The sequence below is a fragment of the Hyperoodon ampullatus genome, assembly GCF_949752795.1.
Source record: "Hyperoodon ampullatus genome assembly, chromosome: 5".
In the NCBI taxonomy this organism is placed as follows: Eukaryota; Metazoa; Chordata; class Mammalia; order Artiodactyla; family Ziphiidae; genus Hyperoodon; species Hyperoodon ampullatus.
Genome location: NC_136918.1, coordinates 96,659,236 through 96,803,414, shown reverse-complemented (window position 1 = coordinate 96,803,414; position 144,179 = coordinate 96,659,236). Strand labels below are relative to the sequence as shown.

The window sequence follows — 144,179 nt, the reverse complement described above, 5'->3', positions numbered from 1 at the left end:
TATCAGATCAGGAAATTTCTCTCCTCCTGCTCCTGTTCAGTTCCCAGAAATGTTGACCTCAACTTCTGAATCTCCTGTCATTGTTTCCTGCTACCACTCTCTCAATTAGATTTCTTTGAACCAAGTTGTCTCTTGGTTGATTGTTGTGTTTTAATTCTTACAAGAGAATTATTATACCTTTTCCCATTTTCTCCATTTCTCAACTGAGTTTTCTCCTGATCCCAGAGAAACATATAAATTACTCTAGAAATGCTGGGAGGGGATTCCTTATGGAAACACTATGAAATGACCCCTCTTTTTAGGGTAGTGATTTTCAACCTTGGTGGCACTTTAAATTCACTTGGATGCTATTTTAGAAATACACGTGCCTGGGTGGTGGATCCCAGGAAGTTGATTTAATAAGGAATATTTTTTAAAATCCTATTGATTCTGTTGGGTAGCCAAATTTGAGAACTCTCCTCAAGGAACTACCCAATGAGTTACTCCTCATTCTATAATTTAAGGATACACTTATAAGTATTTTTCATTCTTTCATTGTAGGTAAATTCATTTTTATAATCTCTGAAATACTTTGTAACATTCTTGAAGAAAAATATATTTACTGTTGGAAACTTATTTTTGATCAGCAATTTCAGAACCTTGAAGGTTTATTATTACATTTTGGCAGTTGTAAGTATTTAATTGATCTTATTTTTTAGTTAGTAAAGAAATACATATGTTTATTTTAAAATAAAGTTATGCAGAATTATTTGTAATGGAAACAAGACTTACTTATTCCATCTCCCTCTCCAGAAGCATCCGTTTTTAATTTTTCAGCTGTTTGTCCCAGTTGTCATCTTAACATTTCTAAATAATATGATTATGCTGATATTTCTTAATAAATTATTTTTTTTGACATCTCCTATTTATTTTCTGCCATGATAGCAAGGATTTAGTCATATATTCTCCCCCAATATTTCCTCCATCCTTCTGTTAAATTACATTATTATTTTTCAATCTTATGCTGGCTACTTTTCTAATTTTAATTTATGTATTTCCGTCATTTTTTCTTCCACATTACCTATGAGCTGTATCTCTTAACTCATCACTTTATAAGATGAGGATATTAGCACCCATGCCTTTCTCTTCAGCTCTCCCACATCTCCCAACTTCTGTCATTTTTACTTTTGCATCATCAAAGTTGATGAAAACATATTTCATTTTATAACATATATTTTCTGTTTGCCTGTAGATTAGTTTTAAAATTTGATAGCTAATATACATTTTCACATTATTCTGACTATATAAGAATAGTAAATGGAAGCTCCAATCCGTCTTTTGTACATCAAAATGCTCTGCTCCCATTTCTTCATTGTTTTCTTTGTATTTTGTCATCATTAAAAAAAAAAAATTAAGACCCCAAATCTTACCTTTGTCTTAGGGTTTGGCAATCCCATTTGGAAAATGTTTATATTTGATCTTTTTTCTTGACCTCCTTTCTCAGACAACACTACCCTCAATCACTAGCTGCTCTAAAAATCTTGACTAAATCTTTACTCAAAACTGTAATCTTGGAACTTCCATCTAGGTTAAGAATTATTTTCTCTCACATTTTGAAGGCATTAATATATCACTTTCTAGCATGTAGTATTGATGATAAGTCTTCTGCTGGTAACTGTCTTTTATTTGTAGGTAAATTTTAATTCCCCGTGAAGCATTTGGAATTTTCTCTTTATCCAAAGAGAACTCCAAAATTTCACAGCAAAGTGTCTAGATGTGTCTATTTTTTGATTTATTATATTGAGCACTTACTCTGCTCTTTCAACCCTGAGATCATGTCCCTTAGTTCTGAGAAATTCTCACCCATTTTTCCTTTGATGTTTTTCTTGTCTCTGTCCACTCTGGTCTGAGCATCTGAATTCTAGTTGATTAGATGTTGGACTTCTTGGATGATGAATTGATATACTCTTGATATCTTTTATATTTTCTCGTTTTTCTGTCTTCTTTTACTAGTTTTTTGGTAATATTTAATTTTTTTAACCTTTCAATGATTTCTATTAAGTTTTAAAGCTATTATTATTTTTAATTTCAAGAGATATTATTGGATTACCCCCTCAACAGTGTATCTATCTATCTGTCTACCTACCTATTATCTTTATTTCTATATGTACTGATTTATTTTTGAGGATTTTATTTCCATTATTTTAATATTCTCTTCTACTTCCTGAATTATGTCCATTTCCTCTAGAATAACATTTTTCTGTTTAACATGAGTTTCTCTATTTCATGTTGCAGGTTTGTCTCAAAGATCTCATTATGCTTTGCTGCCTAATCATATTTAAAAATAAACCCATAAAAGCACATCATAATTCAGTGCACAGTTGGGGCCTTTGATAGGTTTATTTTAGAGCAGTTGGGCAGATATATAACTGTTACAGCTGTTTGAAAATATCAGAAATTAAGATACATTTTCTCTGGGGCTCAGGAAATCCTTTAGAGAAGAGACTTGATATTTTTGCCCAAGCAGTAGATATCTGGGTGCCAGATGAAAATAAAGACAGGTGGGAAGGGACATGAACCAAGATGGTGGAGTAGAAGGACGTGCTCTCACTCCCTCTTGTGAGAACACCAGAATCACAACTAGCTGCTGGACAATCATTGAGAGGAAGATGCTGGAACTCACAAAAAAAGATACACCACATCCAAAGACAAAGGAGAAGCCACAATGAGATGGTAGGAGAAGTTCAATCACAATAAAATCAAATCCCATAACTGCTGGGTGGGTGACTCACAGACTGGAGAACGCTTATACCACAGAAGTCCACCCACTGGAGTAAAGGTTGTGAGCCCCACATCAGGCTTCCCAACATGGGGGTCTGGCAAGGACAGGAGGAATTCCTAGAGAATCAGACTTTGAAGGCTAGTGGGATTTGATTGCAGGACTTTGACAGCACTGGGGGAAACAGGGACTCCATTCTTGGAGGGCACACACAAAGTAGTGTGCACATCGGGACCCAGGGGAAGGAGGACTGACCCCAGGGGAGACTGAACCAGACCTACCTGCTAGTATTGGAGGGTCTCCTGCAGAGGCAGGGGGTGGTTCTCTTTCACCATGGGGACAAGGACACTGGCAGCAGAAGTTCTGGGAAGTATTCCATGATGTGAGTCTGTCATTAGCCCCACCAAAGAGCCCAGGTAGGCTCCAGTGTTGGGTTGCCTCAGGCCAAACAACCAACATGGAGGGGACCCAGCCCCACCCATCAACAGTCAAGTGGATTAAAGTTTTACTGAGCTCTGCCCACCAGAGCAACAGTCAGCTCTACCCACCAGCAGTCCCTCCCATCAAGCCTCTTAGATAGCCTCATCCACCAGAAGGCAGACAGCAGAAGCAAGAAGAACTACAACCCTGCAGCCTGTGGAACAAAAACCACATTCACAGAAAGATAGACAAGATGAAAAGGCAGACGGCTATATACCAGATGAAGGAACAAGATAAAACCCCAGAAAAACAACTAAATGAAGTGGAGATAGGCAACCTTCCAGAAAAAGAATTCAGAATAATCATAGTGAAGATGATCCAGGACCTCGGGAAAAGAATGGAGGCAAAGATCGAGAAGATGCAAGAAATGTTTAACAAAGACCTAGAAGAATTAAAGAACAAACAAACAAAGATGAACAATACAATAACTGAAATGAAAACTACACTACAAGGAATCAATGGCAGAATAACGGATTCCGAGGCAGAAGAATGGATAAGTGACCTGGAAGACAGAATGGTGGAATTCACTGCCGAGGAAAAGAATAAAGAAAAAAAGAATGAAAAGAAATGAAGACAGCCTAAGAGACCTCTGGGACAACATTAAACGCAACAACATTCACATTATAGGGGTCCCAGAAGGAGAAGAGAGAGAGAAAGGACCAGAGAAAACATTTTAAGAGATTATAGTAGAAAACTTCCCTAACATGGGAAAGGAAATAGTCACCCAAGTCCAGGAAGTGCAGAGAGTCCCCTACAGGATAAACCCAAGGAGAAACACACTGAGACACATAGTAATCAAATTGACAAAAATTAAAGACAAAGAAAAATTCTTGAAAGCAGCAAGGGAAAAATGACAAATAACATACAAGGGAACTCCCATAAGGTTAACAGCTGATTTCTCAGCAGAAACTCTAGAAGCCAGAAGGGAGTTGCATGATACACTTAAAGTGATGAAAGGGAAGAACCTACAACCAAGGTTTCTCTACCTGGCAAGGATCTCATTCAGATTCTAAGGAGAAATCAAAAGCTTTACAGACAAGCAAAAGCTAAGAGAATTCAACACCACCAAACCAGCTCTACAACAAATGCTAAAGGAATTTCTCTAAGTGGGAAACACAAGAGAAGAAAAGGACCTACAAAAACAAACCCAAAACAATTAAGAAAATAGTCATAGGAACATACATATCAATAATTACCTTAAACATGAATGGATTAAATGCTCCAACCAAAAGACACAGGATTCCTGAATGGATACAAAACCAAGACCCATATATATGCTGTCTACAAGAGACCCACTTCAGACCTAGGGACACATACAGACTGAAAGTGAGGGGATGGAAAAAGATATTCCATGCAAATGGAAATCAAAAGAAAGCTGGAGTAGCTATACTCATAGCAGATAAAATAGACTTTAAAATAAAGAATGTTACAAGAGACAAGGAAGGACACTACATAATGATCAAGGGATCAAACCAAGAAGAAGATATAACAATTATAAATATGTATGCACCCAGCATAGGAGCACCTCAATACCTAAAGCAACTGCTAACAGCTATAAAAGAGGAAATCAGCAGTAACACAATAATAGTGGGGGGCTTTAACACCTCACTTACACCAATGGACAGATCATCCAGAATGAAAATAAATAAGGAAACAGAAGCTTTAAATGACACAATAGACCAGATAGATTGAATTGATATTTATAGGACATTACATACAAAAACAGCAGATTACACTTTCTTTTCAAGTGCGCATGGAACATTCTCCAGGATAGAGCACATCTTGGGTCACAAATCAAACGTCAGTCATTTTTAGAAAATTGAAATCACATCAAGCATCTTTTCGGACCACAACAGTCTGAGATTAGAAATGAATTACAGGGAAAAAACGTAAAAAACACAAACACATGGAGGCTAAACAATACGTTACTAAATAACCAAGATATCACTAAAGAAATCAAAGAGGAAACCAAAAAATACCTAGAGACAAATGACAATGAAAACACGATGATCTAAAACCTATGGAATGCAGCAAAAGCAGTTCTAAGAAGGAAGTTTATAGCTATACAAGCCTACCTCAAGAAACAAGAAAAATCTCAAATAAACAATCTAATCTTACACCTAAAGGAACTAGAGAAAGAAGAACAAACAAAACCCAAAGTTACCAGAAGGAAAGAAATCATAAAGATCAGAGCAGAAATAAATGAAATAGATACAAAGAAAACAATAACAAAGATCAATAAAACTAAAAGCTGGTTCTTTGAGAAGATAAACAAAATTGATAAACCATTAGCCAGACTCATCAGGAAAAAGAGGGAGAGGACTCAAATCAATACAATTAGAAATGAAAAAGGAGAAGTTACAGCAGACACCGCAGAAATACAGAGCATCCTAAGAGACTACTACAGGCAACTCAATGCCAATAAAATGGACAACCTGGAAGAAATGGACAAATTCTTAGAAAGGTATAACCTTCCAAGACTGAACAAGAAAGAAATAGAAAATATGAACAGACCAATCACAAGGAATGAAATTGGAACTGTGATTAAAAATCTTCCAACAAACAAAAACCCAGGACCAGATGGCTTCACAGGTGAATTCTATCAAACATTTAGAGAAGAGCTAACAGCAGTCCTTCTCAAACTCCTCCAAAAAATGCAGAGGAAGGAACACTCCCAAATTCATTCTATGAGGCCACCATCACCCTGATACCAAAACCACACAAGGATACTACAAAAAAATTAAATTACAGACCAATATCACTGATGAATAGAGATGCAAAAATCCTCAACATAATACTAGCAAACAGAATCCAACAACACATTAAAAGGATCATACACCATGATTAAGTGGGATTTATCCGAGGGATGGAAGGATTCTTCAATATATGCAAATCAATCAATGTGATACACCATATTAACAAATAGAAGAATAAAAACCATATGATCATCTCAATAGATGCAGAAAAAGCTTTTGACAAAATTCAACACCCATTTATGATAACTCTCCAGAAAGTGGGCATAGAGGGAACCTACCTCAATATAATAAAGGCCATATACCACAGACCCACAGCAAACATCATTCTCAATGGTGAAAAACTGAGAGCATTTCCGCTAAGATCAGAAACGAGACAAGGATGTCCACTCTCACCACTATTATTCAACATAGTTTTGGAAGTCCTAGCCATGGTAATCAGAGAAGAAAAAGAAATAAAAAGAATACAAATTGGAAAAGAAGAACTAAACCTGTCACTGTTTGCAGATGACATGATACTATACGTAGAGAATCCTAAAAATGCTGCCAGAACCCTACTGGAGCTAATCAATGAATTTGGTAACGTTGCAGAATACAAAATTAATGCACAGGAATCTCTTGCATTCCTATACGCTAATGATGAAAAATCTGAAAGAGAAATTATGGAAACAATCCCATTTACCATTGCAACAAAAAGAATAAAATACCTAGGAATAAACCTACCTAGGGAAACAAAAGACCTGTATGCAGAAAATATAAGACACTGATGATGAAAGAAATTAAAGATGATACCAGCAGATGGAGAGGTGTACCATGTTCTTGGATTGGAAAAATCAACATTGTGAAAATGACTCTACTACACAAAGCAATCTAAAGATTCAATGCAATCCCTATCAAATTACCAATGGCATTTTTACGGAACTAGAACAAATCATCTTAAAATTTGTATGGAGACACAAAAGACCCTGAATAGCCAAAGCAGTCTTGAGGGAAAAAAACATAGCTGGAGGAATCAGACTCCCTGACTTCAGACTATACTACAAAGCTACAGTAATCAGGACAATATGGTACTGGCACAAAAACAGAAACATATATCAATGGAAAAAGATAGAAAGCCCAGAGATAAACCCACACACCTATGGTAAACTAATCTATGACAAAGGAGGCAATGATATACAATGGAGGAAAAACAGTCTCTTCAATAAGTGGTGCTGGGAAAACTGGACAGCTACATGTAAAAGAATGAAATTAGAACGCTCCCTAACACCATACACAAAAATAAACTCAAAATGGATTGGAGACCTAAATGTAAGACCGGACACTATAAAGCTCTTAGAGGAAAACATAGGAAGAACACTCTTTGACATAAATCACAGCAAGATCTTTTTTGATCCACCTCTGAGAGTAATGGAAATAAAAGCAAAAATAAACAAATGGGACCTAATGAAACTTAAAAGCTTTTGCACAGCAAAGGAAACCATAAACAAGATGAAAAGACAACCCTCAGAATGGGAGAAATATTTGCCAATGAATCATCGGACAAAGTGCTAATCTCCAAACTATATAAACAGCTCATGCAGCTCAATATTAAAGAAACAAACAACCCAATCCAAAAATGGGCAGAAAACCTAAATAGACATTTCTCCAAAGAAGAGATACAGATGGCCAAGAAGCACATGAAAAGCTGCTCAACATCACTAATTATTAGAGAAATGCAAATCAAAACTACAATGAGGTATCACCTCACACCAGTTAGAATGGGCATCATCAGAAAATCTACAAACAACAAATGCCAGAGAGAGTGTGGAGAAAAGGAAACCTTCTTACACTGTTGGTGGGAATGTAAACTGATACAGCCACTATAGATAACAGTATGGAGGTTCCTTAAAAAACTAAAAATAGAGTTACTATATGATCCAGCAATCCCACTACTGGGCATATACTCAGAGAAAACCATAATTCAAAAAGACACATGCACCCCAATGTTCATTGCAGCACTATTTACAATAGCCAGGTCATGGAAGCAATCTAAATGCCCATCCACAGACGAATGCATAAAGAAGATGTGGCACATATATACAATTGAATATGACTCAGCCATAAAAAGAACGAAATTTGGTCATTTGTTGAGACGTGGATAGATCTAGAGACTGTCATCCAGAGTGAAGTAAGTCAGAAAGAGAAAAACAAATATCGTATAATAATGCATGTATGTGGAACCTAGAAAAAGGGTATAGATGAACTGGTTTGCAGCGCAGAAGTTGAGACACAGATGTAGAGAACAAACATATGGACACCAAGTGGGGAAAGTGGCAGGAGGTTGGGGTTGTGATGTGATCAGTTGGGCAATTGGGATTGACATGTATACACTGATGCATATAAAACTGATGACTAATAAGAACCTGCTGTATACAAAATAAGTAAAATAAAGTTCAAAGATTCAAAAAAAACCCAAAAAGCCACCATGTCAGAGACAATAAAATGCCAAGTGATACAGATAGTTCAGTAAATTATGTATTTGCATTACTAATGATGTTCTAGAACAGCATACAATTTCTTAAGAGATTATAGGATAGGAAAGACATTCAGGAGAAATAATGAAGTAAAAAATTCATATTACTGGGGCTTCCTTGGTGGTGCAGTGGTTAAGAATCCGCCTGCCAATGCAGGGGACACGGGTTCAAGCCCTGGTCTGGTAAGATCTCACATGCCGCAGTGCAACTAAGCCTGTGTGCCACAACTACTGAGCCTGTGCTCTAGAGCCAGTGAGCCACAACTACTGAGCCTACACACCACAACTACTCAAGCCCATGTGCCTAGAGCCCGTGCTCCACAACGAGAAGCCACCACAATGAGAAACCCATGCACTGTGATGAAGAGTAGCCCCCGCTCGTCGCAACTAGAGAAAGCCCACAGCAACGAAGACCCGATGCAACCAAAAGTAAATAAATAAAAATAAATTTATTTTTAAAATTCATATTATTAAATAATATATGTGATCCTATATTTGTGAAAAAGTATATACATACACATGTATGCATAGAGAAAAGGACTCAACCCTGATGTTCACAGTGCCTATCTTTGCATGGCAGGGAGGAGACTCTAAATATCCCTTTTAAGGAAATAAACAATATTTTGCTTATCTATGTTCTTTAATTTTGTTTTGAATTGCAATTTTAAAACTATAGTAAACTTTCTAAAGGAAAAAAGAAAGAGAGATGGGAACTTGACTTTTAATTAATGTTCCTGTATTTAACCTGAAGTCTTACCCTTGTTGTGGGGTTTGAAAATCCTAATGTCTACCCTCTGCTGCCTCTCTTTTCAAGACTACTTCCCTGGGCAGTGACTTCTTTTTCCCCCGTCATCATTTTTGTTTCACTTCCTTCTCTTTGTAATTCTTTCCTTGTGGACACAGGCTGCCCACCCAAATGCCCGTATGGCTCAGGCAGGTAATTAAATAAATGAAGAAGACTGGTCCTTGAAAATGGACTTGATGTGCCCTGGAATGGAGATATTGCCACTACTCAGTTTCAGTTATTATGCTTTATTTCTTTACAATTAATTTAGTGAATTTTCCAGAGGCAAAAATGATATACATATATGGTTGGCCTGTCATCTTGACTCAGGGGTCCTCTTAGGTACTAAAATCTAAAAGAAATGTATTATTTCTTGTTGGAGGGGCTTTAGGTCCTATTACTTTCCATCAGAGTCCTCTAAACTACCTTAAATGAATATAGGTTCTAGGTTAAACCATGTCCTTGCCATGTACAGCCAACCTCAAGCCACATCAAAAATCAAACATTGTATTTCCTATTAAAAAAATTTCAATGTAGGAGGCTCTGAATAATCTAAAAGACAGTAATTTTATTTTGATTTTATAGTACCATGGCAGCATGCTTCATGTTTCTTTCTCATTTGGACCCTAGGTATAAATTTAGGGTTGAATATTGAGACATAACTCAGGTAGAGTGATTCTGCTTGGGTCTAGGTTAACGTGGTTCATTTATATAGCTTTCTTGTTCCATAACTTGATCCAAAGATAAGACTGAGTTTAATATGTAACCTGAGAATCAGATAGATGGCATATTCTTTGGTGATGGTCATTTTTGATATCATTTCTCTTGCCAGGCCTTTAGATAATGCAACAGAAAGTTAATGGTTGTATTCTCAGGTGAGATCTTGAATGTCATGGTTTTCTGATGTTGACTGAAGAAAGAATTATTGAGAATTATTTGTATTATGTGATGATGGTAGGGTTAATAGCATATTGGACATTGAAAAATGTAAATGTAATTTGGACTTGAGGAAGGCCTCTGAAGGAATGCTTATAAACCAGGCCAAAAGTGCTATATAATTTGTCACACCCTCCTTGTTATATTGGCAAGTTTATCAGTTCTCAGAGTTAATGCTGAAAGGTGGCAGGATATGCCAGCCCAAAATATGACTGTAGGAGTTCAAGACATGCCACCCCCAAATATTCTGCTTTGTTTTATTCATTGAGTTGTAGGCACTTGAAAACAGCAAATTCAGGGAAAGGCTTTCCCTGAATTCCCCTTATTTGCTTAAAGACCAGTGCTCTAAAAGGAACTCAATTGTCATCAATCCCATCCTGAGGTGGGGGTGAATTTCATCATTCAAGGAGGATTGACTCATCACAGAAGAGGAGACTAGAGGTTGACACCACACCCAAACTTTGTCACAAACCATTGTACCTCTAATCTGTTTTTCTAAGGGCCCATTCATCTTTCCTAAAAATCATTGACCCTTCAGAGGCTTACATCTCTCCTCCCCTCCCCATATTAAGATGGGTATTTAAGCCTAAATTCATAGCCACCTCTAGAAGTTAGTTATTTTTACCCCCAAGGGATCTCCTATGTATTCATGAGCTACACATGTTAATAAACTTGTTTTTCTCTTGTTAGAGGGGCCCCAGTGAGAACTTAGAAGGGTAGTAGAAAAATTATTTTTCCTCCCCTGAAATGCCAAGGCATGACTTGATGGAGGTGGTGAATTAGGTCCCAAAAGTCTCCATGAGACTTTCCCAAGCTACCCCAAATAAATATACAATCTAGTTTAAAACCCTGTGTTTCCCCACAAAGATAATTTTAAGCTCTAGCAATAAACATACAATATAAGAACAGTGTGCTCTCTGTTCTAAGTAGCTTCAAAGTAGGTTCCCAGCTTCTACCCGCAACCTGATTTCTGCCTTAAGTCCCTCCTATTTAGGAAATTTGTTAGCACTACCATATTATCAATGGAAAAATTATAATAGCGTACAACTACAATTTATATGCATATGTGTACTCACAGTCTGCTGAGAATAGGGCATATGTGTTTTAAAATCCATAAAAACATGTCTTGAGAGTTTCAATTGAGTTAAGTCTGGCTTGTTCAGATATTTAGAGCAAACAACAGGTTTTTAAGGTGTTTGGATTACCCTGACAATTCACCATGATGTAGATGTCTCCATTAAGCCTGTCAGCTCCCCCTTGAGCAAGAGAAAATCAAATCAAAGCTCAACAGACATGAAGAGCATGGTTTGCTGCTGTGGGTCTTCACGATGGATATAGATTTCTAAACAATCAATGAAGTCCTGGTGTTGTAAATTGATTGCTGAGATGGGCAGTGGTGTACCCCAGAGCTGTTTTTTCCTTTCCACACACTGCTTTACTGGTCACTCATAGCCATGTGTTTAGATCAGTATCCCAACATGTAAGAGATTATTGGACTGCTGCAAAGTGAAACAATGTAAAGGTTGGTTTAAGCTGCTAAAATTGAAAAGCATCTCAAATAATAAATGTGTAAGCCCAGTGATATCCTGGACTCCCAAGTAAAAATGTCAGAAAGGGACCCCATGTCCTTTTTAAGTTGCAGATTAAGTAAATTTTTAGTCTCCTTGGGAAACCGTCCAGAAGGGGAAAGGATCCATTTAACACATGCTTCTCTTTTGATATGCTGATCTCTCTTGACTTCCTTAACTCATTTCACACAAGCCAGAGAGCTGAACTTCCACCATTTTTGATGTGTGCATGTGAAAGAAGCTTATGGCGTCACTTTCCAAACTTAAATCCTGCAACTAAATATGTTAGACTTTCAGAAAGTTTTATGAAATACTTCAAAGTCTTCTCTAATCTTGAATGTAAAGGTGTATTTAATTTACTTAACTCTGTCTAAGCCTGCTTCACACTAGAAGCAAGGAGAGGAAACTTAATATGCAGGTGCCAAAGAACAAGCATATCTTTTTGAAAAATTTGCTTGGGTACTGTGAGATTGTACATTCCAAAAAGGGCCACAACAGTGTCTCCTGTCCCACATTCCCTTCTTTGATGGTCCTCCTACCAGGAGATGGGTGTTTATGTTCCTTTCCCTTGACTCTGTTGTGACTACAACAGAGATGATGCAGTGAAGCTGGTTGTAAAAAGTGATACAGCTTTGCTTAGTTCTCTTGGGACACTCCCTCTTAGAACATAGTCATTGGGCTGGAGGTAATTCAAGCAACTCCATGGAGAAACCCACTGGAAAGGAATCAATAACCTGAAACTTCTCACCAGCCCTGAGTGAGCCATTGTGGAAGTTGATCCTCCAGTTCAGCTGAGCCCCCCCAGCTCACTGTCATGTGGTGTGGTGCAGTGGCTGTCCCTACTGAGCTGGGTACAAATTGTAGATGTGTGAGCAACATAAATGATCACCATTGTACTTTTGAATTTGGGAGTGTTGTTAGGCAGCAAAGCATCGCTGTACCAGGGAATTATACTTAGTGGGGACCTAAATTTGTTAGTGTTCCTTTCCTCGGTAACAGGGGTTGGCAAACTTTGGTCTGCAGACTAAATCATGGCCCATAGCTAAGCATAGTTTCTACATTTTTAAAGTGTTATCGAAAAGAAAAACCCAAAACAAACAAGCAAACAAAAACCACCAAGAAGGGCTTCCCTGGTGGCGCAGTGGTTGAGAGTCCGCCTGCCGATGCAGGGGACGCGGGTTCGTGCCCCGGTCTGGGAGGATCCCACGTGCCGCGGAGCGGCTGGGCCCATGAGCCATGGCCGCTGAGCCTGTGCGTCCGGAGCCTGTGCTCCGCAGCGGGAGAGGCCGCAACGGTGAGAGGCCCTCGTAACGCAAAAAAAAAAAAAAAAAAAAAACCCACCAAGAATGGGTGACAGAGACTATATGTAGCCTGCAAAGACTAAAACATTTACTATTTGACACTTGACAGAAAAAGTTTGATGACCTCTGCTGTATAACAATCCACCTTCTTTCAGGTACTTAGTGTGAATTAGTACCACTGGTTTTGTGCTGGAAGAAAAACTTGGCAACATTAGTAACTCTCAGAAACCTTTCTCTAAGGAGCCTGCCATAGCCTTCTTCCCACAGCTAAGTTAAACTTCAGAAGCAGTTACACATTTTCTTGAGTGTCCTCGTGCAAATGTGTTGATTTTCCCATTAAGATACAATAAGCCATAGTTCAGGAAAATATATTTGGGGTGTGATATACCTCAGAATTGTAAATCATTGAGCAATTTTTAGAAAACATTTGCTGGAAATCTGGAAATAGAAATACTACCCTCTTCTCTCTCCTTTCAAACACATACATCTATTACATCTATAACTTCTTATCTGAGGTTGAAATAATATGAATTTGAGGGGAAGGATATTTGTATACATTTGTATTTGTATTATATATTATGATTGAATACTGGAACTAAAGGTTTCTAAGACCAAAATTGAACTATAAAATGTGAACACATAGTACCAAAAATTTTAGCATTTCTTCTTAGGTGACTGAATTGATAAATTAAGACACCATGGCAAAGTCAACTACCAGCCCAGACTTATACTAAGCAGCTGTGCTGTTCCATAGGCTCAAGGTGCCAGTAAAATCATAAGATCTGGCCAAAAAATCATTTGCTCATAGTTGCTCTTACATTAGACATTTTCATCACACCTCTAATTTTATATTCAATGACTGCTGATATCCAAACTTTTATCAATGTACTATGAAGAATAAGAGTATTTTAGTGTTGGGCTTCCCTGGTGGCGCAGTGGTTGAGAGTCTGCCTGCCAATGCAGGGGACACGGGTTCGTGTCCCGGTCCGGGAAGATCCCACGTGCCGCGGAGCGGCTGGGCCCGTGAGCCATGGCCGCTGAGCCTGCGTGTCTGGAGCCTGTGCTCTGCAACGGGAGAGGCCACAACAGTGAGAGGCCCACATACCACAAAAAAAAAAAAAAAAAGTATTTTAGTGTAATAGTATTTGGCTTTAGACAGGACAATAATGTAAGTTTGGAATTTTGAAATCTGCTTACCTTCTCCAGTGAATTGCAGCTAGTGGGTGGGGAGCTGTCTGGGAAAAAGTAGATGTGATAGAAATCTTTCTTACCTGACACATAAGGAGGTGGATTCATACCCACACATCGTATTTGTTCTGTGGATTTTTTTTTTTTTTATAAAATTACTTACTGTCTTTGAAAGCTATAGATTTGAGTTGGTAAAATTTTTAATTAGAAATATCTTTGCCATTTAAACTACCATCACTTTGCCATTTGCCAGTGAAATGTGTCAATACAAAATCATGAATATCAAAAAAATGATTTTCACAATTAGCATACTTTTAAGTACTGGCTTACTCTTTTCTTTACCAGGGGTCTCAGGGATTTTTAGAGAGAACAACATAATGCAGGTCTTATAAGACTGCAGTTAAGCCCTTGATAGGTTGGAAATTGCTGTGGAGCTTTAATTTTTGAAATATGTTTTCAGAGAAAGATAAAATATATGTGATGACATAAAGAAGCAAAACAAATAACAACCTTTCAAAAAGATTCAACATAATTGTTACAAAGTGAAAAACCTTTTAGAACCACTCTCATACATTTCATCAAGAATTGTGTTGTTTTGCATTACAGTTTTTATAGAGCTTCTGTAATATTGGTTCATAAAATGTGTGCAGAAATTATCTATGGAGGTTGGAGGTAGAAAAGACCTGCTAGAGCATCTATTTCATTTACAAGCCATCAATAACTAATGTAGGACACACAGTAATGCAATACTAAGGTTATAAATTTAAACACAGAAGTCAGGAAATGCAAAAATCAAGGATCTCATAGTAACATCAAACACCCACAGTGCACAGATAAAATATTTTTTGATTGCTAATTATACTGTTAAGTGTTATACCTTAAAATGAAGCACATGTAATATAAACAGGCTAATGTTCCCTTGAGATACTTAAGTTGCATTTCCTGGCTTTTATGTTTAAATTGGAAACTTTAAAATTTCATTGACATGGATTTTTATTTTTCATTTCCTTCCTTTATTTTTGAAGAAAATGAAAAAAAAAAGTTGTACATTTATCACCAATGTCGTTAACAGTGCTGAGAGTTACGCTCAGCCTCCATAGAGCTTTCTGAAGTGATTTTAAAATCAGACTGATAAAATTAACCAGAATCATGGCCACAGTCCTCAGGATGTGGTCTTCCATGTTTCTGAGCATGGGTCTGATGTTGTGGTTGGACCCTTTCATTTAAACATGGAGCTGCCTTCCCTAAATAGATAGACTCTGTGTCATGTTTGTAGATTTCTAAATTTTACAAAGTACAATTTGAAAGGAATATGGGGTATTTATATGTTCACATCTGATAAATTTTGATTTGAGGAAGCCTTTTTAAGAGGATAGAGGCTCCCTTTCAAAACACTACTCTTAATAAGGATAATTTAAAGGAAGAGGATAGGTAAAGATCTATCCATGCAGAACACAGCAGTAGAAAAAATACCTGGGCTGTGAGATTGGAAATGGAATATAAACTTCAATCAGAGAATTGATCATGGCAAAGACATCGATGGGGTAAAGAAAAGAAGGACTTAGGAAGTAGGTGACAACCTTCATTGATTCTCTACTCTTTATGGTGTAAAGTCCAAATGCCTAACACCATAAACAAAGTCTCCCCTATTTACCTCCAGCTTACCTCTTGTGTTAGGCAGAGTCACGGGCCCCCAAGATGTCCATGTCCTAATCCCCAGAACCCATGGCTATGTTACTGTACATAGCAAAAGAAATTTTGCAGATGTGGTTAAGGATCTTGAGATAGGGTGATTATTCTGGAATATCTGAGTGGGCCCAATGTAATCATGTGGGTCCTTACAAGGGACAGAGGGAGGCAGGAGAGTCAGAGAAGGAGACACACAGTAGAAGCAGAGGTTGGAGTTATGCAGTTGCTGGCTTTGAAGATGGAAAATGGCCATAGGCCCAGGAATGCAGGTGGCCTCTAGAGGCTGGAAAATCAAGGAATGGATTCTGAGTCTCCAGAAGGAGGGCAGCCCTGCTGATACCTTGATTTTAGCCCCATAAAAACCATTTGGTCTTCTGACCTCCAAAATTATAAGACAATAAATTTGTGTTGTTTTTAAGCAACCAGTTCTGTGATAATTTGTTACAACAGCAATAAGGAAATTAATACACCTCTATATACTCATAATAATAACATCATATTACTTTGTCTCAAACATGCCACCTATTGTAAGACAAAACTAATTTCACAAGAGACTTGGAGGTGTGTACAAAACACAAGCATTTGTTTTATGAGTTAATTGCTTATCTTAATCATTGCAATATAAAATATTATCTTTTAAAATATGACAATCAAATTTGAGCCTAAGTTTTCCTTACTCAGAATCTAAAGATTCTTCTGATTTTCTTTAAGCTATTGGAAATTGTGTAGTTTGATTTTGACATGTTGCTTTTCATAACCCACACTCACAATTTCTTTAGAGATAGACATTGTCATTTTGAGGTGTTCTGTTTGCATTTGCTTCTTGTTAATTCATAGATCCTTTTTTTTCTTTAATTAAATTATATGTTGTTGGAAGTTTAATAGCTTCTCTTGAAAACCTAGTAGGAACATTTGTCAGGCAGATGTTGGTGCCCCAGAGATAGTCCTCATGATGTATGAATCAGCCATGCTATGCTTCACTGCCTTTAAAAGTCTTATGATTTATTCTCAAACACTGGCAATGTCTTCTGTCTCTAATTGCATTACCTGGATGTGACAGACAACCTTCTGCATACTCAAGCTGCCTCATAGTGTAATCTTTTTTGAAGACATTTAAGTGACAATTAGAGATACATATTTCAGTGAAAATTCAATTGCATGTAACACTACCAGTGCAAGAACTCAAATGAGTTAATGAACAAACACCTTTTAGGCAGGCTAGTTTCCTATACTCAGGACAAAACAATTGGGTTGCATCTTACTCCTCTGCTTTTCATCTGAGAAGATTATTTTATATTGATTATTTGATACATCTTGATTTTTAAAGACATCAAACAAAAAACTTGCCCTTTTGGGATCCAGGAAATATGGTGATAATATGAATAGCTAACACAACACAGTCCAGATGAGGAAAATGAGGCTGGGATAAGATAAATAACTTCCCCAAGATCACAGGGTTAGCAGGTAGCAGAGGTAGCACTCACATAGAGTATGGTCTCTCTCTCTCTCTAAAGCCTAGGCTTTTAGCCACTGCACCCCTCACCCCCTCTCCTGTTCTCACAAGTTAGTTTATTACTAAACTTCTTAGTGATTCATCAACATGTGGTCTTCTTTCCAGCCTCTGTGTGGTTTGGTACATGGTCTCTACTTCTCCACCTGGCAACTTCTCTGAGCAGAGTGGTTAAGGAAATGTGTCCTGGGCTTAAGTGACTAGAGTTCTGCCCTCACCACTTACTAACTAGGCCTCAGCAGCCTCGTTCCTAAAATTCAGATTATTTAGTTTATGTCTCGTAGTTTTGCATTGAGGATTAAGTGAAATAATACAGATAAAGTATTTAGCAACAATGCCAGGGACATAAGAAATTATACTTAATGAGAAGGATAAGAGGAAGAAAATAAGAATGACACATATGTTACTTTCTTTCCAACTTCTACCATTTCTCATAGCATAAAATTCTTATCCCCTTCAATTCAATGATAGTCAGGAAACACATTTTGACCATCGGCTTTGTGCTAGTTTTACTATCACCAAAGGAATCAGTGGTGCTACAAGAAGTGTAAAGATGCTTGTAATGGGGAGAGCTTCCATGTGGTGTCAAAGAAAAACAGAGTCAGACACTAGTTAAAGGTGTAAAGACAGAGTTTATTCTGTATTTTCACAATAGGGGAAAAGAGACTTCAGTGTGAGACTGAGCTCAATTCCTAATACAATAAGGACAAATGAGGATTTACAGCCAAAGAGCAGAGTGAGCAGGGTCAGTAGGGAGAAAATTACTAAGATAAGACATCAAGGGTTGTGGGATTCTTGCTAAACCAATTTAATAAGATTCTTGCTGAAGACAAGGTGATCAGATATCAAAATGAGAGATAAGAACTTGATCAGATATGAAGAGTGATCAGATATCAAGGATACAGGAATGACTTATTAGAGTTCTTGCTAAAACTGGGTTTAGCAGGGATGGACATGGAAGGCCAAGTCAAGGCCATGTCAGGAAAAAGGCTCAGAGAAGCCTAACTAAATTTTGGTCAAGGAGAGAGTCTTTGTCAGGGGCAATCAATGGCCAGCTGTGAGGGAAGACCCTCTTTTCCTCTCAATATTCTCTTTCCTCTTCCTGCTTTAGTTAATGTAATATTTGTTGGCAGACTTTTATTGAGTAGACTTATGTAAGCCCCTTTCTTTGCAAGTAGTGCTTGCAGAAGGAGGGTTGACAGGAGACTCTCCAATCAGTATGTCAATCAGAGTGTCATCTTGCCCTGATGCTCAAAAATAATCTAGGAACCTCCCTCAATTATAACTTGGAAGTGAGTAGGTGAGCTCTGATGAGGTATTTTAAGGATTAAAAGTCTCAAAATTTGAAGAGCAGGGATATTTGGTCTTTGTTATGTAGGCCCCTCTATTCTACACCAAAAGGTACGTTTCTAGGTCTGGGGCAACACAGTTGCAAGGAGCCCATGTGAGTTACTGCTCCTTATTGCTGGGTGAATGTAGAAGATGACATTATCTACTACCTATTCTGGATACTACATCACTCACAGTTGCCTGATCTGAATAGGCACTGGATCTCAATGAAATTATAACAATTTTTTTTTAACTGAAGAATCTTAAATGACTTTATGTTTTGTTTTTACAGGGTAGGCTGTCCCTTTCACTAAACAGCAAGGCTTTTAAATTCTCACATTTACTGATTACAATACTTCCTGTGAGGTATTTGTAAAAACCTTTACTTGTTCCAAAGATATGGTAAACTAAATGATAATGTCTCTTTAGAAGCATTTTCTGCATGGTTGACTTAATGTTGATGGATCACTTTTACCTTAGAAATAAATGTGTATGTGAATGCACACACACATGCTACATAGACACATATACATGTAGATCCAGCAGGAGCAAAGAGGAATAGTTTGGTGCCATTTAAATAAAAGCTTTGATTTTAGAAGAAAATTGGAAATTAGAGACAAATCTCAAAGAAGGGAAAAATTTTAGAAACGTGGGAGAAACCACTATTTTTGCTATTCTCTGATCTTTGGTATATTATTTATCTAGTGGGTTGCAGCGAATTTTAATATTTGAAAACGGTCAGATTCATGTACCATATTTGAATAATGTAGGCAGCAGGGGTCTAGAGAATTATCATACTTAGACGAGGAAGTGTGATTTTCCAGCCTGGACTCGTTTCTGCCCCTGATTTGTTGTTTGACCTGAAGTGAGTCATTCTCTTCTTTGTCTGTCAATGGTGATAATGAGATCTCTTTTTTCCCTTTCTAATATAGATGTTGTAAAGAATGCAATAATCTGCTAACTGACCTTTCCCCTTTATATACTACCTCCTGAAACTACCTACATACTGCCTTCTGGAAACACTGCTTTGCACCCGATCCCCCTGTTCAAAAATCCCTATATCTTCCTCATGGTATGATATCCAAAGTCCTCCCCATTTTAATCCCAAGCAATTGCTGACCATCTTCAATGTGCTAGACATTGTACTGTGCACTTTAAATAATAACCCTTAGTCTTCAGACCACTGTGAGCATAGCTATTAATGCTCACACCCTTTTAAATATAAAGAAAATCTTCAACAGCACAAGTTTGAAGACAGGACTGTTGGATTCTTGGCTTTTGCTCTTTCCACATGCATATTCATGCTGTTGCTACTTAGGTCTTACATTTACACACACACACACACACACACACACAATCTTTCTTTAGAACTTTATGTCCCACTCGCTTTCATAAAGGATGCAACGTGGGACAATAAAATTCAGGTGTATAACAACACCATTGCATTAGAAATAAAACAAGAACTATGTAAAGGAGGAGGAAACAGGCATTTTATCTCCAGAATGTGACCCCAAACCATTTACTTACTATGGTTGTACTGCCACCAATACAAGCTTCTTGCATGGCTGCAGCAGTGGCCACCTACCTTTAGATTCCTACTCCACTGTAGCCTATACCATTCAAGTTCTATACAGAGGGTACAGTGACTATTTTAAAACATAAACCATGGCATCTGCTTAAAATATTCAACTGGTTCCCATTATATTTAGGGTACAATGTCATGACCTCTCTACCATGATCTTCAGGGCTATATATGATCCATTTCACACTCAGATCTCAATCTTCAATTCTTTCCCTTCCTCATCCACTTCTCTTCAATCATTGATGACCTTCTTAGAACAGTACATCCTACCCCCGGTTGTTTTGCTTTTGTTGTTACCCAATGCTCGTATGTTCTAACCCTAGATCTTCATGTGAATAGTCCTTTCTCATCATTCAGATAATAGCTCCTAGTTTGCTAGTTCTAGGTCAGTATATGTAAACATACACCATCCTTTTTTTTAATGGCTGCATGGTATTTATCATACGGATGCAACTTGATTCAGTTAACTTTTCTTCTACCAGTAGGCATTCAGCTTCTGCCCAGTGTTTTCCAACTACAAAAAAGAAAATACATCTGTAATATGAATGACTACATATGCATATCAACATACTCGAGGAGATTATTTATAAAAATAATTGCATGAATTGGAATTACTAGATCAAAAAGTATGGAATGATTATTTTGATAAATTTTGCCAAGACAGAGAGTTTGATTTTATCTAATTTTATTTTTTTCAGCTTTATTGAGGTAAAATTGACAAAAACTGTGTGTATTTAAGGTGTACTACATGGTGATTTGATATATGCATACAGTGTGAAATAATTATCTCAATCAAGTTAATTAACAAATCCATCACCTCACATATTTACTTTTTTTTTTTTTTTTTGGTTTGAATGTGGAAGATCTATTCTGTTAGCAAATTTCAAGCATACAATATAGTATTATTAACCATAGTCATCACTTTGTATATTAGATCCCCAGAACTTATTCATCTTATAAGTGAAGGTTTGTACCTTTGACTAACATCTCCCCATTTTTCCCACTCAGCCCTTGGTAACTACTGTTCTACTCAGAGAGTTTAATTTTAAAGCATAATTTAGTGAATTTTTAAAGACTAAGCTAAGGTACTCATAATGTGTAGCTTTATGAAGCTCTAACTTGATCCAAGGATAGAGCTTAGAAAGCCTTCAGAATTGGTTGGTTTAAATGATTTTCCTTGATGTGCACTTTTCTTAGCAGGTCTCTAGATATGAATTATTTCCTGAACACTGCCTCCTGTATTCCTTGTTACTAACTAAAGGATGAGCCAGAGCCTTAGTGGTATGGAATAAAAGCAAGAGTTGACCTCCTGCTATGCACACTGGAAAGCCTGAGCTGTATATTTGCCTGGATGGAGGGTCCCAAGCTTCTCTATGGGGATGAGCCAGGGGTCTCCATTTACTGAACACCCATCCTCTGCCTTCTGCATGTTCAGAAGGGCTAGCACTGAGGTTGCCTGCTCATGTTTCTTCTGACTACACCAAAAAAAAAAGCAGTCTTTCCTTTTTCTTCACTTCTTCCACACTTGCTGGCTACACTATTTACTTGGTCCTAAAAATATACTATACCTTATAATTTATTATTTATCCCTTTTATATGTCTTCCTTCTCTCACTTGGGTTATGTGGTGCTCAAGGGCAGCCTCTCTTATTTCCAAATCTCATTCAGCAACTCACTCATTCTAATACAAAAAGCAAGAATGATTATTTTACTGACTGTCCACACAGCTGATAGGATCTGTGCCTCTCTGCACTCTTCAGACCAGTATCGCTTTGGCCTATGATCATCCAGCAGGAGGCTGCTTACCCTTAGCAGGAGCTGATCTCAGGTGCAGAATATTTTCCTTCGATATGAATCTCATACCAGGATGAGCCTTGACCTTGGCTTCATTAGCTGTTTTCTAACCAACTGAACCCATGACTAAACATTTTTAGGGCAAAGTTTCCATTGTGGTTCGTTGTTAAGCTGACTCTAAGAAGAAAACAAGCTATAGCCTTGGAGGAAAAAAACATCAAAAAGTTGCCAGTGAGAGAAAATTGGGGTTATATGGTACACTTCCTCAGTACACTTCCTCCGTAATGAGCGATGAAGTGATCCATTTATATATGATCCATATATATATATATATATATATATATATATATATCTCAAAAGACTGCTGAAATTAAATTTCTAGATGCAGTCATTATTGCTGTGTTCATATCCTGGCACAGTAGCATTTGACAAGCCTGCACAATTTTTTGCTTTTGCTGCTGCAAAGCTAACAGTTTCAACAGTGCATACACTGCTAGGAAACTTTTGTTCTGATTTTTTCTGGAAGCTTTGCATATTATGGACACTCAGTCCATTTGATTGACAGGTTGTTTCCACGAGATACCTTAAAAGGCTGCAGGTACTACTTTTGGCCTGTTCCTAGGAAGAGAGCATTGACTGTATCCAGTGCTCTTTGAAATGAGGGATTAGTCATCTAAGTACCATGAGCCACAACATTACCAAAATTAGTTGATTTTGTGTAAATATTAATTTATTGAGTTGAGCATTTGATATTGGTAATTATTGTCTTGTTACTCTTTGTTATGAAAAGATAGCCATTGTGTAGAAGGCTTAGCACAGTTGATGTAGCCTCTTGTTTATGAGTGGTTAGAATTATCTGAGTTTTCATGCTGTTGCTACTCAGTATTTGACATGCAAGCTGTAGTAAAGGGGTGATTTAGACTCCACAAACCTTTTTGTCTCATTTTACGTTTTGAAGTTTAGACCTTTTGAAACCACTTTTATCCAAAGTCAAACTTAAGAAACTAAGGTTATCTCTGTAATAAATATATTGTTAGCAAAGGCAATTTTTTTCCTAGACATTGACTGCTTCACTTAGCAGCTCTTAAACCAATAGTCCTTTTTAGGAGTAAAGACTAATACATGTAATTTTTTAAAGCCTCAGTATATTGTGGCATTTCTTGGCCCACAATAACTCCATAAATGCTTTCAGATGAACTTAATTTTTAAAATCTTTACAAATGCTTTGCTTTTGCTTAAGTATTTTACTGCTTTTCTTTACTTCTGTTTTTGAAGTCCATTATAAAATTCTTTTAATTGTTTAAATATCTCTCTTCTACCATTTATTTATTCAATTCACATTTATTGAGCACTAACCCTTTCTTATGTAATATGAAAACATGCCTGCTGATAAAGCAGTTTCATCTTTGCTTGGGATGGTACCAACGTTTGGACATCAAGTAAACAGTTTTAGAAAGACCAGTATTTGCATATTGATATGTCACATAGGATGCTGTGTAACGGTACAAAAACTGAGTATTCCTAATCAGGGGATGCTGGAGATAGTAGAATAAATAAAGGCTATGTGAGTAGTCGGGGGACTTTGCTAAGTCCATATGTGGTATAAAGAAATACATACAACACTGCAGACTGAAAAAACTCTGACCGTGCAGAATTGGTCATTTGGTATCCCTCACTTCCTGAGGCAATAGACTATTTGATGATTATGGACAAGCTTCTTTAATGCCCATCTTTATTCAAGCAAAGACTCAGAATTTAAAAAGTTATCTCAAGCTATTTCCTTCAGGTTGGATTGTGTGAAGCTGTTGTCTTCATCCCGCACTGATAAATGTCAAACATGTGAGTGTATTTTAATCATGATCCTCATATTGCTAAAAGTTGTGGCTGTCAGTTGGTGATAAAATTGAGACAATTAATATTTTTAACCTTTTATTATGGGAAATTTCAAACACACACATAATAAATGGAATAGTATAATGAGCCCCTCTGTGCCCATCACCCAGCTTAAAATATTATCAGTATTCAGCCATTCTTGTTTTATCTTTGCTTCCACCCACTCACCAGCCTACGCAATCATTATTTGTAGTATTTGAAGTTCTTTTTTGTGAGATATAATTTAAAGACATTGAAATGCACGAATCTTAGCTGTACAATTTTCACAAATAAGTACGCCTTTGTAACTCCACCTATACCATGATCAGCAGTGGGATTTGTATTTGTTATTGTAGCTGCTATAAATTCTGTAGGTATTCATATGCAAGAGAGGGAAATGCTCCCTTAGTCTTCTCCCTGATGCTCAGACCTGGCAGTGGGATCTTATACATGGGTTTAGAGGACATTAGATGAATGACCTTTTCCTTCTAAGCTAAAAGCTTTTTAATATCTTTTACATTATAGGTTATGAAATATCCTCCCCTTGTGCCTCTTCAAGGTACAAGGAAGAGGAGACAGCTATCATGAACTGGAGGTGGGAGAAGCAGAAGAAGAATCTCCAAGTCCCATGTTAATCTTCAGGATTTTTCCTTTGTTTGGAAACTGACTGAAATTAAAGCCAAGTGATCTATCTCAGGCTTTTACCTAAGTGAGAAAATATTTGTTTTTTCTTTGATCCTTTGTTTTTGAACTACAACTTAGTAGCTTTACCCTACCCTTGGATTTTTCTAACCTCTTAATGAATCAGGAAATTGATAAAATTCTAACTTATCCTGGTATGTCTTAGCTGTGGTTGTTGAAGTGACATCAATGTGGTTGAGAGGCAGGTGAGACATAGAAGAAGATCTGGGGCATATTAGAGGTGATAAGCAGTCGTGTGGCTTGAAAAAGTTCTACTCTGTCTGTCTTTCCTCCTTCTGGCTTTGTTTGGCTCAGCCAGTTCAAATTACAATCACTACTGATGAATAAGCCCTTAATTCTATACATTGGAGATACATGCAATATTGTTTCTTCTGCTGGTATTGGAAATTACAAACCAACACAGAAATATTTTAAAAATAAAGTCAGAATTCTTCACTTGTTGCCAAAAGATAGTTGCTTATTCATAGTCAGTGGCTATTTGCAAGGCTGATCATTATAATTCTGCACAAAACTGCCTGTATTCCTGTGTCACTCTTGAATAATCAAAATCCAGAGTTTCAATAAGGATGCTCCTCATTTACAAGGTTAATTCCTCTAATAATGATGTCTACATTCTCACACACATTTCAGAGCTGAGAATTTATTGCATAGGGCACAAATTCATTGGATATGCAGTGTAAATAACCTTATTAAGAATGCAGTGAGAGGATGTACATTACTGTTCCGTTCCGTAAGAAGGTTAAACACAACAAGAAAATGAGACATTTACCACTAAGTAGCCCAACTGATTTATTTTACTGTGCCTTTTTCATTTTAAGCCTTTTGAAGCACAGGCTGCCTGAGTACTCTGCCCTCATGCAGGCCTTCAGTTAGAAATTCTAAATTCTAGAGGGTGTGGGAACTGTCCCGGAGAACAAAGCCAGGGAGTTTGTGTTAACCAAAGTTAGAATTGAGATATTGTTTCAGGTAAACCTGCTTTTGCTTTTGTGCTGCAGGTTTTTTTGTTAGGATTCGATATAACATGATGGAGAATTTCTCCCTGCCACTATCAACAAAACTCAGCTGATCTAGATCCAAGCAGTGACACAGCTCTAAGTAGAAACCAGAGCCAAGACAGAGCACGATATACTAACCCTTCAGCTATCTCCTATATAAGGTCTGTATTTCCATTTCAACTAGAAATGCTTTTATAGAAGAAAGTTGTTCTCTACTTTTCTGCCTAGAGACAGCACCCAGTATAGTAGTGTGCCAGTAGGAAGAACTCCTCCAGCCAAGTGGTCTTCTGAGACACGAGGTCACATTTTATATAACAGAAGGTACCATGTCAAAGCTGTAATAGTCTCAGAGCCCTTCCCTCAAGGGCCACTTAGCTTTAGCCATATATACTTTTCTTAGTGCTTTAAACAACAAAATATTTTTTAGGTGTTTTTAGGAAGTTATCAGTGTCTTTCAAGCTAGTAACACTTGCTATAATAATTATTTATCTGAAAATGATAATGATTATAGATTACTATTTTCTGTATAACAAACATTGTAACTGGAGTTGACTCATGAGAAAAGCATTTAGTATTATGGTGATCCCCAAATAAGTATCATACTTATTTATCCTATAATCTGTATAAACTGTACATTTCTCTAAATAAATAGCTTATTGAGACCTACTCATTTGGCTTATTCTCTGGCTTGCAGGGCGAGGATGGAGTACATCTCTCTCTTTTACCCAGCTCCCCAAGGCTTTTGGCTTCCCTGATCCTATTCACACTTGTCCAATGATCAAGATGGTTTCTCAGTTTTCATTGTTAGAAATCTCTTCCTCATGGAAGCAGAATGTTTACTTTAGTTACTTAAATGTTTAAGTTAAATCAGATAGCCTTATTGCCAACTCTCCGTTCAGTTGAAAGTTCGCCTATAATTTATAGTTGGCCCTCCTTATATGTGGTTTTGTTCCCCGTAACCAAGATTCCACAGATCCATTGTGTAGTATTTACTATTGAAAATAAATCTGTGTATAAGTGGACCTAAGCTGTTCAACCCATGTTGTTCAAGGGTCAACTGTAATATGATTCACCTTATATGGATTTTGTGGTGCTGAGTTCTGTTCTAAACTTTTACTTGTCTGCCACATCAGTGTGACAGAAGATCTGTTCCCAATTCTGAATATTTTTTTAAAAGTCTGAACTGTTGGTGAAATAAAATTTCTCTTTTTTTGCCTTGTTCAGCTTCTTTAAAAGAGGCCTGGGTTGGGGGTGAGAAGGTGTGGGTTCCATTCCTGCGCTGGTACTAACTAGCCCGATGGTAACATTGGGTACTTAGTCCCAGTGGGCTTCAGTTTTCTCTTTGTCAAATGAAGGGGTTGGGCTAATAATTTTTGATTCCTTCTAGCTCTAAGTTTCTCTACTCCACACGTTTTTCTTAAAAAAATATTTTAATCCTCATTAATTATACAGTACTCATTAATGAGGATCAACTCTCCCATTACTTTAAAAATACTAGAACTGAGCCCTAGAAATGTAAGCCTGTGAAGGGATCTGACAAAAATGCCCGGGTTCCTTAACATCATGGCTTGCTTTTATAATAAACATGATCGGGGTGCAACCATGGAGTTGTACACCATGAATCTCCCTGCAAGAAAGAACTTGTAGTTAGACAACCACCTCCAGCAGCAGGACCTCAGGAATGCTCTCAGTGTTTGATATGAGGCCAGTCTTCCCGGGTGATCCTCTGTACACTACATGAGAGTACTCTCCAAAGGGCCGTCTTTGCTCTGGAGCTCCCCATCAGGTTAACAAAGACTTTTTCAGGTTTGTAGCACTCTGAGGCTTTCTGTGCCCATTCCTGCTCTCTGCCTTCTTCCCTTTCCTTAGTGTCAGATCTTTGGTGTTCCTGAAAGCTTTTCCTGTTCACATCTGCTTCTTCCTCTTTTGTTTTTCACAGGCACTGCCCACCCCTTACCCCTCAACCCCAGTGGACCTCTTGCTCTCCTCACTTCATCTCAGCACCTCCTCCCAGAGGACCTGAACTGACACATCAGGGATCCATTCCACATTAGAGGTAAAAACAGATATACTGAAAGATACATTTTCAGGTTTATTTGAAAAAGGCTTTTTTGGTTTTGTTTGTTATTTTGTTTTCTATTGATTTACAGTATTGTGTTAGTTTCAGGTGTACAGCAAAGTGATTCGTGTATATATATATATATATATATATATATATACATATATATATACACACATATATATATATACATATATATATATATTCTTTTCCATTATAGGTTATTATAAGATATTGAATATAGTTCCCTGTGCTATACAGTAGGTCCTTGTTGTTTATCTGTTATATATATAGTAGTGTATACCTGTTAATCCCATACTCCTAATTTACACACATCCCCCACATTTTCCCTTTGGTAAGTAAAAGTCTGTTTTCCATGTCTGTGAATCTGTTTCTGTTTTATCAATAAATTCATTTGTATTATTTTTTAGATTCCACATATAAGTGATATCATATAATACTTGTCTTTCTCTGTCTGACTTACTTCACTTAGTACATATTCTCTGGTTCCATCCATGTTACTGCAAATGGCATTAGTTCATTCTTTTTATGGCTGCATAATATTCCATTGTATATATGTACCACATCTTCTTTATTAGTCATCTGTTGATGGACATTTAGGTTGCTTCCCTATCTTGGTTATAGTAAATAGTGCTGTAATGAACATTGGGGTGCATGTATCTTTTCGAATTAGAGTTTTCATCTTTTCTGGATATATGCCCAGAAGTGGGATTGCTGGATCATATGGTAGCTCTATTTTTAGTGAAAAGGGCCTTTGGTTACATTTCTTCTATCCTTTCTATTTTCTTTCATGGAATTAAATACTTTTGAAACTGGTTAGGACTTAGAGAATGTAATTTCAACTTTTTGATTTTTGACAGATAAAGAATGAGAGAGATACGAAGTGAGTTGTCCATGAAGTGAGTTGTCCAAGGTCATACCTGGACTAATTAATAACATGACATTTTAGACTCTGTTTCATTGAAGAGGTATCAAGACAGATGAAGTGTCCCCAGCCCCTCAGACCAGGCCTCTTACACTTATAGTTTATTGTAACTCATACAACTGTTAGAATGCACATCCCAGCTTGACCAATAACTGACATGTGGTCCTCCTTGGTGGTGTCTTTTATAGTCAGAACTAAGGGCCTTACATGGGGGAGAAGATAATTTGAGTCATGAGGCTATTCTTTCTAAGCTGCTTTTCAGCCTGGATGTGACTTAAGTCATAGAGATCTCTCAAACCCCACATTCCTGCACTGTTAGTGACCAGAAAGGAACATTAACATTTGAATGGGGTTTCAGAGGAGTTGTGGAAATTTGCAACGTAGTAATTAGGAACATAAATTTCTGTAGCAAGAGCAATATGAACACATGAGGGTAAGTGGGTGCAGAGCAATGGCAAACAGAAAAGCTCAGGGTTCTCTGCCAAGACCACATTAGCACAGAGTCCTGAAAGCAACCAGACTGGCCTGTAGATGGTAGAAATAGATGAGGCAGATTAAGTCAGAGCCAGGGCCTGGACAGGGAGACGGTGTAACTACATCTGACTTAGGAAGAGCCAGGTGTATGGGCCTGTGACTAGGGCAGTTACACAAGGCCCAATGCTTAGGACTTAACACAATGTGGTCATCATAAAATTCTTAATAATTTTGCTTTAAATTTGTATTTTGTAGTCAAAATCATCCCAGTGGGATAATGGAGCATGCACTGGGATCTTGGAGCCTATACTCACACATGGTCTTGCCTCCTATCAGCTCCCTATGTCCCCACCTCCCCTGGTTGGGTGTCCAGTAACCCACTCCCTTACTTCCACTTGGTGACTTCTGCTGCCCTCTGTTCCCTGTGGGGACTTAGGGATGGACGTGGAGAGGACACTTGTGAGGGTCTATACTTGCCCTGCTGGCATCCTCAATCCCAAGGTAGCAGAATGTTAAAAGCAAATGGAACTCACCATGACAGGGTGAGAGACTGCAGAACAGAAAACAACTTTTTTCCTTTCTTTTGAACAAGGAGTCCACATTTTTGCTTTGCAATGAGCCTGCAAATTATATATCGAACCCTTGCCTCAGGCTTTCAAAAACATCTTTCTCTGTAAGGGTTACAAATTAATAACAGCATCACCCTTTCCATATTGCTTTATATACTGTATAGTATATAAAGTATATAGTATAATTATAAAGTATAACTATATATATAATGTAGTGATATTTAGGGTATCACTATTTTTCCAAGTCTTATTTCTCAGTTTTATAGATTCAGGAACTTGATTTTCTTTTTCTCTGTAGGTAGAAACCTCTGGAAGACTGATCCATGTCTACCAAACTATAAGACCCTATAAATTAATCTGTTTTGAATTGCTAAGTGGTTGGAAATAGTGATATTGGGGTATCAGTGAATTTTCTTGTCAGAAGAGATATTTATTTGGGAAATCTGATGGTATAAAAAACTCATACAAAAATTATTTAGATGGAAGAGGAGCTTCAAGATGGTGGAAGAATAAGACATGGAGATCACCTTCCTCCCCACAAATACATCAGAAATACATCTACATGTGGAACAACTCCTACAGAACACCTACTGAACGCTGGTAAAAGACCTCAGACCTCCCAAAAGGCTCATGGTGCTCCAGCCAGGCCTCAGGACTGTGCCTCTGAGGTGGGAGAGCCAAGTTCAGGACACTGGTCCAACAGAGACCTCCCAGCTCCACGTAATATCAAATGGCCAAAAATCTCCCAGAGATCTCCATCTCAGTGCCAATAACCAGCTTCACTCAACGACCAGCAAGCTACAGTGCTGGACACCCTATGCCAAACAACTAGCAAGACAGGAACACAACACCAGCCATTAGCAGAGAGACTGCCTAAAATCATAATAAGATCACAGACACCCCAAAACACACCATGAGAGGTGGACCTGCTCACCAGAAAGACAAGATCCAGCCTCATCCACCAAAACAGAGGCACTAGTCCCTTCGACCAGGAAGCCTATACAACACAATGAACCAACCTTAGCCACTGGGAGCAGACACCAAAAACAGCAGGAACTACGAACCTGCAGCCTGTGAAAAGGAGACCCCAAACACAGTTAGTTGAGCAAAATGAGAAGGCAAAGAAACACACAGCAGATGAAGGAGGAAAGTAAAAACCCACCAGACCTAACAAATGAAGAGGAAGTAGACAGTCTACATGAAAAAAAATTCAGAATAATGATAGTAAAGATGATCCAAAATCTCGGAAATAGAATGGAGAAAATACAAGAAACGTTTAACAAGGACCTAGAAGAACTAAAGAGCAAACAAACAATAATGAACAACACAATAAATGAAATTAAAAATTCTCTAGAAGGGATCAATAGCAGAATAACTGAGGCAGAAGAATGGATAAGTGACCTGGAAGATAAAATAGTGGAAATAACTACTGCAGAGCAGAATAAAGAAAAAGAATGAAAAGAATTGAGGAGAGTCTCAGAGACCTCTGGGACAATATTAAATGCACCAACATTCGAATTATAGGGGTCCCAGAAGAAGAGAAAAAGAAAGGGACTGAGAAAACATTTGCAGAGATTATAGTTGAAAACTTCCCTAACATGGGAAAGAAAATAGTCAATCAAGTCCCGGAAGCACAGAGGGTCTCATACAGGATAAATTGAAGGAGAAACACGCCAAGACACATATTAATCAAACTATCAAAAATTAAATACAAAAAATATTAAAAGCAGCAAGGGAGAAACAACAAATAACATACAAGGGAATCCCCATAAGGTTAACAGCTAATCTTTCACCAGAAACTCTGCAAGCCAGAAGGTAATGGCATGATACACTTAAAGTGATGAAAGGGAAGAACCTACAACCAAGATTACTCTACCTGGCAAGGATCTCATTCAGATTTGATGGAGAAATTAAAAACTTTACAGACAAGCAAAAGCTAAGAGAATTCAGCACAACCAAACCACCTTTACAACAGATACTAAAGGAATTTCTCTAGGGAGGAAACACAAGAGAAGGAAAAGACCTACAAAAACAAACCACAAAAAATTAAGAAAATAGTAATAGGAACATTCATATCGATAATTACCTTAAATGTAAATGGATTAAATGCTCCAACCAAAAGACATAGACTGGCTGAATGGATACAAAAACAAGACCCATATATATGCTGTCTACAAGAGACCCACTTCAGACCTAGGGACACATACAGACTGAAAGGGAAGGGATGGAAAAAGATATTCCATGAAAATGGAAATCAAAAGAAAGATGCAGTGGCAATTCTCATAGTAGACAAAATAGACTTTAAAACAAAGACTATTACAAGAGACAAAGAAGGACACTACATAATGATCAAGGGATCAATCCAAGAAGAAGATATAACAATTGTAAATATTTATGCACCCAACATAGGAGCATCCCAGTACATATGGCAAATACTAACAGCCATAAAAGGGGAAATTGACAGTAACACAATCATAGGAGGGGACTTTAACACCCCACTTCCACCAGTGGCCAGATCATCCAAAATGAAAATAAATAAGGAAACACAAGCTTTAAATGATACATTAAACAAGACGGACTTAATTGATATTTATAGGACATTCCATCCCAAAACAGCAGATTACAGTTTCTTCTCATGTGCTCATGGAACATTCTCCAAGATAGATCATATCATGGGTCACAAATCAAGCCTCGGTAAACTTAAGAAAACTGAAATCATATCAAGCATCTTTTCTGACCACAACACTATGAGATTAGAAATGAATTACAGGGAAAAAAACGTAAAAAAACACAAACACATGGAGGCTAAACAATACATTACTAAATAACCAAGACATCACTGAAGAAATCTAAGACGAAATCAAAAAATACCTAGAGACAAATGACAATGAAAACACGACGATCCAAGGCCTATGGGATGCAGCAAAAGCAGTTCTAAGAGGGAAGTTTATAGCTATACAAGCCTACTTCAAGGAACAAGAAAAGCCTCATGTAAACAATTTAACATTACACCTAAAGCAACTAGAGAAAGAAGAACAAACAAAACCCAAAGTTAGCAGAAGAAAAGAAATCATAAAGATCAGAGCAGAAATAAATGAAATAGAAACAAAGAAAACAATTGCAAGGATCAATAAAACTAAACACTGGTTCTTTGAGAAGATAAACAAAATGGATAAACCGTTAGCCAGACTCATCAAGAAAAAGAGGGAGAGAACTCAAATCAATAGAATTAGAAATGAAAAAGGAGAAGTTACAACAGACACCACAGAAATACAAAGCATCCTAAGAGACTACTACAAGCAACTCTATGTATGCCAATAAAATGGACAACCTGGAAGAAATGGACAAATTCTTAGAAAGGTATAACCTTCCAAGACTGAACCAGGAAGAAACAGAAAATATGAACAGACCAATCACAAGTAATGAAATTGAAACTGTGATGAAAAATCTTCCAACAAACAAAAGTCCAGGACCAGATAACTTCACAGGTGAATTCTATCAAACATTTAGAGAAAAGATAGCATGCATCCTTCTCAAACTCTTTCAAAAAATTGCAGAGGAAAGAACACTCCCAAATTCATTCTATGATGCCACCATCACCCTGATACCAAAACCAGAAAAAGATACTACAAAAAAAGAAAATTACAGACCAATATCACTGATGAATATAGATGCAAAAATCCTCAACAAAATACTAGCAAACAGAATCCGACAACACATTAAAAGGATCATACACCATGTTTAGGTGGGATTTATCCGAGGGATGCAAGGATTCTTCAATATATACAAATCAATCAATGTGATACACCATATTAACAAATTGAAGAATAAAAACCATATGATCATCTCAATAGATGCAGAAAAAGCTTTTCACAAAATTCAACACCCATTTATGATAAAAACTCTCCAGAAAGTGGGAATAGAGGGAACCTACCTCGATATAATAAAGCCCATATACCACAAATCCACAGCAAACATCTTTCTCAATGGTGAAAAACTGAGAGCACTTCCTCTAAGATCAGAAACGAGACAATGATGTCCACTCTCACCACTATTATTCAACATAGTTTTGGAAGTCCTAGCCATGGTAATCAGAGAAGAAAAAGAAATAAAAGGAATACAAATTGGAAAAGAAGAACTAAACCTGTCACTGTTTGCAGATGACATGATACTATACATAGAGAATCCTTAAAATGCTGCCAGAACCCTACTGGAGCTAATCAATGAATGTGGTAACGTTGCAGGATACAAAATTAATGCAGAGAAATCTCTTGCATTCCTATACGCTAATGATGAAAAATCTGAAAGAGAAATTATGGAAACAATCCCATTTACCATTGCAACAAAAAGAATAAAATACCTAGGAATAAACCTACCTAGGGAAACAAAAGACCTGTATGCAGAAAACTATAAGACACTGATGAAAGAAATTACAGATGGTACCAGCAGATGGAGAGATATACCATGTTCTTGGATTGGAAGAATCAACATTGTGAAAATGACTATACTACATGAAGCAATCTAAAGATTCAATGCAATCCCTATCAAATTACCAATGGCATTTTTTACGGAACTAGAACAAATCATCTTAAAATTTGTATGGAGACACAAAAGACCCTGAATAGCCAAAGCAGTCTTGAGGGAAAAAAACGGAGCTGAAGGAATCAGACTCCCTGACTTCAGACTATACTACAAAGCTACAGTAATCAAGACAATATGGTACTGGCACAAAAACCAAAACATAGATCAATGGAACAAGATAGAAAGCCCAGAGGTAAACCCACGCACCTATGGTCAACTAATCTATGACAAAGGACACAAAGATATACAATGGAGAGAAGACAGTCTCTTCAGTAAGTGCTGCTGGGAAAACCAGACAGCTATATGTAAAAGAATGAAATTAGAAGACTCCCTAACACCATACACAAAAATAAACTCAAATTGGTTTTGAGACCTAAATATAAGACCAGACACTATAAAGCTCTTAGAGGAAAACATAGGAAGAACACACTTTGACATAAATCATAGCAAGGTCTTTTTTGATCCACATCCTATAGTAGTGGAAATAAAAACAAAAATAAACAAATGAGACCTAATGAAACTTCAAAGCTTTTGCACAGCAAAGGAAACCATAAACAAGTCGAAAAGACAACCTTCAGAAGGGGAGAAAACTATTTGCAAATGAATCAACGGACAAAAGATTAATCTCCAAAATATATAAACAGCTCATGCAGCTCAATACTAAAGAAACAAACAACCCAATCCAAAAATGGGCAGAAGACCTAAATAGACATTTCTCCAAAGAAGACATATAGGTGGCCAATAAGCACATTTGAAGCTGCTCAACATCACTAATTATTAGAGAAATGCATATCAAAACTACAATGAGGTATCACCTCACACCAGTTAGCATGGGCATCATCAGAAAATCTACAAACAACAAATGCTGGAGAGGATGCGGAGAACAGGGAACCATCTTGCACTGTTGGTGGGAATGTAAATTGATACAGCCACTATGAAGAACCATATGGAGGTTCCTGAAAAACTAAAAATAGATTTATCATATGATCCAGCAATCCCACTACTGGGCATATACCCAGAGAAAGCCAGAATTCAAAAAGACACGTGCACCCCAGTGTTCATTGCAGCACTATTTACAATAGCCAGGTCATGGAAGCAACCTAAGTGCCCATCGACAGCCGAATGGATAAAGAAGATGTGGTACATATATACAATGGAATATTACTCAGCCGTAAAAAGGAACGAAATTGAGTCATTTGTTGAGATATGGATGCATCTAGAGACTGTCACACAGAGTGAAGTAAGTCAGAAAGAGAAAAACAAATATTGTATATTAACACATGTATATGGAACCTAGAAAAATGGTACAGATGAGCTGGTGTGCAGGGCAGAAGTTGAGACACAGATGTAGAGAACAGACATACAGACACCAATGGGGGAAAACTGCGGTGGACTGGGGATGGTGGTGTGCTGAATTGGGAGATTGGGAATGACATGTATACACTGATGTGTGTAAAACTGATGACTAATAAGAACCTGCAGTATAAAAAAAGCAAACAGACAAAACAACTAACACTATACTTTTATTGGGTTATTTGTATGGAAATATGTTAATATAAATGTTTCAGACATTACATGAAATTTCTAAAAATCTTACATGTTCTGGTGTAATGTTATAAGTCATAATTCTAGTTATTACTTTAAAATGTATATCTCAGAAATTACTAAATTTCCTTGTCAATTGCATTATTATGAACTTTCATCAAATCTTCAACCGTGGTCATTTTTAAGTCTTTTGTCATTTACAGACATTTCTGGGTGTACTCTGATGCTTTTGCAAATATGTTCCTATAAAAGGGTTTAATCTTCAAAGAATTCATGGAAAGGACTCTGAGAAGTACAGGTTACTAGTAATTGACTGTGCTGCTGAACTGAATGAATAAGCATTTTCAGAACTCTAATGGAAAACTGATGAACTCATAAAACTGCTAACAAAAGATCAAATAAAAAAATTAATTACATGGGACTGATTGAACTGATGAGGATGATTATAATTTTTGTGACTTTCTGTTTGAATTAAAAGAAAAATCCCACAAGGACTCAGAGGCAAAAAATATACAAATCAATTTCCACTGCAAAGTAAAGGAGCTGTTACAGTGGAGGGTTACTGGACTGAATGTCAATATTATCTCATATGAGTGTGTTTCGTGTTTGGTAATTGCAATCATTGTTGCTTTTGTTGTGGTCATCCATTTACAATGCTTGGTGTCAGTCTATCTCTTGTAAAAATAAAATACAGTGTGTGTGTGAGAAAAAAAAAAGAAATGAAAATGGGGAAGTAACAACTGACACAGCAGAAATACAAAGGATCATGAGAGATTACAACAAGCAACTCTATGCCAATAAAATGGACAACCTGGAAGGAATGGACAAATTCTTAGAAATGCACAAGCTTCCAACACTGAACGAGGAAGAAATAGAAAATATGAACAGACCAATCACAAGTAATGAAATTGAAACTGTGATTAAAAATCTTCCAACAAACAAAAACCCAGGACCAGACGGCTTCAAAGCCAAATTCTATCAAACAGTTAGAGAAGAGCTAACACATATGCTTCTCAATCTCTTCCAAAATATAGCAGAGGGAGGAACACTCCCAAGCTCATTCTATGAGGCCACCATCACCCTGATACCAAAACCAGACAAAGATGTCACAAAAAAAGAAAACTACAGACCAATATCACTGATGAACATAGATGCAAAAATCCTCAACAAAATACTAGCAAACAGAATGCAACAGCACACTAAAGGGATCATACACCATGATCAAGTGGAGTTTATCTGAGGAATGCAAGGATTCTTCAATATACGCAAATCAATCAATGCGATACACCATACTAACAAATTGAAGGAGAAAAACCATATGATCATCTCAATAGATGCAGAGAGAGCTTTCGATAAAATTCAACACCCATATTTGATAAAAGGCCTCCAGAAAGTTGGCATAGAAGGAACTTACCTCAACATAATAAAGGCCATATATGACAAACCCACAGCTAACATTGTCCTCAATGGTGAAAAACTGAAACCATTTCCAGTAAGATCAGGAACAAGACAAGGCTGCCCGCTCTCACCACTATTATTCAACATAGTTTTGGAAGTTTTAGCCACTGCAATCAGAGAAGAAAAAGAAATAAAAGGAATCCACATTGGAAAAGAAGAAGTAAAGCTGTCACTGTTTGCAGAAGACATGATACTATACATAGAGAATCCTAAAGATGCCACCAGAAAATGACTAGAGCTAATCAATGAATTTGGTAAAGTAGCAAGATATAAAATTAATGCACAGAAATCTCTGGCATTCCTGTACACTAATGATGAAAAATCTGAAAGTGAAATTATGGAAACACTCCCATTTACTATTGCAACAAAAGGAATAAAATATGTAGGAATAAACCTACCTAAGCAGACAAAAGACCTGTATGCAGAAAATTATAAGACACTGATGAAAGAGATTAAAGATGATACAAGCAGATGGAGAGATATACCATGTTCTTGGATTGGAAGAATCAACATTGTGAAGATGACTATACTACCCAAAGCAATCTACAGATCAATGCAATCCCTATCAAACTACCACTGGCATTTTTCACAGAACTAGAACAAAAAATTTCACAATTGTATAAAAACAGAAAAGACCCCGAATAAGCAAAGCAATCTTAAGAAAGAAAAACGGAGCTGAAGGAATCAGGCTCCTGGACTTCAGACTATACTACAAAGCTACAGTAATCAAGACAGTATGGTACTGGCACAAAAACAGAAATATAGATCAATGAAACAGGATAGAAAGCCCAGAGATAAACCCGCACACATATGGTCACCTTATCTTTGATAAAGGAGGCAAGAATATACAAGGAGAAAAGACAGCTTCCTCCATAAGTGTTGCTGGGAAAACTGGACAGCTACATGTAAAAGAATGAAATTAGAACACTCCCTAACACCATACACAAAAATAAACTCAAAATGGATTAAAGACCTAAATGTAAGGCCAGACACTCTCAAACTCTTAGAGGAAAACATAGGCAGAACCCTCTAAGACATAAATCACAACAAGATCCTTTTGGACCCATCTTCTAGAGAAATAGAAATAAAACCAAAAATAAACAAATGGGACCTAATGATACTTCAAAGCTTTTGCACAGCAAAGGAAACAATTACCAAGACGAAGAGACAACCCTCAGAATGGGAGAAAATATTTGCATATGAAGCAACTGACAAAGGATTAATCTCCAAAATTTACAAGCAGCTCATGCAGCTCAACATCAACAAACAAACAACCCAATCCAGAAATGGGCATAAGACCTAAACAGACATTTCTCCAAAGAAGATACAGACTGCCAACAAACACATGAAAGAATGCTGAACATTGTTAGTTATTAGAGAAATGCAAGTCAAAACTACAATGGAATATCATTTCACACTGGTCAGAATGGCCATCATCAAAAAATCTAGAAACAATAAATGCTGGAGAGGATTTGGAGAAAAGGGAACCCTCATACACTGTTGGTGGGAATATAAATTGATACAGCCACTTTGGAGAACAGTATGGAGGTTCCTTAAAAAACTACAAACAGAACTACCATATGACCCACAATCCCACTACTGGGCATATACCCTAAGAAAACCATAATTCAAAAAGGGTCATGTAGCACAATGTTCATGCAGCTCTATTTACAGTAGCCAGGACATGGAAGCAACCTAAGTGTCCATTGACAGATCAATGGATAAAGAAGATGTGGCACACATATACAAAGGAATATTACTCAGCCATAAAAAGAAACAAAATTGAGTTATTTGTAGTGAGGTGGATGGACCTACAGTCTGTTATGCAGAATGAAGTAAGTCAGAAAGAGAAAAACAAATACCATATGCTAACACATATATAGGGAATCTAAAAAAAAAAAAAATGTCCTGAAGAACCTAGGGGCAACATGGGAATAAAGATGCAGACCTAGTAGAGAATGATGAACTTGAGCACACGGAGAGGGGGAAGGGTAAGCTGGGACAAAGGGAGAGAGTTGTAGTGTATATATGGGCATATATTCACTACGAAATGTAAAATAGATAGCTAGTGGGAAGCAGTCGCTTAGCACAGGAAGATCGGCTCGGTGCTTTGTGACCAGGTAGAAGGGTGGGATAGGGAGAGTGGGATGTAGGGAGATTCAAGAAGGAAGAGATATGGGGTTATATGTATATGTATAACTGATTCATTTTGTTATGAAGCAGAAACTAACATACCATTGTAAAGCAATTATAATCCAATAAAAATGGTAAAAAAATTATTTAGATGATTTTTGGAAACAGTGTTAATTGGCATACACCCTGCTTTACTATAGCAATATACCTACTGAGAAGGCTAGAGGCTCATGCCTGCCAATCAGAATGCCCTGTTCTATGGAATATGCTAGAGACACAACTACACAGTATTTAATTTTTAACCCTTGTTTACCCAGATTTTACCCTTCTGAAGGCATTGGGTGTTGCAAACTTACAGTTTATCTTCTATCAGTTTATCATTACAGTTTATCTTCTATTAATTTATTCTCCCAATAGGATTTGAGTCTGTACACCCTTATTCACAGTAGCAACACATTTGTATATAATCATTTAGATTGGATACCTATCTAAAGAGTTGATCAAATGTGGTGTTTATGGTAAGCTTAGATTTCAGAAGTTTACGTTATACTTACTTTCTCCTCAAATTCTAGGTAATTTCAACTGACTTGTTATGGTAAAAATTTAAAAATACCTACTACATTCAGCAGTTCTTAAAGAAGAAATTATTTTTACTATAACCCATAGTTTAAAGTGTTTAAAATTCAAAGAGAATGCCTAATTAATTCTAGCCATTCTTGAATCCACCACCATAATTCAGAGCCCATTTTTTTCTTTGAGTGAAACCTTCAAGAATTACATTTGTCAAATATTTATGCTGTCAATATGTTTGTTTTGTTTCTGCAATGAGATGAACAGCTTGAACAAATTGTACAAGTGTTATCAGAAGTAAGAGCTCAGTATCAATTCCATCAAAATGAAAATAATTGTTTTCTGGAGATCTCTTTCAATATTCAAGTGGATGATGCTTAGTAAGTCTACCCTGCAGGTTCTGCCAAATGTATTTTGGAAAACTCATCTGGAAATGCCATTATGGTGGAGTCCTCCTCAAATTTAAATTGTTGTCAGCACTCATGTGATAGAGATTGAGAGTTACTAAAGTACACTCTTAAATTTTCCAGTTAACTTATAATGCAGAACTCTGAGGAATTAATTGTGTTTTTGTTCAGAGCCTTGGGAAGGTCTAAAGCTGCTTTTTGAGAGAAGGCTGGGTTTTCATCTCAACTGCTGTGCAGCTGGGCAAGAATACAGGTAACTTATTCAATATTTATATAAAATATAAATTATTCAATATTTATATAAACATAAATCTCATTAACTACACAGCCAGTAGCTAAGTTATAAGGAAATCAGTTTGTTAAAAAAAAAAAAAACCGGGCTTCCCTGGTGGCGCAGTGGTTGAGAGTCCGCCTGCCGATGCAGGGGAAACGGGTTCGTGCCCCAGTCTGGGAAGATCCCACATGCCGCGGAGCGGCTGGGCCCGTGAGCCATGGCCGCTGGGCCTGCGCGTCCGGAGCCTGTGCTCCGCAACGGGAGAGGCCACAACAGTGAGAGGCCCACATACCGCAAAAAAAAAAAAAAAAAAAAAAATGTCTTCACTTCAGACATTTATAAAAACCTCAGTTTTCAAAGATATGTTACATATACTATGCTTTAGCAGGTCATCTGAGATAAACAATTATTTTTCTAAAATTTTTAATCTCCCCTCTGCTTTAACCCAAATCAGTAGAAAGCTACACAATCCAGTACTCCAAAAATTTGTCATTTCAGTGATTTTTTTTTCATTGCATTGACTGATTCATTTATTCATTCCACTAACACTTGTTGATCTCCTACTAGGAGCTCTTTCAGGCATGAGTTGTAAGCCTAACAAAGACTCTGAACTCGTGCACCATCTTGAGTGATGTGGATACCCAGTACTGGATGACAGGAACTATAAAAGAATAAAGGAGAGATTAGTTTTTTTGTACTATATTTATTAATATTACCCTGAATGCCAACATAAGGTTTCTGGAGCAGAGAAGATTTATCACTACTTATTTATAGTAAATAATGATGTGTTGTTTCCCTTGTGCTACAATGTCCTCCCTCCAGGGCAAAGCAGTAAGAGCCAGATGTTACTCTACACATACTGGGTCTGAATTGTAGGTGAGTAAGCCCTCCTCTTCCCCCAAAAGAAAATGAATCTGGACATTGATATAGGAGAGGGGGGCAGCTGTTTTCCTTCCTCTTTTGAGAGAGCTTCCTTGGAAAAGTAATGGAAAGAATACTGAGTCCTCACTTTTTGAAATGTCTGCATGGTCCTGGGTCTCAACTCCCCTTGAAATATAAACACATACCTCTGGGAAGTAAATCTCTCTGGAGTTCTTATTATTTATTCCATCATAAATTAGCTTCTAAGGGTTGCATTTTAGCTCAGGTTCGAAGTTTCAGTAAAATTTTCTCAGAAAGCCCTACTGTGCAGAAACAAAAATATCTTCTCAACAGCCCCACAAGAAAGCTATGGGATAGAGCATTTGATGAGTTGCTTTAGACTGAGTTGTCATTGTGACCTCTCTGAGGAAGTGATCTGAGCTGAGATCTAAAAGGCAAGAAAGCGTCGGCCATGTGAACATCTGTGGAAATGAAACATCTGGCATAAAGACCTTAAGGTGAGAATGATCTTGGAATGTTTCAGTAACCAAAAGAAAGCCACTGTGGTTGGAATATAATGAAGAGAATGAACAGATGTATATTCAGAGCAGTAGAGAGTAGCCAGATCATACTAGGCTTCATAGAATGTGTAAAGGATTTGGATTTAATTATAAATATAATAGGAAGCTATGGGAGGGTTTTTGAGCAAGGGGGATGCAGGGAAAACCATGAGGAAGATACTACAATAGTCTAAGTGAAAACAAGAAGAGTTTTGGATTAGTTGTTAGTAGTAGATATAGAAAGGTGGGAATTGTACTTACTCAGTCATTTCTTTATTATTTCCCCATTTATCAAGTGTATTGGGTGCCTACTATGTGCTATGTAGACATGTGCAAATTTCAAGGGACATCATTGATTGAAAGATTGACATGATTTCCATCTTCCTGAAATTTATGATGCAGTGAGAGGCAGAAAATACTGTGTTTGGGATTGTAGGAGATGACAGGGAAGCAAGGAGGAGCACCTAAACCAGAGCGGGGCAAGGACACATAAAGGAAGTCTGAGTGTTAAGGTTGTATTCAGCTGTGTCATAGAAAGTCAGTTGATGTGCTTATTTTATTCTTTTATTTTGCTTTATTTATCTTATTTTTCATGTAACATTGAGTCTGGAGGCAGACTCAATCCAGGGTTGTTGTTATGGTGACATGACAGCATAACAACAACCTTAGTGTTGTTGTTATGCTGTCATGCTTAGTGCAAGGCCATTCTCCTCATATTTATAAAAAATGCTATTGCCCTTCTAGATATCACTTTTCAATCTAGGAAGAAAGACAGGGAAAAGATAAAGGGCAAAAGATGCATTGACTAGGTTTGCTCAGTCTGTTAGGAAGACAACGCTCTGAAAAGCCCAACCCTTAACTGTCACATATACCTCTTTGTCCAGAAGTAGTCACATGCCCATCTACAGATTCATGGGAGTGTGGAAAGCTAAGTATTTTTAAATAGAAACATTACCCACTAAATTAATTTGTATTCATTTAGAAAGGAAGGTGTAATGAATTGATATTCGAGGGCAATTAAAAATGTCAGGCACAGGGATGATTTCTATTACTTGAAAGAAAGAAAAGTTCTAAGAAGACCATTGAGACACTTACAGAAAAGAAAAAATTCCTGTCACTTAACCTTTTCTTTTCAATGCTAATTTTTTTAAAGAGCCGTGATAAGAAGCAGTATAAAAAAGAATGTCTGTGTTCTTCATTTTCCGTGAAGTTGCTATTGAAGATAGTGTTCATATTTTAGTTAATGCTCCTTTATAGACTCTTGAACTAAATAAATCCCTCTTTCACTGTTTGACTCTTGTCCTTTACCTTTTTTTTATAATAGCATGATTATAAAGCAGATATTATTTATATCCACATCTCTTACGTATAATATCCCTTAAATCAATTTAGAAATAGGTAGAAACCACTTACTTCAGCCATGACTGAAAAAAAAAATAAACGAATGTAATAATATAGTGAGCTTGGGAAAACTGCATTTGATCCTTAAGAGATTTTCTTAACTAAATGTCTAGTACAGTGGACTTTGGGGTCAGTCTCCAGTAAACAGAATACATGGCTTTTGACAAAAACAGACCCACATATATCACTGGCCAGAATATTACCCTAGTAATATAGAAATTATACAAAATAAAATTAATTTTAAAACATTTGTAAATTATCAAAGGTATTAATTTGATCCCTTAATTTCAGACTATATGGAGTATTTGTTTTCTGACCCTTCTGAATCTTTATAGCTTGCATTTCTTAAAACTGAAGGAAGGCATACCTCCTTGACAAGCAGGAAAATTACTTAGGATGAGTATCAGTAAATAACCCTTGCCCATGGAATTTCCATGTATTGCTGAAGTAGTGATTATAAACTGACTCTACCAAAGTTGTTTATTCCAGCAATGCCACTTCTTGATTTCAAGGTGAGAGCTCAACTGTGGGTCCAGATAGACAAATAAACAAAATTAATTTTCATAAATAACCTTGCATGATCATGTGATTCAAATGTGGATATTTGGTGGTCTCATGCCTCAGAGAACACAGGAGATGTTGGACAATGCTTAGGACAAAAATTACTACCAAGATGGCACTAGGCAAGGTTTATACAAGCCTAACACCATTGATTGGACATTGCACAAATTATTCTTGGGAACTCATTATATCTGTATAAAACTCATTTTCCAGATTACTGATTATATTCTTAAAGGCAGTCATTTTAGTGTTTAATTTCATGTTTGATAATTTGGAGAGTTCCCCATTTACTGTGCATTTTGTTTCCTTTTTCATCTTGATTGTACATTGATTTGATTGAACATTAGTGTGTGGAACCATTCCTGCAATCTGGCTTTTGGCATTTATAGAATGGACATTTATCATTGCCTTACCACTGTGAAGACATTTTAATTTTTATATTTAGATAATGAATAGATATTTGCTTAGAGAGGAATTGAGAATCAGTATTGGGCAAATACAGGCATTTCTTTACTTTGTCTTTATGTTATCATACAGATTATTATTAAAATTACAATAATTTTCATCTCACGTTCTTCAGTTAAACCTGAAACTCAGAATACTACAGAAGAATTATTTTCAAAAAATAAAGAGATGATCAAAAATGTATATGTGCCTTTAATGCAATAGATTGCTAAGTACTCCAATATTTCATCTGCACACTCACAAAATATTACCTCACTCACTCAGTTTCTAAAGCCTGTTAGGCTCCTGATGGTACAAATGGAGTGAACTTTCAGCAACCTAACACTGGGCTTCAGAAATGGTGAAATCAGGAAGTCACTTAGAGTTTAACCCTCTCTATTAAGAATTCTTTCGGAGAAACATAAGAATTGCGGTTTGGCACGTACAAGTGCATAGGAAACCTGCTGAGTGGAAACTGGCCCAGATACCTAAGTCCTGAATGGATTCCTTGTTCATGAAAGGCTTGCTACACATGCCTGTGTTCCGAAAGAGGGTGGGGGGTGTGTGTGTGGGAAGAGTGGTCAGATGGGAATACCAATAGATTTCTGTGACATTTCAAAATGTAATAATGTTCACCTTCCAAAATATTTATTTGGCAAAAAGAAAATTATTTGACCTAATCATTGTTTATATAAAGGTAACACCTGTTTTAAGAAATAATTTCTAAAGGACCCCAGATCCTAAGAAAGAACTGTGTTTGCGAACACTCTTTCAGTGTCCTTAATACATCCATCTATTTTCTTGTGGGAAAGGAATACACTGGGTTCAGATAACACAAGGTGGTTACAAAAGTTTGTTTTACATAGACTATTTAACTATAGGATGAAAAAATGGGAGCTGGAGGCAAATTGGATTCTACTTCTCCAAAGCTGAGAGAATAGAAAAGAAAGCCTTTGCCCAGCAGAATTAGCAGATGGTCTAAATCTCCTTGGGGTACATGGGCTCAATTTAATACTGATTTAAGATTTCTCATTCAAAGGGTTTAGCCTCTCCTGAGAATTTAATAAGCTAGGTAAGAATAAACGGTGTCATTCAATTTGAGCATTATAATTTGTCTAGTATGATTCAAAAGGGTTATTAAGGTAGTTTTTTATGCTTGGGAAAAACAATAGCAACACGGTGTCCAGCAGTCACATTAGCTATGGCTGGTGTAGACCACTTCCTTAGAAAGTCAGATCTTAGATTCATCTGACTTCAAAAACTAGCTTTGATGAAGCAAGCATGATTCTATCACATGATTCTATCCTCTGTATTTGAGATAAATCTGAGCAGACAGTGAATACATGGGAGCCCAGAGGCAAACCTCCAAAAGAATCATTCAGCCAAGAATAATGAGTTGATTATAATAAGATAAAGTTTATTGTGAATAAATATAAATTCCTTCATTTTGAGTGCAGATAAATAAAAACTTTTGAGAAAAAAATCTGTACATTTATAAGATAGGGGAGATGGAATTTAGCAGCAACATGTATAAAATTAGCCTACAGTATTAGGGCTCTCCAAAGAAAGAGAACCAACGGTATAATATATTCTCTTTCTCCCTAAATATATATATTTTACATATATATTTACTGTTGGCTGTATGGAGAGGGCTTAGAAGGTAAAACATTTAAAAGGTTTCTTTAAAATGATGATGGAGAAAAATTGATTAATATTTTTCTATTTATGAAGCTCAGGGAGTGAATACTTTTCCATATACATTGTAATTTCATCCATAATTGGTATGTTTCTATAGGTCAAAACCATAGATTAGAAAAACTAGAAAATGTTAATTTTGTTCTTTATTTCTTATCCACTGTTTTGTTAGTATAAAGCCACAAAATACCTTCCTGAATGTGTCAAAAAGTAACTATGATGTCATGACTTTGAAATGATTATAATAAAACTAACATCAAGACGGTACCTTTGGGCGTACCATTTTTCCCCTTCACGATGTGGTACTTTTTATATGATAAAAATATATACGTGAAACTGTGATGTTGGGCCTCATGGACATTCAGTATTATGTATAAATGGACATAGGAAACTCACTCTGTGACTCAGGAAAATGCCACTACTGGCTAATTGAGCAGTACTGTCTAAAAGAACAAGATTTTAACAGGAAACTGTCTCATTTTTTTCTAGTAAGAAAATACCATTGGCTATTACGACTTCTAGACAACGTGGCAAACTAGTAGCTCAAAGATTTAACCCAGTTCAAATATGTGCAAATGATTTAAAAACATGAGACAGCACATAAAATGTGGGTAGTTTCAAATAAAAACCATGATCTACTCTTTCCTTGAAAAAAATGGAATGTCTGGCAATGTTGAGAAATGTATTCCTGCATGGCCCGTCTCCTGAAAGAGTGTAGCCATTGCTTTGTGCCCTGGAATTGGATACAGTTCCAGCTTCTCACCCAATGTGCCCATGTGCCCCTTCACCAGGTAGTTTGCATCACTCATTTACATTACCTTTCAGCCCTTGTAGTCCTTGAAGTTTGTTTACTGTCTTAGAAAAGAGGTGATGCTCAAGTTAACTAAAGAGTTCAGAAGAAACTCCCACCATCCTCGAATGTGTGTTGAAACTATTGCAGTAGCCTACGTTTCTAGCTTAGAAATTTCTTAGAATCCTTGGTTTTAAAAAGAATGGGCCCATTTTATTATGACAATAGTGATATTATTAGAACAATTTTTCCTACCATTATCTAGTTTGTGGCTTTCAACATAGATTTGCTGGAAATACAAACCACAGTTTCAGTGCTTTTATTGGCAAATCGGGCTGTACTGGTGAACTGATACAGTAATTGCAGTTTTATAGCCATCAGCACTCCAATTTACAATTATTTTAAATTTAATGCTTTTGATTAGGCATTTCCAGAAATGAGTGTGCCTAAGTAATCTAAGAAACAAGGAAATGCCTTATAAATCTAGGATGATTTAAAAGCTTTCTTAAAGTTATTCAATACCAGATACCTAATAAAGCTAGTTCCTGGAATTGATCATCTGTAAATAAGTAACTACCAAGAAATTGTAGTACTATAAATACTGTAATAACCATGAATTCTTCATTGAAAGCATCTAGAATATGTTAGTACATTTTATATAAGGAGATTCTCTAAAAATACCTGAAAAAAACAAACAGGTTTAAGTATCATGAGACATATGAGCAACAATATACCAGTGTTTCCACTGATGGTCTTAAAGTAATAAATTCAACATTCCTCTAATAACATTTTCCCCTTTTGTGGCACAATAATACCTTCAATACAATAAAATTTTAGTGTAGCCTGTAGCAGCTTGCTAACTTATCAACCAACAATTTATTCTGATCAAGAAGCAAGGCTAATTTATTTGGCTTTTAGACTCTTGAGATTAGAAATATTTGGTTAAATTACTTGTTGAGTTGGGAATCGATTGCACTTATGCATAAAGCTTGTTTGGGTCCTCTTTCAAGTATGGCTGAATCTGTATTTATAATTTGTCTACAATGCTGCATGGCCTGAAATCCCATTAGGACATAGAGCCAATTTCTTGGTGTATAAGAATACATGGCGGGTGGGGGGGGCGTTCCCTGGTGGCGCAGTGGTTGAGGGTCTGCCTGGTGATGCAGGGGACACGGGTTCGTGCCCCGGTCCGGGAAGATCCCACATGCCGCGGAGTGGCTGGGCCCATGAGCCATGGCCACTGAGCCTGCGCGTCCGGAGCCTGTGCTCCGCAACGGGAGAGGCCACAGCAGTGAGAGGCCCGCGTACCGCAAAAAAAAAGAAAAAAAAACATAGGCTACAGCTGGTTTTGTTAGTGCCTGAAAAAATTATAACACTCCTACAATGTAGCTCTGCAGTAAGAAACCTGTTATGGTGCATCTACGATATGCCTACATGCCAATTGAAAATGAAAAGTAAAGTAAATTTGTGGGGGGGAATCTCTGATGTCAAAAACTATTTTCTGGGGACTCCCTTGGTGGGCCAGTGATAAAGAATCTGCCTTACAATGCAGGGGAAGCGGCTTTGATCCCTGATCAGGGAGCTAAAATCCCACATTCCATGGGACAACTAAGCCCACACGCCACAGTTGCTGAGCCCACGCGCCTCACCCAGAGAGCCCCTGTGCTGCAAACTACAGAGCCTACACGCTCTGGAGCCCACGTGCCACAGCTAGAGAGAAGTCCACACACTGCAATGAGGAGCCCACATGCCTCAACGAAGATCCTGAATTCTGCAACTAAGACCCAATGAAGCCAAAAATAAATAAATAAAATAAATAAATAATAAATAAATCTTGAAAAAAATAGTTTCTGGCTGCTGGATTAACTGATTATATCAAAGTTTAAAAATCAACATATATATATATATATATATATATATGTATATGTATATATATTTATTTATTTATTTATGAGATCCTTTATATATTGAGCTCAGGTCCATCTTAAAAAGAACTCTGAAAATGAGACTAAACATTTGGGTGATACAAACTTTATCAAGAACAGAGGTTTAGAGCTACAAAATTCTTATATTTATTTTATAATACTGGTCTTTATTGTGAAGCTAAAACTGCTTTAATAGAAAATTATGATAAAACTAGTCTTATTTGCCTTTTCCTTTAACTTTGAAAAAAAACATATTTATATTTCCACTTTCAAATACATTTTCTGTAATTTGTCATTGTTTTTCTTCATTCATTCATTTATTCAAAATATCTTATCGAGTGCCTCTTATGGGCCAGGCTTTCTCCTGAGTACTAGGGAAGCATTAGGGAACAAGAAGAACCTACAGTGGGGATTACATTCAGGTATGTGTCTGGAGGAAGAAGACATAAATAAGTTAAGTTATGTAGTATGTTAGAAAATAAGTGCTATAAAACTGGATAAGATGGAATCATTCAGGACGCAGTCGTACATAGTGAAGTGAAGAGCGCAAAGACTGAGCCCTGGAAGCAGTTCCATCACTGAGAGATAACTGTGAGACTACAGTGGAAATCAACCTTTATCCCTTCCCCAATACACAGAGTGCTGGCGAATGTCAACTTCATCATTCTAGGTTTGACTCTAATAATAAAAAGTCAAAAATCTCACCTTCATGTCCTACACCAGAAAGATACTTTTATTAAATGACAGAAAGAACATAACTCTCCTGTAAGCAAGGTCCTAAAATACCGACTTATTAACTATGCTCTATTATTGCTCCATGTGACAAGGAGGGCTTTTTACTTTCATTTTCTAGCTGGAGGAATTCAGTTATTGAGGTTTTAGTTATATGATTTTTAAAGGAAGTTGGGAGTGAGCCATCTAGCTTGAGAAAACAGTTAGAAGTGAGGGTGCTTTCCTAGTCTAAATTCAGTCTTTTTTAGGTACCAAAGGGCACTGGTCACTTCTTCTGATTATGAAACATCCTTTTCTGGACAGGATGACTGTCAGATTTCCACTTCTGATGCTATCAGATATTGATGAATATTTTATGTGGTTAAATTATTCTCTGATACAAGCATATGTTGCATATACAACTAATCACTATTCAACCAAGTCACACAGCCTATAAAACAAGAAATCCCCTTAATAAAGGACTCAGAGTTTTCAAATAGCTGGTACAGTTTTCCCTTGGAAGTTTGTGGAATGTATGACATTGCTGTTGACTACATTTTTAAAGCAAAGTAGTAACTAATACTGTCAGCAACTTTATCTCAACTATTTTATATTTTCCTTACCAAAGCCTCTAATGGAATTTCTCTCTTTTTAGCTAACCAACTTGTAGGGTATGTGTGTAATGGTATTCAATATTTATGAAATGTTCATTTTTCTCAGAGGATAGAAGCTGCTGATTTTTTGATGTAAATGACAGAATTTATTAATTGCTACTTGAAGCTGTTGCGTTTTTATTTAACTTTTAAAATGGTAGAAAACATGGCAGAGATGCATTCAAAGTAAAACCTGAAACATCGCTTGAAAACATCTCACTCAAAAGCTTCATTATAGAGTAAAACCCTCTGGAGAATGATGCTGCAGTTCTGTCAGCATAATTAGGAAGGCCTAAAAAGAGGTTTCCTAGAATTGTTTTTATGTTTTTAATCAAGAAAATACAAAGAATTTTATATTGATGGTATTCAAAAAGTTGGTAGATTCATGTATCTCATATTTACTCAGGAGTAGAATGGTATTATAACTATGCTTGTTTATGGAGCTGACACTTCCCTGAAAAACATGAACCTGAATTTGTCTGGTGTAGAAAGCACCAAACTCTCTTTCAATACTAAACAGGAGATAGAAGACAATGTGAATAGCCTCTGTCTATTATTTTTTAGCAGTTATATTAGCTTTAAATTCACTTACCATTTAAGGAAAGAGTTTGGTTCAGGAGATTTACTAGAAAACTTAAAAGGCTGAACTCTTGGATTTTAATCTCAGTTCACAGTAGCCGTAGGCAACTTGCCTCTATCACAGAAGCAATTGAGAACTTAAATGTTGTTTAAGTACCCTGAGCCAATTGAATAAAATGAAATTTTATAAAGGTATCAGCTAGTGGTATTACAGATAAAATAATGTCCTTTTTCAGGATAGCAATTATTATTAAACAGCCGATGGAGTAACATAAATCTATACAATGGGCTCCAAGCTTCCCCACAGTCATCCCTAAGCACAGTAGTGCATGAAGTGCATGAAGCAAAGCTTTACTATGGTCAAAGTATCTCAAAAACTTTTCCCTGTGGCACCCAAATCCCAGCTTCCCACTTTTCTTCTCAATGAAAAATGATAATAGTTTTTGGGGTGGAATGTTTAGATGACATCCAAACCCATTCCAAGGCTCCAAAGCCTGGTGGAAGTCTCTAAACAAAAGCAGAGATTGTGAAGCAGGTTCAGTGTCTAGCTCATTCTTCACAATTGGGTCCTGTTAGGTTTTTCTCATTGATGGCTTCTTAGTCATTATTATCCCAATCAAACCAGTTTTCACAATGATATTCCATATCCCATTTTCATCGCTACATGAAATGTAGTATTGAAAAGACCGGGCATCTTTCATGAAGCACAACAGGACATTGATAACCATGCAGATTAACTCCCAATCCAATCTCAGGCCTTGTTTCTTACTTTATGATTTTTTCTAGACCAGCAGGCTGACGATGGCTCGCTTCACACATACCACTCAAGACTTCTGTACAGTGTAAAATAGAAGATCAAAAGCAGGTAGGAAAAAAAAAAGAGTAAGGGAATGAAATGAAAATTGAAAGAGATGTAGTTGGAAGGAAACAAAAGTCTATAAAAGATGGCTCAAGTTTCATGTTGGTGATGATTAATCTTGCAAAAACTTCTGGGACCTGTGGAAGCATTTGCTTGTCTAAAATCCAGTTTTTTTTTTTTTAGACTTCTCATAATGAGCAACTCACCTCCCATTTGAAGGATCAAATCTTTTCTGAAAAAGTGTGGTAAGGCCAACATTCAGTCACACGCGGCAGAGCCGGGCACATGGAGGACAGCTGACTCCACAGAACCAGGGACTTGGGTAAGTGCCCAGCACTGAAGCCACCGAATGTGACTACAAATCCTCCCTTTTTAGTAAGCATGGAAAATTCATTTTAATTTAATAACATGTTTACGACATAAGGCAACCTCCAGTAAAACTTTTCTGGTGGTATGGTTCCAGTGATGGGTAACGGTTGGGCTGGCAATTAAATGTAGCAAAAGAGAGTGAAAAACATCTTCCCATATTTGGAAACAGAAAGGTGGAAACAAAATTTTATTTTGTGAATTGTAGTCCCATCCGAAATATTTTGATTAGATTTGGAGAAAGAACTGACTCTTTGGGCGGTTTCTTCAATTCTAAGCATAGAGCTTGAGGTCAAATGTTGTACAGGTTTGCCACACCATTGTATTCCAGACTCCAGTCCCATCCACGGTCTGCCATCAGTCAGCTTCAGCCCACAAATATTCCATTAATGGAAGCAAACAGGCAATTTATATTTGAGATTTCTTATCAGGGTTCTACCATACCAGAAAAGCTGGCTGAATATGGCATCATCTCTAATTACAGAGATTATATGATAATTGAAGATAATTATGATCTATTTTTCTTTTAAATGAAAATTATTTTAATGATGAGCCTAGTATTGTTAGAATTGACATGGAATCTCACACAACTTGGGAGAAGTCATCTATGACTTAGAGGAAACGTTGTGATTTCCATTTCTTGAGTGATCTCTAAGGATCCTTCTTTCCAAGATTGCCTTTGGTAAAACCAGTTGTTTGTGGTGTTAAGAAAGAGACCTCATTTCTTAGGTTCATGTGTTGGAGATAATAATCTTTTTGGTTCTCAGGAGTGTGACATTATTTATTTTGCTGCTCTAAATTGGCTTCTTCTCATTTGTTTTAGGGGCCAAAGAAAAACAGTTCTAAACTGTCAGTTTAAATAAATTTGGTTGTAACAACAAAGGAGTTGAATTCAGTTAAAAACCTAATATTTCTTTTAATACATAATAGAAAATATCTCTTTATTATTTTATTTTTCAGTTACTAGCTTTCTTCTGAGGCACATATCAGAACTACTATTTGAACCATTGCTCCTACTTATTTTTAAATGTCCCTAAATGAATTTTGATTTTTCTTCACTGATTGTTATAATGCTTAGCAAAATATAAAAACCTAGAAATATGCTCTATGTCCATTCATTTTAGAGATTTTCAGAAATATCCTCAAAATAAAGTATAGTTATTATTATTAATAGTCACATAATATAGTATCAAAATCATGCAAAATATTAAATTCTACATTCCTTTCAAGACTTTTAAAGCTTTTTCCCCCCTTTAAAAGAAGGCGTATAGTAATGTGCAGAGGCAATAAAAAGTTGAATTTTTCTGCTAGGACATCTTATTTTAAAGGTAACTTTTGAACCATGAACAGATGCTCAGAGTATTATCTATTTAAGGCATCAAACAGAATTAATGACAATTCATGTTTTTGTAGCTTTTTCAAAAGCTTGAATAGTGTTAAGTTCACTAGTAGAGAATGATAATCTTTTGTATCATTTAAACACCTATTTGCAATGTTTGCTTGCAAGGAGTTCGGTGTTTTGGTTCATTTACCAAATTTGTGGGCTTTTTTTTTTTTTTTCCTGTATTTAAGATGGAATGTAAACTGGGTTAAGACTATAAATTAAACTTGATCTGGTTTGCTGTGTTTTGTCTTCATTACAAAATGGTATAGCTAGGAGCCAAGCATAACAGCTTTACTAAGATATGATAAAGTAGACATTAGGCTGAGTTTTACAGATTCAGAGTCATTGATGATTGTTATTAGATGTCTAATTTGATTTCAACTGGGGAATTATAGGAATTCCAAACTCTCAGGACTTCAATGGTGAGGTGAAGAAAGGAACACCTCAAAAAAGTAAATGATCAATTCAACTAGTTCAATAGTACTTTTCCAAATATTTTAAGAACATCATAGTAAGTATTTTATTGCTAATAACCAATGGCCTTTACCAAGGTTTATAGAAAAATATATTATTGAGAAAATGATATTGGCTGAAAGAAATCCCCTCAGAAATGGACTGTGTCCTATTCACCAGATTTACATGTTGTGTGTGTGATAGTCATATACTAATTGTTTAAAGCAGGGTCTGCAAACTTCTCTGTAAAGGGCAGATAGTAAATATTTCAGTCTTTTTAGGTCTCTGTAATGACTACTCCTATTTGCCATTGTAGCTCAAAAGTGGCCTTAGAAAAATACGTGCACAAGTGAGTGTGGCTATGTTTCAATAACATTTCATTTGTAGACACCGGAATTTTTTGGTTTATTTTTTGTTTTTGTTTTTGGTTTTGGTTTTGGTTTTCTTTGGCCACGCCTCACAGTGGCTTGCAAGATCTTAGTTCCCTGACCAGGGATTGAACCTGTGCCCCCTGCAGTGTAAACACAGAGTCCTAACCACTGGACCACCAGGGAATTCCTGACACTGGAATTTTTGAATTTTATATAATTTTGGCTTTTCATGAAATGTTATTCTTCTTTTGACTTTTTGCAACCATTTAAAAAATGTGAAAACTGCTTTTGCTCATGATCCATACAAAAATAGGTGATAGGTAGAATTCAGCCTGTAGGCCATAGTTTACTGAGCCCTGGTTTAAAGTATTAGTTTTCTAGAACTCGCAGTGAGTTATATGTACTAGTATCTCAAAAAATATAAAACCAGAATTATATACTTGGATATTTATGGATTTTTTTAAAGTGACCAAAAATCATTTAGAATATAGAGAGCCAAACTTTGAAGAAGAAGAAAAAAAGCAGTTGCTAAGCCTCAAGAACAATGACGTTAAAGATAGATTAATATGACGTTTTGTTATTTCTATTGCTGTGAGCGTGAAAAATTCAGATGCTGAATACACAAGATATTTTTAGTTTGGTTAAAAGGAACTGAGACCAAATGAAAATGTCAGTGGCTTTATTTGCAAAGTTAAGATTCTCTATAAAATAAGGTTGACTTTGAACTTTCAATAACATTATAGTCATTTAATATGAAATTACATCATTAGAGAAAATAAGAAAGAATGAAGACCACTTATTGTCAAATTGTTAGAATTTAAAATATAATATTTGCTCAAACATGCTTATCTAATAAATAACCAGAATTCATATAACCACACTATCTCTTAGTTGAAGAGATCATTAATGAAAATCTTTTGTACATTACATGAATTGTACTTTCAAATTAAATAATTTATCTCTAGATAAGATATATTATGGAATTGGAAAGAATTCATGGCTAACTTTTCTTTCTATTTTAAATGTAATTAGTAATAATTTGGATATAAGAAGTTAAAATAATTGATAGCTTTTAAAATAATGTTTTAGAGATTTTAAATCATTATCCATAGAATATATACATTTTAAAAACTTATGTGTATTTGTGTATTATGCATACTTGGGCTCACATATTTGAATTCTGGCACAGCAATTCTGTTTAGGAACTTCTTTAGAATAAGTATTTAAAATTAAAGTAATGTACTTCTGACTTCTAAAATTCCTTGCTTTATCAATTGTATCATAGAAATGTGTTCCGTCAACGTTACTGGGGTGAAAGTAGACTTAGGAAGGGACTATTTTTAACTTTGATGAGGTTTAATTTGTAAAAATTTTAAAAATTGAAAATATTATTTACAGGGCATAGAAATACTCCCTGAACGTTTTTTAAAAAGTGAAGTAATTAATTAAAGCTATTCAGAGAACATAAAAATACTAGCTGAGCATTTTTTAAAAAACAGAATCAGTTAACCAACTATATTCAAGCAATTTTTACTCCGAGAGTTTTATATACCTAGGTATAGTTTCAAATCAAGTTCTAGACCCCAAATCTCATTTTCTTTTGTATTAAAACCACATAAAAACAATACAAATGATTTCTAGTGATGGGTGGATGGATTTGAGGATTTTAAGTGGTTTTGATGATATTGAAAATTTTAATTTCAATAGTGATGTAATCCTTAAAAAAAAACAAAGCATTATCATGATCAGTATAGATGTCGATATGCTTGATCTTCTACATTTTGATAGTGTATTACTATCCCTTTTGTAACAAGATAATCATTCCTTTAACAAACATATCTTGAGAGTCTACAGTGGACCTGACACTATGCTAAGTCCTAAATACAAAGGTGAAAATAACATTCTTGCTTGCATGAAACTTACAGGTTTATTAGGGGAGAACAAAGATGCACATCTTAGTCAACTGGGGTGGTTTTGACTGCAGGAGACATTTGGCAGTATCTGGAGATAGGAAGTGGTCATGACTTGAGGCGGAGTTCTTCTGGCACATAGTGGGTAGAAGCCAAGGATGCTATTAAACATCTTACAATGCTGTTAAAATATCCTACAGCAAAGAATTTATCCAGTATAAAATGTCAGTAGTGCTGACTTTGATAAACCTTGATCTAAGTGTAAAACATTTTTAGAACTGTTATTATAGATTGATGCACAGACTCTGGTGGGAACACAGAAGAGTCAGTGGTCAATTTAATATCTCAACAAACAAGAACGGTTGTCTTGATAGAGGAATATTTTCAAAGAAGAGCTGTGCTTGAGCTGATTCTTGAAAGGCTGCATGGAGAGATGTTCCTGTAGGGAGAGGGTGGAGTTGGAAAGAAGAGCTTTCCAGACAAAGTCAGCAAAGTGAGCAAAGGCATGGATGTGTAAAATAACTTCTTATCTTTGGGAACTATACAAAGTATAGTGTGTAGGTTGGGGGTGGGAGTTTGGGTGGGTAAGTAGGAATCTCATCTTGGGAGCTTTTTCTTACTATGTCATGTAGAGTTGGGTTTTCTCCTGGAAGGTGTTAGAAATGATGAAAGATTTTGAGCAGGGACATAAGATGAGGCAATCTATTTGTAGGATTCATCAGCCATGGTGTGAAGTGTCATGATTATTTAAGGGAAAGTAAAATCCTACTTCATTTGACCAGAGAAGAGACACAAGAGGATATAGTCTCTCAGTAGGAAAGAAGATTCCTTACTTCTTTTCCTATAAGTGTTTTGCTTCTGATTCAATATCTTTCACTTTATTTGTCAGAACTATATCAAAGCAACAAAAACTTAGCCTTAACTCATTTTCTGTAGTTTTATAAATGTGTTATGTTGCTGATTGGCTGACTCTTGGGGACAGAAGCTGCCATGTTGTAGCTTCAGGTAGCATTGTCCTTCCTTGGAGGTTCTATTTTCAGACTCTTGTTGTGTAGCCATGGTGAAGAAAAAAAAAATCTGCTTACCAGTGAAAAAAAGACAACTATAAATGGAATCTCAGCTGTAGCAAAACCTTATTCTTCTGTCTCAGTGATTCTGAACCCTGGATACTTACTCATTAGAATCACTGGAGGGAGAGATTTGTGCTTCTGTATTTCTTGAAACTCCTCACATTAACTCAGACAACTCTGCCATGGATACAAAATATTAACCCCACATTTTTTTATTTGGCTTTGAAATGACTTCTTTTTTAGATTTTTTTCATTGTAAACACACCTTCTTATTTCCATTAAAAGTTAAAATGATCTTTTAATTTTTTTTAGCATACACCTACTTTCTTTTTTTTTTTTTATTTATTAGTTTCTGCTTTATAACAAAGTGAATCAGTCATACATATACATCTGTTCCCACATCCCTTCCCTCATACATCTCCCTCCCTCCCACCCTCCCCATCCCACCCCTCCAGGTGGTCACAAAGCACCGAGCTGATCTCCCTGTGCTCTGCGGCTGCCACCTACTTTCAAAGAGTAGCTTTCTTCTGACAGTGTAACAGAGCAAGAAGGAAGTAGTCTATGATTTCTTATATAAAATCAACAAACTGTATGAATCTCACTCATGTAGCAGAGAGATAACTAGAGATTTGAACATGAAGTTTTGAACAGTGATATTTATATTGATACTTTTAAATGGTCTTATTTTGTGCTGCTCATCTCTATGATCAATTGGTTCACGTGGCTAGTGAGTGTGGTGCAATGAAGCAGGTCTAGGAGTTTGATCTTCCTATGGCCCACTCCCTGTTCTTTAGCCATAGATTATATTATTATTATCCTTTTGCTTGCTTCTTTTGTGGGGCCAGTCAAAACTTGTTTGTGGGTAGGGACATTTAGCCCATATGTACCTTGTTTCTACCTTATTCTAAACTGGTGGGTTTCAAACTTTTGACTATAACTCACAGTCAGATATTTTACATTTTGATCTAGTAGACACACATCCATCCATACATGTATAGCGCATAAACATTTTACAAAAATAATCTATTCCATTCCATCCTATACTATCCCATACTATTCATAAGAAATGTTATTCTTGACCCACTAAACTAATATACTAGCACAATAGTTATTTTAAAAGGTTTTTCTAATCTAAACCCATGATTTTCAGCACAGCCTGTGGGTTATAGCATCCTCCTAAGGGGGTCAATAAAACCCTCAAGGGGTGTGCAGGTAGCTTGAAAACAAAACTGTTCTTTGTTCCATTGCTTTGATTTGTGTTTAGTGAAGAGAGTTAATTTGTATAGATTTTCAAATATTGCATGTAGGAGAAAATGAGATTATTTAACGTTTTTGAAAGAACTAATGCCTACTTTTCTTCAAATCCCATTTATATTTTATCTTTTTCATGGAGTCATCTGATGAATGGACCAAACTAAACACCCATTGAAATTCACTTAGCAGTTAAGTATGTACTGCTGGGTGGCACCTTTTGTGTAATTCTTTGGGTCAGAGACATTTATGTTATGATGAGCTCTGGTTTTCATACTGTTCTTGATAGACTATTTACCAAAGTAGTCTGAAGAGGTGGGATCTCCGTGACTCTGAGGATTTATGTTTAAATTTGCCAAAGGGCCTGCTGTACTAGTTATAATGAAACACTCTCTGCAGTCTCATCCACAATAATACATTCTTTTGCTCACCTCTTTCCTTCTGCTCACCTCCTTCCCCTCACTTACTTCTGTCTGAGATCCACTGTAAGGGCAGTTTACCTTGCCTACTGTGGCCCACAGCCATCTAGAGCTTTCCTGATGGTTCAGATCCCAGAGACCATTTTGGTTTATGAGAGAGAGCTGAAAAATTGTGTTTAAAATTATGTCTTATATTTCTAAACCTGGATATAACCAGGACTATAACTTTGTTAGAATTATGTTCATCTCATCTAAAACACAAAAGCTCATAAGCTATCTTCTTAAGAAGTGATAACTCTCCTCCCCTTCATAACTCTCATTCTCCAATATCTTGACCTCATTGACTTTCATCCTATAAATGTTAGGCTGATTTCTGCCTCTTTCCCCTAACTCTACTAGATAAAGGATGAAATGTCCTTTTTTCAAAGGTTCTGTAACCCAGTTTTAGTTAGTCACTTAGATCATGTAGGTCCTTATTTTACAGATAACCAGAAAATCAAAGAGAAGCAAAATGAGTTACTCAAGTTATCACAGAATAAGTTACCACTAGGTCCCCTGATTTTGAGTTTTTATTATGATAAATTACAAATATACAAGATGTTGAAATAATAACATAATCTTTAATATTTTTTCTATATTTCCTACACACACACACAAACTTTTTTTCAATGAGTTATTTTTAAAACAGAAATACTGCTGCTCCTTGAAAGTCAGGATTAATGCTTAATTCTGTCCTCTTAACTACTGATTTTCAGAGTAAGGAGTTGATATAATGATCACTTCCAGTGATCTATGAATAACGTTTTAAATTCATAAAATAGAAACAGTTAATGTGGTGCTTATTGAAATGTTTAAATAGAAGGATTTAAATTTTAGGTTTTCCCTGACTTCAACATCAATTCTTGAGTAATGCTTTTGTGTGTATATGCTCCTTGATCCAACTGGCTAAAACTTTGGTGGATCTCATTTCATTATGTCCTGAAGTGTTGTGCTTTGTGGACACAATTTTGTTGTTAGCAAATAGCTGAGTTAGAGATATTAGAAATTATTACTTCAGAAGCTTCTTTTAGTTACCTCCTTTTATATTATCTATTAGAAGCATGCACTACCTAGGAAAAAACATTTAGCCACTTGGTATCAATTCCCACATCTAAAAAACAAAGGCAGCTCTCTGTTCACTTCAATGTATTCCTCAGAGTGTTGTCATGAAGGTTAATATTACATCCCCCCAAATAGTTCAACATGACAAAAAAAATTATGAACAATAATGAGAACAGGGTTGAAAATGTATTTCAGGCAGAACAAAGTGCTGTTATAAATTACCAGCAACCTATTTTATTTTGTGATTATTGCTTCCTAAAGGCTTTTGAGACCTTTGAGAAACAAACAAATATAGATGCAAGGAGAAATAAATAAAAGTATAAAACCAATAACAACTTATTTATATTTTTTCATGTAATTTTAATTTTACCATTTTTGTCTGTGGAAGAACAGAGCTGCTCAAAAAGTGAAAGGGCTATTGCCATTTTTTTTAACACTATTGAGATTAGGCTGTGAGACCTCTTACATGTTTTATTTCTTATAAAAATGACAAGAGATAGATATGAGGGTGTTCTAGATGCAACATTTGCTACCTAATTGATTGTCATAGAGTAAAAAAGCAGTAGAAGATCTCTAAATCTTCTTGATATAGTAAAACCTAAATTCTGATAAGGGAGGTGATTTTAGAAAGAAGTCTCTGGGGAATTTATCACTATATTCTCCTACAGTTGTTAAAACATCATGCATTCATTGGCTCTTTATAACTGGAAGTCATCTCAGTCATTTCTAGCCAAACATTTCATTTCACACATGAGGTAACTGACGGTAAGGCACATTATGTGACTTCCCCAAGACCACAGACAATTAGTGATGAAATGGGAACCAGAGCCCAAGCCTATGGTTATATTTATTCAAAGGTATGTTAGTGTGTGTTGCATAAATGTCACATTATATGAATTAATGGGCAACATGAAAACAAAAATATCTCAGTAAGCCTCTAGAAGGAAGTTGTAGGGAGGCCCAGCCTGTAATTTATGATGATACAAAAATGTTTTTTTTTTTTTTTTTTTTTTTTTTTTTTGCATTACGTGGGCTTCTCACTGCCGTGGCCTCTCCCGTTGCGGAGCACAGGCTCCGGACGCGCAGGCCCAGCAGCCATGGCTCACGGGCCCAGCCGCTCTGCGGCATGTGGGATCTTCCCAGACCGGGGCACGAACCCGTGTCCCCTGCATCGGCAGGCGGACTCTCAACCACTGCGCCACCAGGGAAGCCCCAAAAATGTTTTTTCTAAGACATCTTTCATTATCCCAAGGTCATAAACATATTCTCCATAAATTAACCTCTAGAAGTTTTAATGTTGATAATGTAATTATGAAACTGAAGTGCTTGCCTTTTGATTAAAAACTTTTGGAGGGCAGAAACATGTATTCAGAAATGCATATTCTGTGCATTTAGTGACGTTACATCAAACTGGCATTTATCATCAACAAATTCAACTATGTAATCTTGGAGAAAAAAGAGAAACAAAATTAATTTAAACAGCATGTTCAGTCTTCCTGTCATTCCAGTCAATGAATTTATTTATGACTTTATGTAAGCGTGAGATAGACAACATCAAACTGATATCCTACAGTTGATCTTAGTTCCCCTGTAACTCTGAGTGTAAGCATCTCACAGTGTGGTATATGATTTTAGCATTTAAAGGTGTGATTCTATCTCAGCTTTTATTATGGCTTCTGAAGCAAAACAACCATTTACTCTGTGTTTAGTGTAAGGTTTTCCTGATGTTCTGTTTTGAGTAATTGAAAAATATCTTCTGAATTTTTTAAGGATCAACATTAAATTAAAACTGTAAATGACCAAAAATAACTATTCTTGAAGATTTGAAGCTCAGATTCTGACTATTTATCTGTAAGTCTAAGCAGACTTTGATAGTCATTTTTTAAAAGGTTTTTGAGAAATATTTGATTTTATATGCAAGTAGTTAACTGATGTACAGAATAGGAAATTGAATATAATAAATTTTTATAAAAGGCAATATAATATGTTTGAAGGAGTTTAATTATCTGCTATAATAATCCATCTATAAATTATTTAACTAGCCCTTAAAAATAGATTTTAAAATTTGTTCAATCTTATATTTTCTTACCTATCTCAATAATATATATAATCTTATATATAATCATGTCAATTTTACCTTAAAAGTCTAAATTGTTTATTCAGTTACACATCTCAAATCAAAATAAAAGGACAAAACTGTTAGTTAAGTAGGTCAAATTCTCTAACACATTTGAATTACTAAGAATACCAACATGCACAGATTCTGTAACATGAAAAATGATTCCCTAGTTTTTGATTATCTTTAACACTTCTATGCCTACATAATCCTGGGGTTAATAGATGCTGATAGATGGAAAGCACTTATCTTCTAAGCTAACTTCAATTGCTTATTAGCCAGAGGTTTTGACTGGGACAATGGGTAGATTCTTAGTAACCATCATGCAACATAACCTTATTTACAGCCTATACAAGGACTTGATAAATTAGAGAATTGTTATAACCCACATGACTTTTCCAGACCATATAATCCACATTTCTAATGTTCCTTAGATTCATGTTACATGTTAACTCAGCTTTTCTCTCTGCAATCTCAGTCATGCAGCTGTTAATATTTGATTAAATTTTGCATTTATGGACTCAAGATATTTGAATAAGTTTCATCTAGCTTTAAATATTTCTGATTTTGACAGAATCTTGCATTTTCTCACATTCTTTTGGTCTGGTGGGACCATAGAATTCTTACCAAAGTAAAGTGCTCAGATTTTCTGTATTACAAGAGACTAAAGGGCTATCACATCTTAAATGCAAAGCATAAACCTTTGCATTTAGTTGTATTAACTTTTTGGTCTCTTTTTTTGGATCCCAGATTAAGGAAAAAAAACAGGTATAAAATATACTTTTGGTGAATTGGGAAAAATTGAATATTGAATTGATATTAGATGCTATTATGAGTTAATTGTAATTTTCTTAAGTTTGGTAATGGTATTGTGGTTATGTAGAGATGGTCCATTTTTTCTTATGAGATGTGTGCTGAAATATTTAGGGCCAAAATGTCTGAAACTTAATACCAAATGATTTAACAATCACCATCACCACAACAACAGATAGATGGATGGATGGAGAGAGAAAGTAAAACAAAACTATGAGAAAATAATATCTACATGGGCCCTTCACATCTCAAGACTGTGTTCGAGTCCATGGTGGCCTCAGCATCTGAGAATGTAACCTTGATAATATAGATCTCATCTCCAAAGATACTAATCTATTCAATTGTGAGAAGAAAACCTGGCTGTGAACAGCTCATGGATAATGTATATCTCTCTACAGGGTTTTGTATTTAAAATTAGTTTGCATCTTGGATACATTCAAATGAAGATTTGTTCTTTCTCTTTAAGTGAATTCAAATTATGCAAGAGACTGATTTTTGTCCATGGCAGGGAACACTTAATCTTGCCATTTCAAGATAACTCTGGTTTAAAATTTAGTTTCTTTGGTGTTAACTATTCAGTCATAGTCAATATCCTCTTCATCTCCCTTCTCCTAACTCCTCATGTTTCATGTATGGAAAAAGATGGTAGGGAGATAGTATAGTGCAGGTTTAAGAGCACAGATTCTGTAGCCAGATAACCTGGGTTCAGTTGCTGTCTCTACCACATCCTAGGTGAGTGGCCTAAAGTAAGCTATCTAACTATCCTGTGCTTCAATTTCTTCACCTGTAAAATGGGGACAATTATAATACTTATAAGTTTGCAGTGAGAATTTAAAGGTAATACTGGTAAATAATGTTTAATAACTATTAAATAATGGTTATCAATAGTAATTATATAAACAAATAAAAGATAAAAATTGATGAAGTATCTGATGAACAAATTCTTGCCTAGCTGGCTCCTTAGAGTTATGGGAGAAGCTACAGAGTGAAAAATCAGCAAGTGTAGGATCCAGTATTACTAATTACTCATAGGATTTTAGGCAATCTAAGATCTCTTTGGGTTTTAGTAAATGCAGATGTTGGAGAAAAGGAATTTTCCAGTTCTAATGCTTTATGACGTTACAGGAGAGATGTAAGTTCTAAATAAATGGATAAATATCAAAGTCCTTTGAATAGTATAAAATATTTGATAAATGAATGTTACAAAAATCATCCCATGAAGTACACTCACAGTATGCTTTCAGGAACAGGATCCTGGGAGGAAAATGACCAGAAGCATTGCTGCTTGCTGGCATCATTTACCCTTTGGCCTCTGGCATTCAACCTGCTCAGCCATGCACATTGATTATTTTACCCATTTCTGCCTTCCACACATGGGGGATTAATCTCAATGCTAAGATCTCATGTGGCCTTAGAGCTCTATCTCCATAGAGATAGAAGAGGAGCTTTTTGACAAATCACCTGTAGCCATGGAGATTGTAGAGCCATGGTCAGATTGATTTGCTTTTTCAAGACAAAATTGGAAATTCAAATATTATGTTACAGGCACTGTGCCTCCATGCCACAGTACATCTCACCTCTTTCCTTGCTATCTGTCTCTGTCTTGCCGGTTATTTCCATCATAATGGAGCAAGGCTAAAAATGTGGGCATGGTACCAGCTCCTATTGCTGTCTGATGCTCCAATGGGCTTTGGATATATGCACATGTTGAGGGAACATTTAAATAATGTTTGTGTGCTGCACAGTCATAGAAACATTTCCACACCAGCTCCTTTGATCTCCTAAAAACCAGCTATCATAATACAAGCAGATGTTTGAATGGGTATAAATAAATCCAGGTGGCTCCAGCCTACCCCGTGGGGCCTCATACGACTCCATTGGCTCATTCAGGTTTGCCATTCTCCTGATCTTAGTGGGCACAGTTATCACATTTCAAGTAGGCCTGAGTTCCAACCACAAAATTAAAACAAACAAACAAAAAAACCCTTTCTACTAGAATGGTAAGGGGTCAGTGTTAGAGTTGGGGGGAAAAAAAGCAAGGAGAATCAGTTTCTTCAACTGAAAAAATCAAGGAGAGCAGTCTATGTCATGGATTATTAGCAGCTCTGGAGCAAAAGATGTGCTTGACTTTAGTTTAAACCTGGTGCCAGTGTCAAAATACAGATGGCAGCAAATTGTAAATACTTAGCAAGTTGCCAAATTTGTTTGAAGCAACTTGGAAGTGGAAATAATTCAGGAGGGAGCCAGAATCAGAAAAGTCTCCACAAAGGAGATAAGAGCGTATGCTAGACCACATATTTTGTGAGGTGGGGGTGGATAAGGAAGAGGTAAGGTAAACTAATAGGGAATGTTTGGAGTCAGATTGAGGAATTGATGAGGAACTTAAATAAAGATGACAGTAAAGTTGCAAATAACAGGAGTGAAGCCTTTGGTATCTATGTGAGGGGTAGGATCAGTAGAGTTGCAAATAACTATTAAAACTCTAGTTCGAGTTACTAGTTGGAGTTATTTGTAGTGAGGTGGATGGACCTAGAGTTTGTCATACAGAGTCAAGTAAGTCAGAAAGAGAAGAACAAATACCGTATGCTAACACATATATAGAGAATCTAAAAAAAAAAAAAAAAGTTTCTGAAGAACCTAGGGTCAGGACAGGAATAAAGACACAGACATAGAGAATGGACTTGAGGACACAGGGAGGGGGAAGGGTAAGCTGGGACGAAGTGAGAGAGTGGCATGGACTTATATACACTACCTATATGCCTATAGGCCACATGGGTGAATCAGTCTATTAAGATGTTGGAGTAACTAAAGAAAAAAAAAAAAGGAAAAAATTATGTAAATAAAATAAAAAGTAGTAATTATTCTATACATTAGCTATTAAAAAAAATACTTATTGCCCTGGTATTGGTGAGGGTATTTTGTCCATTTATCATCATGTGGTCCTAATTGGCCTTAGTAGGGAATTCTCATCTGTTTGGTCTTTAGGTAGCATCACTGCCCTTGCTGTGTCCACCATGGCTGTCATATCTCACACCTTCTCTGTGGACTTAGTACAAACTCTAGGCTTCCAAACTCTTCAGTCTTCCAACTCTGACTCTTAAAGTCCAGATGTTTGAGAACCAAAATCTTCTTGGTCTCTAGTAGTCAAAAACCATGGATCTTTATGCAATTTTCTCTACTTTGAGTTAAAATAAGGCTGTTTGGAAGTCAGAATTAGGCAATATTTTTCTTTTAATATAGGTTCTATTCTCATCTTCCTAAAAGGATCAAGAGCTGTGGGACAACAGAAGTGATCAGGAGGAAACTCATTCAAAATATTGTTATATTACTCAGGAATCCCACATAAAGATGGGCAATTTTGGGAATTTCCAGGATAATTTTGACTATATGAGCTAGCTATAGGTCCTAACTGCTCAATAGAATGCTATCCCTCTGAATGTGTTAGAAACATCCTCCTGTCAATACGTATTATAGTTTCCTGAGGCACTCTTTATTTTCTTTCATAGCACTTACCAAATATATATTTAAGTATATTTTAATGTATGCCATTATTAATAAGTTTTCCTCTCTCTAGTTTTTAAACTCCGTGAGGGTAAGGACCATGTTTGTTTTGCTCATCACTGGATTGATTCTTAGTGCCCTGAGTCTAATACTTAGAAATTGCTCATAAAAATTTGTGGAATGAATAAATAAATGAATGGATTAACCAAGGAATATCAAATAGTGGAATACTAATAGAAAGGGGCTCTTGTGTTCTTAGGTAAGAGTTGACCAAAGTATGAAGTTATCTTTATTGTTATTGGTACCCATGCAAAAACCTTTGATTTTTTGGAGGTGGATTGATATCCAGCCAGAATATATCAGCATGGTGTCTCTTTTGATTGGCTGATTCCTGTGCTATGCCTGCTCATATGTATTTTGTACATCATCTCTATTGAGAAATATTTTCATTCTGAAATGATCACACTAATAGTCAATTATTTAATTAATTAGAGGGAAATGGGCACTTAAGATAAATAAATTATCACTTTATTATTAATTTATTGTCACTGTACTTCATGAAAGGATGAAGGAAGTCAATATACTAATATATCTTCAAAGATACTTCAGAAGAATAAAATGTACACGTATCTTGAAAATGAATGTGATAAATTATTTTAAAAAAAGCTTTTAGAGTGACTTAGTTCAATCTGTCAGTACCCCAAAAACTAAGGTGCTAGAATAAATGTTCTAAACTAAACACTGTAGATCATTTAAATGCTATAGATTACCTGAGAAAACCCTCAACAGAAAGACAGGTGAGAAATGTGGGGAAAGGGAAATAAATGAGCACTCACTTTGTGTCAGAGAAAATTGGAGTAGGTTTTACTCTTAGAAACAACCTTTAGCATTCATATTTCTTCATAGTATACATCAGTATCTTTAGAGTCATAAAATTTCTGAATGTCTTCTTGATGACTAAACCTGTTTCCTTCTCTGTTTGAGGCATTATTCTGAAAGTACACGGTGTGTTTTATTCTTTGTTTAGCAAGACAAGGACATTCTATGTTAAAGAATGTGTATGTACATAATAATGGATATTTCTGATGAAATTTTTATATTTTCATTTTCCTTTTAATATATATTTGCCTCTAATGTCCCAGTGCAAACACAGAAATAAAGAACATAGAGCTTCAGTCTAGACACCCAATGAAAAAACAGATTTCTTCATTAAATAGTCATTGTCTCCAGCATGGCAAAACTGGTCATTTTGGAGGGTGAGCTAATACGTCCTTTTTCTAGAGGCAAGACCATGTAACACCGTGAGACTTGACTGAGCAAGACAGCTGCCTACCTGTACGACTTCAGTGCCTTTTTGTCCCAGATCTTACCTGGGTCCTGTTGGTTCCTTTGAAGGCTGAAGTAGGGCTTTATTCTTTTAACCTAAATTTTGATCACTATTAAAATACGTGCATTTCTTCTCCTCCCCTTCCCTGGGAACTCTTCAAACTATTTGCAGTCATTTAAAGCTTAATGAACTGTTTCTGAACTCTTCTGAGAAGCAGGCTTGGGTGGGTCATACAGAAGCACCAGGAAAGAGGTTAAGCCCCCTGTAGGGGACAACAAGTCTGTGCAGAGTAGCAGGTCAGTAAATGTACAGGAGGGCTGAGAATGAGAGGATTAGGGTGATCACTGATGCCGAAGAGCCCATTCCATATTTTTGCGGATCTGTATGATTAAACAATTTGCTTTAGTTTACTAAAAAAAATGCATGTCTTAGATTGACGATTAAATATTTGAAGAAATGATTTTTGGTTTGAATTTTCTATTTTTCTTCCCAACTAGAAGAGTATCATACACAGTAGCCCATATGAAGGTAGTAAAATTAAAGAAATATGAAATTTTGATGAATTGTTTCTGCAAAAGTTTTTTCTCGAAAGTAGGTAAAAGCACTTTTGAACAGATTCACTTTTTCTCAGGTCACAGGGGTGCTGTTTAATAAATTACTTTTCTTGGGTACTAAGAGCCAACTTTATTCATCTGAAAAGGTTAATGCAGCTGTTCAAAGTGTTCAAGTTATTCCCAGAGAATAATTTATGCACTGAAAATCTGTTTTATTTTGGAAATGCCTAAAGAGAAAAAAAAAGTGAAGTACAAATTAAACACAGGTAGATGTGGTAGTTCATAAATGAAGTTGTTTTTTTCCCCCCGAGCTTCATTTATATGGACTGATTTATATCCCTGACCATTTAAAAGTTCAAAACTCCCTCTCGTCCGCCCCAGAATTTCCTATCATTCCTTTTACTTTTTCTCCATAGCACTAATTGTAAATATACTCTGTACTCCACTTATAGATTTCATTTTCTTCTGACTTCCCTCACTAGAATGTAAGTTCTATGCAAATAATTCTTTCTGATTGCATTACCTCAGCTCCCCTGGACACTACCAGGCACGTGTAAGCATTCAATAATATTTGATAAATGAATGTAGGAATAAATCAATATTGATTAAATTTACCAAGTAATCGCCAAATTTCCATTTGAGGTACTGTTGTAAGGGTCATTTTCTGGAAGGCAGTGCCATATAATAGTTGAGGGTGGTTTCTGGAGCCATTGTGCATTGAATCTTTTTAAAAAAATTTTATTGGAGTATAGTTGCCTTACAATGTTGTGTTAGTTTCTGCTGTACAGCAAAGTGAATCAGCTATATATATACTTATATCCCCTCTTTTTTGGATTTCCTTCCTATTTAGGTCACCACAAAGCATTGAGTAGAGTTCCCTGTGCTATACAGTAGGCATTAGTTATTTATTTTATACATAGTTGTGTATATATGTCAATTCCAGTCTCCCAATTCACCTGCCTTTCCCCCCTTGGTGTCCATACATTTGTTCTCTATGGCTGTGTCTCTACTTCTGCTTTGCAAATAGGTTCATCTGTAGCATTTTTCTAGATTCCACATATATGTATTAATATACAATAGTTGTTTTTCTCTTTCTGACTTACTTCACACTGTATGACAGTCTCTAGGTCCATCCATGTCTCTGCAAATGGCACAATTTTGTTCCTTCTTACGGCTGAGTAATATTCCATTGTATATATGTACCACATCTTCTTTATCCATTCCTCTGTTGATGGACATTTAGGTTGCTTCCATGACCTGGCTATTGTATATGATGCTGCAATGAACACTGGGGTGCATGTATCTCTTCGAATTGTGGTTTTCTCTGGGTATATGCCCAGGAGTGGGATTTCTAGATCATATGGTGTGTACATTGAATCTTGATTCTCATACTGGTCGTCTGTTTAACCTTGGGCAAATTCCCTAACATTTCTGTGCCTCATTTTCATCTCAGAATAAGGAGAATAATTTACCTGTATCATGGTTAGAAAATATACTTAGAAAATATGGTTAGAAAAGTGCTTAAAAAAAATTCTTGTGTATAATCAGCCCTTAACAGTCACTGGCAGTATCATTAAATCAATTTGTGAAAATAATAATATTTTTTATGCACTCTGCCTAAGTGAAATAAAGTCATGACAATTATGTAGATATTAAAAATATTTTGCCTCAATCATCTGAAGCATCTAGCTCAAAGCATATTTTAAGAATTCATTATTAATATAATTTACTTTCTGAAAATTAACAAGACATGAATTTTATTTATTTGACAAACTCCAATTAAGTCGAACAGAGTATTACAATAATTCCAAAGATCAAGCTTAGTTTTGAATTCTTCTCTGTCATTTACTAGGTCTGTGACCCTGGGCAAGTCAATTAAAAACCTTGGCTTCAGTTTCCACATTAGTAACATGGGTGAAAATTAAATCTATGTTAGTAGTTGAATATTAAACGTAGCACAGAATCTGGCACTTAACAGATCTTAATAAAAGGAGGGTCAAAAAATGATTATTAAATGTATAAAATCTAGAGAACAGTGTGACAGAATCATCTCAATTTATATAAAACTGAGTGAGAATTAAAAGTGAAATTCTGTTTTTCTGACTCCAAGTTCAATCTTAAGCAAATAAATTAGAAATTCATATTTTAGAAGTTATTTTAAAATGAGAACTTAATATGAGAAATATTGACATTTGATAGCAAGTCACTCAGCATATGACTTCCTTTGTATCACTAAGTATAAAACACAGAGCCTCAATACCAGTTTAAGAGACGCAAGTGTCTCTTTAAAATCAACACTTCTGAATTCCTTAAAATTCAGTGTTATACATACAATCCTCTCCCTCCCCTATCCCAATCAATTTAAATTTATGGAGGTACTGAGTTAAGAAAGATGTACAAAAACCTTGTGATACATGTCTTCAAGGTCAGTGTTATCTAAGAATGTGTTGCTAATGTTTTGTAATATTGACCACGTCAGACAGTCTTGTACAACATTGTTAAGCACCAAAGTAGGGTCACTGGATGCTGCACTTAGTGATGGTGGAGAAGGTGGGAAATGCTTCTGCTCAGGTTCTCTAATCAGAGTTTGCTGGAGCCACAAGCATTTCAGGTCATCCCAGGGTAAACCACAGACACTGGGTTCTACCTTGTGACATGAAGCTCAACTAAGTTTTTTAAGCCAGATTGAGACTGGAGTACACATGTCTAGAATTGCACATGTCCAGGAGCTGGGGAGTCTGAGCAAACAAGACATTATGCTTTAATGAGTGTAAAGAATCTCAACACAGTCTCCAAACCCCAAGCACTCCCATTTCAGAAAAAAATTTTAGAAACTGCGGCAAGTAACGTCTCCAAGCTTGCTACTACTGTGAGTTGATACTCAAGTTTTCTATGTACAGAGCAAATGTTGGAGATGGATTGAGGATGGGGAGTGTACAAGAAAATAGTTCATTAACTCCCAAAGTCTTGAAAATGCCATGAGCACTGCCAATGTTATAGGGATCAGAATGTGGATACTGCCTATACAAAAGTTGTGGTGTCCTTCAAAATTCCCCTGCTTAATGTACCATAATATTAAAACACAGACCAATACAAATAACATTATAAATATAATAATGTGATGCAACTAATCAGGGCTGTTACTAGCCCATGGGACCCCTTTGTATTATTCAGTCTAGCTCCAGAGCATGTGGCTTAGTCAAAGGAGCACAGACCCTGTCACCATCCCTCTCCACGGGATTGAGAGTGCCTTCTGTATGTCCAGACTGTGCTATGTCCTTTACGTGTTTGTAGTTTATAAAGTCTTATGATCATCATCTTGGTTTTCAAATGCTAAATCTAGAAAATGCCTGAGGGGGAATTTGAATCTGTATCTGCTCATATCAAAATCAATGGATTTTCTGTTAAAGCAAGCTGCCTTCTACCTCTACCTTCTTCTTGTCAAAAAAATATTTATTAAGAGTTTTAATCTCCATGACAGAGCTCTAAGTCTTATTCAAAGTGTAGAGATATGTCTTTTGGACAACCTCAGATCTGATCTAATGTTGTAAAGCAAAGACTTTACTACTGCTATTAGTGGTCCATTTCAAGTAGCACGTGTTTCTTAACCATTTTTGCTAAACATAGATGTGTCCAGTTTAGTCTGTAGTAATAATTCTCACTGTTTCCACAATCAGGACCTCCTCTCCCTTTTTAAAAAATAATTTTCTTCCTCACAATGCCCATATTATTGAATACATCTATTAAACAAATTGCATTCACTATGTAAGAATTTGTTTATTTTTATATGAAAAGATCTAATAAAGGGTACACGATTTTAAAAGCTAAAGAAAACAACTGATGATAAATGGCAACCAAAATAACATGAAATTTATTTAATAACAGATGATATTTAGGTAGCTTGTGAAGCAAGCTCTTATCAGAAAGATCTGGAGTTGAATTCTAGTCCCTCCACTTGTTTTCCATGTCACTTTAGCATCCTGAGACTTATTTTTCCTTTTCTATACATGGAGTGGTGATTCCAGTGTCTATAAGGATTTGAATGAGAGACTATAGGTAAATGATCTGGCAACACACTGCCTTCTTTGTATACAGCATCCACTCGATAAGCATTATTTTTCTCCTGTGAGACAATATAAAACTAGAAAGCCTTTTGGAATAATAAAAATAACTCACTCTTGAAAATTCCTGACTCTGAATCCCTAGGGGTGTGAGACTTCTCTAGATTGAGAGACAACAGCGTGGGTCTAGAGTCTCCAGTGCCTTCTAGGAGTTGATGGGACCCATCATGAGAAGGAAGCAGCAGGGCATTGCATCGCTGTGTGTGTGATGGGATGTACTGTTCAGACACAAGCTGCTGTCTTTCCTAAAAGTCTTCCAAAGACTCCAAAAGAGCAAAGCTGTCTTCCTCTATTTGGAGTGTCCTGAGGAGCTAGACATTGAAGACATAGGCATGGCCAAGAGACCCCAGGGTCTGGGTCAGCCATTTGTGTGAGTCTTCTGTTTCTGGAGTGTCCTAGCGGATCAGAACTAACCAGACACGTGGCTGTTCTTCCTGAAGTGACTAGGTTTGTGCCTGAGTGGTATGTTATAGTGCCTAAGGAAGGAAGCTCCTGTTTAATTAATAGTTTTTGTGTCTATTTTGGGGAGTAAACTCATGCTTTCCTTTCCCACATCCTCACCAAAGTGACTTAGTTCACCATAAACATGTTGTATTAAAATGATGATTCAAAAGCAAGACGTATTTCCTTCCTTTTGCTAAAGACTTGATTGATCATCTAAGGGCAGATCTTTAAGGACAACTAAAACATCATTTTTTTCCCCCGAGCCCAAAGCTTTAAAAATGCAATAAATTATTTGAATAAGCCATTTGCAGTTTTCTTTTCTTTTTGTTTTTTATACATAGACCAAAACCACCAACCCAAAAGATTTTTTTCCAGTGCACAAACTATGCTCTGAGAATAAGTTGGGCACTTCTAGAAGATATTTTAACTTTATCAGGACAATAAAAGGCCATATAGGAAAAAAAAATTAAATACCAGACTGACTGGAATTTAAGTATTAAAGTCAATTTGTATTTGTTCAACACACATTGACGATTTCTGTTACACTCTCCTAAGAATTCAAGGTTTTCATACTTCTGTATCAATTATCAACCACCAATGAGCAGCCATTGGAGAAACCAGGATGTCATTCTACACGTAGTATTTTTCTGTTCTCCCTTTTGCTTTATTCCTGTGTTTCCTAGGAAAATGATATACAAAACATTGATTTTGAGAAGTAGTAGTATCCTGGAATTCCTTTGTTGAGAGGAAATTTTTCTTGACATTATTTGGTCATTGAGAGTATTGAGAATTCTCTGAAAATCAACTATTGAATGTTAAATCCCTCTGACTATGGATATTGGTACTTTAAAGTGTAGCATTACCTCCAAATCAGTCAGTCTGCCTAGCTATGCTGTTCTAATCTGCTAAATACTTGGTTTGAGTTCTTCCTATTTATAATAAAAATCTTTCTTTTGCAACTGTTATGATTTATATCTATCTTAGTTCTTCTACTACAAAAGCCTAACTTTGTCACGCTTGCAAACTGGAGTCGAGTCAAAGAATAAAAATAATTTTGAAATATTGTAGCCAAAATCTCTGCCTCATTGTTGATGATTATTTCTGATAATCCTTAGGTCTTTAATGAGCTTTGCCTGCATGGATGTAGACAGCCTGCCTATCCAACAGTGAGTTGAGATCAGCCTCAGTCTTCCCAGCAAGTGAGAGTGAAGGCTGGTGATGTCCACATGAAAAGTAACTCTTTTCTAGGTTTTGCAATGGAACGGATATGGTTGCTCTTGCTTCTAACAATTAGAGTGCTTCCAGGGTCTGCTCAGTTCAATGGCTACAATTGTGACACCAACCTCCACAGTAGATTTCCTGGTAAGTCTGAACCCAATCTTTTCTCTAATTGTATCTGGAAAGAGCGATTATGTTTGAATAGTAAATCATTTAAATACATATGGAAAATGAGGGGGATATCTGTCTATATTAAGTGGATGTTAACAAATGGCAAATGACAAAAGACATTTTTCTGAAGTTGTAACTTATAACCACATTAACATACAAAGTGTTCATTGTAGTTTATATTATTATAATGACTGCTCACAGATGTGAAAAATATTGGCTAATGGTTGATAAAATTGGGAGAGGCTAATGCCATTCAAAATTTGTCTAATTGAGGGCTTTTTTTAAAAATTAATTCAGACTTTAAAAATTGCCCTTATATGCTGATAAATTTATTTAGGAAGAATACTCAGAAAATGACTGTGAAATATTATGCAATACTCAAAAAAATACTATTTCAATGAAATGTTGGTCACCACCAAAGTACACACACCAGCTTCAGAATGCATTTCATAGCAACCCATCAATATTATGACAGACATGAGATTTTGACCATATTGATGGACGTGTCCCACAGGTTCCTAAAATCTGCACTTTTTAGAGGTAATTTAAGGTTTCACTTAAGTAGTCATCTTTTTATATCAGCTAAAGTTATAGAACCACAGTTCAATAGTTATAAAATAAGAACTAGAAGATCTGAAACTACTTTTCTACTTATGTATTGCAAACTGAAATACCTTCTGCAATGTTTTACATGCTCCTGTGTTTGGAGCATGCCAGAGTAACAACACACCTACATAGAGCAATCAGTAGGTAGTTAGGTAGTTGATGTGAAGTTTCTAATTTATTTGAGGAGAGGTAATCTGGCTTGCTCCAGAATAAAGACAAGAGTATGTAGGAATGGCTTCATGAGCCCAGACCTAGTATGAAAGTACTTGACAGGTTAAGTAAAATAAGGAGGTCAGGATGGGGAATGTCCAAAGACAAGTTTACAAAGGTAAGTTAAGGCAAGGTTCTTAATGATTTTGAATACCACAAATGATAGGATTTTTTTTTTACTATGGAAAATTTCAAACATATGCAAAAGTAGAGATTAGTAAAAAAGCACTCATAGTAATCATACAGCTTCATCAGTTGTCAGCATTTATAAATTTTGTTTATCTCTCCTTCTTACTACCTCCATCTCTGAAATATTTTAAAATAAATTCATTATTCATGTTTCATTATATATATAAGTGAAAAGAACTTTAAAAAGTCATTACACTTGTATATCTAATAAACTTAACAATAATTACTCAATATCATCTTATACTCAGCCAATTTGCCTCTAAATCCACCTGGTGCATTTGTTGACATGTTTAAGTCTGTCTTAATTTATAGAAGTCCCTTGCTTTTCTGAAATGCCATTTATCTCTTTAAATAACTTGGTAATTTGTTTCTTAGAATTCCAACACTCTGGATCTGGTTGACTGTAACTCTTATGTGTCATTTAACATGCTCCTCTTTTCCTGTATAACCTGTCAACTAATGAGAGCTAGAGGTTTGAATAAATTCAGGTTCAATTGTTTTGGCAAGGATACTTTTTGTATTATTTGTGTAATAAAAGTGTTTTGTCTTCATTTTGTAAGCAATGAAGAGCCATTGCATCTTTTTAAACATACCTTTTTAAGGATTTGATGTGGTCACATTTTGTTTCAGAAAGCAGACAGTGGGGAAAATATGAAGGACAGAATCAAGTTAGAAGAGACTAAAGGCAGAGAGAAATGTCACAAAGGCAGTGGCAGTGGAAGCAGTAGAAGGAGACAGTTATTAAGAGATGCAGTATTTTGTGGTGGACTCTCCAGAACTTGAGAACTGATTTGACTTGGGAAGTGAGAGAAAGAGAAGGCTAGAGGTTGTTTTGAACTTAGATAACTGGATGTCGATACTGTTAACTGACGCCAAAAGTATAGGGCATTTGCATGTTTTAGAAAGGAAGTTTGGGTTTGAAAATAATGACTTTGAAGTGCTCTACTCAGAAGTAGGAAATATGGACCTGGGTCCGAGGAGAGAGGTTGAAACTGAAAATAGCTGTGTGAGAGTTGAATCCCTGTGCAGTGAGTGAACAATGAATGAGGGGTAGGAAAAGGAAAGTTGTGGAAATAGACTACTATTTAAATAACCCTGGTGGTGAAAGAAAGGGAGGAGTAAACTGAGCCAGCAGTTTAAATGAGAAAGGAGATTTTTGAATTAGAGGACTAGAGACACCTGAGTCTACATGAGCAAAGGGTAAGTATTCAGAGACTAGGAATACTAACAAAGAAATAATTGATGTAATGAGGAAAGAAAATATGGAAGAGATCAAAGGTACAGGTGGAGGAGTTAACCTTGGAAAAGTGGCAGCTGTTTGTTTGATTTAGGAGAGAAGAGAAATAAAAGACAGAGGCAGAGAAGTTGAGAGATGCTAATTGTGTTCATCTTCTTGGTTGAAGTGGAAGGCAGAGGCCCTCAGAGAGTGAGGGGCCAGAGGCCTGGCTGGGGCCTGGGAACGGTAGTCAAGTCTTACCCTGTTATGGATAAAAGAGAAGGCCAGAATGTAAGAAGATTGCTCGGCAGAGAGGAACTAGCTGATGATGTATTATACTTGTAGAGGTAAATAAAACCTGTAAATAAGCCAAGGAGTGACTAGGACAGCAAAAGGCAGTATTTTTCATATGGTAACATTTAAAAATTATGTAAAACTTCCATTTACAATGGTGCCCACTGACCATCAGCATCAAAATCACCTGAGATAGTCGTTCAGTGTGGACTTCACTGCTTTCCCCCAGATATGTAGTGTCAGAATCTCTGAATATGGTGCTGGGAATTTGTATTTTAAACCCTGCTGATGAGTCTCATATGCATTATGATTGAGAACAGCTGACAGTATTCTATTATTTTCTTGAATCTATTATTCCAGTTAAAAGCACAGTCATGTTTGGGGAAATATAACTAAAAACAAAATCTTCTCCCAACCCAAAAATTCCTTCCACAAGGATAGTAGAGATGAGAACACATTTATCATTGAATAAGCATTAAACCAGAATGTGATGCTCAACACAGGCAATTCATTAAAAGTTTGCAAAGACAGAAAGGAATCTCACTCTTTTACATAGTCAAGCAGAGGCAACCCATTGCATACATGTTTTCAAAATAAATAATAATCAGTCCTCAAGTAAGAGGACTCGACAACACCATTTGTCACGTATAGTTCATCCTGAATTTATCTGGTAATTGAGGTGACCATCTGTGTTAGTGTATTAGCTTTCTCCAGAGGGAAGATAAAATTCTCATATCTTTATGAAAGGAGGTACTTTTGTGATTTGGAGCAAGGCTCCCACCGAAGTGAGGCTCCCACCCTCCCCAGACTGTGAGATAAGGATACTATTTTCCTTGATGTTTACATTTCTAAGAGATGGTTCCCAAGTCCTTGAGAAAGACGTCCCTGCATCGTAAAGCTGACAAAAGTCCTATCTAGTTTTCAAAAGGATTTATATATATTTCAAGGAGAAGAGAAAGTACTTACAAGTTTTCTGATATGAATGGTCTCTTCCTTTATTTTCAACAGGGAGAATTAAACCTCTTTTTTAAAATTTGTATTTGTCCTTACACATGTTAGCACTTTTAGTACTTTTGGGCTTAGACAACAAATATCCAAACTTTCCAAATTTATACACACACACACACACACATTGTTGCAATTTAAAATTTATATTTAAAAAATCTAGAATTTAGATAAATCAAAAGTTCCATGAGAGGCTTTAAGTTTATATGGGTAGTCTTTTCAAGTAAGCCCATTTTTGCAGGTTGTTTGCAAAAGACCAGAGTGAGCAAATTAAGCCTGAAGGTTAATTGCTCACTCCCCTCTTGACCTGTGGCTTCTCTTCCACATCAGGATCACCCTTGATGTCATTAGGAGCTCCACAAGCTGCTCAGATACTAAGCAATGGGCTAGAATGAGAATGAGTCTGGCAAAGGAGAGGAGCTATCTAAATGCAAAGTAATGTTCATAATGATGAGAGTAATCATCTCACCCTATCTGACCTTTGCTGTTTCATGACATTAGAACTATTTTCTTTAATTTCCATGCCATTTATCCTTAAGCCAAGTGAACCACCATGGCCTAATTCATTTTAAATTTAAAGGGATACCATTTAATTTTAAAGGTAGTTAACTCTTGCCTATCTAAGCTAGTAGCAGGGAATAGACTCATGCCCAACTGACATTATAATTATGCTCTTCCAAGAATAAAATGCAATCCATAGTTGACTTTTAGAGTACCAAAGAATTATTTGGCCAAAGTGAAACATACAGATAAATGCATTTGGCCTCTGCAACTAATGGATACCTTCTGGAACTAGCCCCTCTTTTAGAAGATAGTATATGTAAGGGTCAGCCTAAACTTTCAAGCCTCTAAAGAAATCTTTAATGATAAAGGCACAATCAAGGAGAGATTAGGTTAATGACACCAGAAACTTTGTGGCCTGACATTGTTTTATGGTGCACTAACCAGTCATGGGAAACTGAACGTAAGTCAATGTTTTATGACTTGTCATTTTGTATTCTATTTGAAATAGTGCTAAGAAGGAATAAATTCCATGTATAGAATGCTAAGCACATTATGTAATTCTCTCTTTTATTTCTTACAATAAACCTACAAAACTTTTTAATTTTTACTTTATGATATGGAGATTGAGGATTAGAATTTTTCTAATACTGCAAAGCTAGCAATTGTCAGAGATATAACACTAGAGCTCTTTCCATCAAACCATGATGCCTTAAAGTGAATCGTGAATACTAAGTTTAAAAAATGAGGGCTTCCCTGGTGGCGCAGTGGTTGAGAGTCCGCCTGCCGATGCAGGGGACACAGGTTCGTGCCCCGGTCCAGGAACGGAGCGGCTAGGCCCGTGAGCCATGGCCGCTGAGCCTGCGCATCCGGAGCCTGTGCTCCGCAACGGGAGAGGCCACAACAGTGAGAGGCCCGCGTACCGCAAAAAAAAAAAAAAAAAAAGATTTATACCAAAAACCAAATAATCCAATTACAAATGGGCAAACAAATGAATAGACATTTTTCCAAAGAAGAAATACAGATGGACAGTAGGCACAGGAAAAGGTGCTCACTAATCCTCAAGGAAATGCAAATTAAAACCACAATGAGATGTCACCTTACACCTGTCAGAATAGCTGTCATCAAAAAGACAACAGATAAATGCTGGTGAGAATGTGGGAAAAGGGAACCCTTGTGCACTGCTGGTAGAAATGTAAATTGGTGCAGCAATTATGGAAAACAGTTCAAAGGTTTCTCAAAAAATAAAAATGAACTACCATATGATCCAGCAATTCCATTTCTGGGTATATATCTGAAGGAAGCAAAATCATTATGTCAAAGAGACATCTGTACCCTATGTTCATTGCAACATTATTTACAATAGCTGAGACATGGAAACAACCAAAGTGTTTATCAACAGATGAATGGGTTGTGAGATACACACACACACACAAACACACACGCACAATGGAATACTATTCAACTATAAAAAAGAAGGAAATCCTGCCATTTGTGACAACATGGATGGACTGCAAATGTTATTATGCTAAGTGAAATGTCATACAGAGAAAGACAAATACTATATGATCTCATTTATATGTGGAATCTAAAAAACAAAAACAAAACTCATAGAAAATGAGAAGAGATTTGTGCTTACCAGATGCAGGGGTGGGGGCATGGGAGAATGGATCAAAGTGGTCAGAAGGTACAAACTTAACACTATAAGATAAATAAATACTGGGGATGTAATGTACAACATGATGATTATAGTTAACACTGATGTATGCTATATTTAAAATATATTAAAAGTGGCTAAGAGAGTAAATCCTCAAAGCTCTCATGACAAGGAAAAAAGCATTTTTTTCCTTTTTTTGTGTCTATATGAATGATGGATATTAATTAAGCTTATTGTGGTAATCATTTCACAATAAGTGTAAGTCAAGTCATTATGCTGTCACCTTAAACTTATATAATGCCGTATGTCAATTGTATCTCAATAAAACTGAAATTTAAAAATTATGTGTAAATGGAGAATCATGATGGAAACTGCTACATTAAAGAATTTGAAAAATCATATGGTAGGAAAATTTGTTTAGCTTTTTCAGGACCAGCTTGACTAAGGAAATTTTTTCTCTGATAATATTTATTAATATTTCAATGAGTACCAGTGTTCCCCAGGAAATAAAATAGAGAATGACCTATTTCAGTGATAGACTTCATGGGCAGGTAAAGTAAAATGAGCTGCCTGATTTTGTGTTAGGCTTTGCTTAACCATTGCACTGTTCTGTGCCCAAAGACAAAGTAAGAGTGGATTATGGAATAATTATCCCAGGGAATATGTTCTGTCTCTCTGTGTAGGTAAGAAAGGCCAATTCTGCTGCCTTCCTACATAGTAGTAGTGTTTTGGTCTCCAAGCTGTGAAGAGGATGCCTACTTTCGCTTTGCAGCTGTGGCTGCAATTACTACACCACATGAGGCAGAAGAACTGATCGAGACAGCGATTGCAGATCACATCCTGATTAACCTTCAGTGATAAAGTGCAGTGGAGAGAAGAGGAATTAGTCAGCAAGTTCAGTGACTGAACAATTCAGAGTTCTGAATTGTTCTTCTTTATTTTAATAACAAAGTCCTTTATTGCATGGATTTTTCATTTCCTCTACTTGTATAAGTAAAACCTATATGCTTTTTTCTGCTTGAAAAAGATGACCAAACTCTTCAAGTTCTAGCAAGGGTGAATAGAAGCCTGCAAAGTTTATCGAGGACTGTGTATGCATTTCTTTCAGCCCTGCAGACAACAGCTTGCATTTGCTAATGAGAAACAGAAGGGGAAAACTGAGGTGGTGAAGAACCTGTTCAATACAGAGGGGAAACCTGAATTCCTAATCCACTTTAAATTCTTCATCAGCTGCTGGTATTTTGGGTAGATGAAATATCAATATCCCTTTTAAACTTCTTGCTCAATATTGTATAAAATCTTGAGGAGAATTAGCTTTAAAAATTGTGTTAAAACAACAAATATAACATGTTTTCTAAGCAATTTTAAGTTTATGTTGTGCCAAATATTGCTACTCTCATTTTATAGAGATAGAAGTAGAAATGATATATAAATTACTTTTATAATCTGCTAAGATTATATAGTCTTGGAATATCTCTTGGAGTCCAGGAAATAAATTAGAGTTGGCCTTCCATATCCATGGGTTCCACATCTGTGGATTCAACCAACCTCAATGAAAATATTCAGAAAAAAAATTCCAGAAAGTTCCAAAAAGCACAACTTGAATTTGCTGCATGCCAGCAAACATTTATATAGCATTTACATTGTATTTACAGCTATTTACATAACATTTACATCGTATTAGGTATTATAAGTAATCTAAATATGATTTAAAATATATAGGAAGATGTGCATAGGTTATATGCAAATACTGCATATGCCATTTTATATAAGGGATTTGAGCATCCATGGATTTCTTTTAAATTTTGGTATCCAAGGGTGGTCCTGGAATCAATCCACCATGGATACTGAGGGATGAGTGTCCTGTATTTCCAGGTGAGATTTCTGTGGTACTACAAAGCAGCGCAGTCTTCAGCATACAGAAAAGACTCCTCCTATTATACTGAATAGGTTTTGGTTCATACAATCAGTTTTAAACCAATGCTACCTTTAAGTGTGTATAAACCAGCCCATGGATCCAGGTGCAATCATATTCATGGGAATACCTGCGTCTGAACTGCACAGAGCCGTCAGTTCCTCACAACAGACTCACGCAGCCTCACAGGTCTCCTTCAACTGTTTCGAGGAGTGCCCAGGGCCTAGTTGCCATTTGAGGTAACTGTCCCGCTCCTCTGGTTATTAAACTGCTATGGTTTGTAGCCTGGGGTAGAGGTGGGGAAGGAGAAGACTGACCCTCTTCCCAATTTTATTTCACACATTGCCACCTGAGCACTAAAGTAGACTCATTTGGGTTCAGTCTCACAAAGTCTTTCACAACCCTCTTTCATTGTAATTCAAACCAGTTAGTTCCTCAAAAAGGAAGGGACTCAGACACACACTCATGCCCTTTACAATTTGTTTCTCTCTCTTTCCTGTCCCTTTTTCATCCACACCTCTCCCTCTTGTAAGCCTATAAATCATACAGTTTGGTGAGTGCTTAATCCCACCTGATAGAACCCACCTAAAGATTAATTCCTGCCCAATCAAAATGTATAGTTATGACTAAGTAACTCAGTTGGTTAAGAGACTTGTGTAGGGGAGGAAAGATAATTTTCCCTCTACCCTTCTAGGTTCTTAGCTGAAGCCCCCTATAATAAAAGACAGATTAATAGGGAAAAAAATAGAAGTTTAATAACATGTTAACCTGCTATATTCCTGGGTGATACCCAGGAAAACTGAGTAACTCCCTGAAATGGCCCGAGCCACTACCTTAAGTACCATCTCAAGCTAAAGACAAAAGCGATGGTGGTGGTGGGGAAGCCAGTTATGGGAGGTCATCAGGTAAATCACAGTAAACAGGAGTACGGTTGTTATGCAGATTTAGGTCTATAGCCTCCATTTGTAAGAGTTTCTGGAGGTTTAGTTCCCCTCTTCCTTCCTGGTAGAGAGAAGGAGATGCACTTACAAATGGAGATTTCCCTTATAAATGTAAATGTCTCTTTCAGAAGAGTAACTTCCATTTGTTTTCAGGGATTCTCCTATGTCTGCCATTTCTTTTTCCTTTTTAAAAAAAAATATTTATTTATTTATTTTGTTGCACTGGGTCTTAGTTGTGGCACATGGGCTGCTTAGTTGTGACATGCAAACTCTTGGTTGCAGAATGCACGTGGGATCTATTTTCCTGACTAGGGATTGAACCTGGGCCCCCTGCATTGGGAGTGCAGAGTCTTAACTTCTGCGCCACCAGGGAAATCCCTGCTGGTTCTTAAAAATAATCAAGTTAAGGTAATCCTTATGCCAAAGAGGCATATTTTGGGGTGGCATATTCTGCTCCCCTTCACTTGCAACATTGGCATCACCTGGGAGCTTGTGAGAAATGTAAATATCAGGCCCCATCCCAGATCTACTGAATCAGAATCTGCATTCTAATAAGATTCTCTGTAATGCATATTCATAAGAAGTGCTGATTGGAGCCTGGTACTCATGATGTCTTGCCAGCTTTATGTTGCTACATACCACAGTGTTTATGCCAACCCCAACTGGCTGTCACGCACTTGCTTGCTATTAATGACAGTAAGGATTAGCAAATCCCTTGCTGCTAAGAGGAAATGATTTTAAGAATTTATTATTAATAATAAAGCAAGATAATTAATTGCCAGACTAATGCACTTAAAAAAGCTAAATACCTATGGGGCTTCCCTGGTGGCGCAGTGGTTGAGAGTCTGCCTGCTGATGCAGGGGACACGGGTTTGTGTCCCGGTCTGGGAGGATCCCACATGCCACGGAGTGGCTGGGCCCGTGAGCCATGGCCACTGAACCTGCGCGTGCGGAGCCTGTGCTCTGCAACGGGAGAGAGGCCAAAACAGTGAGAGGCCCGCGTACCAAAAAAAAAAAAAAAAAAAAAAAGAAGCTAAATAGCAAAAATCCATTAATTTCATATTATTTAGTGTGTTGAATTAGAAAATATCTGACATAGAGAATTTTGATTTTCCTCTGAACGTCTGAAAACAGGAATCATCTCAGGTAGTTGGCAGAGTACAGATAGGAAATATGAGTTCTGGATGAACAGTCAAGATGAACCTATATCATTGAGCACATATTTTCTTTGTGAATCTTGAAAGTTTATATTAAAAAGTTAGAAATCATGCATGCTGTTTGTGAAAGAGTTTAATTAAACATATTTTAATAAGCACTTGCTGAGTGTTTGTTAGGCATGCTGGGAAAACCCAGAGCTTTCAATGAGTTCATAATCTAGTGGGAAAGCAAATATCCACTCCCAGGTATAATGTAGGTGTTATTGTAGACTCATAGTTAGCGTGATGTGGGATAGAGCAGAAGAGAATGACTATATATCATTGGAAAAATTAAGTCTTATAAAAGGAAGCCTTAGAAATTGTTTTTCTTTTCTCAGCCCATTTCTATTACCTGAGTGCTCTCAATGGGTATTTCATCTATTATTATTGTTTATAATTGATGTACTGAGTATTGGTGATTATCAAATTTATAATTCTTACTCTTTTCTATCCTTTAAATATTAGACTCTTATTTCCAACTACCTGCTGTATATTTCTGCTTGAATGTCCCATATGTACCTCAGCCTCTCAAAAACTGAGCTCATCATCTTTTTCCTCCTGTATTCCTTATCTCAGGGAATAATCCACCCAGTCACTAATGCTAGAAACTTGACCATAAGTTTGACATCCCCTTCTTTTCATGCCATCATCTAATCAATTTCTTATAAAATTTAGCCAGTTGGAACTGTTTCGTTTCTTCCCAACAATCCCTTCCAAACAGCTGTGCCCTACCAAGACATGTCTGTATATAATGTGGTATTCAAACCTCTGTCATATCATTATCAACTGCATTGCAATTGTCTGTTTTTTTCTCTGTGTCCTTTACCCAACCATGAGTCCTTGAAGTGAAGGAGTCCTGTTAATGTCTTTATCCTCAGAGTTTAGCACAGAGACTAACATACTGTATATAAACAAATGCTTTTTTGGGATACTTTGTTAACATGAAGTGACATGTAGTTTAGATCTTGAAAATAAATAGGACCAAATAGCCTCTAGCTTGTGTAAAACTGATGGCACTGATTTTGTGTGTTCAACTCCTGTGCACCCCACCCTTTTTATACAATCTACAATGACACCCAGAATTGCTTTTCATACAGATTTTTACATTTTCAGGTCAATAGTGAAGGAACATTTTTGAGCCACTGCACTGCAGTGCTAAGTTCAGTTCAATTCTGGGGTGTTTGTGTTGCAGAATATATGTGTGCAAATTATTTGAATACTTGCATTGATCTGTGCCCTTATTAATCCAGGTAATAATTAGAACATGTTAAATATTCTGACACTACTGAAAGGAAATGTAGGTCTCAAACTTAATAGTATTGAGATGAGATAAAAATCATTCCATGTATCAAAAACTAGGAATCATTAGCCTCATCTGGATGCCATTGGATGTAAGCCAGTTGAGTATGGAATTGTTGAGAAAAAGAAAATAGATATGTTTGTTAAATATGTGAATCATATGCTGAGAATATATTGTTATTAATTATGTCTAAAGGGAAAAGTATATTAGGTGTTCTAGGAATGGAACTTTCTTGGAGATAAATAGGTAGAGTGATGTTTTTATTCACATATACAGAATTGGATCCATTCCCTTTTTACTCCATTTATAAGGTAACCATATTCTATGAACCCCATATCAGGCTATGTTTTTGTACATGGTGAGATAGATGGTGACAGGATATTTAGTGTGACAGGATATTTAAACTTGCATAATTTTAGAAAATCTGAGACAAACTCATTGCCTGATTGGTAGGTAAGAGGAGTGCAGAACATCTCTTTATTTTTATCTGAATTCAGTTGAATACTGCATTTTTAAATTTCCTATGAATAACTTAGCTCGGTTAAATATCAGGGGAAAAATCACCCTTTTGGCACCATAACTGCACATAAACTCTGTATGCAGGCCTACCATTTTAGACATACTTAGTATCTTTAGATAGAAAACACTAGAAACCAAACATCTAAAGATGTTTATTCCTTGATTATTTTTTTATCATTAGCTTGTATTCATTGGATTGTTTAATACTGCAGTGTTGTTCAAAGGGATATTACAATTCAGGCCAGGGATTGGACAATAAAAAGGCTAAAAAAATTCAGTTGTTGAGAGCAACTGTTATTCAGTAACTGAAAAAAATTTATCTACTTTTGGCAGAAGTTGCTCTTTGGCAACTTGAAGTAGCATTTTTGTTTCCCTCAAAGCCTCACAAATGGAAAAGTTGTGCTGAATAGATGTCTTTAGTATCTACAACCAGGGAAAAATGTGTTCCTTGGAAGGGACAGTGAAAAGTCTTTAGAAAGCTAGGTTAGGATGGATTTGAACAGATCCTTTCTTACACTGTAAAGTCTTTAGTTTGTTATCATTTCTCCCAGTGGGATCAGCTTGTAGCAAATTCAGTTCCACTACAGGGTTTACAAGTCTCGAGTCATAAAGCAGAAAACGGAAGAGAACACTATGTCTGGACAAAGCAATCACTGCCATTGTTAAGCTAGCATAGGCATCAATTAATTCTCGAACAAAGGTGAGGAAGCTAAAATCTTTAGTTGGTTTAAGTTAAGGGAGTGATACCTCTTTTGTAACATATTTAATGATATGTATTAACTTGCATACATTTATGGTATGCCAAGTAATGCAATGATACTCATTCTCTGTTTCCCCAGGCATAAAGAGTTCTTAGTGCACGCTCTAGTAGTTGAGAATTTGATTTCACATTTAAGTAGACATTTTGCTACCTTACAGAGACCATTTTGTATGTGAAGGTTTCCTGTGATCTTGCCTATGTGCTTGCTACTTGGCCTCATTGCCTACCATTTCCTCCTTGCTTTTTAAATTCAAATGAAAATGGAACTGTCAAGATCCTAACCAGCCTGAGCATATTTATTTCACACTTCTGTCATCATTCATGCTGTCCTCTTTGTGCTGTAAGCTTCCCACCCTTTTTTGTAGCTAACTCCTACCGATACTTCAAAACTCAGTTCAATGCCATCTTCTCCAGGAAGCTGTTCCTAATCAACTGGTCTGGGTAAGGTTCTCTTTCTATGCCACCCCGTGGTTCTCTGTCCAATCTTTCTGTAAATGTGGGCCACATCTATCTCCTCTTATGGACTGTGATCTACCTAAGAAAAAGGACCACTACTTTGTACATCCTTAGAGCAGTCTATTGCCCCATACTTTATGTGAGTAATTAATTAATTACTCACTGGAGTACAGCAATGAATATCATAGCTTCCTGCTTTCTGGGACTTTCAATTTATTGAGAAAATTATACAAATACATATAAGATTCCAAGTCAATTCGACAACATAAGACAGCGTAGCATAATTTAGATTTGGGATCAGGAAAGTCTTTGGGAAAAAGACAATGAAATTCGAGACCTGAGGGATGAGTAGGAGTTCCTCAGACAAAGATTGGGAATAGGAGAAGCATCCTACGGAGGGGAAAAAATAGTTATTGAAGGGGGCTTCCCTGGCTTCCCTGGTGGCGCAGTGGTTGAGAGTCCGCCTGCCGATGCAGGGGACACGGGTTCGTGCCCCGGTCCGGGAAGATCCCACATGCCACGGCAGCGGCTGGGCCCGTGAGCCATGGCCGCTGAGCCTGCACGTCCGGAGCCTGTGCTCCGCAATGGGAGAGGCCACAACAGTGAGAGGCCCGCGTACCGCAAAAAAAAAAAAAAAAAAAAAAAAAATCTCTCCTGAACTAACTAAATCAAAGACTTAAATAGACCAAGGGGATGAAAATACTTCAGGGGTTTTTAAAGTTATTCTTGGACCCCATGCTGTGCTTTTGTGATTTGTTTGTTTTTTTATATTTTTTATTTCAGCTGAAAGAGACATCAATGTCTACTGTGGGGTCCAGACCATTACAATGAAGATTAATTTTTGCACAGTACTTTTCTCCGGTTATTCTGAAACAGACCTGGCACTGAATGGAAGGCATGGGGATTCCCACTGCAGGGGGTTCATCAATAACAACACCTTTCCTGCGGTGGTCATTTTCATCATCAATCTCAGCACCTTGGAGGGCTGTGGAAACAATTTAGTGGTAAGATTAGTGTGAAATTGTGTGCTAGGTTTGGGGCTCATAACTAAAAAAAAACCTCCCAATTTCATGAAATAATCAGAAGCCCAATCTATCTTTTGGGAAAAAATTCCAATAAAACTGAACAAATAGCTTTCCTTTGCCTGTTTGAGGCTTCTGCTCCCAATCATACAATTTTATTTTCCAATAGTGGTTCTGTTTATTGTAGCTGGTGGTTGAGGGACCTGAGATTAACTGTGCTACTCTAACCAACATTATTTTGTGTGAGTGACGCTGAGGAATATGTCTCTACAGTTTATCATTTAGCTATGTTCCTCATGCTTTTTATGGCAGTATCTTTTATATTCCAGTGAGTTTGGCAATGGATCACTTGGCCTATTGCTTCTTAGTGACCTCATTCAGGAAGAAAGATGAAATATAGAATGAGAAACTTAGAATCTTCTAGGTATCATGTTTACCATTGAATGATCCACACCAGTGTTTTGTAAAAGAGGGCTGTTAGCATTTCCAGTGTGAAATTCTTCATCCTGTGGGACTGTCCTTTGAATTTCAAAATGTTATCATACACAATCTTACCCATGAAATCCCAGTAGCACGCTCTCTCCAGTCATTGTGAAAATCAAAACACCACTTCAAATATTTCCACCTTGAATGAGAACCACTAGTCTACACTATTCATTTATTTATGCGTGCATTGAACACCAAAAATAGAATTGAAAGAGGCATTCACTCTCCTGGGAATTAAAATTAATTGAAGTAAAAATATTGTGATTTGGAGGGTGTTATACTAAAATTCATTTAGCACTATTTTTTTCTTTTGCTTGTTTAAATATAGTCTTATTGGTTAATCCTAGCAAAGACAAAAAGAAGATTCAATGAGCATGACCACTTAGCCCAGTGAAGAAGGAGAGATCACTTTTTCCTCTTGATAAATTATTGTTTGGGATTAAGGGGGAAAGCTTGATTATTCTAAGGGCAGGGCTTTTAAAACGTGGTGGGAGATAGGAGACAGGAAAAAGAGATTTCTTTGAATCTCCTTTATCTTTTCCCAGAGGGCAGTTAGAATATTGTGCCCATGACCATTTCCAAGTCTACAGCTTGAGTATTGTTGACTCTTTTTATTGAAAACGTTTATTCATCTCTCTGGGTTGTGTGCAGAGAGGTTATGAAGTGGGCCTAAGGGAGAGTGAGGGAGAGTGATGCAGGTTGATTATTACACATCCAATTCCGTGTGGAGGGAGGGAGCCCATGTGGAGAGCAGCACCACTGCCCCTCCTCCCACGGTAGCCCAAGGCCTCTCCTTCAAGGAGCTTTCTACTCTTGACTTCAGTCTTACCCTGCTGCTGGAAAAACAATTTGGGAGAAATGCCAGACAAAGCCTGTGTATGTGTGTGTGTGTGTGTGTACGTGTTCATGTGTGTACCTTCATTTTTTTTTTAGAGCTGAATTACTGTGGTATAAAAATTGAGATATATATTATGTGTATATATATAAATATATGTATATACTTTTTTTTTTTTGCAGATGGAATTTGCATGTTTAGCTAGCCAGTCAGGCAAACGATGTGTAGAGAGGAAGAATCACTTCGTTTTTTATTTTTGTCTTAGATGTCACCACCTTTGGAGTTTGCTCCAAGGATAGTCCTGTATGGGAAAAATTAAGTAGACTACTAAATCATCTGGATTAGAATCAAAATGTTTTCATTCATAATGATTTTGGTTCTCTTCATGAGTCAGCTAGATAATTGCTTCAGCTTTGCCCATGTGCTCCTAGGTTCATGTATAAAGTGTATTCTATTGTTGAAAATTAAATGTTACAGGTCTCCATAATATCTGCTAAAAATATTAATTGAGCATCATATTGTATTTGACATGGTGGGAGAAGCTCAATTGTATTATGAAGGTCAAGAACATTATTGATTATTCCTGAAATGCTGGTTCTTAAATTTTAGTGGGATTGGAGAAATGAAAGCTAATCAGTCCCAGGAAAATATACACATGGACAATATTTTTATATAAATTCTAGGAGTTCATGATCCCTCTGCAACCCACCTATGAACTATTGTCCTGGAAGGGGATGAGAATCTCCATGTACCACAGAGGAAGACCCTGAGAAGATCGACCCTAAGAAAATTTGTGACCTTAATTCATTTGTTCAGAATTTATCTCGAGGACCCCAAGATGCTGGTGTCACTGAGCTATGCTGAAGGGACAAAGGCAAACAAGACCAGGAGGGTCCCCTGCCCACAAAGAGCTCTGATTATGGATGGGGGTGTGCTGAGTCAGACTGCTCATGCACTGTGACTGCATGAATAGAAGCTGTGGGGTGTATCAGGAGAAGTTTCCAGGGAAGATGAGATCCAGGGGAGGAGGGGAGAGTGGAGGCAGGAGGCGTATGCACAAAGGCCAGAGCAACAAGGGCCTTGGGGCTGGGACATTATTAACCAAGAGTGGGAGTCTGGAGATGTGAAGCTAACATGGAAAACAAGATCAGATTAACAGGGGTCTTCTAGGCCATGCCACGGAATTTGGACTTTACCCATGAGCGTTTTCAAATTACTTGCTGTAGCACAACGAGTGACATATAGTCTCTCTACTTTCTTATTTATGAAATATGAGTATAGTGTCTTTGGTTATATGAAGTTTTATTTAGTTAAAATACACATATGAGTCAGACAGAGAAAGACAAATAGCATATGATATCGCTTATATGTGGAATCTTAAAAAATGCTACAAATGAGCTTATTTACAAAATAGAGTCACAGATGTAGAAAACAAACTTATGGTTACCAGGGGAGAACAGGGGGGATAAATTGGGAGATTGGGGTTGACATATACACACTATATATATATATATATATATATATATATATATATAATAGATAACTAATAAGAACCTACTGTATAGCACAGGGGACTCTACTCAATACTCTGTAATGACCTACATGGGAATAGAATCTAAAAAAGAGTGGATATATGTATATGTATAACTGATTCACTTTGCTGTACACCTGAAACTAACACAACATTGTAAATCAACTCTACTCCAATAAAAACTAATTTAAAAAGAATAAAATCACCCTCTTTATGAGAGGAAGAAAAAAAAGACATATGATCACTTATAAGTAGCATTATATGTGTATAATTTCAAAACCATGCCATGTTATAGTTGCAACAGACCCTAGAAATGATCTGTCTAATGTTTTATTTTGCATATGAAATGCCTAGATTTACATGTAACTATTTAATAACTGAGCTTGATCTACCATTCTAACAGGTATCCACAATTCCTGGAGTCAGTGCTTATGGAAATGCAACTTCAGTACAAATAGGAAATATTTCAGGATATATTGATACTCCAGACCCACCAACAATCATCAGCTATCTACCTGGACTTCTTTACAAATTTAGTTGTAGTTATCCATTGGAATACCTGGTTAATAATACCCAGCTTGCTTCGTAAGTCACATTTTATTCTTGCTTTCTCATATTGTCTTTTGGTTTGAGTCATTTTTACCCTTGAGGGACTTATAAAGATAGTAGGATTTGTTGAGAATAGCTAAACTCAATCTAATGGAAACCATATAAGGTCTTATCTATCTATCTACTTACCTACCTATCTACCTCTCTATCCATCTGTAAGTGTTATTGTTATGATGCATATCAACAGCTCAGTTTTAATCCCCACCCCCCAATTAAAATTGACTTAAACTAATCAGGTGTCTGCCTTGGGTTCTCCTAGCTCCCTTCAAAACTGCCCAAGAACCCAAGAACCCTGGGTGCTTATGCAGTCCAGAAGGGCCTGTCCTGTTTCCAGTGTGTAGAGCATTTGGTCACTGCATTTTTGGGTCTTGTTTGGCTTCATTCTCTGCCGTATCTCTCACTGGTGGACTCTGCTGCCCAGAATCTGAGGTCTCCATGCCTCCTGCTGAGGTGTCACCTGCACAGTTGCTGCTGCTTCCCAGGAAAGGTGGTATCACCCAGAACCAAAGAGCTTCAGACATGGACTGCGGTCATTGCCTTTTGTTTATAGTCATGTATTCATTCATTACTTCCAAAGCACATACTCCAAGACAGTTATACATCCACGTTACAATATAACCATATGGATTTGTGAAATATTTTTGACAAGATGAGGTGATTGAATAAGAACTTTCCCTCTCCAGTTCTAGGGTTTTCTATCACAAAAGTAAAGTTATTGTTTAATCTTAGTCACAGGGAACGTGGAGGACACATTTTGCTTCAGGTAAAAAATATTCATAGATGATTTAATGGCACAATGATGACAAACAACTTGGTCAAAAGCAAGATTTTGATGTGGAAAACTAGAAAAGAAAGGCCTTGAGTCAAAAGGATACAGGTGCAGAGGGAAGAAGGTCGTAGTCTTTCACTCTGCTCCCCTCAACTTTCCCACTAAATACATTCCTGAACTTCAATGCACTTGGAAATGTATTCATTTATTCAATAAATATTATACACCTACTACGTGCCATGCAATGTTCCAGCAGTGAACAAAGTAAAACAAAGTCCCTGATCTCATGAAACTTCTACTGAAGTGGAATTGATGAAAATATATATGCATCAGATTCAATTTTCTTTGGAATGAGGTTTTTCTGCAAAAGTTTCATGTAAGTAATAAAACATGTAAAAAAGTTTCCTTTATAAATAAAAAGATCATAAAGAACAGTTTGTCTTTACTTAGTCCCTCTTGCTTTTTGATTATTTATCTGTTCAGTAATTTAAACAGTATGCACACTACAGACCTAGTTAAAAGTATGTCAGGATTGCTCAAGAGTTGTTTGCATTAAATCTAACATTAAGGTATAACTGAAACTTTTAAAATCTCATCAATGCCTTCCTTTTCCTCAATTTGTTTTAGGTCCTCAGCTGCTATTTCTGTGAGGGAGAACAACGGTACATTTGTCAGCACCTTGAACCTGCTCCTTTATAACGTAAGTTGATGGGCGAAGGATGTTATCTCTTCTTTCACTGTTCTGAGGAGCCATTTATGAGAATGCCTTTTATATAAAAATCTACCAAAAGCCACATTAACCTTGTTATACTTTGGTAACATTTATTCATCTTTACCACCATTTTCATATATCTTAGTGATAAAAGTATACTAAAAAACTCCATTATTTTCTAGAAGTTGGTATATGATTTAAACTTTATTTTATAAATGTAATTCTGCATAGTTACTCCAAGTGTCTATCTACATTTATACATATATATTTATTTATGTGTGTATGTGTGTGTGTGTAGCCATAGTCAGGGTCAAGATTTTGGAAATAATATATTTGTGATAAAAAGATAGGAAAAGTCCAAATGATACTTGACTTGAAGACACGATGCTTGGTGATGAATGTGTTAATATTTTCAATGTGTGTTTTAGCTGTTGTCAATTCTGTCACATCTGAAATAATTTGGGTTGACTGCAAAGTATTGTATAAACTTTTGTCATTTAAATATCAACAGTGGCAGCAAAAACGTGAAAAATACATGAATTTCTATTTATAACTCTAACATTAATCTCACAATGATATTTTCATGTTGATTAAAAATTTTTATTCATACATGTTAACTGCCTGATTTAAATATCACTTTTCAATCTATCAACCAACACTTTTGTAAATTATGAATCTGATTTTTACATTATTATTCATGTCATCATGGCACTGAGTTATAATTCATGCAACTGATTTAAAAGTCATTGCATTATACTTTGAATATAATGTGCTATAAATATTGTAGTAGGACATTTTCCAAAGGCATTTAAAAAAATCATGTTTATAAGTTTGTAGTGTGACACCGCAGAGCTCTAAACAACAAATTAAAATGTGTTGTAATGGAGATTGCCTTTCTGTCATTTCTAAACTTTCTTCTGCAAGGAGAAGCTGCCAAGATACTTGGTTTTACAATACTCAGCAAGTATGGGCCAGTATTCATTCCCAGTATGGCCATATATTTATTATTGTTGTGAGCAATATTTTTAAATTGGAACCTTTCTGTTAATTTATACATGTAAGGTCCCTCAGGTAGAATTGTGATGAATGGTTTGGATTCAATCTTATTTGTTATAATTGAGTGAAACAAAGATGAGAATTCCTGATCCTAAAAAAGTGAAAAACATACTCACATGACATTTAAGGATACCACTGTTTTCTGTGAAATTAAACTATTCTTTCAGCAGAAAAGCAGAAAATCAAAATTTAGAAGTGTGGATTTGAGGAGAGCTTTGCTATTAAGCTCTTTCCTTTATCATTAGAGATAGTATCATAGTCCTGTTGCTAACTAGACCTAATCCTTTAAAGAGTTTCTAGAATCTTAACGCCAAATAAAACTCTGTAATTTGATGATAACCTTAAGATTTTAATTCTATGGTAAAAAGGTAATTGATATCAGAATATAAATGAAATACATAGTGCCAAAATCCTTCTCATTTTTAACCAATTTTCAATGAAAGTATTACTAATGGTTGAATACATTAATATTTAAAAGTTATTTACTAACCAGTTATTTAATAAAATTCAACCACTTCCCTACAAACTAGTGTTTTAAAAATTAATACACTTAATTTTTTTAGAGCAGTTTAAGATTTACAGAAAAGTTGACCTAAAATGTACAGAGAGGGCTTCCCTGGTGGCGCAGTGGTTGAGAGTCTGCCTGCCAATGCAGGGAACACGGGTTCGGGCCCTGGTCTGGGAGGATCCCACATGCCGCGGAGCAACTGGGCCGGTGAGCCACAACTACTGAGCCTGTGCGTCTGGAGCTTGTGCTCCGCAACAAGAGAGGCCGCGACAGTGAGAGACCCGCGCACAGTGATGAAGAGTGGCCCCTGCTTGCCACAACTAGAGAAAGCCCTCGCACAGAAACGAAGACCCAACACAGCCAAAAATAAATAAATAATTGAATAATTAAAAAAAAAATGTACAGAGAGTTCCTATAGACCTCCAGTGCCTGCATACAACTTCCTCTATTATCTGCACCTTGTATTATGGGTCATAGGGCATATTTGTTACAATTGATGAACCAATACTGACATATTATTAAGTAAGGTCCATAGTTTACATTTAGGTTAATACTTCACATTATATATTCTATGGCTTTTGACAAATATATATGACATGCGTCCATTATTACTGTATCATACAGGAGAGCTTCACTGCCCTACACTAGTTTCTTAACATGGCACCATTGTAGTATTTTGCCATCTTACAGGACATTAAAAAACTAGTAATTTATACTGAAAAAATTTTGTATACTTTGATGAATTGATCCCAAACCATATTTATTATGTGTTTGGAACACTAACATTTAGCTACCCAAATGTAATTTTATTGCAGCATTTCAAACTAAGTATTATTTTACAACCATTGGGGGCCATATTTTCCTATTTTACCTGCAAAGTTTGTGATTTCTAACCCTTAGGAATGATGAAAATTCTATTACATACCTACTCCTCTTATTCTATAGTTAGTTACTTGGGAAGGAAAAAGTGCAGTTGTTTATCTCTATGTTTTCGGGGATTCAGTGAATGTACTTAGGAAAATTTTACTTATAATAAATAATGACATTTATTGACTGTGTGATTTTAATATATGGAGTTTACTTCAAGTTGAACTGTGACCTTATTTTTGCATGGTAAAAATAGATCAGTTTTCTCCTCTGTGGAAACTGAAAGTGAAGATGACCTTGTGAATTTGAATTGTACCTAAGTAATAATGTCTTCTGAGCAGATAAAGAAACAGAGTAAATCTAAAACTGGGTTATGGTAATTATGAATTATTTTTAAAGTTGAAGAAAAAATTTAAAATAAATATAATTGATTTTAGGGACAGGAGTAAAGGCAACTAAACAAAATAAAATCAAAAGATTACCTTTTAGAAGAATAAATTTGATGTCATGATTAAACCACAGCTGAGTCATATCACTTGCAAATGACTTTGTAGTATAATACTTGTAAAAAAGAAGTAAGCATTCTTCTGGACAATATTGATGCAAATACAAGATGAAAGAGCTGTATAGTTAATGAAATGTGGATAACTTGGAGAAGTTGGAAAAGGGAGCCAGAAATATAATGAAATAAAAATACTACCTATCAGAAATGGTTAGAGGAGCTATTATCATTTATCACAGAAATATAGAAAATAAGTACAGCATATAATACCTCATTTATCAGGCTCTATTTGAGAATGAAATATTCCACATGAATGCAACTTTTTCAAAAGTGAAGCATCCAAATTATTATTGTTTTAATTTTAAAAATTCAATATCTGTTGTTTTCTTCCCAACCTTCTTAAATAGAGTAGCTCTGTGTTTTGCCTTTGCTTGATGATGTTGAGATTTCATAATGAACATTAAAAACATTTCCCCTTTGCTGCAAAATAGCATTATCTTCAGAGTTACTGAATCTGGGGGAAACAATTTGCCTCCATGCTAAATGATTTGACAGCTTAGATTTTGAGAAGTTTTTTCTTTATTCTACATTTTTTTCTGTTTTTCTTTACTATCAAATTAAAGCTGTCACTTCTCAATTTCTAATTTGCTGCTTTCATCTACTGTAGATTGGGAAGTGATATAAATAAACTCTCCAGAATTGGTCTAAACTAAAGGTAAAAGGTAGAAATGAAGTCCTAAGACACCCTTCTATAAGTCCTTACCATGTAATCTAGTACAGGAATTCCAGGCCATGCATTTTGGCAACTCAGAGACCATACTGGTCTCTTTTTAGGTTTTTTATTAAATTTTGCTAATTTCAAATTGCCAGATAAGTGACTTTGGGTAAATAAGACATTATTTAAAGTGTAAAGACTTACATCTCCAATGGCAAAGGGCTTAAACTGAAGCAGATATAATTTAAATAAACTGAATATTAGCCACTAATATAATTTAAATAACTGGCATATGAATTTAAGTAAACTGAATATTGATAGTTGAATATTAGACAAACTAAATACTAACCTCTGACTAGTAACCATTGCATATAATTTAAATACACTGAACATTAATCATCATAAATGGTAAACTATGGACACAAAAAGATTTATGCATGAATTTGTTACTTGGATATGATTTACGAACAGTTCTGCCCAAAACTAGAGGATTAACTAGGTCCTTTTTGGAGTTGATTCTGTAAATTGATGTTTTCTTTTATAGGACATTATTGTCTTAAGTAAATGTGCTGTTAGGGTGGATTAATTGCTTATTTTTTTCATCATTAGGATTCAACCTACAGTCAGCAGTTAATTATCCCGAGTATAGGATTACCTTTGAAAACCAAAGTATTTGCAGCTGTACAAGCCACTAATCTGGACGGCAGGTATTTTCAAACCCTTATCTTTTGTTGGTTAAAACATCTTGACTGCCTAAAGCCTCATGAATCATAAAGTTAGCTCATTCACTTAAAAAAAAATATTGCCATTGCCATTCCATTTAGAAATGCTAAACAATGGCTCTTAAAGAAGTAGTTAGGGGGGACTTCCCTGGTGGCGCAGTGGTTGGGCATCTGCCTGCCAGTGCAGGGGACACAGGTTCGAGCCCTAGTCTGGGAAGATCCCATGTGCCATGCAGCAACTAAGCCCGTGTGCCACAACTACAGAGCCTGTGCTCTAGAGCCCGTGAGCCACAACTACTGAAGCCCACATGCCTAGAGCCCGTGCTCTGCAACCAGAGAAGCCACCACAGTGAGAAGCCCACGTACAGCAAGGAAGAGTAGCCCCCACTTGCCGCAACTAGAGAAAGCCCGTGCACAGCAATGAAGACCCAACGCAGCTAAAATAAATAAATTAATTAATTAAAAGAAAAGAAATGTAGTTAGGGGCATAGGCCTGAGGCCACTCCCCTAGGGATTTTAATGTCTCCTGCCCTAACCAGGTACAGACATTTCACTCTCACCATCCATGGCTACGCATTTTTGCCAAACATAGCAAGGCTTATGCCATTGCCTCTGACCAGACTCTCTCTCCACCACCACCCTCTTGCCTCACACACACCCTTCCATTTTATTTCTGCCAGCTCAAATCCTACCCAGTGTTCCTGGCCCTGATCTAGTGCCATCTCTGTCTGATACCTATCCTTATCACTCCAAACAAGAGAGCAGTCAGAATGGGGTGAGATTAATCAAGGGAAAAGACACGTATTTAAAGGAAAAGAAGAATAACAGTGGAACCACTGTTCTCCCAGTTTCCAAAATGGGAAACTTGGCCCTATATTAAGGTGACATAACCTCACCTTAAATGTCCAAAAAACTTCTCAGGAATTCACCCCATCTTATTCTTCAGTTTTCCTTCCCAAGTACCTCGCCTATTATGTCTATTATTCTTCCACCCATGCAGCCACCCTCTGGTCCAGCTGTCAGCATCTCAAACCACCTCCTGCACTCTCTAGCACATTCACCCCAAAACATCCCTGCCAGACTGGGGATTGTGACCTTTCTTCATCCTTCTGCTCCTCCCTCAAAAATGTCAGTGCCTAAGACTCCTGTCCAGATTTTCCAGTGTCTCCATGCTGCTCGCATCTCAGCCCTCCCACCTAACGCTCCGCCTGAACCCCAGGACCTTCCTAGTCCCTTCTGGTCTTTCACACCTTTGTTCGCATTACTCTTCCCACCTGAATGCCCACCCACCCACAATCGCCACACCTTCTGAAGCCATAGACCTCAGATTCTCCAAGAGAGGGATGATTTCAAATATTCTGCCTCCTGTCAAACTGTATATCAAATCATGTACTCCAATTTTTGGTTTAGAAGGTAGTGCCTATATTTTTTGGTTTGCCTATATGTAAAAATACATATATTTTCCATATTTGCCTAAATTAAAAAAAAAAGAAATGCTAATAAGTAGAAATAACATATTACAAGGGTGCTTCCCTGGTGGAGCAGTGGTTAAGAATCTGCCTGCCAGGGCAGGGGTCGTGGGTTCGGGCCTTGGTCCAGGAAGATCCCACATACCATGAAGCAAATGGGCCAGTGCTCCACAACTACTGATCCTGCACTGTGGAGCCCGCGTGCCACAACTACTGAAGCCCGTGTGCCACAACTACTGAAGCCCGTGCACCTAGATCCGGTGCTCCTCAGCAAGAGAAGCCACCGCAATGAGAAGCCCGTGCACCACAATGAAGAGGAGCCCCTGATCCCCGGAACTAAAGAAAGCCCGTGTGCAGCAACGAAGACCCAACGCAGCCAAAAATAAATAAATAAATACATAAATTTATCTAAAAAAACCCAAATTACAAGGATTAAAGGGTGACAACCACTTTATATCATTAATTGGAAAATAGCAATTCTTCCCATAAAGAAGGAGGGGTAGTGACTGGAAGAGGGCATGGGGAGAGCTTTTGGGACACCAGAATGTTCTATGTTTTTCATCTGAAAGATGATTAATCAGATGCAGTCATTTTGTGAACACTTATGATTCATGTATTTTCTATGTGTGTTACTATTCAATAAAAGTTTATTAAAAAACAAAAGAACTCTCCCCATAAGAATCTGGGCCAAAATTATATAAAACGATCTCCAGAAACATCTCTGCAAAATAACAAAATCAATCAAGTTTCATTTGACACTTAGAAAACCCAGAATGATCAAAATTGAAAAGAAATTCAAAAGTAAAGATCCGTTTCTGCCCTAATAAAAAAAATTGTAGCATGTAAATAGTTTATTTTGGGTTTCTCATATATTATTATTTAAACATTGCATCCTGAAGAGATTAGTACACTCTAGAAATCTGGTTCTACTTTAACTTCTCCCTTTTTGTTTTCTTGGCATTTTTATTCTTGGTTGTATGTGATTCTTGATGTGTGACAGCAGTTTGTTGCAGACTTTTAAATACTTTGAGTTTAGGAGAAAATTTTAATAAACAAGAAGTCTCTGCAAATAATATAAAACTAGGTTCCCTGGGATAAGATGTTTGTCAATATCTACTTCCCTTGGATTAGTAACTAATATCCAAAAGGAGATTCTGACTCTAGATTATTCTTACCTCTTCCTGCAGATGGAATGTCTTAATGGATTATTGCTACACGACCCCATCAGGGAACCCAAATGATGATATTCGATATGATCTCTTCCTTAGGTAAGTGTCTAAGTCTTGTATTGATAGCAATAACCCTACTATAGATAATTAAAATAGAAAAGCTAAGTCAGATAAACAAATTATAGGGTACTTTTATAGCTTTTAAATGTAAAGTTTTACATTTTGAACTTTTAGTCCTTATATAGTTGGAACTATAAGAGTGGAGAACAATTTTCAACATGAAATGCTGATAAGGCTGTTGTTGAATGACAGTTACAAGAAAGTTTGCCCCATCAAAGATGTTTTATTAATGTTTAGGTCATGTGGGAATATTTCACTGTCTTAGGAAAAGCATGGCTAGGGTACTATTGACAATATGAGAAAGGCAGTGAGAGGGTACTATTTTTCAAAAACTAGACTGTCTCATGGTATGTCAAAAGGAGAATAAAATTAAAGTAATGGGCTAGATAATTTAGACCCCAAAATGCTTTTCTTCATTTATCAGTATTTAATATGGAAGTGTAATACAGCCTACCACTCCTTTTTTATCAGAGCCAATAACTTCAACTTTATTCCCCAATAGACAGTGATAGAGTGAATGTAATCTACATTTGGGGAAAGGGGACATTGATCATAAAAACATTCAATCATCTCAGTTCCTTTTCAGCATTTTTATCTGACAGGAGAACAGACTTGAGAGTCAAGCAATGGCTTCTAATCATGCTTATAAAATGCAGTTGGCTCTGATCACTGCCACTTATTGACACATGATGGGAGTAATATGATGGGAAACCAAAAAAATAAGTTTTACTGGCTAATCAATGTTAAGATGATACTCAGAAGGTATGATCAAACTGACACTCATATTCTATTGCTGGAAGTGTTAATTTGGTTAACATTTTTGGGAAAAAATATCAGTATGTATCAAAAAACCTTAAAAGATTTCATATCCTTTGATTCTACTTTTGTGAACTGGGAAGCATATTCTAAAATATTTATGACTTTCTTGTCTATCAGTGCTATTTAAAATAGTAAAACATGAGAATCGATTGCATGTTCAGCAGTAAGGAAATGGGTAGGTGAATTATGGAGAACCAGTAAGTTGAGAGCTCACACAGACATAATAATCATATAAAATTACTTATAAAATAGAAAAAAGTAGTTGGTTCTATTTTATCTCTTCCCCTTCTGTCTTCTTGATATTTCTATCTTTAGAAATATGTGGTTCTTTAAAATTTAAATGTATTACAATATGAAATGAAAGAATTAGCATACACGATTGCACAGTTGACCTCATTTATATAATACATGATAGAAAAGACTATAAGTAAATACATCAAAAGGTTCACCTTTGTTATTTATGCACAGTGAGATTGTGGATCATTTTGTTTTGACATTTTTCTTATATTCCAAAATTTCTATAATGATTACGTATTGATAATCTAGAATAAGATCATCAGACTTTTGGTATGACTATGGCTTCAGCTTAATTCTTTCAGTTTTCTTCTTGGAAACTATAGAGACTGAAATGGATAACTAAAAAAAGTCCCCTAAGTGCCATTTTCAGTGAGCTAAGGAGGAAAAGAAAACCTAGAAATTCCAAAATATGTGTTAGTCTTGATAAAAGCAGTTAAGATCAAGACAAAACAGAGCAGGAAAAGGCTGGCAGGAAGCAGAGTGGGAAGAAGTGGCAGGAGAAGCAGGGAAGAAAATTGATTGCTGAGGGGTCCCAGTGCCATAGATCCCAGAAACAGTCAGGAGAAATGCATACCTACAAGAACAGAGAATCACAAGCTAACTGAATCGAGAAAAAAGGGATAAACAAAAAAATCCATAAAATGCCGAAGAAAGGGGGAAATCAACATCGAAAGGAGGAGGGTATGGCTCTACCAGATATTACAGTTAATAGAAGCTCTGAAGTTATTAAAGGGGTATGATATTATGTGAGGCTAGACACATAGACAAAAATTTAGAATAGTAAGTTGAAAACTAGATCCAAAACATGGGAATTTACTATATGACAGAGTTTGGTAACATGCAAATCAGTGGGATTGACAGAGATTTTTAAAAATAGTGCTGGATAGTAGATAATCTTAAGGAAAAAAATAGCATAGGATCTATACTTCACTCATTATACCATGATAAACTTTAAATAGATTAATTTAAATGTAAAAACCATGGCTTTAAAAGTGATGGAAGAAAGCATGCAAAATATCTTTAGAAATTTGGAGTAAGGAAAATCCTGTTTAGCCCACATACTAGAAGCTATAAAATAAAATATTTAAAATTAAATTATGTAAAAATAAAATTTCTGTGCACAAACACACACACATACAGACACCCATGCACACACACACACACACACACACACACACACACACTGGGCGGAATGTCCAAAGCCAAACAACAAAGTTAAAACAACTTATGTAACAAACAAGGAACCACTCTTCCTAAAAACCAAGAATTTATAGGAATCTTAAGGAAAAGGTCAACAGTACAATAAAAATTTGAGCAAAGAACATAAACAATTTTCAGATAAAGAAACACAAATGGCTCTAATATATATGAAAAATGCACACATCCATTCACACTAAGAAAAAGGTGAATTGATATTATATAGTGATAGTTTATTGTTCCTACCAAATAGGGAATAATCCAGAATTTCATACATATACTTTGTTGATGTAGCTCTGAGGGAAATAAGTATTTTTTATACATTACTGGGGCAGTACAAAATGCAACAATATTTATAGAGGGCGGTGTGGCAAAATCTGCTGAATGATCCTACAGATATATAGATAACCCAGCACATGTTCAAAATGATGTATTAAGACTATTCATTATTACTTTGTAAAAATGCAAAATATTCAGATTAATGCAAGAGTACATAAATAGGACACAGGTTAAATAAACTCTGACGTGTGCATGATGAAATAGTGTACAACTGTGGAAAAAGATGAAGGAGGCTCTCTAAATATTGATATGGAAAGATCTCTAAGATACATTGTTAAGTTAAAAAAAAAGGCAAGGTACAAAATAATATAGAGAGTGTGCTATCATTTGTTTAAGAAGAGGGGAACATTGAGAATATATTGCTTCTGCTTCTATTTGCATATGCCCTGTGAGGCTGCAGTAACATGTGAGGTCACCACGGGCAGGTTTGTGTGTGGACATGGGAGAGCATGGACAAGGGCAGAGATGTGGGGAGAGACTTTTTACTAGATATATTTTATACTGTTTGGATTTTTGAACCATATGAAAGTATAATTCCTCTAAAATTTGATAATAATATTATAATCAGAAACTGGTCTGCTTAAATATTGTGATCTAGGTCACATATCTGTTGAGTTAGTTTATTCTCCTATTAAGTATCGATAACATGGCATAATTTTGTTAGCTCTTAATGTAATAGGGTACTCTTAATACTGCAGAAATTAATTTACAAGTCACGGTAGGTTGGTACTTTCCAATAATATCGTTTTCACATTCTCTAACGTGTAGCTGTGACAAAGATCCTCAAACCACCGTCATTGAAAACGGCAGGAGCCAGCAGGGCCGCTTTTCCTTTGAAGTGTTCCGATTTGTGAAACACAAGAATCAGAAAATGTCCACTGTCTTCCTGCACTGTGTTACCAAGCTCTGCAGAGCTGATGACTGCCCCTTCCTTATGCCAGTATGTTTTTAGCAACTTTATTCTGAACTGTTGAATTGATCTAAGCTGAAAGTTATCAAGTGTTAGGAACTAATTTCTACATAGAAAGTGGATATGCATCAGCTCAAATTGATTGAAGTACAATTTTTTCATTCATCCAGGAAAGATCTATTGAATGCTGCTTTGTGCCAAGCATTATGCTGGTAATACAGAGATGCATGAATGAGTTCTGAATTCAATTAGCTTATCCTTTAGGATCATGAGATAATCATGGAATAAAATATGACAAAATGTTATGGTGCAAAGGCAGACATATATATGGGCTGTAGTAAAAGGCATTATTCATCATTGTGAGAGAGATGAAACAGGAGAGGCTGGGAGGCTCTGTGGAAGAGATATGACTTTGAAGACAAATGAACCCCAAAGAGGCAAAATCAAGAGTGTAAGAGACACTCCATGCCAAAGGATGGTCAAAGTCACAGACACATGAAACAGAGTAAACAGGGAACTTCCAGTCCTTCAGTAGGGCTATGGAGCAGAGTAGAATATCTAGACAGTAGCCCCCCTAGTGTTACAGCAATATTAACCTGAGAAAAATGCAGTCATGTTTTTTGATTTGAGATAGCTTTAATGTGTTTATATGTGTGCTCTAATTCATGCATTTCTTCACAATCATTAATTGCTTTAGTCCTAAGTAGCTATATCAGTTGGGGTTAAATGGAGATTCCACATTTCCTTGGCTCTATGGTGACCAACATTTCAGGGAAAGATTTATTAAAGCCTTGAGAGAAATAAAAGTAGAAAAGTTTGATAAACACAGCTCTTTTTCAGGGGAACCATTGAGCTATGTAAATTAATGAAGCAATGCACAATTACAATGGGAGGAAATAAGAAATGCGGCCCAAGCCAGGATAAGAAATACTGTAGCAGTTATATGCAAAGTAATTAAATAAATGCACAGAAGTAAATGAATAAAAGTAAACATGTGGTATCTCTTCTAAAAGAATCTGCTTTCCAAATGGCCATAAAGAAACAATTTTGTGCTGGTGTGGAATTTCATTTGTTTTCTTAACTCCTTAGATTTGCGACCACAGAGAAAGGCGAGATGCGGGGAGGAGGACCACCTGGAGCCCCCAGAGCACTTCTGGAAATGCTGTCCTTTCTGCAGGGCCCATTATTACTCGGAGTGGTAAGAGCGCTCCTCCTTTTGTGTGTAGTAATAGACGGTTCCAAAATGGCTTGTTCCTTGGCTTCTAAGGAGAACTCAAAGTGATTCTTAAAGAGCACTAATTAACTGTGAGACAAGATAAACTGCTAGACAACTTTAATTTCATGGTAGTTTCCTGTTTATTCAACTTACTAATGGAAATATTGTCTTTACCACATTTCCCTTCACACACACACACACACACATACACACACACACACACACACAAGTATATGGTGCTGGACATGTTTCATTTGCCCATCCGGATCCACTCTGCCCTTCCCAGCCCCTCTCTGACCTTGAACACTGGTCTCTGTGAACTGCATCCCCTGGCTGCCTTGCCAAGTAGTTTCTGGTTGGACTTGGCCAATAGGTGGCGCTGTCAGAAGTTGGGTGTGAAGTCCACACAGCTCCCACCAGACAACTCTCTCCATTCAACTACTCTCAGAGTTCTGGAAACTCTTCCTTTAACCCATAGCCCAGGTAACTTGACTTTTTCTTGTGAATTCCCTCCATCTTTGTAAATAGTCCTATTAAATCTCCTTAAATTGCTAGTTTGAATACCATTTGCTTCCTCCCAGGATCCTGAATTGTAGTAGTATGTAAATACACCCACCAGTGCACTCATTTGTGCTCATGACTCTAATGGACACAATTGCTTATACAATACATTTTCATGTATACAAATATTTGTACACGCATGTCCATACACATACATATACACATACACACACAGTCTCCAAAGGGATACTGCTTTACAAGCGTGAACCTGGAGATATCCAGAATCAGTTGGATAAAACAGACATACATTGTAAACAACACACACTGAAGTCTGAAAAACTGGCTCTAGTTCCAGCTTTTGTCCTAATAAACTGTGGAACTTGGGATTTTCCTCCACTTCTCTGGGCAAACATTTCTTTCTTATTTTTAAAATAAAGGGTTTGAAAAAGTAGCCTTTCAGATTCTTTCTAACTCTATGGTTCTAAATTTGTCTAAAAAGGGAAAGCAGAATTCTGATTTGGACTATATGCTAATAATTTTTCTCTATTTTATAATAGCCATAGGCTATTATTATGTTTCAATTAGATTATCTTTACCTTTCCTCCCACTCCTCCTGTCCCACAATGAAAAGAAAGTTTTGTCTGAAAGAGGTGATTAAGCAAAAGTCATTTGGGCCTGAAAAATCCAGACAATTGCTTTAATTATTCACTCCTTTGTGTTTGTGTACACGTATTAGTATTTTTTTAAAAGCCTAAGAGGCCCTTTAAATAATACAGAAATTTATTAAATATAAAATTTCAAACTTAGTCTGTACTTCTTGAGGGTTTGGTATGTTTTGAATGATTTGAAAATGACTGGTTTGTGGTTTGTCAGAGGCCCAATCCTTATCTCTATCTAGCTGTCGGAAATAGCTCATAGAACTACACTGCATGGAAACTCAGCTCTTGCTGCCAATAATTAGGAATGCTTTTGGGTAGGCACAATAAAAAATATTCTTATTTCTATGGAGCATATCTGGAGTCAGTTTGCCATAAGGAAAGAACCTTGAAAGTGGCATTTCTCTGTCCATGTTGAGTAGATGACTTTTCCTCCTTTTTAACTTCTTTGCTTCCTTCTTACCTGGACAAAATCAAATTTAAATATTACAAATTTTAAATAATTTACTAGTGTAATATAATTTTAAAACAGACCAAAATTATTAAGATCTCCAAATCCCAGTAAAGATTACCAAGGAGCAGTTTCTAATCCTACTGTAGCTCACCAGCTATCCAGGGTTTTTTTTTTTTTTTTTTGCGGTACACGGACCACTCACTGCTGTGGCCCCTCCCGTCGCGGAGCACAGGCTCCGGACGCGCAGGCCCAGCGGCCATGGCTCACCGGTCCCAGCCGCTCCGCGGCATGTGGGATCCTCCCAGACCGGGGCACGAACCCACGTCCCCTACATCGGCAGGCGGACACTCAACCACTGCGCCACCAGGGAAGCCCAGCTATCCAGGTTTATAGGTTTCTTCCACATCACGTCTAGTCATCTGAAATATATATGTTAAAACCTCAAAGAGCTAATGCCTTTGATAACAATACCTCTGAGGTCATGCCTGGATTTCTTCCTTTCCAATTTTGACTTGTTTCCACCTCAAAGATGACATTTATTTCCCAATGCACTAAGGTTCTCTCCTAGTCACCTTGGTCTCTCTACCGGTAAAGCCCCCAAAGGATAATGGTTAACCTTCCTTCATTTCTCTCTCACTCTCTGTGGATTTTTTTTTTTTTTTTTGTAACTTTGATAAATAGCAGTAGGATGGTCCTTATTTTTGGATATCATGGTGGCCTCACTGCCTAGAGGACCATGTATAATAATGATTTCATTATAATACTATAATATCCTTAAAATTTTTTAATTTTAAATTCCATACAAATACAACTCAGAAATCAAGCTATAGTCATTCACAGGCAAATTCTATGTAAATTTAATGTCCAGCTTAATGACCAGGGCTACCTTCTTCTCTTAGTTTTACTTTATTTTTTACCTTAATTCAGCTAGAATTTATCTCTGCAGATCCTATGGCTGATTTTCATAGACAAGTCCAATTTCAGGCTTGATTTGCTCTCTTCAGAGCTCTCTGATACTTGGAATTTTTGCTCTGTTTACTCACTGAACCACGCCTTCCCCTAGACATCTGGCTTGGATCAAGTTTAATAAGTTGTTAAACCTCAGAACTTCTGTTTTGTTTTGTTTTACTTTAATGAAGTCAAATCCGTTGTGGTTATTTTTACCCAACATTGTTAATCCTTTTCTTAGTTGACTTAGGAAAATATTCATATCCTCAGAATTCAAAATCCTCAAAATTCATGAAATGTTCTTATTTTAAGCTCTGAAATGCTAAAACTATTTGGTAGGGAAATGCTTGTCATGGGGTACAATCCTGGAAATTTAAAGGTATAATCACTGGAAAATAGTGGTACCTAATTTTTTTTTTTTTTTTTTTTACAAAAATTCATATGGAGAAGTTCAAGCCAAACTCTTGTCCAACTAGTGTCATTGAGTTTCATTGAATAATTCATTCTAGTATATTTATTTAGCCCCTACAGGGACAGCCACTCTGCTAGGAACTGGGAATAAAATAGAGAACAGGCCACAGTCTTTGCCCTTGGGGAATCTTAGAATTCAAATGTAGAGATAGACTATTAAGGAACATGACCCAGTGGAGAGTAAAAAGTTTTGAGGTTCTCAACCTGAAATATGTGGTTCATTTTACCACATAGGTAAATTGAAGACTTAAAAATATAGTTTGTGCTTAGAAAGGAAAAATATTCATTCTGCATATATCTTTGCACTTATGTTCACCTTTTCCATTTATTTCAGCTACTTATCTGAGAGAAAAGCAGAGAATGACAATTTATCTTCCACTTCTGGCTTTTAAACAGCTGTGGTATTGCTGCTCTCACTTTCCTCCTATGGGTCCTCAGCTAGCTATATGTTTTTTGAAGAGCTCACCAAGTTTAGAATTCCAATCTGTTTGAATTCCATAAGGTTTCTTTTAGTGTACATGTGTATAAGACCAAGTAGGTGTGAGAGAAAAACAGAAGTGTGTAGTGACAAAAAGCTCCTGAAAAATCTCTACCTGCCTTTTCTAGACAGTTCTTTGATTTTCTTTTAATTGCAATGATCCTAACTGCAGGATACCAGAAACAGAAGATAACAGATAAATTTATTCTAAGCTTATTCAGTATCGAGTACAATTCCAAACAATATTCAAATATTACACACTCTGATTTCAGCCGTCTACCAAAGGTAGGATGCTTTCAGTTTTTCAGAGTCCTGGAGCCTGCAGCTGATGTGGCTCATTTAGCATCTTTGTCCCCACACAGAGCTTTTGTCCACAGCCAAGTTCTTGTAGATGACAGCTGGATGTTGTTCTTACAAAAGCGCTTTTTTTTTTTTTTTTTTTTTTTTGCGCTACGCGGGCCTCTCACTGTTGTGGCCTCTCCCGTTGCGGAGCACAGGCTCCGGACGCGCAGGCTCAGCGGCCGTGGCTCACGGGCCCAGCCACTCCGCGGCATGTGGGATCTTCCCGGACCGAGGCACGAACCCGTGTCCCCTGCATCGGCAGGCGGACTCTCAACCACTGCGCCACCAGGGAAGCCCACAAAAGCGCCTTGGTAATGTAAGAGAGGAGTGGATATTCTGACTTCTTTTGTTAACCTGAAATTGCAGAAAATAGTGGGGGCATACAATCATAGAACTTTTGCTTAATTTGGGATACATAGGAGGAAACTTTCTATTCTTTAATAGAAACCATTTTTTTAAGATCAAATAAATGTAATTCCTAAGCAAAGAATAACTTTTAAAAAGGAATTTTATAGCATTATATATTCTCTTCCATGTTCCAGTGAGGCAGCTTGTTTTGGGAAAGGGGCACACAGATCCTTTGGTTGAATTAATCACAGTTTATACATCCCGTCTATTTCCATGAGAAGCTATTGTCCTTGTAGGATGATATTGGTTAGAGCTTAGGATTTTCCTAAGGATGTCTTATAATAAAAATTTGTATTTTGTTTCCTTTTTGTCCTATAGCAATGCACTGCACCATTCTAAAGAATCCTATGAATGAGTGCTCTCTTTATTTTGGACATTATACTTCAGGATCAAACAGCAGAACCATTATTTCTGCCAAGACCCATATGTCTGAAAAGAAATGGCATCAGATGTTTTATAAATATCTCACCAGGTTCTCCCATCCATTATTTCAAATACTAATCCTGGAGTTTTATAGTTTGAGATATTTATCTCTTTTGCTAAAAATATTTCTACACTTACTAGTTTATATTATTTTAGAAAAGGGAGTGAAACTGAGCTTTTATTTAAGCCTATGTTTACTTTATCATGGAGGCTGTGACAGATGGAAGTTTCTTCATCTGTAAAATGGGAGTAGCAATAATATCTAAACCATATGGCAATTGGTTTAGAATTAAATGTGATAACATATGAGATAGCACTTTGTAAACTGTATGAAATTACACACATATTAATTGTAATAGTATTTATACTCCAGAATCAAACAGCCAACTGCACACATTTTATGGTTCAAATAACAAACACTCACAGGCACATATACACCCAGGTATTTAAACACAAATATCCACTCATTGTGTATGCTCAAGGGTTAATTGCTATATGATTACAAAATGGGTAACAAAAACTGGGAAACCAAGTGAATGTGTTCATTGCATCTATTATGTCTGTCAGGGAAAAGTGAAAAATCAATGGCTTCAGTCTTTTACTTAACAGATGCAAATAAAACTGCAACTCAAGTTCAGGAGTGATTTTTCTTTTCATTTAGTTATTAAGAAAGAATTTATTTTCTTGGAACTTGATGTTTTTTGCAGATTATAATGGGCAAATTGGCATCACTTTAAATAGAGTGGCACTAAATAATGAATGTTTCTCTATAACAGAATAATAAATGGCAGGTTATAGGGCTCTAAAAAATGTAATAGCTGTTAACAATTACTGCCCCCACTAACCTGACTGGAGAGATAATGATGAAGCAAAGTCAGCAGGAAAGAATACAGCACAGTATGTTTTGTGACTTTATTTATATGCCCAGGGCAGTGGCAGGGTGTGGGCTTGGAGGAATAGATAGATGATGAAATCTTGGACACATGGAACAGGAAATGAGAAAGCAGAAGGTTTAGCGGGACTTTCGTTATTGCCTTTCCCAGGGAGCTTGTGGATGAAGGTGAGGGGACATATAGGTAAAAAGTAATTATAGAATTATAACAGATATAGATAAATATTTGGAGACACAATATTGCTTTTCTTTTTCTTTTCTTCCCCCCAGATGAGACTCCAACCAACAATTCACAGCTTGGTAAGATAATTAACATATATTGAAAATTAAAGTACAATTTTTTTAAATGTTAAGTATTTTTTGGTGATTAGTTACAAAACTGTAATCAGCGAAAAATAATGAGCTCTGGTTTAACAAGCTTGTTATATTTTAAATAACAGTTCACTGAGGATTTCTGAACTCATATGCAACCTGTTGGTCAATTTTTAGAGCATTTTATAGATGACTTTTTTTGGCTGCCCGGGGGATACCAGGCCTCTAAACCATACAATCCTTTGGGTATTGAATTGAATTATAGTCAAATAAATTGTAGCATAATTGTCTCATCCTGTTATTCTATAAGATACTGATGACAGATGCTTTGCAGGTTTAAATTGGGATAAGGTGAGTTAAATCTGATACTGGACCTTTCCACTGTGTGTGTTTATTACTTGCAGGTTCTCCAAACGAACCTCATTTCCAGCTGAACGCCATCACCAGTGCACTGATATCAGGAATGGTCATTCTGGGAGTCATGAGCTTTTCCCTCCTCCTGTGCTCACTGGCCCTTCTACACAGGAAGGCACCCACCAGTTTGGTATTGAACGGCATACGAAACCCAGTCTTCGACTGACTGTCACAGGCCCCTGCTCTCGGGAGAAGGCTTCACTGGCTCTACAGTGTGTGACTGCAGTCAGTGTTCTATCTGAATTGAATGCCAGCCAGCATTTGATATTTGTAGGTTTGATAGATTTCAGTGTAGCTTGTTAGCATGACAATAGTGAGAGAATTTTGATAATATTGCTCTTGTCACTTACGTTTGTGGTCAGCCCTGTTTGTATGGCACCCATGGGTCTACTGAAAATAAGCAAACAACATTCAGGACTTAGATCTTACAGGATGCGTCATTATTTCAGTTCATTTCAATTTTCTTTTGATTATTGGTTTTATAGATAAAAGGTGACCATAGGAAAAAAAATAAATTTGTTGCAATTTTATCCCTTAAGCATTAAAATCCATTGTGATGGCACTTAGATTTGCATATGTGGTCCTGAAATGAAAGTTGCTTTTTGTTTTATTCCAGATAATTGCAGCTTGGGGTAGGTTTTAATTGGACCAGCCAATTTGGACACCTGAGATTTAATTTCTCATTCTATGACCTCCTATGTTTTTGGCTGATTTCCGTGTCTGAAAACATTCATTTGAAAAAAATAAAATACAACTCTTGGGTATTGTATCCTAACCTGGAGGGAGCATCCATTTGTGTAGCAAATACTAAAAATAGTCGTTAACCTCTAAAGGATACTGACACTAGGTCATTATTCATTTGATAGAAGAATCTGTGATCAGTTTTCTCCTGGTTCAAGTGAGAACATCAACACGTGTTCCCTCTGCTCCCAAGTAAACCACTCAGCTGCTGCTGCAGCTGTGCTTCCAGACTGCAAAGATTACTCTTAATTCAGGAACCATTACGTGGGAAAACAAACAGTAGTTGTGGGAAAGGACATTGTCCCCACACACAAGCGTAGCGTTCCTATGTGGGTTTTTAAAAACCTAAGTTCTGTTTTTTTCCCTAGAACAAAGAGGAAACAGGTTAAATGTTTTTGCAGAATTTTGTTGGAGTCTTCATGAAAAAAATGTCGCTTTTCTTACAAATTTCTGATGTAGACAAAACATATAGTCTGGAGGAGGCCTACTTTTGCAGGTGTCTCCTTTAAGGCGTCATGATTGCCATGGAAGAAACAGTATTTTCCCCAATAGTAAACTGCAAGAAGCATTTTATTTTTTATCAGTTTTGCAAAAAATTTTAAAAAGCCAAGTTTTAAGCCTAAATTCTTACCAAAAAATCAAGCTTCCCTTTGTTCAGTCTATCTACACAATGGAACAAATAAAACAATTCAATGACAAACACCAGAACCTAGCATGTGCAGCTACTAGAAGTGCTGTTTATAACTGTAGAAATTGCTGTAGAGACTAATTGTTATTCAACATTTGTGACCTATTATTCAGGACTTAATTTTACTATACTACATGCAAATCACTATGCAAGCTTAGATTTGTTTCAAATGAAGTGTCTATGCTCTAATGTTAATAATTAAATCAATCATCAAATCAAAAGAATACCTTTTCTCCAATTTGCCTGAATAGTGCAGAAGAAAGTATTTATTTTACTCTAATTAGCTATATAATTGCCTCAACTTTCTCTTTCAAGGTGTAGACACAGTCAGGGGAAATGGGATCTGAAAAGTCTCCTGATAATTTCCTCAATATAAGAGTCACAAACACTTAAAAAACCAATCTCCTCTTCCTCATGTTACTTCAAAATAACTTTGAAGCGACCATTCTGAACTTTATCAGTGTTAGCAATTTATTTACTGATTTAAAGGGGGAAATCTTACAGAAAAAATATGGACCATGCTACTTATGTGACCCTCCATGTACAGGGATAGTATTGAAATATTCTGGTAAATCTATTTCAGATACTTTAAGTGAATTGCCATTGATCCAAGGATTAAATCCTGTGAATAGTACATTATATCATTGAAACTGGTTTGTCAGTTTGATTTTTGTGCTTTGGGTATAGTTACTGTTTCAGCTATTAACCCGTTAAATTCTATACACCATTTTCTAAAACTGAATAATGCACATATCAGTTTGCAAGCAACTTAAATCTCATATTATTTTTTGTCACCTTTATAACATAAGTGGGATGTCCAAAGCTATAATGAGACAAACCAGGTTTGCTTTAAATAGCTTTGTTCTTATAAAGCTGCAGTTATATGTAGTATTTAGTTATACTGAATATTCCAGTTACTATAGTGTGAAAACCTTACAAAATATGTGCAAATATTCCTTCAGGTTTTTTTTTTTTTTTTTTTTTTGCGGTACGCGGGCCTCTCACTGTTGTGGTCTCTCCTGTTGCGGAGCACAGGCTCCGGACGCACAGGCTCAGCTGCCATGGCTCACGGGTCTAGCCGCTCCGCAGCATGTGGGATCTTCCTGGACCGGGACACAAACCTGTGTCCCCTGCAGAGGCAGGTGGACTCTCAACCACTGCGCCACCAGGGAAGCCCATTCCTTCAGTTTTAATACCTCAAACTGTTTTTTGCATTTCAGGGGTAAGGTCTGATGACATGTAAAAGATGATTGTTCAATAAAATAATTGTAAGTGATATCTTTAAAACGGTGATTTTTTTGTTTGTTTTTAATTTTTTTGTTGTTTTTAAGATATATCTCCATCCTACTCTCACCATTCTATTTCTACTTTCACAAACATTAAGAAAGGTTAAACTTAAAATAAGCTGCCTAATGCAACAGGGAAGTACAGTAGCTCTAGGCTAGATGAAGCCTGCCCTCTCCACACTGAACTTCCGCAGCCCTGTGTAGGGAGCATATTCATGAGATCAGCTGAGGGTAAAGAAGTGCTTTACCTTGCGTCTGAGCTCTGACTAAAACTGAGCCTACGACTTTTAAAACTTTGAGGGGAAAGTAAAAACTGGAAAGACAGGAGCTCAGCTTCTGCCCAGAGTTGCATAGTCTCCCATGACAGTTCTGTCAGGGTCTGGCTGCCACCCCTTGTTCTGGAATATGACAAAGAGTTGAGGAGAAATCCTTTTCCTCACTCAGGGAGAATCCAATCTTACAGAACTGAGTACTAGTCTGGGTCCTCAAGTATTGGCACTTAGCTTTGGGAGCATCACAGACATGATGGTCCATGAAGGGGCATTGTTAGCTGTGGAAAATGTAAGGCCGTGAACTTCTAGAAGTGAGAAAAGAGCAGGAGAAGAAGTATATGGGAGACATTTGTGAACACAAGGTGTAGTTTGAAGGATTCTCAGAGCACTTGGCAGGAGAGAACTGTGACAGGATGGAGAGCCTTCTGTCAAGATGATAGAGGCTATTAGGCTAGCACACATTTGCTTTCATTTTATATTTATAAGGAAAACAGGAAGCTGACCATAGATCAATTGCTTTTGAAAATGATGTTCCTCAATTATTTACAAGCGGGGAGACATTTAATACAAAACAATCCAAATTTGTAATTTAGAAAAGTATATACTTGGGTAGTAGAAAAAATAAGTACCAGGATTGGCTGGTGTATTAGGGTTCCCCAGAGAAAAAGAACTAATAGGATGTATGCATATAAAGAGATTTATTTTAAGGAATTAGCTTTCATTATTATGGAGTCTGACAAGTCCCAAGATCTGCAGTGGGCAAGCTGGAGACACAGGAGAGCTGGTGATGTGTTTCCAGACTGAAAGCCAGCAGGCGCAAGCCCCGGAAGAGCTTTTATTTCAGTTCTAGTCCAAAGGAAGGACTAAACCAGTGTCCCAGTTGGAAAGGCAGTCAGGCAGGAGGAATTTCTCGTAGTCATGGGAGAGTTAGACTTTTTGTTCTATTCTGATTTTCAACTGAATAAATAGGGTTCACTCACATTAGAGAGGGCTATCTGCTTTACTCATGTATTCAAATGTTAGGTCTCATCCAGAAACATCCTACAGACGCACCCAGAATAATGTTTGACCAAATGTCTGGGCAACCCGTGGCCCAGTCAAGTTGACACAAGATGAACCATCACAGTTGGTAAACTTGCAAACACACCATTATTTTGTGTCACACTACTAAAATATAAAACGTCCTAATGAACCCAGCCACATTAAGGGAATGAATAAATAAATTATTACAAAATTTGATAATCTCCTCTTGAAATTATTTTGAAATATTTAATGTCTGGAGGTAAGGGCTTGTGAGCAGGGGGTCCTCTTTCATATTAGCTAAAAATATGGATCAAACAGAGAAAAGACAGGGCTATGAGTGGGTGGGCAGTGATGTGCTTGGAAATTATGCTGAATTATCTCTCCTTATCATGAGAAACAGGGCAGAAGGAGGCCTGGCATCAAAGTACTGATTGGACCTACATCCTACAGGGTTGGTATTGAGGGGGCGGGTGGCCAAGGAGTGGAGTGAGTGATGTCATCAGCAGTTACAACAGGCCAGAAGCAGTGAAAAGCATAAAACAGCAAAGCAGAGATAATAGGGGGCAAATGCAGCAAGGAAAGTGTTGAACCCTGGGAGGAGAGGCAGCTTCTCAGAGGGCATGAGTTCACTGGTAGAAGACAAAAACAAATCTCTGGTAGCTGTTACCCATGTTTCTCATGATGGTGACTTGTCTCCTCCAGAGACTCAAAGGAAGTGGAAACTGGATAAATATGTTATACTTTCATGTTTGTGAGAATATCTTGTCTGATCTTTACAAATTTGAATAATACAGGAGAACTAAAATTGCCTTGATTAATACCACTTTTTGCTGAGATAGCAAGGAGAGAATTGGTTGGGGTACTAGACACAATATTTGGAAATCTCTGTTCAATAAACTTCATTTAAAAAATGCTTTGTATTCTTGGCGAAGTGAAATTGAGAACTCAGATTGTTACCTGCATGGTTCAAACCTCCAATTCCCTTTTACCTCAAGTATCTGGATATTTTTTGTTTTACTTAAATTGCCAACATAATTATCTCAATTTTCCCTTTCATTTTCTACGTTGAAAAGAGAAGTGACATCATTATATGGAGGTTTAGTCAAAGGGAACTTGGATCAAATGTTGAGGTAAGTTTTCATCAGGAGCATGGCTGTGTTAGCAATGCCCAAAGCACAATCTATTGCTGAATAATCCTGCTCATTTGGCTAATCAACTAACACTGGAAGATCCTGGGAGAGTTTGGGTTTGACAATTTCACTCAACTCTGACTCAAAGTTATACAGGTCCTGAAGCCATTTCTCCCTTTGCGTGTAGTTTTCTAACTTTAGAAATTATTTGCCACTTGGGGATTGGAACGCTATTGTTTTGCTAACATATATTTTGTTGTTCATAAAATGAGATGGCAGAATGCCCACTGAGAGAGAATTGAACCCAGTTATTTCTCTTAAATTCTATAAAGATAAATCACAATTCGTTTTTGCATCACCCTCACTCTCAAAACGCAATATGGAACACAGGTGATTCACTATCTCATTAAAAGATTTATCAAAACTTTAATGCTTTCTTTCCAGTTTGTCAATGGATCCATAATGAGAATTTCTCTTATTTCACACTTCACCATCTCTGGTCTGTAGCCCTTGTCTTGTGGTCCAAGATGGAGAAAGGTCCAAAAATAGAGGCAAAGGACATACACACATCATCAATAGTTTAAGGAAATTTCCTGGAAGCTGCCACAGGAGACTTTCTCTCATTATTTAACTTGCCAGAACTTAGTCACATCACCACACTATCAGCACGGGTGTCTCAGAAATGTACTGTGGGTGTCCATGTGCCCAGCTATCATCAGAGGATCTGACTTAAACCTATGTTACTCAAGTCATGTCATCATTTACTCACAGCTTTAAAACATGAGATACGTTGATTTATGTACAAGAATGTTTATCACTATTATTTTTAATAAAAAATATTAGATGCCACTTAAATGTTTCCAAATACAGAATTCTTAGATGTACTATGGTCCTTTGCTGTGCTATAATGATATGTAAATACTAAAATCAGTTATAAAAAGCCTTTACCCAAATGGAAAATGCTTATGCTATAACATGAAAAGAAAGAAGCAGAATACAGAACTGTATATATAATATGAGCTCACACAGAAAAAAGACACGAAGGAAACTGATAGAAAAGTTAACTGTGGTCAGTTAGGAAAAATAATTGGTTTTGATATTAATCTTCTTATACTACTACTCTCTAGAATGTTTTATTTTTTTTTCCTTTTTTTTTTTGAGAAAGTATCCAGATAATTTAAATGAGAAAGTAATTTTAGTGATCTGATAATTTGGAAGTTGAGGAAAGTGTTTTGTCTATATTATTGACATAATCGCATCAATTCTCAACTTCATCTACTGAAAAAAAAAATTCTTTGCACTTAATCTAATGAGCATGTAGGAAGAAAACAAAAATCCAAACCTTTCTGAGAGGCAGTGGAAATGCAACTGCTTTATTTATTCTAAAGCAATTCTAACATTTTATTCAACATGCAAATGGTCTGCAATGCACTTACGATTATACAATGGCAGACACTAAGCAGATTTGGGGAACTCTGGATTCTATTGACAGAAATGAATGAGCTATCTGAGTCACTGTTTTTCATTTGTGCATTTGTTTTTCCCATATCACTAGCATTCGTTATGGTCACAGAGCCAGGCTCACACTCAAACCGAGTTTATGCTCTGGGAAATGCTGAAAAGCATTATCATCTTCATTATTGTCATCAGTGAAAATTATGTTCGTCCATGCTCTCTGGAGTTGATGGCTAGAATGTTTGAAAACAACATCCAGGCATTTTCCCTCTCCCCCTGAGGAAAAAAAATACATACCAGTGTTTTTTTATTTTATTTTATTTTACTAATAATCTGTTTTTCCTTTGCCTTTTAGAGTTGACAAAAGTTGCATGTAATGAATGCTATTTGTACATAAAGGCAATTTCCAGAATAAGTATAATGTCACTGCCTGGCATATGAAACAGATACAGAAATTCTCCAGATTAGCCGCCTTAGTTGAACACTACTCATATTTTGAAGTAAACAAATAACCATTTCCTGTGCATTTTCGCCTCACCCCATCACCTCATCAGAAGAGTGATAATTGCTTTGGAGACTCTTGGTATTCCCTCCATGCCCTACTCAGTATCCCTTGGAAAGGGTGGCCAGGACTCCGTTGTAAATACAGCTATAAGGTCCGAATTCCTGCAGGTGTGAGGAGAAAGGTTGTAGCAGCTTTGCTGCGCTAATTCATGAACTCTTTTGAGTTAAATTTTATTTTTTCCTCAAAAAGGGATCTTTCCTCAAAATGGCAACCAGTGTAAGTAACTTTGTACATACCCAGAGGATTTGAAATAATGCCTTGAAGACTGTGGGGTTTTTCCTAAATTGTCAACTGTAGAGTTCAAAGGGATCGCATTTTGCCTCAGCTTAAAACCAACACTTTTCTTTCTTTAAATGGGATTAAGAGAATCACGGAACCCTGAGGCCGCGGGGCGGGGACCGCCCTGGCGCGGGGCATGCTGGGTCCAGCGCCCGGGTTGCTGGGAAGGGGGTGGAGCGCGGCTGCTCTGGGGCCTCTAGAGGGAGAAGTAGCGGCCGTGATGGACGGGTTCCTCACAAGACTGTTATGTTCACGGACGCCAAGGAGCCAAGCACCGTGTTCGAGCTGAAGCGCATCGTCGAGGACATCCTCAGGCGGCCGCTGGACGAGCAGCGAGCGGCTGTATAAGGACGCCAAGCGTCTGGACGACGGTAAGACATTGGGCGAGTGTGGCTTCATCAGCCAGACAGCAGGGCCTCAGGCCCCAGCCACTGTGGGACTAGTCTTCCGAGCAGATGAAGCATTTGAGGCTCTGCTCATCGAGCCCTTCTCCAACCCACCCGAGCTGCTGCATGTGATGAAGCCGCAGAACTCAGGAAGCAGCCCCAATGAACAAGATGTGCAGTGAGAGACCCTCCCCCCACTGCTCCTCCCCCCTTAAAAGATATCTGGGTGTCCAAAAAAGAAAAAAAAGAGAGGTTATTCTCTTAATCCCATCTGAAGAAAGAAAAATGTGTTATCATCTTTCGCTATTCAGTTTAAATGACTTCCCCCAATATCTGAACTCTGTGCTAACTCTAAATGGAAGCCAAGAAGCAAAGAATAATGTGCTGTTTTGAATGTAAATGGAAGATAAGATGTTGAAGCTAAATTTTAAAACCACACCAAGATACATGCATTCTCCTCTCACATTTAAATAATGCTCACATTAAATAATTGTTCCAAAGGAACTGTCAAATGAAAGAGTCAGTTATAGCTTTTCCTAGCTGAGCTCTGACAACTAGAAGTCTAAGGCTCACAGTGAAGTTATGAAAATAATGTTTTAAAAAGCTCATTTGCAAAACATGAGCAAAACCTTATTTCTATCTGATATTGGCAGAAAAATGAACAAGTTCTACAGTATTGATTAGGTGAAGCTTTCTAGATTATGTTGATTATGCAGGGCTAGCCCAGGGAATCTAAACCATGTAGGACGAAATTGAGTTTTGAGGACCTGTGCATAAATTGCAAAGGTATAGGCATTATTGTTTTAAACTTTTATCCTAGATGTCATCTTTATTTGTGCTTTCTATGCTCTGGGAAAATGTGGAACTGACTATGAAATGCAGAAGCTCTGCAAATCAGTACATAGAGCTTCCTGGGGGCCTTGAAGTCAAGGAATTGAGCACATTGCTTGTAAAATAGGTTGCTCATTCCTGAGAGCTGATATATTATGGCCGGCGTTGGTTTGGAGTAAAGAGAAATAAATTGGAAACTTACAATAACTCTAGAACCCTAGTCCTGGATGTATGATCCCCTGACCCTCACCATCAGTCTTACCCAGTAACTTGTTAGAAGTGCAGTTCCTCAGAACCCAGTCCAGATCTACTCAATCAGAAGCTCTGGGGGTGGAGCCCCCTGTTTTCTGTTTAGCAAGCCCTCCAGTTGATTCTGCTGCATGCTAAAGTTTGAGAACCACTGCTCTGGAGTAAGACTGAAGGCAATTCCAGAAAGCTGAAAAGAGATCACCATAGATATATGGAGGTACCTGTATATCCCCAAACAGAAAGAAGGAGCCATACTACCTCGTGTCTAGAGCTGGAAATACACCTCTATTATGAAATCCTCTATTATGTATAGCATTTTGACCCAAATGGTTACACTTATCCATCATTTATGATCACCAGGGCTGATTCAGCTGACCTGGCTGGGCAGTGGTGTACTTTCTCCCTCATTTCTCCTTGTTTATTATCTATGTTTAGTATTTTATATGCTTAGTGAAGGGATGAACGTTCCAGATCGAGAAAGATGGTTCTTTGGTCAAAGACATGAACATCCCTGAATTCCTCTGTACCATATTCCTTAAGGACAGAGAATGCTCCAGGACATGGAAGATTTCTGTGGTCTAGATTGTGTAGATTTGGTCTCTAGAAATATTCTGTATAGAAAAAAACCCTGTACTTTGGAATCAAAAAGACTTGATTTGAATCAGTTGTCACTTGTTAGCTGTATGACCTTGAGGAAGTCATTTAGCTTCTTTGAACTTCAGCTTCCTTATCTATGAAGTGAAGATTCTCATACCAACTTTTCGGGTTAATTTGAGGACTAGGGATAATCTATGGAAAGGCCTGGCACTTGGTAGATATTAGAGCTTCCACTTATCCTCATTTCCTCACTGTTGCACCTGTTCTTGGCCGTTATTGTGATTTCTGACTTAATTTTGTCCTACATAGTGTGGTGGGAGATTAAGAGCATGGAAGAGCATGCTCTGTGGGTCAGCATACCCGGGTGTGAATCCCAGCTCTGAAATATATTTTGTGTTTTGCTCATGTGTTCAATGTGAAAAATACTACTACTTACCTTCACAAGTTGTTCTAAGGAATAAATGAGTATAAGGTGCCTCTCAAATGACTGACAGAGAGTAAGCATGCCATTAATGTTAGCTATTACTGTTAACCTCATTCCTCAGCCCTGTTATAACTTCACTTTTCTTCCTTATCCTGCTTGTGCCCTAAAACTAGTACTTTAGTGGAAAAAAATCATCTATTCACCCATTCATTCAAATATTTTTGAAGATCTATGTGAAAGGATTTGAACACGGGTAGATCTCTGCCTCAGGTTTTTGAAGACAGATTTCATTTACCACTTCTACTCCAAGTTAGTTTCCTAATCTGTAAAACAGGGATAATAATAATTCTTTCTGTATCCATGTTAGAGTGTTGTAAATAAAATGAGATAGTAAATGAGATTCCAAAAAGTGAAATGAGAAGCCTCAAGACCTTGCACATATAATCAAACCATAAACACCTCCCCAAATAGCATAGAGTCAAGGTAGAGGAGTACGACTACTGCTCCTCCTTTCCAAACACATCCCCTAGCTTCCTATTTGTATTTTCTTTAGCAGCCTTCATGCTCTTAGTAGGATGAGATGAGTGAGAAGAACAAACTATTTAACAAGTATGAAATAAGTAAGTAGAAGGACCAAGTTCAGAAGGTTTTCCTCTTTTTCAAAAACTTAAAGCTCTAGACACTACTGTAAATGTGTGGTATATTACCAAATTTATTTGTTGGAAAGAATGTTATTACACTCTGAAAACAAGAACTCGATTTTTGAGCACTGAATGACATTAGAGGTTCAAGCTGCTGAACTGCATGTTACTACAGATCCATTTTGGAGCCAAGGAACCTGGCAGTAATAGGGGCCCCTTCTCCATCAGGGTCGTGATGATAGGGTCTTAAGTTTGTCTTGCTACTTCTCAGACTCATTGCCTCTGGATCTCTGGGAACTCCCTGGACATCTGTGTGTCCATCAGGCTGCACTCTTTCCTGTTATTTGTCACCTCTCATGACTGGACTTCAGTTCTAATCCCTGACTTGTTCTTCACTTTCCTGACAGCCTGCACAGCGCTTTTCTCTGCCTCTACTCCTATCAGTTGCTACCAGGTCCTGTCCTGCTATAAACTAGAATTATGAGCTGCAGTGCTCCTGACCAAAGGTGTCACCAGTATTGGAAGATTCCTTTTTGGGGTCTCTTCTCCCCATGGAATTTTACACCAGCCCAGATCACGTCTAAGTCTGACCCAGGTTTGATTTTTAATTTTAGATGGTTGACCTCCTCCAGGGGAGCCAGTGCATGTGGATTCTCAACCATGCTTACTTCTCTTACGCTGTAGTCCGCTGAGCAGTCTCAGAATCTTATTGCCAGGATCATGTGGGTCAAGACAGGGAATCTATTGAGGAGAAAAAGAGTCATTTCAAACTTCCCTAGACAGCAATTTAAGTGACCCAGTCCATTCAAATCATAAAATTTCTAAGAAGGCAAGCAAAAATATTGTTAATTAAATGTTTAATCTTTATTATAACTAGCATATTAATTTTAAGTAGTTCTAATTTATAGTATAGCACAATTTTATTTATGTGCAGCATATAGCCTTTATAGAGTAGCGTGCCTTCTTGTATAATCAGTGTGTATAGGATATTTATGCTCATTTTATTGGACTCTGAGTAGAATTTTAGTATTAAATATATGGAAGAATTTTATGCTTTGTTTTTATGATATCATTGGCCTAAGCTAGCCTTACTTTTATGCCAAGTCTCTTTCCAAGAACACAGCTCTCAATTTCAACATTATTTCTATGGGAAAAATACATAAATACACTCTTTCATGAACATTTGCTTGTCTGTAATTTCAATAAACCTAATGCACAGAGACCTAGGTTTTCTTCTTTCTGTTGGAACTTTTTTTCCTTTGGTATAATGATTTCCCTTCAGGTCATGTGATTATGCTATGTGGTGGTTGAGCCTTTTACTATGAGTGAAGCATTCATTTCCTTGAGTCACAAAATTCTCAGGAAACTTAAGTTCTTAAAAATGCATGTAAGTGTGTGGGGGTAGGAGTGGGGGGGCTGTACATATAAATGTAATACAACCAATAAAAGAATCCTTAATTAGAAAACAATTTCAATTTAAAAGAAGGCTATTGAAATAGAAAATAAAAGTTGATTTAACCCATATCTGTCTTTTATTGTTAGTACTTATTCTCTCAGTGTATTTTAATTCACAGCCTTGTTCAGAGACCTGGATTTTATATGGCCAGTGAGGCCTGAAAACCTTCTCCCTGGTCATCTGGAACAAGATGGAATCTGACAGATGCAGCTGCAGTGCATGATATCCTCAACAACACTGAACATCTGGTGGTCGATAACAAAGTAAGTTGTACCCAGGGTCTCAGGTAATATGCAAAGCAGTAAAAATTGGTTTTATGTTAGAAAGAATGTTGAACAAGAAGCTGGGAGACTGACATTCACTTTGGCAAATCATAATCTCTCTAAACTTCCATTAGATTCCGTATTATTGTGGTTTATTAATTTCCTATAAGAAATGCAACTGGCATTTTTTCTGCTTCATGCATCAAACTACTTTAATATATTAACATTTTAATAAAAATAGTATAATTACATGTGGAAACATATGCATTGCAACTTTAAGTTGTCTGTGCTTGGAAAGAGTAACTGTTAAGCCTAACCGTGAAGACTTAGGTTAAGCCAGCTATAAATGTAATTTGATATTATAAAACTCCCATTCTTCAGACTTTATGGAATAAAATATACATGCTAGAATAATAAGATCTCATAAACAGCAAATACCTAAACATCTTTTGTTTGTAATTGAAAGCTTTTAATTTTATGCCAGTTGTCGTCATTATATGTTGTAAGATGCAAATCCTCACAACCATCCTTTTCTACTATTGAAAAGTCATATAAATTTAGAAACTATTTCATTTCATCCATGCTATGTTCATTTCAATCCGGAGTAAGCAAACATTTCACATGCACACAGTGAATCTCTTATAGTCCCATTTTAAGGTTGTCATGTATTCTGATTTCAATCCTATTTGATCAATTTAAATTGCAATTTAAATGGTTAGATTCTACCATTAGATTTTAATTACCTTCAATTCTATCAGAATGAGTTCCAACCCTTTGTGGCAGATTCATTTCCTGCTCAACCAAAATGACAATACTCTTTAAATAGGCTTTTCCCTGCTGCTAGTGCTTTCTTTCTGTGGAAAGAAAGCGCTTTAACGCATACTGTTGTTTATTTCCTCTCTTACTCCAGGACAAATTTATGTATAAAATAAGTAACACGCCATACAAAGGAAAGACAAGATGAGAAACATGATAATATTTACTTTGTGAAAAAAGATGCTCATCATTTCTTTAATATATGTAACTGAGTGGATTTGTCATTTTAACTAGGAATTGTAAACGCTCATAATAATATGACTCTCCACCTTTAAACCTTCCTTTGCCTAGGTCGTTTCAAATACAGCCTCTCTCTAGAGAATGTAATTGTGTAATTAAATGAAATACATAGAGAAGAATAAATCCTCACTTACTGGCCTGTGATTTCAAGCAGAGCATAGAATAAAATCATAGAGAATCCATCTGAAGTGTACACATATACACTTACATAAAAATCACATTGTAAAAGATGTAGCAATACAAAGTTTCATTCTTATTCTTGATGCTATCACTGGGTACTTCTGGACAAGTCATTAATTGCTTCATGCCATCAAGGTCCACTTAGTGGATTAAAACAGTAACCTTCTAAGTTGTCCCACTGGCCAGAAAGATTTAGGTTAGGCTCCAGAAGACACCCCCACAATAGTTTATACAGGAGTGCTGAAAGTCGGGCATGTTGGAAATTACTTTGTGACTGTGTATAATAACTTTGGGAATACAGATACTGTCATATGTGAATAGGTGGTTAAAGGAAAATGGTTTTCTTTCCTTGACACTTGAGGATTTTCCATGTAACAACGTCCAGAAGTGAAGGTGACTCTGTTATGATGCTACAGCATTTTGGCAGAAAGCTTCGCATTTTTTGTACACCCTTTTAATTAAAATCTAGTGTGGCAAGAGATTGCCAGTTTCTTTAAATGGGATCTGTTGCCATTATAATCAATTCTGACAAGGCTCCCAGCTCATTTTTATAAGAAAGTACTGTTTATTCTTGAATCAAATAATGAATAACCTAAAAAAAGTCAAATTAAGTTCTTTATGAGATCTGCATATCTTACATAGGACATGCGGATATAAACAAAGAGTTTGCTTCTATGCCTGTCACTGACCCGTATTATGGAAGTTACTACAAGCTAAAGTGGTTGACAGCTTTGGATTCAGACAAGTCTTGGCTCTGCCACTTGCCAGCTATGTGATGGACAAACTTCTTAATATTCCCTAAACCTCAGCTTTCTCATCTGTGAAATGGGGTGACCACATATAGCTGTGAGAATTAAATGAGATCATCTAATATAAATTTTTAGCACAGGATCCAAGACTTAGGATGTCCTCAATACGTTGTTGGTGGTGATGGTGGTGAATAGCTCTCAACTCAGACCGAAGTCCTTTGATAGTTTTCCCATTGTCCATATTCAGGCAGTAGTCAGATCCTTCAGTTCAACCTCTATCTCGTATCTGTGCTTTATTTTTAGTCCTACCTTTCTGCCCTATATCAGGCTGTATTCAAATGAGAATGTATGCGAGAGTGAAAAAACTTTGTAAATTCTAACGCACTAAAGAATTATTGGTTATTTTTAATATTTTACTGAAACTTACCAGAACTATAGTAATTTTTTAACTGGTATAATAATTCACTACACAACTAATACATTCTTAACAGTACTGCTGTAGATACATTTTAAAGCATTTCTTTTTAGATCACTCCCTTCCTCAAATACTTTCTATACCTGTAGGTGTGATGGACAACAGTGTACCAAAGTGGGTCATTGTCTCTCTTTATAACCTTGTCTTCAGACATTTCCCCTAAAATGCTACTAATACTCTGCTCTGCAGCACTTCAGAAGATGTCCTCCTCTAAATTTGTTCTAACATTGCCTTATGTGAATAGTTAACTTTTATTAAGTTAATTATTTTTAAAGATTTACATTTATTGAGGTATAATTGAGATATAACATTATATTCATTGATGAATACTTAGGTTGTTTCCGTATCTTGGCTATTGTAAATAATGCTTCAGTGAACATGGGGGTGCATATATCTTTTTGAGTTAGTGTTTTCATTTTCTTTCAATAAATACCCAGAAGTGCAATAGCTGGATCATATGGTAATTACATTTAAAATTTTTTAAGGAACCACCATGCTGTTTTCCATAGTGGCTGCACCAATTTACATTCCATTATATACATACTAGTTAATTCTTTAATTGGATAAATATTGGTTAAAAAATTTTTGCATGCTTTCTCTCTGTACTGAATGGTCTGTTACTCTTTTGACTACTTAAATTCCTGTCCTCCGAGGCTCTGCTTAAAATTTGTTTGTTTTTTTTTATTTAGCTTTCTTGGATCTCCCAGGTGGGAATCAACCTCTCCCTAACCTGTTCTCCATTTTCTAGACTGTATTCATGTTCACCCTTTTATCTTAGTTTGCCATTTACAACTTAATCTGAGAAGTCTGGAGGGCAAGGACTAGGTTGCTCTTTTCCCTCAACCCTCCACAATGCCTTGTGGAACATCTTTCACAAGGAAGGTGCTAAATCAGGAGAAAAAGTATTGTCTTTTTCTCTATAGATGTATTTGCTAATACTAAGTTGTAGTAAAGGAATAGAGGAACAAAAGATAGAGCAGCAGCCGAATTTAAAAAAAAATCCCCCAACCCCCCCCAGCGGAGAGAGAGATTGGCTTTGATGCTTCCTTCTCTTTTTCCATGTACTCCTCTTAGGCTGTACATTCTTTTGATATTTATTTTAACCAGAATTCGCTAGGATAAAAATGGTGGGTGAAAGTCATGGATGAAAGATGGAGGGAGAACAAAGATTCTCCCAAACCAAAGTTCCACTGTGGACTGAATCTTTGTTCTGAAGTGTTTTACTAAGACCTATGACCATCCTCACCATCATATAGCAACAACAAAAAGCACCTCTATAACTCTGAATTTTTTTTGCCATTTGATGATGACTTGTATTAGCCTGACCTGGTCAGCTTGGTATTCAGAGGTGAAAATTCATCACAGAACAACACAGCATTTTATCAATGGCCATTCTCCTCATTTTGTGCATCCTATCTCCACCCCAATATTTTGTGGTTCTCTTTAGCCCCAAACTGCATTTTTGTGTGAGACGTTTGTGAGAAGATTGAAAGATGCAGTTAGAAAATACTTTATTGGCCTTCAACACCACCAACGTGCAGGATCATCAGTGTTTACCACATCTACCAATTAGGCAACATTGAGAGGATAGCTTCAGGCTTCTCAAATCTTCTTTCATCCTTCATGTAAATCACTGTGAACTATGCAGAAGACGTAATGGGAAGGGTCATTTGGGGACCACAGTATTGATAGCTGTGGGCAAGATACTGTTATAAGTTTTCATTGTACCTTTCATAGAGTAATTATCTGGATAAATAGCATTGTCCCTTTAAGGATTTTAAAATCCAGCCAGAGCCATTCATCTTTCTAAATACATTAATGAAATTGGTCATCAGCTACAGTTGCATCTCACCTTATGGACAATAAAAACTAGTCATCTTTTATTGTGAGAAATGTATGATCTTAATCACCCCTGCTTTTTTTTTTTTTATAAGATATACATTTTCTACCCTAATTTTATTTTTATTATTTATTTATTTATTATTATTATTTTTAATTTATTTATGGCTGTGTTGGGTCTTCGTTTCTGTGCGAGGGCTTTCTCTAGTTGTGGCAAGGGGGGGGCACTCTTCATCGCGGTGCGCGGGCCTCTCATTATCGCGGCCTCTCTTGTTGCGGAGCACAGGCTCCAGACGCGCAGGCTCAGCAGCTGTGGCTCACGGGCCCAGTTGCTCCGTGGCATGTGGGATCTTCCCAGACCAGGGCGCAAACCCGCGTCCCCTGCATTGGCAAGTGGACTCTCAACCACTGCGCCACCAGGGAAGCCCTCACCCCTGTTTTAAATCCCAGCTTAAATATAAGAATAGATGGACTGAAGGAAAAAGAAAATACATTCATCCTCAAATTAGCAATTATGCTGGGCAAAACAAATAAGTTTGTTGTTGGCAGACTGCCTGACTGAGAAACTAAATCAGAGTGGAGAAGGCATTGCCTTTTTTTTCCCATTTGTCAAAATGTTGTTCTGAGTTCCGTGGTTCCTGAAATGGCCCTACGATGATGACTTTCATTCTCCTGATATCACATGAGTCTTGCTTTGCATCAGATTGGGGAGAGAGATGTACTGCTTTTGCTTCTGTGACCAACTCCTGTCCTTTCATTTAAAGGTGCATTAAACACAGTTTACAGGGATAGTCAAATCACACAGGTTTTCCTTTTAAAGTTTTCCACTTGATAAAACAGAGCAACCATATCATAGCTACATTGCTATTTGTACTGAATCCACTGTTTCAGAAAGATATTGCCTGCAAAATTGCTGCTAGCTATAAAATGAATAAAATATCAATCCTGTGCTACAAGGTACACGCCAGATGTAGCCATGCTTTTCTGGAAACTATGCCCACCAACAGGAGCTACATGAGAAATTGGCCCTGAGCAATTTCAGCCTCATAAACAGGACTCTAATTAGAATGCTGATAAATACTTCAGCAACTAGCATACAGAGTAAGCATTCTGCGGTTTAATTTATACAGTTCTTCTAACATTCTCTGGTAGGGAATGATAAACCATACTGCTGATACCAGGCTTTCATGAAAGCAATAATAACATTAGCCAAACTCCATTTACAAAATAATCTCATTAAACCTCAATCGTGAATATCCCTGAAAATGCTGAACAGGAATAGCATGGATAAATGCAATTTATAGATACTCATCTCATATAAACTTTTAGTTTTCAGTTTTAGATTACTTGACCTCTTATACTTTTACTAAAATGCTTTCTATAACCTGAAATATGGACTGATGTGGGCTTTACCGTCACTCCCTTCTGCCTACTGTTGCTGAGTTACACCAGGCTTTTGCATATTCAGGAATAAGCCCATTTTGGACCAGATACAACAGGTTGATTTTATTTATTTATTTATTTGCATTATATATATTTTTTATTGAACTCTAGTTGGTGTACAATATTATATGTTACAGGTGTACAATATAGTGAGTCAGTTTTTAAAGGTTATACTCCATTCATAGTTGGTATAAAATATTGGCTAAATCCCCTGTGTTGTACAATATATCCTTGTAGCTTATTTTATACCTAATAGTTTGTACCTCTTAATAGCCTACCCCCTCTTACTGCCCCTCCCCCGTTCCCTCTCCCCTCTGGTAACCACTAGTTTGTTCTCTATATCTGTGAGTCTGCTTCTTTTGAGTTGTATTCACTAGTTTGCTGTATTTTTTTAGATTCCACATATAAGTGATACCATACAGTATTTGTCTTTCTCTGACTTATTTCACTTATTGAAACTTAACTTGTGTTATGCTCTGTCAGGTTGTAAGGAGCAGAAAGATATGAAGTTTTCTTTTCATGATAAGAGTTTTTGGTCTGGATTCACATAGAGGAGTCAAGGAAGTGTTGAACAGCCTCAGAAGATACATAATCAGGCCTCATGGAGAACTGGAACTCAGTAAGAATTCAAGCTGTTCTAGTGGTCCAACAATAATTCTAGTGATGAATTATGCCCATCCCAGTTTTATACTTTCTGCAATTCTTTCTGTACTTATGTTACTGCTATCAATTGGCATCAGGGTACCTTCTTCCATTTACTGACGGTTCCTCCTGTCTCATGGCTCCTGTTTATTGCAAAGTCTCCATGTGTCTTTCCTTCTGTGCTACTATACCTTCTGTGTCTCTCTTATTTTTATTCAAGTTTCTCAGGATAAGGGATCTAATCAGGACAGATAATTATGGTTCAGCACGGAGTACCTACAACGAATAGATGTTTAACTCTAGGACACACCACAGGCTGTGTAAGTCATTGTAAGGTTGAGTGCCTTTGGTTTAGGGGTCCTTCAACTATATCAAAGATGTTGGGGTGACATGGTCCAAAGCATGGTGACATATATGCATTGGAATTGAGCATCTTTGGTTATGGAGAAGGCACTTGAGCTCTTTTTTAGCTTTTGAAAAAACTTAGGTAATTAATAAATTGTCAACCAAATTGTTCACCAAAAATGCAGCATATAATTGTTAAATTTAGAACTTTGTTTGCATGAGATTGAGAATAGCTTCAAAAAAAAAAAAAAGCTAATTTGGCTGTCCTGCCACTCTACAGGAAGTCAGGTATAAGTACCCTAGAATTTTATAACTTAAAATTATAAGGGGATATAAGATGGTCTTACCCAAACCTCTTATTTTGCAGTTGAAGAATAGGCTAAGTGAATGGTCCAAGATCACACAGCTGATTAGTGTCTAGCTGCTGCATTATGAGGGACAGACAACATTTTTCCTCTAGATTCTGTGTTTTAGAACACTGTGAGCAACACTTCTTCATGCTTACAGGAGAATCCTATTAGTTTTAAGTGATTACTTCACCACTTAAAACCCTTAATCAAAGAAGGGCCACAGAATTCATTTGAGTTACTGACAGATTGCTGAAATAGCTATTTATCTCCAGATTAAAAATGCTTAAATTCATATATTCCTCCATGTTGTTTATACACACTAAAGAAACTTTAAATTATAATGCCATTTTACATTTTTCAAAGGATGTGATCTTACTCTGAATCACAGCATCAATACAATTCATAATTACTCTTTCTTTTTGGTTTATTTCACGGGACACATTGAAGCTTTGCAAAGATACATGCAAGGCCTTAGGCCAGGAATCAGTAGCATTGGAGGATTTCACATACTCTGATTACCCTTTATTATAGACGTTGTTATTTATGTGCTCCCAATGACCATTCTGTAATTTTACCTTCCATGGAAAATATATCACATTAAACCAGCCTTTTAAAGCACAAAAAATTAAATCAAGCTGAGAAATCCTAGGGTATAAATTATGTTCATTTAGGCACTTTCAGGTGCCCAGCTTAAGTGATATATGTCTTCTTCTCTCAGGTTCACCCTTTTCTCATCCCTATGACAGGCAGCTCAGCTTTCTATTAAATTCCTGGTCCTTGAGAAAACAAAACCAGCCTTTCTGCTTCGTTTGAAGGGTGCAGTCCTAGACTGAAGATAAAATCATTTTCCATATCACTAACACCCCAAGCTGAGCAGAGTATGGCTTTGAGGGTAGAAAAGCAAAAGTGGAATCTCATTGTGAAGGAAAGAAAACAAATACACCTGTTGGAAAATAAAACAAAAACCTCTCACCCATCAAATGACCATTCTAGCCAGCCACAGAGTTTAAAGTGCTTCATAGAGCCATTCTAAGCTGGCAACAGTGAATTACTGGATTCAGATATATTGCTGGTACACAGTCTCAGAACAATCCTCAGGTCTCAGCTTTGCTCCACTTATGCTCATATTTTCAATAAGTTATGGCCAACAATCACTTAATATGTTTTTTTTTTTTTTTTTTTTTTTTTTGCGTTATGTGGGCCTCTCATTGTTGTGGCCTCTCCCGTTGTGGAGCACAGGCTCCGGACGCACAGGCCCAGCGGCCATGGCTCACGGGCCCAGCCGCTCCGCGGCATGTGGGATCTTCCCAGACCGGGGCATGAACCCGTGTCCGCTGCATCGGCAGGCGGACTCTCAACCACTGCGCCACCAGGGAAGCCCACTTAATATGTTTTGACTGTCAAACTTTTATGCAGTTGGTAATGATCCTTCTAGAATGGTTTCTGTAGCCAGTGAAGCTTTCACCCATAAACCATAGACTCAGGAAGGAAACAGGGAGTGACCAAGGCATTTTGTGTTTGCATCTGTATTCATTTGTATACAGACCCATAATTCCTAATGGTGCATCCTTTCATTCTCTAAATGTCACTCTTAAATGATAAGGTAATGGTTCTGAATAACATCAAGGATTTAAAAATAAAACTCTTGTCCTTGTTAAATCTTGGCTATGATTATATCAACTGTAGCCAGTTAAGACAAAGAGATGGGCTTGGTAAGTCCCAAACCTAGGGACAACTCCTACTTAACTTTATAATAAAAAAGATTGTAATATTCAGCAGGTGTAGCACAGTTCATCACTGGGTAATTCAGTAAAGCTGTTCTTATCAGTGAAGTTAAGGATGTGATCATTGTTAGTGGACCCCAACTATGGGGAATCTGGAACCAGGATTTATGTACAAGAACCCAGCCTCAGGAAGATGGAGCGTAACTGGCAGGATTGTTCAAAGTGAAAGGGGCAGAGGAGTGGATTGGGGTAGTGGTTGCAATAATAATAACACCAGCAGCAATGATAGCAAGCATAGTTAAAGCTCTTACTATATACCAGGTGCTTTGCTAAACACTCTTCTGTGAACTAGCTCATTTATTTATTACAGTAATTCTGTAGGTATTGTTATTTTCCTTCTAAAAGTAAGGAAACTGATGTCTAGAGAAGGAAGTTGACCAAAATCCCACTGCTTATTTGTGTTTTTATCTACCGTTTCAGATAGGCTCTATTTGCCCCTTGGATCCTTCTCCACCTTGATCTTTACCCTAAGAGACTGACAGGAGGAGAATAGAGGGAAGTTGGAGAGAAGTAGGGAGGAAAGTGAGGTCAAAGTATTTTTCCCCCAGGTCCCTCCCTATAGGGTCATGTCAGGCTGCTTGTGTCCCTTGTCACCGAGCATCTGATATTAGAGCACATGGGGACACAGTGTCTAGCGATGTGAGATGCCCACTTTTCATACTCTAGAAAGGGTTCAAAGAGAGCTGAACAACAAGGGGTGCAGAAACCCAGAATGTGGGGCAGGAACTTAGATCTCCTTTGCCTGTGATCACAGACCTGGGTGGACTGGATCTGCCTGCAGGGTGAGTCAACTAGCTTCATCTGTGATGTCAGGAGAGCACCACTGACTCAGGCAAGGCTCAGGAGCAATTAGGCTTCTCTTGACATTGTGTGAGTTTGACTTTCTACTTGCTGGGAAACATATTTTTATCTTATTAGTTGTTCTTTTATCTAATTGTTGTTATGACGTCATGATACAGTGGGGCTTCCCTTAGGAACTTTGAAGTGAGGAAGATCTAATTGCCCTCCCTGCTCTAAGAGTAAAATTTTAATGGCAATTGAGCTGAGAAACGCACAAAACTGCCAAAGAGGCAAACTAGCTCCTAGGTCTGCAAGACTTGATAGTAACTCATTGAAGTATATTAATACCAATTAGAAACAATGAATCTATGGAAAGAGGGCACTAACAGCCTCCAGGACAAAGAAAAAGGAGAGTTAGGAAGGTAAATGGAGACTAGATCCATGTTAGCACAGTCTGATAAGCGGAAAAAGATCTTTGGCCAATGATTTTGACTATTCCTTCTGTCAAGACTTTCCTTATAGGAGATGGTGGCTTTATATGAATATACAAGTTTTCAGTTGTATTCTCATTCAGGAAACTTTTGATTATAATTGGACTTCTCATATGTTTTGTCTTTAGGGAAATAATGTGCCAGCTAGAACTGAGAAACTGAATCAAGTAGATTTTATACTAAAATGAATCACTCGTCACTGGTTTTATTTATCAGTTTTGTGAGTTCAGTTAATGTATGTCTGCATCTGAGAGATCAGTGTATGTGTGCTGACAAACAAGGCTTCACTTTCTTCAAGATGAAGGGCCAGGGTCTGCCATGGGAAAATTATTAAGCTAATCTCTTCTCACAGAGCATTTTGGGAGGAGAACAAGTTGGTTTACCACAGGGGACCCCTCCCCCTCTACGGTAATCTGGGCTTTGGTTATTTATTTATTTTTAAAGGTGTTGAGTATCCCTAAAGGCACTTTGCTTTGTAATGGCAACATAGCGGTGTTCAAGACACAGTCCTGGCCGTCAAAGACCTTAGGGTCTAGTGAGATCACAAGCATGCAAGGCCTCTTCTGTCCTAACTTCTGCCTGACTGAGACTGTGAACACTAAGGACAATTTAGATGTGTAAGATGCTCTGGGACCCTGTGTGGATAAGTTGTGAAGACAGGAGGAACGTCTCTTGGTTCATAAAAATACTTGGTTGCCAAGCTTCTGATATGGTACAAGTATATACAGTTTTGTGGGATCCAGGATTTACCCCTGCCTGCTCCCTTAGATTTGAATGTTCAGAACTTGCCAGGTATCCTGGACCACCCTCACCTGGCACTGGGACTCAGTTCCCACCTTGCTCCTTGCCACAGGTGAGCACGCCGCCTGCCTTCTCCTCTCCTCAGGACAGAGTAGATCCACAGATATTATTTTTCCTGGAGGCGAGGCCAGATAATATTCTAAACATCCTGTCAACTATTATGACTGTTGATATATAAACATTAAAAAATAATTCTTTCCCTTGGTTAATGATTCCATTCATTAATTCATCCATTTGTTCAATCTATGACCTTTGAACAAGTGCTATATGCAAGGCTCACCAGTTCTTTCATTTTACTGCTTCATTCTAGAAAAAGAGATAAGCCACATCTTTTATTGTATGTAAGATATTTATACAGATTTCTTGTGGGAACGTTGGAACATTAGGAGCTTTGTGTGGTAGGTGGTATTGAGATAGATCTTGAAGTGTAAAATATGCTTTTACAGGCAGAGATAGCAGAGACTCAGGACAAGGCAACTGTAGTCATGGGGAAGAGGAAAGAATGCTGTTTTTGAAATCCAGTTGACCTAGCCCAGCTCTGCCAATTGTCATATCTGTGACCCTAGGAAAGTCAATTTATCTCTTTCAAGCTTCCATTTTTTTCTCATGAGCAAAATGGTATAAAAATACCCACCTTCACACGGTTGTGAGGATTATGTGTAATGATATATGTTAAAGTTTTCTGTAAACTTTAAGTGCTATGTAATGGTGGGATTTTGTTCACACACAGTTCATGAAAGAAAAACTCGAAGGAGTCACGTGATGTGTTCTAGGTATTGCAGGTGTTTTGGCCATGAATTCTGTTTAGGTATTTAGGCTTGTTCTCATTTGAGTGACCCTAGAAAAGGGTTACCTTTTTTTTTTTGTTTTCCCACCAATTACTCATCTGGAAAATGGGAATGCTAATTTCCACTCACTAGTGTTACAGAGACACTGTGATTACTAAAATTAGATTATATTATAAAATGCAATGAGCATTTGGAACTGAAGAGCTATTGTAAATGAGTACATGTTTCAGCAAAGAAATATCATGCTAAAGAGATTTCTTTTAATGTGATACTGTTCTCCTTTACTAGGAAAACAGGATTTGTGACAAAGCTCTTGAAATGATGGCAGACTAAGTAAATGCATTAAAATTTGATCTATAGTGAGTGACTGTCTCCTTTTAAAAATTAATTGTCAGCTTGGTTTTAAAAAATTGCAATATTCCAGTACTTGATTTTGGCTAATTACCACCAGAGCCGTTTGAGGGTTTGGGCACGAATTTCATTTTATTAAACAACATCGGCCTAATTTGGGAATGACTTTTATTTCAAAACTGAATTCCTAATGTAAGTGTCTGAAAGAAGCCTCTATAAAACCCAACACGGGGGTACTGTAAAGATGGCGGAGGAGTAAGACATGGAGATCACCTTCCTCCCCACAAATACATCAAAAATACATCTACATGTGGAACAACTCCTACAGAACACCTACTGAAAGCTGGCAGAAGACCTCAGACTTCCCAAAAGGCAAGAGGGTGGAAGGGAGACGCAAGAGGGAGGGGATATGGGGATATATATATATATATATATATATATATATATATATATATATATATATATATATACACATATAGCCGATTCACTTTGTTATACAGCAGAAACTAACACAACATTGTAAAATAATTATACTCCAATAAAGATGTTAAAAAAAAAACCAAAACACATACACAGGAGTTATGTCTTTGTAATGTAAACACAGCCTAAGATTGCAATAAAGATATAAACATAAGAATTTTGGAACAAACTTTTGTAAATGATTGCATAATTCCTAATGTTTCATCCCTTTGTTTTCCAAATGCTGCCTTTATACTCTGCTTAATCATTTCTCTGACAGTTGGGGGTGTTGTATGTCATCTATGGAAGAAGTATTTTCTTCAGTATTGCCATTATGAGTAACATCTTACTATATAAAAAATTCTATGAGCAATGCTAATTTGAATGGCTTCTGAGCCAACATCAACATTGCTGACACCATGGCATCATGTACATGAAACCTAATCACTCCAGTAATAGGATGTTCTCAGTAAATCTGAGAACATTAGCAGACAGTTGCATCAATGTAGCACTGCCTTGTGCTGCAGTATATTGACACAGAAACATGCTGGTTTAAGAGCAGAAGGGTTCAGACATAAATAGAATGCATTTATAATGCATTTATAGTTTGTAATGTGGCTGTCTGTCCATCATAAACTCTGCTAATATGATGACACTCTGTATTACCTCTCCGAAAGATTTTGTACATACTATTTCAATATCAGATGTGTCCATTTGAAAGACATGATTTGCCTTTTTTTGTGACATGAGACATACATGCTTACTTTGGAAAACATTATCAATTCAATTTCAAATTTATAAAAGAAATTGGCTAGGTGGTAATTATTTCCTTACTAGATTGATTATTTTCACAGAAAAGGAAATACCTGTAGGACTGAAAATTCCCTTATGGATGTGTATAAAATAGAACTTATGCATGAGTGTTGAGAAACATAAAATCATTTACACCAGTAATCTTCCAATCTGCCTGATGTCAGTAAATGGTATGCAATATACCCACATAGAATTCCTGCATATCTAAAATAATTCATCTTTCTTTGCTCAAGCTGTCAGTGGTGAAAAGACACACATGTACTAGTATAGAAATAGAAAATTACAATGAAACAAAAAATGACTAAGTCACAACTGTGGTGCTGGCAAAGAGTTTGCTAGTAAGTAGTATGCTGGTCCTTGAATCAAAAGGGCAACTCAAATGAGTACATGTTGCTCTAAAGTAGTCAACGTTTCTTAAAGAATTTAATGGGATGTATTTTTGGGGACAGAATTATCTTTTAATGGATTTTTCTGCTGTGTTTTGTAAATATTGCAGATAGTAGTAAGTCAGTATTTTGATGGTAAAACATTTGTAGTTGAGGACCTGTTTTGGGGATTACCAGAATGTTGCTTTTATCATTGAAGGTTTAGTCATGAGTAAGTCTTGGAACCAACTCTTGAAATGAAATTAACATGAGCTTTGTTGCCTTATTTCCCCAAACCAGATAATAAAATGCTTTGTTTAGGACTGTTCTTCTGACCAGAATGTGCATTCTGTGAGCAGAGCTTTCTGAAAGGGGTCCCTGTGGGCTCAGTGTGGGTTACCTGGGCAATAAGGCAGCAGGGACACCAGAGCCTATTTCCCTTCTCCTGGTGGAAGGGACTGCATCTAAACGCAGCTTCCCATGGACTCTTGACAGCATCCTACAGGCCATGAGGCTTCCAGGAGTTGGGCAGCCAGCTTTCTCAGTCCCTCTAAACAGCTGATATCCAAATTCTAACTCCTGGTACCAAATAGCTGTCTATTCCTGCTCTGACAAGGCTACTTTCTCATTCTTAACCTATAAGAAGGTGATCCTTGCTGCCCTCCCCGACCCCAGTGCCAAAAGCAGCAATTCCATGTTGTAACACAGGATTGATTAAGCAATGTACCCCAATACTGGGTACAACAAAGAGCAGCCCTGAAGGAATTCTCTGGATATGACATGATGCATGTGGCCTAGTCCCTAAGTGGTGCTATTTACAAAACCTTCTGAAGCATCAGGATCCATGGATTCCCAGAGCTCTCAATTGTGCTATAAAAGATAAAACTACCATCATATTATATTGGTTGATGATTAAGCAATTTTGATAAATTCTGGGAGAAAAAATATACTTTATAATAAGCAACCTATAATTAGTAATGTTCTATTCCAGGTGGTAATAGGGAACTCTCAAATTGAGAGGGCTTCCTCAAATGCCCAGCAAGCCCAATGCAGTCAAAACCAGGCACAATTCCAGTTTTACTAGATGGCAGAATCAGAGACAGATTAGAGGAGAGAAGAGGACATTTATAAAGACTGGCAACTGAGGGGATTGGCTCACCGGTACAGAAGAACCCTTCAGCATCTCCGTGTGGTGGTTTCTATCATCATGGCAAGGACAGATTTCAGATACTGATAGTTTGTCACTTTATTTTTTAAATTTATTTATTTATTTATTTATTTTTGGCTGCACAGGGTCATTGTTGCTGCGTGCAGGCCTTCTCTAGTTGCGGGGAGCGGGGGCTACTCTTCGTTGTGGTGCATGGGCTACTCATTGAGGTGGCTTCTCTTGTTGTGGAGCACAGGCTCTAGGCGCGTGGGCTCTAGAGCACAGGCTCAGTGGTCGTGGCGCATGGGCTTGGTTGCTCTGCGGCATGTTGGATCTTCCTGGACCAGGGCTTGAACCCATGTCCCCTGCACTGGCAGGCAGATTCTTAACCACTGCGCCACCAGGGAAGTCCTAGTTTGTCATTTTAAAAAGCAAGCTCTGGGGTAGAATTTTTTTTTCTGAAATACATATGTGATTTCCACTGGCATCCTCTTAATGTGTTCCCTCTAGTTAGGAAGTTCATGTGAAGTAATGGCTGGTGTAATCCAGTAGAAAGGTACAAACTACTGTGTGATGTACACATTACTCTGCCAATGCATATTTGTGTTATTTGAATCTTGGAGTTTAGTGACTCCAGTAGTTGAGTCCTTTTCTTTGAAGGTCTTTACTGCCACCCTTAGTGCTTGAATAATTAGTTACGTTAATGATGACTCATCTCCCTTATGTGATGATGGTAATGGCAGAGCAAGCCAGGAGACACAATTCAAAAATGTCTCAATTTCAACAGTATGCAAAAAATTTTGTATACAATGGATTCCATATATTCCTATGCATTGTACTTCTTTTTCTCCCTACTCCATGATAGTCTGCCCATTTCTAAAAAAAAAAAAAAAAAAGTAAAATAATGGGAACAGTGAATACTAAATTCAATTTGATCCCTATAAAATTGGTTAAAGGGGAGAATAAAAATGAAGATGTTCAAGGCTTTTGCTTACATATTTGGTGAAATAGTATAAATAAATACAGCAGGGAATTCATGCCTGTTCCAGAGGGCACGAATTACATTGGAGGATTTAGAATTGTCTCTTGAAATTGCTTTGTAGACAGTTAACATAGTTCAGACTAAAGCATCTACCTTTATCTCTCATGGGCAGTAAATGCTAAATGGTCTAAGGTCCAAATTGTCTTTTTTCACAATTCATATTCACTGAAATATTTAATTACCAAAGCTTAATTTTGTGTTGGCAGGAGAAAGAAGAGGAAGATGAAGCTCTTCAGAACAAAAATCCATCTGCCAGCGATAACAGCCTTTGTATTTAAAAAGCAGTAAGTAATAACGTAACTTTCCTTCTTTATACTATTTTTGTATTTTAGTTATTTGGGAAGAAGAGCATTTAAAAAATGGACACACTATCAAAGTCTGATGCAATGAAAATTAAACTGTATGGACTTGATGAGGAGATAAAGGGAAATGTAATATGGTCAATGTAGGGCCTCCCAACCTTGCCCATATTCCTATGTGTCAAATAGAAATGAATGGATTTTGCTGATATTTAGCTTTGTAGTAATAATGACTGGAAATGTTAACATCAATAACTTATTACTGCATAAACCACATTTGGAAAAAACATCTCTTTGAGACAGTATTACTTTGGCTGTTATTCAAATGAGCAGGAACAAATGAGGCATTTATACAGTTATTTTTTTTTCTTACTCAGATCAAGCTAAATCTCATTAAGAAATGATTATACCAAAATGAGCTTGTGCAATTAAAAATAACTTAGATTAGAGATAATGTATTTGACAAAAGTATATGTTCTATATATAGATGGACTTATTTATCATATAAAACAAATCAACTTTCTGTTAAGGGGCCTTCACTCATAACTGAGGCAGGTTAGATCTAATGAATGGGTACATTATTTTTTTTTCTTCCAGGAAGTTCAGTTATCAAACAAGGAAGTAGATTAGTGAACCTAAATCCATTTGATTAAAATAAAAATAATTTCTCCCTCTTTTTATGTTGCTCATCCCATATATGTATTTTTAAAATATAACTGCAGTTTGACTGCTAATTATCTACAAGTCAGTTGGAAAAACTTTAATATGCTACTTTAAATCAGATCTAGGGAAAGAGTGACCCAGTGAACTGAATCAAGTACAGGAAGGCTGACAATTGCAAAACTAATCTCAGTCTTGCCCAATTACCTGTGACCTCTTGGCAGTTATTTTAGTCCTTATGGCAGAATCTGTCAGTCTGTAAGAGGGGTTCTTCTACCTCCCATCTCCAGCTGCTGCTGCTTGGAAAATGATGAATATAATTTTCCTAATAGTGTATTAATTTTATTAAATTATGTTGGCACCTTCATTGAAATAAATTGATTTATATGTGTAGGTCTATTATTGGACACTGTATTTTTTGGATCTGTGTGCTTACCTTCATGCTAAAACCTAAAACCTCTCCCTGATTACTGTAGCTTTGTCAACTAAGTCCAATAAGTCATTCAACTTTGTTCTTTTTCAAAATTGTTTATTTCTATTCTGTCTCTGTGTTCTATATTAATTTTAGAATAAACTTGTCAGTGTCTGCCAAAGGAGTCTATTAGGATTATATTTGGGATTGTGTTGAATCTATAGTTCAATTAAAAGGAATGACTCCAAATATTTCATATTTTGATGATATTGTTTTTCATATTTTAAGTTCCAAATGTTAATTGCTGATCTATAGAGTAAAATTGTTTTTTTGTTTTTGTTTATACATTTATATATATTTTTAATTTTTATTGGAGTATAGTTGATTTACAATGTTGTATTAGTTTCAGGTGTATAGCAAAGTGAATCAGTTATACATATATTCACCATTTTTCAGATTCTTTTCCCATATGGGCCATTACAGAGTATTGAGTAGAGTTCCCTGTGCTATACAGTAGGTTCTCATTAGTTATCTATTTTATACATAGTAGTGTATATACATCAATCCCAATCTTCCAATTTATCCCTCCCCTGCTTACCTCCTGGTAACCATAAGTTTGTTATCTACATCCGTAACTCTATTTCTGTTTTGTAGATTAGTTCATTTGTACCTTTAAAAAAATTCCACATATAAACTGTATTATATATTTGTCTTTCTCTGTCTGACTTCACTCAGTATGACAATCTCTAGGTCCATCCATGTCGCTGCAAATAGCATTATTTTGTTCTTTTTTATGGCCCAGTTATATTCCATTGTATATATGTACCACATCTTCCTCTGTTAATGGACATTTAGGTTGCTTCCAGGTCCTGGCTATTGTAAATAGTGCTGCAGTGAACATTGGGGTGAATGTATCTTTTCGAATTATGGTTTTCTTTGGATAGGTGCCCAGGAGTGGGATTGCTGGATCATATGGTAGCTCTCTTTTTAGTTTTTTAGGGAACCTCCATACTGTTCTCCATATTGGATGCACCAATTTACATTCCCACCAACAGTGCAAGAGGGTTCCCTTTTCTCCACACACTCTCCAGCATTTATTTTTTATAGATTTCTTTATGATGGCCATTCTGCCTGGTGTGAGGTGATATCTCATTGTAGTTTTGATTTGCATTTCTCTAATAATGAGTGATGTTGAGCATATTTTCATGTGCTTTTTAGCCAACTGAATGTCTTCTTTGGAGAAATGTCTATTTAGATCTTCCACCCATTTTTTGTTTGGGTTGTTTGTTTTTTTGATATTGAGCTGCATGAGCTGCATGAGCTGTTTGTGTATTTTGGAGATTAATCCCTTGTTGGTTGCTTCATTTTCAAATATATTCTCTGATTCAGAGGGTTGTCTTTTCATTTTGTTTGTGGTTTCCTTTGCTGTGCAAAAGCTTTGAAGTTTAATTAAGTCCCATTTGTTTATTTTATTTTCATTACCCTAGGAGGCAGATGGAAAAAGATCTTGCTGTGATTTATGTCAGAGTGTTCTGCCTGTGTTTTCCTCTAAAACATTTTTATACAATCCAGTCTTACATTTAAGTCTTTAATCCATTTTGAGTTCACTTTTTTGTATGGTGTTAGGGAGTGTTCTAATTTCATTCTTTTACATGTAGCTGCCCAGTTTTCCTAGCACCACTTATTGAAGAGACTGTCTTTCTCCATTGTATATTCTTGCCTCCTTTGTTTTAGATTAATTGACCATTGGTGTGTGGGTTTATCTCTGAACTTTCTATCCTGTTCCATTGATCTATGTCAGTTTTTGTGCCAGTACCATACTGATTTGATTACTGTAGCTTTGTAATATAATCTGAAGTCAGGGAGCCTGATTCCACCTGCTCCATTTTTCTTTCTCAAGATTGTTTCGGCTATTTGTGGTCTTTTGTGTTTCCATACAAATTGTAAAATTTTTTGTTCTAATTCTGTGAAAAGTGCCATTGGTAATTTGATATGGATTGCATTGGATCTGTAGATTACTTGGAGTAGTATAGTCATTTTCACAATATTGATTCTTCCAATTCAGGAACATGGTATATCTCTCCATCTGTTTGTGTTGTCCTTGATTTCTTTCATCAGTATCTTATAGTTTTCTGAGTACAGGTCTCTTACCTCCTTAGGTAGGTTTATTCCTAGGTATTTTATTCTCTTTGATGTGATGGTAAATGGGATGTTTCCTTGATTTCGCTTATGGATGTTTCATTGTTAGTGTAAGGGAATGCAAGAGATTTCTGTGTATTAATTTTGTACCCTGCAACTTTCCCAAATTCACTGATAAGCTCTTGTAGTTTTCTGGTAGCAACTTTAGGTTTTCTATGTATAGTACCATGTCATCTGCAGACAGTGACAGTTTTACTTCTTCTTTTCCAATTTGGATTCATTTTCTTTTTCTTCTCTGATTGCTCTGACTAGGACTTCAAAAACTATGTTGAATAATAGTGGCAAGAGTGGACATCCTTGTCTTGTTCCTGATCTTAAAAGGAATGCTTTCAGTTTTTCACCATTGAGAATGATGTTTGCTCTTGGTTTGTCATATATGACCTTTATTATGTTGAGGTAGGCTCCCTCTTTGCCCACTTTCTGGAGAGTTATTATGATAAATGGGTGTTGAATTTTGTCAAAAGTTTCTTCTGCATCTATTGAGATGATCATATGGTTTTTAGTTTTCAATTTGTTGATGTGGTGTGTCACACTGATTGATTTGTGGATATTGAAAAATCCTTGCATCCCTGGGATAAGTCCCACTTGATTTTGGTATGATTCTTCTAATGTGTTGTTGGATTCAGTTTGCTAGTATTTTGTTGAGGATTTTTCTGTCTGTGTTCATCAGTGATGTTGGCCTGTAATTTTCTTTTTTTGTGATAGCTTTGTTTGGATTTCATATCAGGGTGATGGTGGCCTCGAACAATGAGTTTGGGAGTGTTCCTTCCTCTGCAATTTTTTGGAAGAGTTTCTGAAGGATAGGTGTTAACTCTTCTCTAAATGTTTGATAGAAATCACCTGTGAAGCCATCTGGTCCTGGACTTTTGTTTGTTGGAAGATTTTTAATCAGTTTCAATTTCATTACTTGTGATTGGTCTGTTTATATTTTCTATTTCTTCCTTGTTTAGTCTTGGAAGGTTGTACCTTTCTAATAGTTTGTCCATTTCTTCTAGGTTTTCCATTTTATTGGGATATAGGTGCTTGTAGTAGTCTCCTATGATACTTTGTGTTTCTGCGGTGTCAGTTGTAACTTCTTTTTCATTTCTAATT

General features: G+C 36.7%; 1 protein-coding gene and 1 pseudogene across 2 annotated transcripts; both read left to right on the top strand.

The window, feature by feature from the left end:
* Positions 1-27,414: 27,414 nt before the first annotated feature.
* ZPLD1 (zona pellucida like domain containing 1) lies at positions 27,415-111,497 on the top strand (the record flags this gene model as incomplete). Its single annotated transcript, XM_079705618.1, has 11 exons — positions 27,415-27,470; positions 74,257-74,370; positions 87,946-88,166; positions 91,440-91,621; positions 93,042-93,114; positions 97,384-97,481; positions 100,153-100,233; positions 103,675-103,846; positions 104,906-105,014; positions 110,876-110,905; positions 111,322-111,497. The coding sequence occupies exons 1-11, from the start codon at positions 27,434-27,436 to the stop codon at positions 111,495-111,497; spliced, it is 1,293 nt and encodes a 430-aa protein (XP_079561744.1). The 5' UTR covers positions 27,415-27,433.
* A 4,464-nt stretch (positions 111,498-115,961) lies between these two features.
* Positions 115,962-119,338, top strand: LOC307053794 (elongin-B-like; annotated as a pseudogene). The gene is made up of 2 exons: positions 115,962-116,025; positions 118,856-119,338. The product of its transcript is annotated as an elongin-B-like (transcript).
* Positions 119,339-144,179: the final 24,841 nt, after the last annotated feature.